General features: G+C 41.4%; 1 long non-coding RNA gene across 1 annotated transcript; it reads right to left on the bottom strand.

Moving 5' to 3' along the window:
• Positions 1-9442: 9442 nt before the first annotated feature.
• On the bottom strand, positions 9443-118704 carry LOC126067474 (uncharacterized). The gene is made up of 3 exons (XR_007515413.1): positions 118536-118704; positions 12000-12185; positions 9443-9641 (listed from the first exon to the last, which is right to left on the bottom strand). It is a non-coding gene; the product is annotated as an uncharacterized LOC126067474 (long non-coding RNA).
• Between the last annotated feature and the right edge of the window lie 25475 nt (positions 118705-144179).

Consider the following 144179-nt stretch of genomic DNA (forward strand, 5'->3'; position numbering starts at 1 on the left):
GCCCCATAGAGTTTCCAAGGAGTGTCTGGTGGATTCAGACTGCCGACCTTTTGGTTAGCAGCCAAGCTCTTAACCACTACGCCACCAGGGCTCCAAAAGGTGAGCAGTTCGAATTCATCAGCCACTCTTTGGAAACCCTGTGGGGCAGTTCTACTTTGTCCTATAGTATAGGGTCACTATGAGTCAGAATCCACCCCACGGCCATAAAAAAAAAAAAGTAAATTATTAGCATGTAGCACTTGGTTATATACAAAAAAATGAGATAATACCATGTGGCATATCATTTATCCATAGTGAAGAAAGAAAAGGCTCTCAATGGTTTATCATTTTGGGCCCTGAAGACTCTGGAGAGCCTCCATAGACACTGGGCTACACTTCCACAATTCCTGCCCTAAATAGAGGTCACAGACATTGGGTAAAAACCTCACTAAAAATAAATAGTTGCTGTCAAGTTGATTCTGAGTCATGGGGGCCCCATGTGCGTCAGAGTAGAACTGTGCACTATAGGGTTTTCGATGGCTGGTTTTTCGGAAGTAGGTCATCAGGCCTTTCTTCTGAGGCGCGTCTGGGTGTCCAAACTTGCGGCTAGCAGCTGCGTGTGTTAACTGTTTGTACCACCCAGGGACTCAAAAAATCCCACTACCACAAGCAAATAACCTTTGCTTTCTTAGCAGCCTGACCCTGGAACCAAAAATACTTTAAATAATAAGTTTCCAGTCCTTGAAAGAGCAAACATGCCTTTAGGGGTAAAAGAAAAACACACAGCAGTTTTACTGCCCTTGTGTTTGATATTTAGTCTTCTCTTTTGTGGGTCAAGGCTGCTGAGCAGAAACTGGACTCCTACCAGACTTCGGCACTTTCCTTCAACAGTCATTTTTCAGGGAGATTTGCTTTCTGGAAGAGATAAGAAAATAATACCTGTGATGAAGACAGCCATGTTTGTGTTGTTGAATAATTCTGATATGTTTTGGGGATCACATAGATGGTAAATACTTTCTCTCTACAGACTTCCTTTTGGTGTATATTTCTTTTTTTTTTTTTTATTCTCTACAACCGAAAAGCCATGAAGAAAAGACTCTTGACGGTTTATCAGTTGCCTGTATGTGTTCACCGGGGCAGTGGTGAGTCAGTGGTCGGATTCTCGCCTGTCGTGCAGGAGACCAAGGTCCAACCTTCAGTTGATGTACCTCATTCAGAGCCATCACCTACTTACCTGCCTGTCAGTGGAGGCTTTTGTGTTGTCGTCATACTAAACAAGTTTCAGTGGAGCATCCAGACTAAGGCAGACTAGGAAGAAAGGCCTGGCAATCTACTTCCAAAAATCAAATGATGAAAACGCTATAGATCACAAAAGTCTGATCCACAAATAGTCATGGATACGGCACAGGACTGGGCAGCATTTTGTTCTGTTGTGTCTGGGGTCACCATGAGTCCGGGGCCAACTCAGTGGGCAGTTAACAACAACTTTTGTGTTCGGAAGTCAGTCTTCCCCAACTAGACTGTAAATGACCTGAAGGCAAAGATTTTGTCTCATTCCTAGGGTGGTGTGGACCACTGTAAACACGGAGTGAGAAAGCCCAGCTCCCTTGCCTGGAAGTGAGGAGCAAAGCAACGCTGAGGTAAGTTCACTCGTCAGTGCACCTCTGTAGGCTCTGTGCTCTTGGTCTGAACAATTTGGCTTCCTTCTCTTCCCTGTCCTGCTTCCCCCTGTCCTTCAGTCTCCCTGGGGCCCCTTCTTAATAAACCACTTGCACACGACCCTCATCTCAGGGTCTGCTTCTGGGAATTGCCAGCTATGACATCAACCCATTGGACTGAAAATTGGAGCACTGGAAGCAGGGCAAGCAATATGCAAACTAATACCACCAAGTTGTTTAAATTAAGGATTCTTCATTTCCAAGGAGGAGAAATCCACTCAAATTAGCACAAAGTTTACAAACCAAAAAAACAAAACAAATTTTTTTTTACTGGAGACTCTAAATTGCCGGAAACGTGCCCTGACCTTGGGGGAATTATGAACTCACCTTTTACTTCCCGGGCCACATACTCTCTTTTCTCTAATTCTCTCAGCACTTGGACTTCTTTTTATGTATATATGTATTTTTACTTTTTTTGCTATACTTCAACATTCTCTGCAAAGCTGTATCCCAGCATAATGTCTGTTTGCACATGGTGTGGCTTATTAAAGGAACAAAACTCTTGCTGCCCTGGCTCTACAGAAAACCAATTTATTCAGTCGTTTAGTGCACTGGGCCAAAATTCAAAAAAAAAAAAGATTCTGATTAGCCCATCTGGCGTGTCTGCCCCATCCCAATCAGATATGACCAAGGATCCAGGGTCATCGGCCACAGCATGGCCACTTCTTCAGCAGCACTCTTTTTTAAAAGAGTGTGTAGGCTCAAGGCCATGAGTGACGTCTCTAGGACAATAGCCTTCAACTCTTTCAGGTGTGCCAGCAAAGCAGTCCCACCTTTCTTGAACATGTTGCATCAGCCCCAATCTCATGGGTTTGCTGGCTCTCTCCCAATGCACTAGGCTAAATTTACCTCCATGCTTTCTCTCTCATTATCCCTCAAACTCTGCAGGCTTCACTTCTGTTTCTGCAAAAAATATTCTTCCTTGCCCGACTACCCTCTCCAAGAAGTCTTTCCCAAGACTTCCTTTCCTGCCCCAAAGCCTGTATTACCATTATGTTCTGTCCATTTGCCCATTATTCCATGATGGTGTCATGGCTGCCCTCCCTACTTAGACAATAAACCAAAAAAAAAAAAAAAAATCAAATCCAAACCCGTTGCCGTCGAGTGGATTCCGACTCATAGCAACCCTAGAGGGCAGAGTAGGGCTCCCCACAGGGTTTCCAAGGAGCGCCTGGAAGAGCCAAACTGCTGATCTTCATGTTAACAGCTGCAGTCTTAACCACTATCCCACAGTTCCTCAAACTCAGACAGAGATCGTGCCTTTTACTTCTATTTTGCCTGTAGCACTTGGCATAATTCTGAGCACAGAGCCAGCAAATGGTGTAGACTTCTGATTTCTGTACTGACTGAACTAGATCAAGCTTTTCTACAACACCTATCTCAGTGTCTCACTCATAAGCTGGACTAAGAAGCTATTTGAATCACTGCCCTTCAGGCCTTACCTTGCAGGTTGAGCTTGCTCTATTTTCAACCACCAGGCTCTTTGTCTTTGCCTGAAGGCTTTCTCCCAAGTAGTAGAAAGCTGCTCTGGCCTCAGACCCAGTTGACCGAACAGTCTGGGAAATGAGCCACTGGTGGCCCTCCACCAACCATCCTCAGAAGCTGGTTTTTATATAGCCTGGCTCCTTCTCCCCTCAATGAGATGACTGTGGGGGTGTGTTCCACACCTTCTCTCAGAGTGCCCGTTAGATTGAGCCTCAGTTGCCCGCAGTGGTGATTAACATGTTAATGGACTCTCTATGGCTGCCTTTCCTCCCTGCTTCACTTCTCCACTTCCCTACAAGTATTTCCTGGGGTGACCTCCCAAATAAAATACTTCCTTTTGGATTCTTATCTCAGGGTCTGATTTTGAAGGAATTTAAGACAACATTCAATAAGTAGTTCTGGAATAAACAAAAATGTGATTTCCACCTCCCCCTTCCCAGGCAGAGAAGCCAGGCCAGGGGTAGGGTTGGATTTCCCAAGACTGGGTGGATAGAGAGCTCAATTCTCATGCCGTTTCTCAAAAATGGAAGGACTCATAAGGGGAGACTGCATAGAGGTGAGTTTAAAAGACAAAGCACCGTGGCCTTGGGCATAGCTGTGAACTTCACTGCACCCAGCTAGGCCTAAAAGGGGCAGGCGCTGACAACACAGCTGCCCACAATTTACTTACCCAATTTGGGATGGGCAATATATATCTTGGCCATCCAGAGGCTATGCTCCAAGTTGTCCTGGCTTCCATTAATCCAAAAAAAAAAAAGAAAAGGAAGAAAAGAAAAGAAAAAAATAAAGAGGAATATTAGGCTTTCTGCAAATTTTGGCAAGCAATATCTGCCTTGAGCTGTGAAATCACAGAAATGTCCCCTGTCTTGCATTTTAACTTTTGGAACAATTCCTACCTGCTAAAATACCTTTTCAGAGGTCAAACAGAGTGAAAACCATGCACGTGCTTGGTGAATGACAGGAGAAAACAGTTGCCTGCGGATCGACTGGAAGAAAAACTTGAGCATTTCTGATGGCTGGTTGCACAATTCAAGTTCTTGAACTTTAAATACGTTACTCCTTTATTTGCTGAAGGAGTGCAATTGCTCAATGAAGTGTGAAAACACTTGACGAAGACCATTTTCATGGTTTTCTACCAAGTTCTTGCTTGAACTTGCTTGCTTAATCAAATGTCTGCTTGTGATCCCTTGGGGGAAGTTCTGAATTTCATTAGCTCTTTCCTTAAAGAGAAATAAATCTATTTGGGAAGGAAGGCTTGTTCACCATAGGTCAGCAAACATTAAAACTGTTTAATAATTTGTTTCAAGCTCCAGTTTCTAGGACTCTAACCAGTTCAGCAAAATCCTGGTCCACAAGATTACGACCTGTGTTCCACAGAAGGGCTGCAACTAGTGCAAAATTTAATATCTCACCGAACAGTGTTAATTTGTCATTACAGCCAAAATAGTTTACTATAGAGAACAAAACTACTAGCTTACTATTGAGAACAAATGATGTCCATCTCTTCATTGGAGGAAACCTACAAGACAACTCTGTCATAACTTTAATTTGAGATCTGCCTGGCTATCCTGATGAAAATCACCTTAAAGAACTTGTGAATTTCTCACTGTCTTCTATCATAAAAATGTAAAGCAAGTTTCCTGCTCAGCTCTGCATAATCAGAAAATGAGCACCCTCACTGCTGTGCACTTGAACTTGAATGAAAAGTTAATCTTCTCAGAAAGATAACATGCTAGATGGGAGGGGGGTGGGGAATTTATGACAGCATCTAATCCAAAAACTTTAGTTTATAGATGAAGAATGTCTTCCTAGTATACATTATTGTGGTAGGCAGAATAATGGCCCCCCTAACGATGTCCGTGTCCTAATCCCAAGAACCTGTGAATATGTTATCTCACATGACAAAAGGGGCTTTACAGGTGATAAAGATTAAGGACCTTGAGATATGGAGATTATTTTGGGTTATTTATGTGAGTCCAACCTAATCACATGGTTGTTTAAAATTGAAGAATGGTTCCTGGCTGGAGTCAAAGGGAGATGTGGTGGTGACGGAAGGGTTGTCAGAGAAGCGACATAGCTGACTTTGAAAATGGAAGGAGACTATGAGTCAGGAAATGTGGGTGGCCTCTAGAAACTGGAAAAGACTAGGAAATGGATTCTCCTCTAGAGCCTCCAGAAAGCAACACTGCCCTGCCAACACCTTGATTTTTTAGCCCAGTGAGACCTGTGTTGGACTTCTGACCTAGAGAACTATAAGATAATAAAATTGTGTTTCTTAAGCCACTAAATGTTTCGTAATTTTTTACAGCAGCAACGGGAAACTAATGCAGTTATGATATTGATATATATCCTGGAAAAATATACAATAATAAAAAAAATACCTTATGGTAGAATTTATTTTGTCTCCCAAATAAACGTTTAGGAGTGTGTCTTTTCTCTTTACTTTTCTATTCTTTTTCTTTCTTCCCACCTTCCAGAATTGACAGTTAAACTTATGGGTTTCCACTGTGTTTGGTAAAGGAATAAAATATTTATGACAGATAAACATCAGGTCTCTTTAGCTATAACCTCCGATTGCATTTCCCTAACCTATCTCATCAGCCATAGTCCTATTCTGGCATGTATTTTCATAGTCCACTTAGAAATATTACATACAAATACATAATCAATTTACAGAATTATTTTATCTGCACTTTCTAAAATTGTTATATATAATATCATAGAAAGAGGGGCTCTTTGGCCAGAGCTGGAAAACAGAGGACACAGAACTTCTACCAAAGAAGGTGCACCCTGAGAAAGATGAGAGGGGAGGTCAAGGCTCTGACTTCTCCTGTCTCCCCTTGCTCACCTATCTCCTGCCTTGCTTCCCATGGGCTGACTCCAGCCAGAAGCCAATTGGCTGTGAAGTCAGAGAAATGTAGCTTTCAAGGCGAGCCTCCTGAAGTGCAGAACACAGGGTGAGAGTAGGGAATGGATCTGAGAGCAGACAGGCAAATGTCCAGTGAACATTCTGAATTTACAGTGAAGCCACTAAAAAATGTCGGCTTTTAATGATAATGACGACACCTTCTTTTTTGTTTTGTTTTGCTGTTTGTGCCAAAGGATCTTTGAATGTTTAAAAGGAAATTCCTAAGGAAGTCCCTATCATGGGAAAAGGGACCCTCTGGGATGTGAGTCCCCAGTTGGCAGGTCCCTTGAGACTTGTTAACTGTATCTTCAGACTTCAGAGTGGGAAGAAAGACCCCAAGGAAGAAAGAATCATGATCTCTTAAAAGACGGAGAAATGAAGCAGAGGTTTTCTAGAACTGCCAGAATATTTCAATTAAAATAGCAGACATAGAAAATATCTGAGTTAAAAAAAAAAAAAAAAAAGTTGATAAAACAGCTAGAAAAAAAGACATAATACAGAAATGTTTCTACACATCTTATGTTTTGCATTAAATGCCAGAACCCACTGGCACTGAGTGGATTCCAACTCATAGTGACCCCATAGGGTTTCCAAGATAATTGTGAGTTTATTGCTGTCATATTGTTGTGCTTTTTGTTGTTATTGTACTGACATTTTCTTTACTCCTCTTACTTTCCTGTCCTGAGTTCCTCTTGTTTGTGGGGTTTTTTTTTTTGTTTCTTCATTATTACAGATTTTGTGTTCACTGAATCTTTATGTTTTTCTTCATTTTTATTTTGATAAGTAGGTTTGTTAACTTTCTTCGTGGTTACCTTGAAATTTACCCCATCTTCCTAAGTTTGAAACAGTCTTTTATTACTTGATATCACCTTGATTTCCTCATCATTTGAAAGTTCTATACCTACACCGTTTATTACCCTCTTGTATTGTTTTGACATTGTTGTCATTTACAGACTGACATCTCTGTTTCCCTGTTTTTAGTCTTTTTAACTTTGTCTTATTATTGAGAGTTCTTTACCTAGGTTGGTATCCGGCTGATGCTGCCTTGTGTCCTAGATCTGATTGTGGCAATGTTTTTGTCTACATTTTCCAGGATTTTGTCTATTTTTTCCTTATCTCTTGGAGAGCCCTAAATATTAGTCTTTTGAGTTCTATATCAGGTAATTCCTATGGGTTCTCTTCTGTCTGAAGGTTATCTAATTTTTTATTTTGGCCACTTGCTGAAGCCATCTTGTCCTTCTTTTTTGTGTGTTTCAATATTGTCTGCTGTCTCTGAGACTTTAAGGTATTATTTTATTTATTGATTGTATGATCATTTGTTTCATCCTGATTTTTTGTTCTGTATTGATATATTTTTTTTTTTTATTGATATGTCAGGGTAGGCAGGGCAGGCATGCTTTGCTGCTTGCCTGTCTGTGGGCATATCTCTCAACCACCTTATTCAAGTGGGCAGAGCAGCAGCAGGCAGGGCTTCCCACCATTCAGCAGCTGGTCGAGTGGTGGGACATGAGGGGCAGTGTGGGCCTGCTGGGGCTGTAGGCCTAAGCACCAGGGGCACTCTATCTGCAGTGGCACGGCAGGGCCAGCAGGAAGGGGGTGAGGTGGCATATGGGGCTAGGTGGGTGGAAGACAGAAAAGAGAAAGAAAAAAGAAAAAAAAAGAGGGTGGAACAACAGGAGCTGGCAGGTTGTGGTGGGGCAGACGCATAGGCATGTGAGAAGGGGGAAGGTAGCATACAAGGCAAAGGGCTGGGAAATCATGTTTCCCTGGTTACCAGTTGCCGTGTCTCCGGTTGGGAGTTCCATGAAGTCACCTTCCAGTATTCCCCGTTAGGAGTCATTGTTGGCTGTGTTTCAAGATGGCGATGCTGTGCTGTGTTAGTTTGCACAGGACCTCTACTCTGTATCTCTTCTCTTCTCTTCTCTGTTTTCTGTCAGTTTCTTCTTCCACTCAGTGTTTGACCTAGTTCTTTATCCCTTCATTTGATGCTCAGGTTTCCAGGATTGGCATTTGTATCTGTTTTATTTAATTTTGGGGGGGTCTTTGCTCTAGAGGGATGGCATGGTGTATCTCTCTAGGGAACCATGTTGGCTCCACCTCCATAAAAAGATTTTCAATAACCAAATTGAGTTTAGTTTTTAATTTAATTTTTAATTAAAATTTTAATTTAATTTAAAATTCAGTTTCCCAGTCCCACTAGCAACATTTTACGTGCTCAGTAGACACACGTGGCTTATGGCTACCATATTGGGCAATGCAGCTTTAAGAGGCCACAACTGTGAGCACCTATGAGATTTTTTTCACCTTTATAACTTCTTCATGTCAATTTTCTATGTGAGCCATTTCCTCTTCTTAATGATTAGTCTGAAGCCCTTAAAATGAAAAACGCCTGTGTTCTTGTTACTGGTGTCAATAAAGAGGTGGAGAAGGTTAAAACGCGAAGATTTAGTAGAAGCTTCAGAGAAAGAAAACCATCTCTGTCTTATTCTTATTGTCAGAATTTGATTTAATTAAGTTGCACAGGATAATAATTATAGTAAATGAAGTTTTACTGGAAAAGACTCCTTGAGAAGTCAAGGTAACATCTCCAGGCACCACTGTTGAGGAATTCAGAATCAATCCCTACTGGGAGCACAAAAACTCCCAGGCACATAAAGAGACAGAGACCTGGAGTTGCCTGCTCCTGGTAAAGCCAAACTCATATATGGTTGGAAACAGAGCTTTAGGGTCCTTTGTGTGTGTGTCTGTGTGTGTCTGTGTGTGTGTGTGTCTGTGTGTGTGTGTCTGTGTGTCTGTGTCTGTGTCTGTGTGTCTGTGTCTGTGTGTCTGCGTGTCTGTTATAGTCAAGTGCTACCTATTAAAGCTGATTCAGGGTACAACAAGATTCTCTGTGTTCCCTAAAACATCTCATTGACTAGTCCGCTGTATTCACCTACACATCCATCCATCCTTACACCTGATCTAAAATTGCAAACCTAGAGTCACTTCATTGATCAGGCATTACCTAAAATAGGCCCTTGCCTGTTACAGGCACATTCGCTACTGGGAAGGGAAATACGTTAACATCCTAGCCTCACTACCACTTTCACACAGATAAGGTGTTAGGTTAACCAGTTGGCGTATGGGCATGTCCCCCATTCCTCACTTCTCCCCATATCCACACTGCTGCCCAGGTAACTTTGCAGTTTTTTCCACTAGAAAGCTCATTTTGGCCCCATGTGCCTCACTTTAACCAATGGAATGTGGAAAAATGGTGGTATGTCAGGTCTGAGCCAACACCTAAAGAGACACCAGTCCTTTTTGTTTGCTCCTCTTGTGCTTCTGCCATACCATGAGAAGTACTGGTCCCTGAAGAATGACAGATATGTGGAACACAGCCACTCTGGCCAGTCAGCAAGCCTGGGGACATGACAATAGATACTTATCTATGCCACTGAGATTCGGAGTGGTTTGCCATGCAGTACTGCTGTGGTATTAGTGGACTAAGATACCAGCGGTCAGCTAAGAAGGAGGAAGGCTCTGAGGGTCTTGGACACAGCAGGTGAAATTTCCTGTAAGAGAAGGCAGAATTTGTAGAAACTTCATTGCAAACATTCCCAATCCTTTCTTCCTTGTTTTCTATAATTATAGAGTCTAAGAAGTGAAATATACCACCTGTCTGTCAGTTTGTCATACTGTGGTGGCTTGCATGTTGCTGTGATGCTGAAAGCTATGCCACCCATATTTCAAATACCTGCAGTCACCCGTGGTGGACAGGTTTCAGACTAAGACAAGCTTAGAAGAAAGGCCTGGCAATCTACTTTTGAAAATCAGCCAATGAAAACCATATGGATCACAACAGAATATTGTCTAGCCAATTATATATAACTACCATTTTGCAGGGGACTCCAGGCAAAGCTTCTGCCTTCCTGATAAGAACAGGGGCTTCTGTTACAGCACTTCTCCTCTCTTCCTGCCTTGAAGGTGGTTGTAATGCCTGAAACCATAGCTGTCAGTTTGTACCCAGGAGATGAGCAGCATGAAGTTGAAAGGCTAACAGCAGAAGAGGCAGAATAGGAAGAAAAAGCCTGGGTCCTTCATAACATTACTGAGAAGCTAAAACCAGCTGCCACAGAGTTGACTCTGACTCATGACAAGCCCACGTATGTCAGAGCAGAACTGTGCTCCGTAGGGTGTTGAATGGCTGATTTTGGGGGAAGTAGATCACCATGCTTTCCTTCCAAGGCACCTCTGGGGGAACTTGAACCTCCAACTTTTCAGTTAGCAGCCGAGCATATTAACTTTCTGCATCACCCAGGGACTCCAAGCTTATCTCCAGTCTTCTTTTAATGTGAAATACAATTAGTGTCTGTTTTGTTTAAGCCCCTATTAGATGGGTATTCTGATATCAAAACTTTACTTAAATGAAGTCCTAACTGATATGCCTATTTTACAGTTTTGCTTCAGCCTGACTCAGTCTGTTCACAACAGAATGATGTTGTAGTTTTCTCACTGGGTATTGAAGGAGTTGAGTTAAAAGGAAATTCTGAAGGTTTCATAACCCACTGAGGAAAAAAAAAAAAAAACAGCAGCAGTCTTATCCTTTAACATCACATAGAAGCACCTTAGGGACCGAGGTGGGGGGAGCCTGGAGCACCTCCGCTCTCCCTGTGTCTTGATCTATTTGACCTATTAAAATACAAGCCACCCATCATTCTTAACGTCTTCCATGAAGAATTCTCAAAATCCAGCCAGAATGGATCACTACTTTCTCTGAATTCCTGTCACGGTTTGTTTGTTTTCTCTAGCTGTTCCCTTCAATTGACATATCACATTCAGCCCTGAATGAATACTGTATATACGTCATATCTTTCCTACAAAGACAGCGTCTTAACAGTCCCTATAGAATCTCTTGAAGAATCCAGTGGAGCTCTCAGCACATATCAGGCCTTCAGTAACTAGTAATAACTATTAATTAAATAACATTAATATGAAGTTGCTTTATAACTTGCCTGGCATCACACCCATGCCTGTGGGTGTTTCTGGAAACCTAATTAGGGGTTGGCTGCAAAAATAGCTCAGCTGTAGATGCTGTCTACTTTAGAATAAGAGAGAAATGACAGAAGGCAAAATAGAGGAGAAAGAACAATTCAAAGTCACCTCCAAAGAGACCAGAGTAGCCATATAACTTATTTCCTCTTGGGAATATCCTTAAACAGAAGTTCTGATGGCAAAGAAGTCAGCAATCTGACACAGTTTTGCATTTATACCTTGAGACTTAAAATATACGTTGGGTCACTCAGATTTATTTTAGCTCCTACTTCAGTAAAAAAAAAAAAAAGGAGGGGAAAACTCTCTAAGCTGCAAAGTTCTAGAACTCACAATTAAAAAGTGGGGCAGTAGGGTATCTTAGGCTGAGTCCCCCGGAAGCTGACCCTGAAACAAGGATTTGAGTCCAATGGTTTATTTGGGAGGTGACCCCAAGAAAGTCAGTAGGGGAAGGTGAAAACCAAGCAACGAAAATGAGGAGGCTAATACAGGGTATGTTACGTGTAAGTGGTGCCTGTGGGCAACTGGAATTCAGTTCTGCTGGGGAACTCTGTGTACAACACACATCCAGACTGTTTCACATGGGTGATGAGGAGCTGGGGTACTTATTCACTTCCATTTATTATTGGTGAGGGCTGTTTGGGGGGCATTAACCCTTGGCAATTCCAACCTTCCCCACTCATGGACTGAGCATGTTCCTGCAGACAAAGAAAATCTTTTGGCAGAGAACTGGAGGTGCTGCAGTAAGAAGCACTGGTATGCACAGGAATGCCGAATATCGAGAGTATATGGGCAGGGCAGCACCAGTGTCTACTCCCTGGGGAGAAGAGGGTAAAGGAGCAGGGACTTCAGGTGAGGGACTGAGGAATGGGGAGCGCTACCTTGAGCCTTGGGTGAGGCTGAGATCTGGATAGCCAGGGTGATGTGCCAAGTGAACAAAGTAGATGTCCCTTTGAAACATCTGGGGAAATCTGAAGTACATCTTACATTCATCTTCATCGCCTTTACATTTTACAATATCTTCTAAATCATAAGGATCAAAACCCACATTTATCAACCTTCATGTCCTATAAAAAAAAAAAAAATAATAGAATATATCCATTAAAAACAACAACAACCAATTGCCACTGAGTCAACTCCAACTCATGGTGACCCCATGTGTGTCAGAGTAGAACTGTGCTCCACTGAGTTCCCAATAGCTGATTTTTTTAGATGTAGATAGCTAAGTCTTTCTTCCAAGGTGCCTCTAAGTGGACTTGAACCTCCAACCTTTTGGTTAACAGCCAAGTGTGTTAACTAATTGTACCACCCAGGGATCATCCATTAACAGTGGAATGTTCTGGAGCTATTTAAAATCATGTTTCACAAAGCATTTACAATACAAAAGAGAAGTGCTTTTAAGTTAATGTTAAGTGATTTAAAAAGGGCAAGGTTCAACATTGTCTGTCCAGTAGGGCCTCCACTCTGTGTAAAAAAATAAAAAGTACTAAACAATGATGGAGGAAACCCTGGTGGTGTAGTGGTTAAGAGCTACGGCTGCGAAGCAAAACGTTGGCAGTTCAAATCCACCAGGCGTTCCTTGGAAACCCTATGAGGCAGTTCTACTCTGTCCTTTAGGGTTGCTGTAAGTCGGAATTAACAGCAACGGGTTTTGGAAACAATGTTGGTAGAAAATGTATCAGTTTATGTATATATATATACACACACACAGCTTTTTAGTGGTAGTTTTGTAGTTGCTTTCCTCTGCTTCCTTACACATTTCTAAAATTTACAGAATTTCCACAATGAGCATGTATTACTTTTATAACTGGCTCAAAAAATCTTAAAGAAAAAAAAAATCATGTTACCCGTTGTCAATAATGTCCCTAAAATGGTTTGTTGATTTGGCCCACCTGAGCCTCAGCGGTTAGATTCTGTTGAGGACTGTGCTCAAGGATACCAACTCCCAGGAGATTAACATCTCCAACCTTCTTCTCATTCTTCAAGAAGTCCATGTCACTTTCCAACTCAACCAACCAGCATGTATCATTTGTCTAATAAATATTTATAGTGTCCACTGTGTGCCAACAACTGCCCTAGGCCCTGGACGAAGCCAGACACAGACCCAGCCTCATGGAACTTGCAGGGGACTGAGTAATAAAATTAATCTTTGAGGAGTCCTATACAGGAGAGATATATGCTTGTATAAGAAACTATATTGAGAGATTTAGATCAAATGGGGAGAAGGGCTGCCCTAAGGAAATGAGGTTCAACCTAAGATTTGAAAGATGCAAAGGAGTTAACCAGACGAATACTAATTGGGCTTCTAATGAGTGTGTGGGGTCATCATTCTGAGGTTTTGGGAGGTGTTAAGGCCTCTGTCCTCAAGAAACTAGCCATCTAATTGTCAACAAATAATGGAGAGGAAAAAAAAAAAACACAGTATTGGGTTAAAGTCCCCAATGTCTGTGGGTAGATGTAGGAGTTCAAAGGGCAATCAAGCAATAATGGCCAACATAGTGAGGAAAGACTCTTTGGAGGAAATGCAGCTTGGGTTTAGCTTTTATGCCAACAAGAAGGAAAGGTTCTCCAAGCAAGGAGAATCACAAGAGCAAAACCCAGAGGGGTCAACGTTAATGATAGCCTTCTGGGACAGTGAGATGCCCAGTAAGATGAAAGGAGAAGCTAGCTGAGTGTTGGGTAGGAAGGATGGGCGTGGGGTCTAAGGGGTGGCTTGTCCTTGGAAGCCAGGTGAGGATGCTTGGACTTGAAGTGATAGGAAATGGGGAGCAAAGACTGCTAAGATTAAAGTGGTATCTACAGGAGGATTGATGTGTCCAACTATACTGTGTGGAGGAGATAAGCCTGAGGATGTGGACACAGTAATCCAGACAGCAATAGAGATTTGGACAGGAAAGATGGTTCTCCTGTCTATCCTCAAGACACTTCAACATGATAGGTTAACTGGGCTTTTTTGCTGCTGAAACAGAAATTTCTATAAGAAAGGGAAACGTTTTATATTGCTTGGTATAATCTTTTTTTTCTCTCTCTCACTCACTTATTTTATCAGTCTGTCACCTACAAACAAGAAAATATGTTGAAACCCAACAAATTTCTTCCCTCTTGCAGAAGTTCACCCCACAGAAAAGACTGTTTCTGCAAGTCACCTAGAACTCAGCTCTCCTAGAGCAAACTCATGGACCAAGGGAACCTTCTCCCTTTTAAGGACTCTCTTTCTCTCCCCACAACCTACCTGAATCACAAAGTTGCTGCAAAGGTGGTGATGAGGAATGAAGTTGGGAAGTTCCAATCACGCTGATAAAGGGCCTCTATTAACCAAAATACTTTACATCTTGTTTTGCTAAGAGTAGCTGGGCTGTGTGCTGCTGTAACGGCTGCAGAGCCTGGGGGTGGGGAGTGGAGGGGAGAGCGGAGGAATCTCTTCCACAGCAGATGCTAATGGAAGAAACCATTCACATTCTGCCCTGAGCAGAATGCCCTCTGGGTTTTCCTCATGGTCCACAGTTGATTCCTTACCTTACAGTGACCCTATAAGACAGAGTAGGACTGCCCCATAGGGCTTCCGAGGAGCGACTGGCGGATTTCAGCTGCTGACCTTTCAGCTAGCAGCCAAGCTGTTAACCACTGCGCCACCAGGGCTCCTCAAATTTCAATATACAAAAAAAACTGTTGCTTCTAGTTGACTGACTCGTAGTGACCCTATAGGACAGAGTAGAACTTCCTCATAGGGTTTCTAAGGAGCAGCTGGTGGATTCAAACTGCCAACCTTTTGGTTAGCAGCCGAGCACTTAACCACTGTGCCACCAGGGCTTCATTCAATTTCTGCATGGATGAGATTAAGTTGTAGCAATCTAGTTACAACTATTTTTTCTTGCTGTATTTATATTTATATTTATATTTATATTTATATTTATATTTATATTTATATTTATATTTATATTTATATTTATATTTATATTTATATTTATATTTATATTTATATTTATATTTATATTTATTAGGTCAGCCCACCACTACCAAGGTTTCCGTTCATACCACCACTGCGCTCCCCAAGCTAGGTTTCTTTTCAGTTAGATGCTGCCTTATAAAAGTGCCCCAACCTCACCTTCACTTTCCGTATGGAAATAGACGATTAATGAATGAATTGGTCAATTAATTATCTAGCTGCCCTAACACAGTTGGCTACTCCGTTTTCATGTGAAGATGAGTGCCTACTGAAAAGGTCCTCAGCAATCAGGGTCACCCTAAAAATCCCACCCCAGATTAAACCTGACAGCTCTCTGTGCCTCACCTTGGAAACACCTTGCAGTCTACGCGGTTTTCCTGGATATCTCACGCCCTCTTGTGGCTGTTTTAGGTTGACATACTCCCTGAATTCAGCAGCCCTTTTTTTTTTTCCACCTAAAAGGTCAGCAGTTCAAATCTGCCAGGCGCTCTTTGGAAACTCTATGGGGCAGTTCTACGCTGTCCTATAGGGTCGCTATGAGTTGGAATCGACTCGACGGCAGTGGTGGGCTTCCACCTCCCCCTAAAAATTCAACCAACCCTGAGTTAAAAAAACATACGTATTTTATGTTGTTTCTCCTAAAATGTAAAAGGCAAATACACTGATGTCTGGTTTCTGGAAATGCCCACCATCAAGGTTCATCTGGTCTGTTAACCCTCCCCTGGCTGGTATGTGTTTTAATGAGCTTTGAAGGTACCTTGCTTTGCTTGCTCTGCACCCCCGAAAGGCTCCCCCTTACCCCAAATGCATACTTTCGTTTGGTCTTTAGGTTTGTTTCAGAGCGTCCCCATCTTTCTCACACAAACCCATGAAGGGCCTAACTAGGTTCTTTATGGGGAGGAGGGCAGATTTTCCAGCCTGAGGAGCCGAGGTGCCTTCACTTTTCAAGCCAAAGCCTCCGGGTAATTCCGGCGCCCCAGAGGAATCACAGGGAGATGCGCCAGGACCAGGAACTGCGGCTATCTTTGGTGACTTTGGTAGGCAGGTGAACCCAGGGCAGGGCTTGAGGTTGGCTGCATTGGTCATTTTTATGAATTGATTGGTATAGGCCCATGGGAAGGTTTCCTAATATACACAGCCTACTTTATGGCCGTATCACCTTCATCTGACCTCTGGTAGTGCTAAAGACAAGCCTATCACACTCACCTGGCCTGCAGCCTGAACCAGGCAATCAGGCCCCTTGCCAAGGTGAGACTGGGGAAGAAGGAGCCTCAAAGTCTGATGACACTGCCATTCCCTTGGCTAAAAGGAAAAGCCCAAGAGAAAGAATATTTGCTGGGCTTGTGCTAGGTGTTTACCAATGAGTGTCTCATGCCGTGAGCTGGAATTATCATCTCCACTCTACAGATAAGACCCACTCTTTAGCCAGTCCCTGCCGCTTATCTTACTTAGCTTTTGGTTTCAGGTCCTTGACTTATAGTCTATGTGAATGACACCTCTTGGAGTTGGGCAGTGCACAGCCTGCACGTCTGCACAGAGTGGCTCAGACCAACTTCCAGCTCGGTACTTCTCCATATCAAGATTCTAAACCTGGCTTGAATCTACACCTTGCTACTCAAAAAAATGGTCCCTGAACCTGCAACATTAGCAATACCTTGGAAGCTTTTTAAAAATGTAAATTATTTGACTCCACCCCAGATGTAATGAATCACAGTCTTCAAGAATGGAGCCCAGAAATCTGTGTCCAGGGCTTTTCAACTTTCATGTTAAATGCAGATCTCATTAAAATGCAGATTCTGATCCAGAGGGTCTGAAGCAGGACTTTGAACCCGTTCAGTCAATTCAACCTCTGCTGAGACTGCATTTCCACCCCAAATATACTGAATCAGAATCTACATTTAAGAATCACCTGGGGGATCTTGTTAAAAATGTAGATTCTGATTCAGTATATTTGGGGTGGAAACGCAAAGTCTCAGCAGGGGGTTGAACTGGAGTGAACCGGTTTGAAGCCCTCGTCTGAGGATGTGGTGCTGAGGGTTTTCAGCTCTTATCAGCTCCCAGGTGATACCAATGCCAAGAACCAGTCTTTGAACAGCAAGGCTCTAGATCAGGGTTGGAGCCCTGATGGAGCAGTGGTTAAGAGCTTGGCTCTTAACCAAAAGGTCGGCAGTTCAAATCCACCAGTCGCTCTTTGGAAACCCTATGGGGGCAGTTCTACTCTGTCCTTTTAGGGTAGCTATGAGTCAGAATCCACTTGATGGCAATGGGTTTGGTTTTTGGTTTTTTAGATCAGGGTTTCTCAAACTGGAGCCTGCATTCAAATCACCTGGAGTGCTTGTTAGTACACAGATTGCTGGATTCCACCCCAGGAGATTTTGACTCAGTAGGCCTGGGATGGGGCCTGAGGATTCGCATTTCTATCAAGCTCCCAGATGATATTGATGATACAGATATAGGGACCCCACTTTGAGAACCACTCTTCTAGCCTGTTAGAATTTACCTTAATTACAGTATTAACCCCAGGCTTTCTGTATTCTTATTTGCATGACCCAAAGCCATATTCAACTCTAGAACCCTGGCATTTTAGAGCTGAAAGGAACTTCAGAGACCACCTGGTGTCAGCCACAGAAATGCAAATCGACGGTCTCCCCCAAGGCCAGACATCAGCAAAAGCCAGGATTAGAGGCAAAACCAGGATTAGGCCTCCTGACTCACTCAGTTCAGCATTGTTTACTCTGCATCCTGCTGGCTCCCATGCTCCATAAATTCTCAGGCTTTCCGCAACTGCAGGCAACTGCAGTATTTTTGGTGAGCTCCCTACCCTAGACCAGCTTTGCAGGTGCTTGAGTCCCTTTCAGACACATATGTCATCAGCACAATCCGTGCAAACGTACTGGCCTCCTACCTAACAGCTTTTTGAAAAGAGGGCTTTGGAAACAGCCAGCAGCCAGGCTGGAAGCCACGGTGGAGAGGAAAGGCAGCAGCTAGCAGGCAAACCAGGCAAGGTGATTCAGAACAGAGGCCCTGGATTCTGACAGCAACTGACACCCAGGCTCTGCTGAGCAGCTGTGGGAAGGTCGTTTAACCTCTCTGGGCCTGGAAAGATGCTTTTCTTTAAGAAAAACAATACTCTCATTCAAGGAACGAAACATAGGGGAGGGTCTCACATATGGGCTAGGGGTGGGGGCTGTGTCAGTTTCCGCTGCATAACAAATCACTCAGTACTTAGTGACTTAAAACAACAACCATTTATTATTGCTCACAAGTCTCCAAAAAGGAGCAGAAGCCTTCAGGCCCCCTGAAGCCTAGGCTTGGAACCGGCATGCCATCATTTCTGCCATATTCTATTGGCCACAGCAAGACATAAGGCTGGCCCTCCTCTCAATGCAAGGAATGACAACATCACAATGCAAAGATATCTAGAGAGATAAAGGTTTCTGGACATTTTGCAGTCCATCACAGGGGAGTTATCTTAGTTTGGAAGACCCTGAAACAAAGCTTCCAGAGCAAATAGTTTACTTGGGAGGTACAGGAAATGCCAGTAATGGAGTGGGGGTATTGAGACAGAAAGGGGAAGCAGCCAATAAAGGGAGCCTAACCATTTTTAACCAAGCCACCAGTGGGGCGGTTGGAGCTTAACTCCACCAGAAAGCTCTGGAAGCCGGTGTAGGAGGCACCTCTTGTTATCGTTCCACCTGAGGGCCAAAGAAACTGGGATGTTGATATGTCGATTCATATCAACCTTTTGTTGAAAGCTGCTCCCAGGGGACTCTAATTGCCCATCACTTCAGCCTCCCATAAACTGACCACAGAGGTCAGAGCAAGACCTTGACAAAGAAAGGCAGGGTCCGACAGCTGGTTAAGCCACAGTGCTCTGAAGTGGTAGGATATGGGGGGATAAATGGAGGTGTGAGTAAGACACCCATAGCATTTCCTACAGTGCTGTGGTGAGAACAAAAAACTGTCAAGCTTCAGATCTGAGTTGTTTTAGTCAACGTGTTTTTTTTAAAGTCTGCTTTATTTTGGGTGATGCTTCAGTTTTGTTGCTAGCAAAGGTTGGGACACTAGGTGGCATCATATCAAGTTGTCCGTGTAGCTCAGGAAACAAAATGCCAAGTGATGTTCCTAGGTGTCCTTGGGATTCAACAATTACCGACATGAGTTGGGAGTTAACAATTGTCCAAGCCGTACCAGTGATGGAACACTTTAGCTTCTGGGGGACATACCAAGGCCAATGTTCTCTCCAAGCTTGTACCATGGCAACAACATCACAAGCTGTGTGGGGCCAAAGCACAAAGGAGCAGACAGAGGTAGCTGGCTTTTCTAGGGAGTGGGATTCACAAAGACCCTGGAGGGAGAAGCAGTAAGTAGAATGAAGCTTTCTACCCTCAGAAAGGTCTTTGGAAGTATGTGAAAAATGGACTGGAAGAAAAGATACCAAACTTATAACATAAATTTATCCTTGGAGGTGAGAGTAGAAGTGGGGTCATAGAATGAGGTTAAAAGTAAAGGTCAAAAGGTATTTAACATTTTGTTAAGACAAACGAGACAAAAGGTCAACAGTGATCAATACTTGGTAATGAATATGGATGGCTATCACAGTATTAGTTCTCCTTTTGTTTTTTAATTTCAAAAAATAAAGGTGTGTGTGGGAGGGGGTATGATAGTTCCCTGTAATTAGCAAGGCCTTATGGGGTTCAAAAGGTGACTCTGATCTTATTCTTGAGTGACTTTTGACAAATACTTCCCTTTAGTAAGCCTGAGAGGCAATAATGCACCAATGGTGTCTTGCACAGAACCCAAACTGGTCACTCAAAACACATTCATTTGTTCCCTTTGCTCCTCCCCAGGCCCAGCATCACGAATGAGAGTTCAAGGATCATGCTCCTCCCTTACACTGAGCCAAACCTGATGATTTTCTGGCTCTCTGGATAAGCTGGAAATAGGACAATCTTAATAAAACCTTATCGTGACTAAATCAACCCAGGGATAGACTTGCTCTAAGAAAAAAAAAAACGTCTCTTGAAAATATGGCTTGAAGGACATCCCCCTTACGAAGAAAGGGATTCTGGACTAACAGTCAATACATCCTAACTTTCCCCAGGGCTTCAGAATCTTCCACCCTGAGGGGAATCTAACCTATTTCTAGAACATTCCTAAGGACTTCAGGGTGACCTGTAAAGAGATAAGGTTTTAGGCTTCTAAATGTAAATGTAACAGTTGAGTCCTTATACAAATTTAGAGAGAGTCCATAGCCAGGCCTTGACAACACAAGATGCTATGAAGAAAAGGCTTGAGTGAAGGCTTGAATCAAGGCCCAGCCTTCAGAAGAGAAGGCACCTCTGGTCTCCATCCTGTCAAGGAGGTGGAGAGTAGCCTTAGGAGGCAACATAGCATTCCCCAGGGTTTTGTTTTGAATGGGATTCTTTGAACCTTGGAGGGATTGACCTTAAACAAAGCCTGAGGAGGTAGAGTCAAGGAGCTACTGGGCTGAGCTTTCTTCATGCAGATTACAAATAATCACAGGCTTCTACACACTCCAGGGTCTCAAGTCTCCAGTAGGGGTGCATGTGCGCGCTTGTGCACGAGCACACGCCCCTGCTTGTATACGGTTTCCCATCAACCCTGTATCAGTTATCTGTTACCATTAGATACACTGCATAATAAACCACCCCAAAACTTAGTGACTTGAAACAATATGTATTTAGCTCACAATTCTATGATTGGCAATTTGGGCTGAGCTCAGCTGGGACATTCTTTTTTTTTTTTAATTAAAGGGGTCCCTGGGTTGTGCAAATGGCTTACACTTGACCACTAATATAAAGGTCAGTGGTTTGAACCCATCCAGTTGTGCTGGGGAAGAAAGGCCTGGCAATCTGCTCCCATAAAGATTACTGCCAAGAAAACCCCATGGAGCAGTTCTTTTTTTTTTTTTTTCCTTTCTTTTTTTTAATTGTAACTTACGTGAAGTTTTACAGGGCAAATTAGTTTCTCATTAAGCAATTAATACACATTGTTTTGTGACATTGGTTGCCACCCTCATGACATGCCAACGCTTTTCCTTGCTCAACCTTGGGCTCCCCATTACTAGCTTTCCTGTCCCCTCTTGCCTTCTTGTCCTTGCCCCTGGGCTGGTGTGCCCATTTAGTCGCGTTTTGTTTTATGGGCCTGTCTAACCTTTGGCTAAAGGGTGAACCTCAGGAGTGACTTCAGTACTGAGTTAAAAGAGTGTCCAGGGGCCGTACTCTCGGGGTTTCTCCAGTCTCTGTCAGACCAGTAAGTCTGGTCTCATGGGTCTGTGGTCAGCTGCAGGTCAGACCAGCAGCTCTGTGATCTGGGCTGCGCTTTCTAACATTTCAGGGCTGACTCAACTCTGGTCCACAAGACCCTCATCACCCAGCAGGCTAGCATAAGCTTGCTCTTGTGGGAGCTGGAAAGGATTCAAAAAAAGAGAGCAGAAGCATGCAAGACCTATGAAAGTCTTGTCACTTCCACCACATTTTATAAGTCAAAACAAGTCACAAGGTCAGACCAGCTGAGTGTGTTAGGATAACCTGGCTAGAGAAAAGGTAGAAAAATGGACTCCCCCTCTTAATGGAATCACATTGCAAAAAAGCAGGGTCATGAGAAGGGGAATAATTGCAGCCATTTTTGGAGACATCGACCACATACTTCCCACTACTCTGAGGCAGATTTCTCCTGGATTTTACCACATACTGTTGGTCAAGCAGAGAGCTGGGATGGAGAGAAGAGTGAGGGGCAGTCTGGAGCAGGTTTCTGAAAGTCCCATTTCTGGAGACTCAGCCAGTGGTATAGACTTAAAGCACTGGTTCTTCAAGATGGTAAGAGGTACCAGGGTCAAAAAAACTTCAGGAAAAATGCATTAACCAAAACCAGATTTGAAAAAGGATAATGTCCACTGTTGACTTCATAGGGATATAAACGGAGACTTTCCCTTTTTTTTCCACATGAAACATATCCCTAACCCCCACTGAATTGTGCATAAGCTCTATTTCACTATTGTAATTATTGGCAAGTTCAACATCCACATAGATAGTATATTCAATACCCTGGCTTGGTAGTTCCCCAAACTCTCCCTTCACAGTGTTTTATTTCCTTCCACCTCATCCACTCATTCCATGGTCAGCCTGGTCATGCACAATAATTTGAGCACCTCTAATATCTCTATTCCACGCTATGACTAGCTCACTAGCTTTCAAGTTTGCATCCTTTGGTATCCCAGTTACAACAGTTCTTTGGCCTCTGGAATTCTCCCATTCAATGCTCCCACCACTTTTTCCCATTACCACCTTTATCTTTATTTCTCTCTTTAACTAACTTAGATTCTGTGGCCTGACATTATAATCCCTCCACTGCAAGCACCTTCAGCTCCCTTTCCACCAGAGGTACCCAGGGAAAATCTCATCCTGCTTGTACCCTATTATTCCCCTTCTCTATCTCAATGCTCCTTGAGAAAAATCAAAATGGCTTGAGTTAAATTTATGGCCACAGACTTCAAATGATCATACAACACTGTCCTTGTATCTAACTCTTTATCCTTAATAACTCTTTTGAATATGACTTATCTTCCTACCCCAAATTTTTCACAGCCATTCCCAACCCTCACTCACAGCTGGTAACCTTAACTCATATTTCACTGAGAAAATAGAAGCCATCAGAGATGATGCACTTCATTTTTTTCACCACCATCAAATATATAATCCCACCTGTACCTGCATTGACCTCTTCATTTTCTCCTGTTTCAAAGGCAGTGTCCAGGCACCTATCAAATGTTCCACTGAATTCACTTATGCTCTCAATTGAATCACCTTTTGCCTTCTGAAGAACTTCTCTCCTTCAATTATCTGTATCTTCTTGTCTTCCTATCTATGATGGTTAATGTTATGTGTCAATATGACTAGGCTATGATTCTCAGTGGTTTGGTAGATACTGGCCTGGGTGCTTTTCTGTAATGTAATCATCTTCCACGTTGTGATCTGATGTGATCAGCCAATCACTTGAAAGGAGAGTTTCCTTCAAGGTGTGGCCTACCTCCAGTATATAAACGGATGTTCTGGCAAAGTGTGTGCTCTCTCTTGACCCTGCACTGTTCTCATCTCCTGACCTCAGGCTCTTGGGATGTGAGCCAGCAGAAGTCTCCAGCCTGCCACCTGACCTGCAGATTTTGGATTCACCAGCTCCTGTAAACCCATGAGCCAGCAGTGGGTGCCTAGCCCCTTGCCTGATCCATGGATTTGGGACTTGTCAACCCTCACAATTGTGTGAGACATTTTCTTGAAGTAAATCTCTATGTATTTATATATATGTCTCACTGGTTTTGCTTCTCTAGAGAACCCAGACTAGGACACCAATGTTAGTGGATAATTTCCATTGTAAGTAATCATATGTTAGTATCTCCCACCTTCAAACTTCTCCCTTAACTCTGCATTTTCCTTCCACACATTTCTCTGCTCCTCTTCATCATAAAACACACTGAAATGTTTGTTTGGCATCACTGACTCCACTTCTTCACCTTTCCCTCCCTATCTGGCTTCTGTCCCATCACTTCACTGAAGTCAAGGTCAACAGTGATCTTCTTGCCAAATCCAATGGCCATTTCCCTATTTATCATCTTTCTTGACTTTTCTCAATTTTACAGTAGCTTCTAACAAAGTTAATTACTCCCTCCTCAATTTTTTCTCCTCTCCTATTTCCTACTCACTTACTTCAGCTCCTTTCTGACCTCTGCACCTTCGAATATCTCTCCTCATGGTGCTGAGCTGTCTTGTTTTATCTGGTCTCATCTTCTTTTCTCTACCTACACTCTTTTCTAAATAGCCTCATACTTTCATAGGACTTTCAATACCAGTTAAATGCTTATAACTTCCAAAGTTTAGCTCTTTAGCTAAACTTCTCGTACAACTTTCAAACTCACATTCTAGCAGCCTATTAACCTGGTGTTTTATCTTTCTCAGATCTTATCTCATACCACTGCCCCCTTTCTCCCAACCCTCCAAACACATTACTGCCTTCCTGTTTCTCATATATGCCAAGCCCTTTCCCATTTGCTGGCTTTTCCACTTGCTCTTCCCTCTCTTTAGAACTCTTCTTCAGCTCTTTCTATGACTTGGTCATTCTCTTCTTTCAGGCTTCATCTTAAATGTAAATTCTTTAGTAAGACTTCATTAGAACCGTTTATATTCTACAAACGCTAATGGCGATTTATAATCTGGTTTGTTATTCATCGCCTGCCACTACCACTAGGTCATAAGTTCGGTGGAAATAGGAAGTATGTCGTCCTTGTATCGTCCATACCTAGAACTTAGTACAAAGTGATTGTCTTTACTATCAAAGGGAGCACCATCAGTGCCAAATCCTATGGGCTGATGCACCATCACTTCTTGCATCAACCTTGACACTATTCTCTACCTCTACTTAGACAAATAATCTTTAGGAGGTCAGGGGGAGGGACGCTATTCAGGACCAAATTTGAGACTCATGATATTATTGGTTAACATTTATTGAACACTAGTATATGCCCGGCACAGTTTTAAATTCCTAATATGTTTATTTCATTTAATACGACACTCCTATGAAGTAGGTATTATTTTTATCTCCATTTTATAGGTTAGAAAATGTTTCATTGGTTGAATCAAGTCACACGCACAAGTCAATATCAATGTGGTAGAGAAGAACACTCTGCTGATAGTGGGAGAGAAAAGAGAATGGGGATTTATGGAACAATCACCCAAACTATCACATTAACATTTATAAAGTACTTATTATATGCCAAGCACAAGTCTAGGAGTCTTATATTAGTAACTCATTTAATCTTCATAGCAACTCAGTGAAGTAGATACTAGATCACATAACCAAATAGCAATAGATCTGAGATTTCAAACTAATACTTCCTTAACTACCTTGCTATACCATCTTTCACAGGCAGAAGTGTAAAAGGACCTCAGATTTTGTTTATAAGGCATTCATCTAACAGAAGTTCAATACACCCCTAATAAAGAGAAATCATTTGACCACATCCAGAGAATCTCATGGACCCAAAAATCAGACTTTTCAGGTTTGTGACAATTAGAAAGCCACCAGGAAGTGAAGCCGTGCTTTCCATCTCTCAAGGAATACAGGATCTATCTCTTCTTCTCTCCGCCTATACACTTCATTTTCCCTTCTCTGCGAACCCTATCTATTTACTTGCCAGTTTGCCCTTGGCTCATATTGGCAGCCACACCTCCGAGGCTACAAGAATTTGCATCTCTGCCCTCCACTGCCAACTGGCTGCAACAGTCTGTGTGTGTGTTTGTGTGTGTGTGTGTGTGTGTGTGTGTGTAGTTGAGGTTCGCAAAAGAAGAAATTGTATTGATTCTGTCAGATCTATAAATGGGCTTCCCTTGGACCAGATGGTCACTACTGGATCAATCAACCATACTGAGGGATGGTTTGGTGGAGATAGGGTCTTCTAGTAACCCAGGACTGGCCCAAAGAATGTGAAAATTTTTCTAGAAGGGGCCGTAGATGGGGTAGGCAATGAAATCTTCCTGGTATACATTTTTATTGAAGCATGGGATAAACATACATGTAAATCCATAAATTATAAATATGCCACACAATTAACTTTAAAAAAGTGAATACACCTGTATATCCAGCTCAAAAGAAGCAGAACATAACCGGCTCTGAAGAAATCCCCATCGCCTGCCTTTTCCTCTGTGCAAGAGTAATCTCTATCCTGATTCTTAATATTGTTGATTGGTTTTTCCTTGTTTCATATTTATATGAATGGAATTATGCAATACGTACTCTTTTGTGTCTGACTTCTTTTACTCATCATTATATTTATGAGAATCATCTATATTGTGTGTGATTATAAATTGTTCATTCTCATCCCTGTGATAGAATCCATTGTGTGAGTACACTACTCTTTATTCATTTTACTGTTGATGGGCATTTGGGCTGTTTCCAATATGAGCTATTACAAATATTGCTGATGTGAACATGTCTTTTGGTATATATATTTTTGTCTTTTTGGTGTATGCATTTATTTTGGAAGTTGCTAAGTCAGGAATATAATGATTTTGAGATAAAAATTTACCATAAAGGTGAAGAAAGACTCATTTTAGACATTTAGACTCAGGTTCCCAAAAGTTGTTTTGGAGGCTTGCCAATTCATTAAATATTTTTAGGCCCATTATATATACCTCATGAAATGAGCATTAGAAGTGCATGTTAATAGATAAAAAGGGGGTAAACCCAAATCAAAACCAAACCTGTTGCTGTTGAATGAATTCCAACTCCTAGTGCCCCTATAGGACACAGCAGAACTGCCCCATAGGGATTCCAAGACCATAAATCTTTATGGAAGCAGATTGCCACATCTTACTTTCATGGAGCAGCTGGTGGGTTTGAACCTCTGACCTGTTGGTTAGCAGCTGAGTACTTAACCACTGCGCCCCCAGGGCTCCTTGTAAAAAAGATGCAGCTATTTTTTAATTATTAGTTTACATAAGTTGCTCAGTCTCTGTTAGAACAGAAGCATAAATGAACTGCCTCTCTACTTTCCCTTTATCCCTTTGGCACTTCAGTCCCATGCCCCCCAGAGGGAGGGGAAGAACAGTGTGTCCTGTGGAGATCTTCAACAGCTGTAAAGTATTGAAAATTGATTCAAAGATCTGTAGTCAAATCAAGTCCCACAGATATAGTAATTATTACAGGATAAAGTATTCTCACAAGTCTCTTTTATATTTTAAACACTTAAAAAAAGCATTTGGGGGATAGAATATAAAATGTAGCAATGAAATACTTGAATACTACTTCACAATGACAAAAATATTATAATTACCTGACAAATATTTTAAAGCATTAGAAGTGCAGGATTATATTTATGAGATGCATCTATATTGTTGTGTGTAATTCTAGATCATTCATTGGCATTGCTGTGTTATAATGCTTCAGTAAGCAATTATTGGTGGTTTAAAACAAATAGAAAAATAGAGTCTCAATAAGAATTAGAAGATATAAAGGAAAACCAAATGAAAATTTCAGAACTGAAATATAACCAAAAATTTAAAAATAAATGAATAGGCTCAACAGCAAAGTAGAGGGGACAGAAGAAAGAATCAGTAAAGTGGGATAAACTGGAAGATAGAATAATAGATATAACCCAGTCTGAACAACAAAGAGAAAATAAACTAGTGAAAAAATGAACACAGCCTCTGGGGCCTATGGAACTACAATAAATGATCTAACATTCATATCATCAGAATTCTCTATGGAGAGGAGAAAAAGGGCAAGGCTGAAAAAGTACTCAAAGAAATAATGGCTAAAAACTTCCCAAATTTGGCAAAAGACATAAACCTACAGATTCAAGAAGTTGAGAGTGCAAACATGATAAACCCAGAAAAATATTTTAAAAATCATAAACAAACCTTAAAAACTTAAGACAAAGAAAAAATCTTGAAAGCCATAAGGGAGAAATGGCACCTTATCTATGGGAAAAAAACAATTAGAATAAAAGTGAATTTCTCCTTAGAAACCAGGTAGGTCAGAACGAAGTGGCTCAACATTTTTTCAAGTACTTGAAGGTAAGAACTGTTAACCTAGAGTCCCATATCCAGGGAAAATATCCTTGAGGAATGAAGTGGAAATCAAGACATTCTCAGGTATGTGAAAATAAGATAATTTATTGCCAGCAGAACTACTCTAAAAGTATACCTAAAAGAACTTCTCTAAGGAGAAGGTGAGCAATAAAGGAAGAGTTCTCAGAAAATTAGGAAGGAAAAGAGACTGCACACAAAATTATGTGCAAATAAAATAGGCTTTCTTTCTCCTCTTGAGAATTCTACATTATATTCAATGATTGAATCAAAAATTGTAAAACTCTCTGATGCAGTTCTAAATGTATACCAAACAAAAAACACAAACTCACTGCCACTGAATTAATTCCATCTGTTACGGAGTAGACTGCTCCATAGGGTTTTCTTGTCTGTAATCTTTATGGAAGCAGATAGCCAGTCTTTTCTTTCAAGGTGCTACTGGGTGGGTTCAAACCGACAAACTTTCTGCTGTCATTCAAGTGCTTAACTGTGCCACCCAGGGAGCTGATTCTTTGTTCTAAAATAAATAAATGTAATCCATGTATTAATAGACTAAAGAAGAAAAATCATATGATCATATCAGTCAATGCAGGAAAAGCATTTGACAAAAATTAACACCCATTAATAATAATAAAAATCAGAAAAATAGAAATAAATGGAGAACTTCCTCAACTTAATAAAAAGCATTTATAAAAAAAAAACCTAGAGCCATACTTAATCATGAATGGCTGTATACTTTCCCCCTAAGATCAGGAACAAGGCAAGAATGTCCACTCTCATAGCTCTTATTCAACATAGTGATGGAAGTTCTCGCCAGTGCAATAAGGCAATAAAAAAGAAATAAAAGACATACAGATTTGTCTTAGTCAACTAGTGCTGCTATAACAGAAATACCAGAAGTGGAAGCTAGAAATCTGAATTCAGGTTGCCAGCTCCAGAGGAAGGCTTTCTGTCTCTGTCAGCTCTGGGGGAAGATCCTTGCCATCAATCTTCCCTGGTCAAGGAACTTCTCAGCTCAGGGACCCAAGATCCAAAGGACATGCTGTTCTCCTGGCTCTTGTTTCTTGGTGGTATGAGGTCCGCCTGTCTCTCTGCTCCCTTCCTTCTTTTATATCTCAAAAGATATTGACTTAAAATACAATGTGATCTTGTAGATTGAGTCCTGCCTTATTAACATAACTACCTCTAATCCTACCTCATTAACATCATAGAAGTAGGATTTATAGCACATACAAAAATCACATCAAATGACAAGATAGTGGACAATCACACGATACTGGGAATCGTGGCCTAGCTAAGAAGATACATACTTTGGGGGGACACAATTCAATCCATGACAAGATTAGAAAAGAAAAACTGTTCCTATTTGCAGATGACATGATTGTCTATACAGAAAATCCCAAGTAACCTACAAAACAAAATTCCTCCTGGAGCTAATAAGAGAGCTCACCAAGATTGCAGAATACAGAATAAAATTACAAAAATAAATTGTATTTCTACATACTAGCAATGAACACATGGACACTGAAAAAAAGAACACAATATTACTTATAAGAGTGTTTATCAAAAAATGATACACTTAGGTGTAAATCTAACAAAAAATGTACAGGACTTGTATGGTGAAAGCTACAAAACACTCATGAAAGAAATAAAATAAAAATAAATGGATATCATATTCATGTATTGGAAGATTCAACATAATAAAGATGACAATTCTCCCCAAACTGATATATGACTTTAATAAAATTTCTATCAAAATTTCAGCAAGATGTTCTGTATAGACAAGATTAATGTAAAATTCATATGGGAAGGAAAAAACTAGAATAGGTAAAACAATTTCAAAAATGAAGAATAAAGTGAGGGAAGCCAGTCTATCCAATTTTCAGACTAATTATATAAAAAAAAATTATATAGCTACAGTAATTAAGTCAGAGTGGAATTGGTGGAAGGATAGACACATAAGTCAATGGAACAGAATACAGAACCCAGAAATAGACCCATACAAATACACTCAACATATTTTTGACAAAGATACAAAAGCAAGTCAATGGAGGAAAGATAGTCTTTTCAACAAATGGTATAACAGCAATTGGACATGAATAAACAAACAAACAAAAATGAACCTTGAGTCATGGTAGCTCCATAGAAACTTTCAAACTCCCTGAGGGACCAAATTGCTGAGCTGAGGGCTATGGGGACCATGATCTGGGGGAATATCTAGCTCACTTGGCACAACATAGTTTATAAAGACTATGTTTTACATTCTACTTTGATGAGCAGCATTTGGGGTCTTAAAAGCCTGAGTGGCCATCTAGGATACTATACTAGTCTCACCTCTTCAGGAGCAAGGAAGAATGAAGAAAACTAAAGATACAAAGGAAAGATTAGTGCAAAGAGCTAACGTACCACATCTACCACAGCCTCCACCAGACTGAGTCCAGTACAACTAGATAGTGTCTGGCTACAATCACTGACTGCTCTGACAGGCATCACAGTAGAGGGCCCTGGGCAGAGCTGGAGAAAAATGTAGAACAAAATTCTAACTCAAGAAGAAAGACCAGACTTGCTGGCCTGGAGGAGACTGGGGAAACCCTGAGAATATGGCCCCTGGACACCCGTTCAGTTAAGTAATGAGGTCTCTCCTGAGGTTCACCCTTCAGCCAAAGATTGAACAGACCCATGGAACAAAACAAGACTAAAGGGGCACACCAGCCCTGGGGCAGGGACTGGAAGGCAGGAGGGAACAGGAAAGCTGGTAATAGGGAACCCAGGGTTGAGAAGGGAGAGTGTTGATATGTCATGGGGCTGTTAACCAATGTCATAGAACAATGTCTGTACTGTTTGATGAGAAACTAGTTTGTTTCGTAAACCTTCATCTAAAGTACAATTCAAAAAAAAAAAAAAGAGCCTTAACTGAATCTCATATCTTTTTAAAAAATTAACTCAAAATGAATCATAGACTTAAATGTAAAACTATAAAACTTTTGGAAAAATAATAGGAGAAAACCTTTGGGCTCTAGGGCTAGGCAAACAGTTCTTAGACTTGACATTAAAAGCATGATCCATAAAAGAAAAACACTGATAAATTTTACTTCATTAAAATTAAAAACTTTTGCTTTGCAAAAGACCCTGTCAAGATGATGAAAAGATAAGGTACAGACGGGGAGACATACTTGCAAATCACATACTTGACAAAGGACTAATGATATTGCTGTTGTTATTGTTAGGAGCGATCAAGTTGGTTCCAACTCACAGTGACCTTGTGTACAACAGAATGAAACACTGTCCTGTCCTGGGCCATCCTCACAACTCTTGCTATGTTTGAGCCCATTGTTGCAGCCTCTGTGTCAATCCATCTCATTGAGGGTCTTCCTCTTTTTTGCTGACCCTCCACTTTACCAAGCATGATGTCCTTCTCCAGGGACTGGTCCCTCCTGATAACATGTCCAAAGTATGTGAGACGAAGACTCGCTAGCCTTGCATCTAAGGAGCATTCTGGATGTACTTCTTCCAAGACAGATTTGTTCCTTCTTCTGGCAGTCCATAGTGTATTCAATATGCTTTGCCAACACCATAATGCAAATGCATCAATTTTTCTTCAGTCTTCCTTATTCCTTGCCCAGCTTTCACGTGCATATGAGGCATATGAAATTACCATGGCTTGGGTCAGGCACGCCTCAGTCCTCAAAGTGACATCTTTGCTTGTAAACACTTTAAAGAGGTCTTTTGCAGCAGATTTGCCCAGTGACTGCTGCTTCCGTGGGCACTGATTGTGGATCCAAGTAAAATGAAATCCTTGACAACTTCATTTTTTTCTCCATTTATCGTAATGTTGCATATTGGTCCAGTGGTGAGAATTTTTTGTTTTCTTTATGTTGAGGTATAATCCATACTGAAGGCTGTAGTCGTTCATCTTCATTGTAAGTGATTAAAGTCCACTTTGATTTCAGAGAGCAAGGTTGTGTCATCTGCATATTGTAGGTTGTTAATGAGTCTTCCTCCAATCCTGATGCCCCGTTCTTCATATAGTCCAGCTTCTCAGACTATTTCCTAAGCACATATCTAGAATAAATAAATTCTCAGAACTCAACAGGAAAAAAGTAGATAATCCAATTAAAAAATGGGCAAAAGACATGAGGAGAAATTTCACAGAAGAGGATATACAGAACGCACATAAGCACGTGAAAAAAATTTCAGTATTGTTAGGCATTAGGAAAATACAAATTAAAACCACACTGCAATATCACTACACATGAATCAGAATGGCTAAAATAAAAAACAGTGACAATGCCAAATAGTGTCAAGGATGCAGAGACACTGGGTCACTCATGCATTGCTGGTGGGAATATGAAGTGGTTCAGCCACTCTGGAGAACTGTTCGGTAGTTTCACTCAGTGATTGTACTCCTGGACATTTATTTCAGAGAAAAAAAGAAACTTATGTTTACACACAAACCTGTACATGAATGTTTACAACAATTTTACTTGTAATAGCCAAAAACTCAAAACAACCCAGATGTCCTTCAAGGGGTGAATAGTTAAGCAAACCAGTTCCCACCATTGGCTATTACTCAGCAAAACAAAGGAGTGCAAAATTAATACATGAAACAATATGAATTAATCTCCAGAAAATTATACTGAGTAAGAATTCCACTGAGTAAATAATCTAATCCCTAAAAATTACTACCTGTATAATCCTGTTTATATAACGTTCTTGAAATGACAAAATTATAAAAATGGAGAACAGATAGTGGCTGCCAGAGGCTAAGGAAGGGGTGGGGTCAGAGGGAAGTTGGTGCCGCTATAAAAGTATAACATGGGAGATCTTTGGGGTGATGGAAATGTTTTGTATTTTGACTTTATCAATATCAATACCCTGGTTGTGATATTGTACAATAGTTTTGCAAGATATTACCATTGGGAAAAACGGGGTAAAGGTTACAGGGGATCTCTATTATTTCTTACAACTGCATCTGAATCTATAATTATATAAAAATAAAAAGTTTAGTTAAAATGAACCCTTAACATTAAAAGGATTTTTAAATGTGTAAGAGATCAAGTGGAAAAATAATTGGAAAGTGCACTGTGGTGCGATGGATCACTTTTTTTTTTTTTATTAACTTTTATTGAGCTTCAAGTGAACGTTTACAAATCAAGTCAGACTGTCACATATAAGTTTGTATACACCTTACTCCGTACTCCCACTTGCTCTCCCCTTAATGAGTCAGCCCTTCCAGTCTCTCCTTTCGTGACAATTTTGCCAGCTTCCAACTCTCTCTATCCTCCCATCCCCCCTCCAGGCAGGAGATATCAACACAGTCTCAAGTGTCCACCTGATATAAATAGCTCACTCTTCATCAGCATCTCTCTCCTACCCACTGTTCAGTCCCTTTCATGTCTGAAGAATTGTCTTCGGGAATGGGTCCTGTCCTGGGCCAACAGAAGGTTTGGGGACCATGACCGCCGGGATTCCTCTAGTCTCAGTCAGACCATTAAGTCTGGTCTTTTTGTGAGAATTTGGGGTCTGCATCCCACTGATCTCCTGCTCCCTCAGGGATTCTCTGTTGTGCTCCCTGTCAGGGCAGTCATTGGTTGTGGCCGGGCACCAACTAGTTCTTCTGGTCTCAGGATGATGTAGGTCTCTGGTTCATGTGGCCCTTTCTGTCTCTTGGGCTCTTAGTTATCGTGTGACCTTGGTGTTCTTCATTCTCCTTTGATCCAGGTGGGTTGAGACCAATTGATGCATCTTAGATGGCCGCTTGTTAGCATTTAAGATCCCAGACGCCACATTTCAAAGTGAGATGCAGAATGTTTTCATAATAGAATTATTTTGCCAATTGACTTAGAAGTCCCCTTAAACCATGGTCCCCAAACCCCTGCCCTTGCTCCGCTGACCTTTGAAGCATTCAGTTTATCCTGGAAACTTCTTTGCTTTTGGTCCAGTCCAGTTGAGCTGACCTTCCATGTATTGAATATTGTCCTTGCCTTCACCTAAAGTAGTTCTTATCTACTAATTAATCAGTAAAAAACCCTCTCCCACCCTCCCTCCCTCCCCCCGCCCCCGTAACCACAAAAGTATGTGTACTTTTCAGTTTATACTATTCCTCAAGATCTTATAATAGTGGTCTTATACAATATTTGTCCTTTTGCCTCTGACTAATTTCGCTCAGCATAATGCCTTCCAGGTTCCTCCATGTTATGAAATGTTTCACAGATTCGTCACTGTTCTTTATCGATGCGTAGTATTCCATTGTGTGAATATACCACAATTTATTTAACCATTCATCCGTTGATGGACACCTTGGTTGCTTCCAGCTTTTTGCTATTGTAAACAGAGCTGCAATAAACATGGGTGTGCATATACCTGTTTGTGTGAAGGCTCTTATTTCTCTAGGGTATATTCCGAGGAGTGGGATTTCTGGGTTGTATGGTAGTTCTATTTCTAACTGTTTAAGATAACGCCAGATAGGTTTCCAAAGTGGTTGTACCATTTTACATTCCCACCAGCAGTGTAAAAGAGTTCCAATCTCTCCGCAGCCTCTCCAACATTTATTATTTTGTGTTTTTTGGATTAATGCCAGCCTTGTGGGAGTGAGATGGAATCTCATCGTAGTTTTAATTTGCATTTCTCTAATGGCTAATGATCGAGAGCATTTTCTCATGTATCTGTTAGCTGCCTGAATATCTTCTTTAGTGAAGTGCGTGTTCATAGGATGGATCACTTTTGTGTAGCCTTTCTTACCGTAGTCTTTTAACTTCCACCCAAGTGCAAATAGGGTAATTGTGGCCCACCAACGGGAATGGTCGGTTTTGCCATCCCTCTAGGCTTAAAATGAGCCATTCCATAGCAAGTAAACAGAGGATCTTACTGCCACCAAGGAGAAAGAGCCAAGAACAGAACGTGTCCTTTGGACCTGGGATCCCTGTGCTAAGAAGATCCTGGAACCAGGAGACCAAGAGAGAGAGAGTGTAAAAATGGTTTGGTGGACAGTGTCTGATCGCCTCTAAGCCCCTTGTGGGGAAGAACCAAGATCAACAGTACAAGGCTGACTCCCATGAGGTGGAGGCCAAACAAGCCTCCTCTCTGCCATCTTTACTAATTCTGATACCAATCATCCCTTGAACAGCACTCTCTACTTCTTTGCTGAGTTCTGTAATTCATTGCAATGGCCAGACAGAACTCACAGACAATCCTCACAATTATGGGGTTTATTAGGGAAAACAGTTACAATTCAGGCTCAAGAACACTCAGGATACAGTTCTTCCATCAGGACAGCCTCTTCCCAACCGTGCTTACAAGGTTGTCAGAACTGGTAAATACGGTGAAGAAAGGAGGCATGTCTGAACTCCCCCCCATAGGAATCAGCCTTGGGCTATTGATCTTGGTCTCTTTCCCCTTTGTGAAGTTAGAGGAGGTCAGATGCTGCCCCCATACCATTTTTACAAGCACTGAATTAAGAAACAAAAGTCCTAGATTCATGTCCTGTTTCAATCAACTTGGGAAAGTCACTCGCCTTGTCCAAATTCACTTGTACAATGAAATTGATGGGTTCTGCTATAAGTTACCTCACAGGGTTGATAATAGGCACAAATAACAGTAATTGTGAAATAAAACTTTATAGATTTAAGAACAAAGGAACTATATGAATATGAGACATTTGAAAGTTTCCTTTCTCAAACAGATGCCTCCAAGCCCATTTTCTCCTGGTAGTTCAGGAACATGATCATCTGGCTAAGGCTACCAATTAATTTCATTTTCATGAGCAGTCATAAAATCACTGAGCTATAATCAAAGCACAATCTGAGACAAGAAAGGAGCCAGATCCCTTTTCCAGTCCCATAAGTCACTCAAGAGACTAGAAATATGCCAAGTGCTCTCCTTCCTGCTACAAAGGATGCTATCAAATACCAAATTCATTGCTGTACAGCTGTTTCCAACTCATAGCGACCCTATAGGACACAGTAGAACTGCCCCAAAGGGTTTTCTAGGCTGTAATCTTTATGGAAGCAGGCTGCCACATCTTTCTCCCATGGAGCAGCTGATGGATTCAAGCTACTAATCTTTTGGTTAGCAACCAAGCCCTTAACCACTGCTCCACCAGGACTCCTACCTGCTATCAAATAAAAAAATCAAATAGCCTCTCTTAATCTGTGTTTTAGCGTATTGGCCACTGGCAAGGTTGAGATACCATTCCAACATTTTCTATTTTAGGACTCATTTGGAAAACTGCAGAGAGTTCATACCATACAGGAGCAGATTATTCAATAGGCAAGGTAAGCATGGTGCTTACCAGATCATCTGTAATGAACAACTTCACATTTTTTCACCACATCAAAGATGCTGCTTCTAGATATGGCTGGCATCTGTCTCTCTCTCAGTCCCACAGCACCTTCCTACAGAATTAAAGCCTCTTTTCAAATTTAAAATCCCTGACAGGGGGATGACAGAATAAGCAAGGTAAACACAGGCTTACTTGTGCTTACTTACTAATCTGTTGTGAACAATTTCACTATAAATGATCTAGTAAGCAAAGTAAGCAGAGTACTTACCTTGTTTATTGGATAATCTATTCCTAATCCCATGATTCTTCCTGTGAGAGAGAAACCATTTTTAGCCATTGATAGCCTAAGAGATAGAAGTGATAAAGCAAATTTTGGCTATCACTGCTTTAGGGTCAGAGGTGGGGATTGTTTACTCTACTGGAGGCGTTTGGGTGTATTGGGATGCTTTTTACTGCCATTAACTTTCAGTTATTTCTGTATAACCTAAGCTAGCTTTTTAAATGAGGAAATGTGTAAGCTCATTTAATAGGAAGCCAGAGTTGGTTGTATTCAGCAACCCAATGTCATTACCCAGGACATAGTTTCTCTACTTTTCTTGGCTTTGCTGTTCACATGTTTGACTTCATTTTTAAGGCTTGTTCCCACCAATGGACAATTGTGTACTCATCCATGTTCATTCAGATCTATAGAGAGAAGAAAACTTTGCTGGACTCTCCCTTAAGAGCCAGGCAGAATTTTCCCCAGAAGTCTCAAATGACCCCTTCTCACATGTCATTGGCCTGAGCTGGGCCACATGACTTTTTTTATGACCCAATCACAGACAAGGAGGACAAGATAAACCTTAGTCCAATCAGAATCACTCCTAGCTCTGAAGGGTCAACTCCTCTGAGTCAAATGGACTACATGAACAGGACAGGGTACCTAAAAAAAATTAGTCTTCTGTTAAAAAGAAAAATAAAGAGTAAAAGGTGCTGTGCAGGCAGTTGGTGCCCAGTGACGCTGCTTTATGTTTGTAGGAGCAGAAAACTCAACTCAAATAAACTAAAATAATGAACTGAACTTACTGTCTCACATAACTGAAAAAGCGATATCATCAAGGACCCAGCATGCTTGTCTTTCTGCTCTAGATAGTGCTGGACCTTTCCTCCACATAGTGTCCTCCTGTCAACAAAATGCTACCACAGATTTGAAGCTCACTCCCTTACAGCATGTTGGAGGGAAGGTAGGAGAAGATCGATTCTAGTAGTTCCAGTAGAAGAAAGAGGAATCTTTCTCTTGCCAGAATTCCTAGAAACCATTTCTTCATATCTCATTCTGTTAAGACCATGTGCCCAACCCAAACCAATCACTATGGCCTTGGAGTGGGATATACTCTGGCAGGCTATTATGTTCTATATTAGTAAAGGTACGCTAACAGCAGTAACAAGCAGACCCCAAATCCAGTGGTTTTAATCCAAAAAGGTTCATTTCTCACTCCCATTCAGTTGTGAAAAGAGTAACTCTACTCCACACAGTGATTCAGGGAACAAGACTCCTTTTACTATGTAGCTTTGCTATGGGCTTCAACATCCTCTGCTGTATCTGAAAAATAGTTGAGTGAAGAGAGACAGAACACTCCACGGTCCCTGTGTAGTATACGCAGCCATGACAGAAGTATGGTTTCATCTCTCCTGCTCTGTGACTGCCTTGTTCTAATCCATCCAAAGGGACTAAATGACATATGACTAAGGACTTGACACTAAATGGTGCACATAAAGGGCACGGTTTGGCTTTATAGTTTTGATTCTTCAAACTAGCTGTGTTTGAAGGTAAATCAGACTCTCAGGCCCTTCATTTCTTTATTTCTGAAAGGAAGTAAAACTGTGTAACTTGGGCAAGTTATTTACCTTCTTGGTGCCTCAGTTTCCTAAACACATTATGTGGCACTAATGCTAGTTTATTTATAAGGTCGATATGAAGATTATGTGATTTAATGCATGGCTTATATCTATACACTAAGTGCTCTCTCAACATTAGCTATAAAAATTATACTACACCCACTTCTTACTTATCAACATGGTTAGGTTCCAAAGACCAGGTCATTATTTGAAAATTGGCATTATGTGAAAATGGAGGATAACCATGTCAGATCACAAAATGGAGAATGACTACATCATTACATAACTGCCAAATTACATCATTACATAACTGCCAAATTATATCATTGCATAACTGCCAAATTACATGATTACATAACTGCCAAACTACTGAGAATCATGGCCCAGCCAAGCTGACACACAACCTTAACCATCACAGCAAGTGTTACTCTCATCTCGCACCTTGGTGTTCATTTCTGCCAGACATATGTCATTGATGTGCAAAATAGTATATTTTTTACTATTGCTGTAACTGAGAAATGTTGGATAATGAGATAGTCGATAAGTGAGGAGTAAGTGTATTTTTTCATTAAAGTAGATATAGTAGTAATAATACATAAAGTAGTAGTAGCAGCACTAGTAGGAGTAATAACTGCTGTTGCAAAGAAAATAACTTTTGATTTATGAAAAGAAAGTATTCTTTAAAGAGAAATGAAGACGAAGAGAAATAGAATCTGTATTGTGCTCTCCTAGTTACTATGGTTGGGTAACATATAGCCTCAAAATTTAGTGGCTTAAGAGCAACATTTATTTTCTTCATGAATCTGCAATTTGGACAGGACCCAACAGGGTTAGCATATCGCAGCTGCACTTGGCATCACCTGGAGCACCTCAAGAGCGCATTCACATGTTGATGTCAGCTGTCAGCTGGGGGCCCAGGTGAACACCTATGTGTGGCCTCTCCCTGTGGTCTGGGTTGCCTCACAACATGGTGATTGGGGTCCATGGACAAGGATACTGAAAGGGAGAAATAGTTGCGCCCTTTTTGACCTAGTCTTAAAAGTCACTCAGGGATACTTCTGCTGCATTCTACACATACAGGCAGTCAGAAAGGCTGCCCAGAATCAAAAGAAGAGGAACTAGACTCCTCCTTTCTGGGGAGGCTTTGGAAGAGCATGTAATATTGGAAATAGTGCTGTGGCCATTTTTGCAAAATACAGTCTCCCGCTCATTCCTACATTCCCAAATGAAGGTCCTTTCCCGTGAGGTTTCTTTCACCAATTTCTGTTGGATTTATGATTTTGTTCTTATCAAGGTTGGATCTGTATATTATCCTACTCAAATCCCAGGGATCTGAGGAAAAAATGCCTCATTAGTTAGAAAATTTTTGTTGTTAGGTGCCGTTGAGTCGGTTCTGACTCATAGCGACCCCATACACAACAGAACGAAACACTGCCCGGTCCTGAACCATCCTTACAATCGTTGTTATGCTTGAGCTCATTGTTGCAGCCACTGGGTCAGTCCACCTCGTTGAGGGTCTTCCTCTTTTCCACTGACCCTGTACTCTGCCAAGCATGATGTCCTTCTCCAGGGACTGATCCTTCCTGACAACATGTCCAAAGTATGTAAGATGCAGTCTCGCCATCCTTGCTTCTAAGGAGCATTCTGGTTGTGTACTTCTTCCAAGACAGATTTGTTCTTTCTTTTGGCAGTCCATGGCATATTCAATATTCTTCACCAACACCACAATTCAAAGGCATCAACTCTTCTTCGGTCTTCCCTATTCATTGTCCAGCTTTCACATGCATATAATGTGATTGAAAATACCATGGCTTCGGTCAGGTGCACCTTAGTCTTCAGGGTGACGTCTTTGCTCTTCAACACTTTGAAGAGGTCCTTTGTAGCAGATTTACCCAATACAATGTGTCTTTTGATTTCTTGACTGCTGCTTCCATGGCTGTTGATTGTGGATCCAAGTAAAATGAAATCCTTGACAACTTCAACCTTTTCTCCGTTTATCATGATGTTGTTCATTGGTCCAGTTGTGAGGATTTTTGTTTTCTTTATGTTGAGGTGCAATCCACACTGAAGGCTGTGCTCTTTGATCTTCATTAGTAAGTGCTTCAAGTCCTCTTCACTTTTTTTGAGAAGAGCTTTATAAAAGAGAATTTCCAAAATAATGGCTTTTGGTGTGTGCCGTAATCCTCTACTGGTTCAGTAGAAGTCTTGCCTTCCTTGCAGGAAACTCAAGTTCAATTCTCAGCCAATGCACCTCAAGTGCAGCCACCACCCACCTGTCAGTGGAAGCTTACATATTTCTACGATGCTAAACAGGTTTCAGTGAAGCTTCCAGAATAAGACAGACTAAGGAGAAAGTTCTGGCAATCTAATTCCAAAATATCAGCCATTGAAAACCCTATGGTTCACAACGGTCCAATCCTATTGTGCACGGGGTTGCCATGAGTTGGGGCTGACTTGACGGGCAGCTACCACCACCACCACCACCACAATCCGCTTCCAATCACGCACACATGGGAAGAGGGTTCACATTCTAATTTCCCAGATGACTTTTCCTTTCTATGACTCCAGGTCCCAGCCCTACCTAGGAAACTCAGATTTTCATCTCTAAAATAAAGGCTAGCAGTTAAGATGATCAACGGTGTCTTTATCAGCTCTGACATTCTAGGAAATTTAAAAAAATTAATTTTTAAAAAAAGTAAAAGCCTTATGTGGGTCTATCAAAGGGAGAAGCTGAGTGGCTGCTTGCTGTATATTTGATTGCTGTGCATGGTTTTCATGACAGCAATGATAATTTATTGACAAAATGCTTTTATTGGGTTGGCTTTACTGAAGAGGCCGGGCAAGATTTTTCACCAGCTTGCTACAATTAAAAGCAGCAGTAAACAGAGCCTTTTCTATTTAGATTGAAAAGCAACAATTAAGCTTGCTCAGTTATAAATAGGAAGCAGCTTCACATTCATGGCCCCAGACACAGGCATTAAAGACTCTAGCCTCTATTACCCCCAATTTATTTCTACAGGACAAACCAATAACTTGTCAAACTCTGACCTTAAAGCTGACAATTTCTTAGGAAATGAAAGTAGGTAAATTATGCATAATTCTAGATAATTACTGGAATGCCCATGAGGTCAGGAAATCAGTACAACATGCTGGAAATCTAAATTTCCAGGCTTCTAGCTTTTTCCTTTTACAATTTTCAAGCGATGTTTTGCCTCAGGCAGCTGTCCTGGCTGGCTCTCCTTTGCCTGGGAAGCCTGGGAGAAAATAATGGATGTGAGAATTCGGGTGGAAAAGATGCAAAATACAAAGTGCTTTCCCAAGAATCCTGTTCGTTGGAATGATTCAGCAAAGAGGCCAGAAGATAGGCAGTCAGTGTTGAATATCTTGAGTAAAAATAAAAAACACAAATGTCATTCATCCCATCTATAAGCCATAGTTGTCTAAGATTCCAGAGTTGTGAAAGCACTTGGTCCAACCTCCTCATTTTCTGCAGAAGGAAACCAGAGGCTCAGGGATCCATGCGAACTGTCCAAGGTTACAGAACAGTGCAGAGCTGGAATGCACCAGTTTCCTAATTGCCACTCCAGCGTCCATTGAATGGAAACACGTGCCCCCCTTTCATCCTCTTCAGTAGAAAAACCTAGATTAATAAAATCTAAGTAATAAGATTCCAAAGGTCCTACATTTCTCTGAGTGCAAGAAGATGTTCCACAGATGACGGAATTTTTCCACTTGAAGGAGCTAGTCCCCTCTGCCTCTGCATACCCCATCTGAGCCATGAGTTGCCAATTTTCAAAAGCCCCTAAAAAGTGAGTTTCTGAATTCTTTTTAAAACTTGTGAGTCCTCTTGATTTTCTGTTTGTGCTTGCCCTGTGTCTCTCAGGACTTTCCAGCTGCCTATAACTTTCCTGGGGTCTCTGTTGTCCCTGTCACCCACTTTACCCAGCTCTGTATCCTAGAAAATTGACCTTAGTGGACTCATCAGTGATACCCTAGTCCTTTGGCTACCATTGATTTTGGTCAAGGAGGGTGAACAAGGAGATGGGAGAACAGAAGGTAAAGATGCCAGGATTTCTATTCCCCCAGCTCACTTCCTGAAGAGTGAAGAGTGAAGCAGAGTCACCCCACTGATTGCAGCCTGGGTTAACCAAACCCCAGTCAAACTCCAGAAACATGAGTGAGAACAAATGATTGTTGTTTTAAACCACTGATTTGGGGGCAGGTACTTTGTTATGCAGCAATAAGCTGATTGAGGTAAAGATACCTTGCTCTCTTCTTCCCTCCCTCCCTTGATTAACCCTCCTTGTCTTATGACGCAGTGGCTTACTTAAGGTTGGCACTGAAGTTGCAAAATAACAACTCAGAGCTCCTAGGCCTAAAGATGCAGGACCACAGGTAGCCATAAAAGCATCCTCATGGGCTTTCTGGTTGGTCTTCCATTTCTTCTGTTCCTACCTTATATCCTATACCTTTGCATTCCTTTGTTTCCACATCTGGATCTATAGGTGGGCAATCTGCTGCCATAAAGATTACAGCCAAGAAATCCCTTTGGAGCAGTTCCACTCTGTAACACATGGGGTCATCATGAGTCGGAATCAACTCAACGGCAATAGTTTTTACCCCATAACCAAAAAAAAAAACCAGTGCCATCGAGTCGATTCTGACTCATAGCAACTCTATAGGCCAGAGTAGAACTGCCCCATAGAGTTTCCAAGGAGTGCCTGGTGGATTCGAACTGCCGACCCTTTGGTTAGCAGCCATAGCACTTAACCACTGTGCCACCAAATTCCATCATCCACCATGGCTCAGAATAATACTTATATGGTAAAATAGCTATTAATTCTCGAGCTCATCCTGTATGCAATTTTGAAGCTGAAGAAATTGAGGTTTAGATGTGAAAATTAACTTTCCAGATTTGCATGGCTAATGACCATGTGATTATACAAGGCCACCAACAGACCAAAGATTTAGTGAGCTAGACGTGAGCCCTCAACCTCCATGTATCCTACGAGTCATAGCACTTCCTGCTACCCCTAGCTTTGCTAACCCAGCTCCAGCCCTGGTTTATCTTTGGTTTCCTTGATGAGTATTCCAGTTGTACTTTCCTGGGTAAGTCCCTGACACCCATCCTCCCCAGTCCTCACCCCCAGGGAACTGACACCTGTTTCTTAAACTCTGCCCTCAAGCTCTACCCGCCATTCCCCTATGTACACACAGCTGGAGGATTTTCCCTGAATACACAATGGGGACTTCCTGCTTTAAATTCCTGTCCACCTCCCCCTAGACTGAGCCATGGCAATGGGAGCCTAAAACCCTCAGAGTTGTTTGAGTTCCTTGAAGCAGACCCCAGAACAGGAAAAAATCAGGTATACTTGGTTTATTGAGGGTGGGCTTTCAGGAGAACCTCTAAGGGAGGAGAACAGACAGGATAAGGGAGGAATCCAAGCAAAGATGTGGGTTCAGGTAAAATCTAAACTTGGGCTGAGTCAGGAGAAGCCCGGAATGTGAATCACAGCACACAACTGCCTCAACTTAAGATAAGGTGGTGGCTTTTGGACCCCTGTATCAGTCAGTCTTTGCTGCAGTCTGCCTCTGGTTAAGGGCAGATTATAACCTCCAGGGCATCTCCTGAGGGCAATTTTAGGGGAGGGGAGGGAGGCCTCTGTGAGCCCTTAGCAGCCAACACTCAGAGCAGCTAGGAGACGGGCCACTTGCCCACTCGACAGAATCTGCTAAAAGTGCTCAGGCCTTGACACCTAACATGGGAGCTTCAGCAATCAGATTCCGTTTTCACCCCACCAGCCCACACTGCTGGAGTGCTCCCATGCCAGCTGCCCATCCACAGGCGATTTGATTTCAATAGGTGCACAGAGTCCACCACCTTGGCTCCCAGAAATTTATTAGCATTTTACATCTTTGTTTACAGTTACCAAGACTCCCCAGGTGGCAGCAAAAAAGTCAACAAGGAAGTAAAACTCCAAACAGCTGGTTTGTTACAGTAAAATCACTGCACAGGCACTAGTTGGGTTATGTGCCCACAGTCCCTAAGCATTGCTGGCCCTGAGGCTTATCCATCATTGCCTGTTTTAATCCCCCTTTCCATTCCTCCTGTCTTCCAGTTCCTTTGCATCATCTTAGCTCAGGGGACTAGACAGTAATAAGCTTTGAAGTTATTCCACTGCCTTTGACAACCCATGGCCATTTGATCCAATTACTTGCTGCTATCTCCAGCAATCTCTTGGTGGAATCTGTGCCATTACATCCCATTGTCCCCTTATCCTAAATCCCACATTTCCTGATGCTAAATCATTTGCATTTCCTACTTCATGAAATTAATACTTATTGTAGCCCTGAAAGAACTCTCTAGCCCATGATCTCTTGGACTAAAGAAATTAGGATAGTCCCAAAGGAAGTCATGCAAAGTGGTCAAGAGAAGTATTCTAGATATTGCCACCCCTGCTTCATCCTTCCTGGTTTGATTTTCAGGACCGCACACATATGAGCCATGGGCCAGAGACCTATGAGGCTGGAAAGAAGCTTGGGTTTGCTTTTGAATCCTTCCAGCAAGTTCAGAGCTTGATGACTTGGGGTAAGTGCCTTAAAATCTTCATGCATTAAATTTCTCCTCTGTAAAAATAATAGTGCTCATTACATACTCGAGAGCCCTGGTGGTGCAGTGGTTAAGAGTTTGGCTGCTAACCAAAAGGTCTGGCAGTTTGAATCCACCAGCCTGTACCTGGAAACCCTATGGGGCAGTTCTACTCTGTCGTATAGGGAAAGGTTGCTATGAGTTGGAATTGGTTTGGCTTGGTTTTTGTTTTATTGCATAATTGTTGTCAGGATAACATTTGAAAATGCATGTTAAACATTCACCATGGGGCAAATGACGGTTTGGTTGTAGGATTATCGCCTTCCATGCAGGAGACCCAGGTTTGATTCCCGACCAATGCGCCTAATGTGCAGACACCACCCATCTGTCACCAGAGGCTTATGTGTTGTTATGATGCTGAACTGATCTCAGTGGAGTTCCAGACTAAGAAGGACTAGGAAGAAAGATCTGGAGACCTACTTCAGAAAATTAGCCAATGAAACCCTGTGGATCAAAATAGCCCGATCCGCTGTTGATCCGGTAGATGGCATAAGGACCAGACGGCATTTCGTTCCATTGTGCGTGGGGTCATCACGAGTTGGGAACTGACTCAACAGTAGCTAACAACACCCATCGCTGTAGGGTTGGAGAACTTGCAGAGAGCAGAGCATTGAGCTTTGCTGCTGTCAAATGTTCGTCTACTTTCCCTTTTACCCTGCACGTGAGGCCATCCATGCCGAAGTTTGCAGTTAACACCAGAGCTCACCTTGAAGATAACATCATCTTTTTACTGAAGATTCCCAAACTCCTGGTAATGACATCAGATTGTATCACAGTCCTTCTAGGGTGTCTCGCTACTTTTAATAAGCATGTGGTAAAGAGAACGCTTTTCTTGATTCTAGCTGTATTCCATAATAAAAACCTAAGCTGCTCCAGGATGAGGTATAACAACATTTTCACTAGTGTTAAAGGGATCCCAGTGATCCCAAATTGGTCCATGAGCCCAGGTGCAGACCATTGCATCCACCTATGAAGGTGAAGCCACACACAATTGTTTAAGAATCCATTTTTTTTTTTTTTCCGCTATGCCCTAATAATCTCATCTCCTGAATATCTTTATCCACCAAAGGCAAAACAGAATCAGGACAGCATGACCAAGAACAATCTCCAAAACATGATTTCAAATAGGGGAGTATAAGGCAATTTTTTGAAGACTTGGAAAGTGTGCACTGTTTAGGAGTTGATTCGAAGACATCCTTAGGAGGAATGATGGCCCTAAAAGGGCCACCCATTCTTTGACAGTCCTCCCACTGAAAGATGGGGTCTATGTTCGCACTCCTTGAAACTGGGTGGGCTTGGTAATTACCTTGACCTGTAGAGTACAGCAGAAGTGACAAAGTATGACTCCCAATGATAGGTCTGAAAAGGTCATGCAGCTTCCTCATTTTTCTCTTGGAACACTCACCCTTGATGTCTCCAGCTGCCATGTAAGAAATCCAGCTTTGCTGAGGCTGCCATACTGGAGAGACAGTGTAGAGAGAGGGGGATGACTGACAAGCCCCAGCTGTGCCAGCCCCCACCGTCAGAGTCTTCCTGGACAAGGTAGCACACATGTGAACGGAGAAGACTTCAGTATGACTCCAGCCCTAGCCGATGTCCAGCTGCAATCCCATTAGAGCCCCAAGCCAGGATTGCCCCAGAAGCCTAGTCAACTCTGGAACCATGAGAGATACTAATAATTGCTATTGCAATTATAATCAGAACAGGAGGTGAATTCCATGTAGTGTGATGCAGAACACAACCCACCTGGTTCTCCTGTCCACTACTGGATGAATAGCTAAGATAGAGGGCACTGGTGTGGGCACACAGAGACCCAGGCAATGCCTCATGGGAAGGTAGAGCTGGCAGCTGTCTGCATACTGAGATTTGAGGGAGACTCACTGGAACCTCCTCCAGAGGACTGCTCGAACCCTGACTTCTCCCAGAGTGATTGCTTCAATAGGATTTGCAACCTCACAAACTTACAGAATGTTAGAGACCCCCATATCCAAAGGGGCTCAAACTAGGAATACTCAGAACTTTTAGCGGAAGTTGCCAAGACGGTAGGATGGAAAGAAAGCCAAGTGGGTACAGCTTATTCCTTTTCTCTGTTCTCAGGGGCAGGGCTTCTTCCTAGTCTCAGGGGTGGAACATGTACCCAGGGTTACTGGTATTATCTCCACTTTACAAACTATAAAATTGAGCCATATCAAGGTTAAATAGCATCCTTCAGGTCACAGGTGGTAAGCGTTGAAGCTAGGATTTGAACCCAACCTATTCTTTTAGCTTTTACACTACACTCCATTCAGGTAGAAAGTGCCTATTGATCAGCCTCTGGAGTCTGGGTCCCTCATCTTTCCACATTGCCTCTGTTCTTCAAGCATGCAACCCAAAAGGCCCCTGTTAGAAGTGCACTTGGGAGAAATTCTATTCCTGTGCACTTACCTCTATCATCTGTTCTTATTCCAGCCACAAAGTCCCTGACTTACTCATGTCACTTGGGTTCCGATATCTTTACCAGAGGTGAGAAAAGGCAGAGATCACAGGGAGCAAGATATCACTTAAGTGGTCAGCTTCCTTCTGCTTCTACAAATGCCTGTGCTTAGGGCACAATGCTTTATTCTCGAAAAAAAAAGAATCAAATTGTAGCTGACTCCAAGTCCCTGTTTCACAAGGAATTTTTGATCTCAGTCGTTAAGCCTCTCCTCCAACCCACAGCTCCCGAAAATGACCAGGCAGCCTGGAATTTGGAGCGAATTCCCCATAACATTTGGCCACCACTTATACTCATGTTCACACCTGGGGAGTGAACAAGCTTTCCTTGACGGACATCATAAAAAGAAGAAAAAAGCCAAGCCAGTTGCCATTGGGTTGTTCTGACCCATGGCGACCCCATGTGTGTCAGAGTAGAACTGCTCCATAGGGTTGTCAAGGCTGTTACTTTTTGGAAGCAGACTGCCAGGCCTTCCTTCTGGGGTGCCTCTGGGTGAATTCGAACTGCCAACATTTTGGTTATTAGTCAAGTGCTTAACTTTTTGCATCACCCAGGGACCTCCTGATGGACATTACACCCATTCTACTCTAAGAAGATGCTTGGATGCAAGCTCCAATATCTCCGGCCCCTTCCTCAACTCCGTTAATCTACAGCTCTTTTCTTACACTATTCCTACCTATCCCTTCCCTTTGAGAAAGTGCACAAACACTTTTACAACCCCTGCACCATTTCTTTCTCATATTGCATGAATTTCAGCCTAAATTGAAGTGGGCCATTACAAGAATTATAGGGCTTTTGAACACTCAAGCATCATTTATTTTAATATCCCTTTAAATCCCTTTTGAAAAATATCTTAGAAGTTTAGTCAATTTAGGGGTTAGTTAGTGTGTATTTTAATTGACCATTTAATTTCAAATGAACATGGAGGAATGTATAACCCTCTTCAACAGCTCAACGACAAATTAAAGAGAATGAGACCTTGATTGAAACCATTAGGAACATAGCAGACTCCGATGTGGTTGGAAGAAACAGCCCAGGGATTTTAAAATCTTGTCTCATTTTGCTTTTAGGAAAGACTTTAAAACTACAAAACTAGGAGAGAGGTTACCAAAATTTTTGAAACTGTTTAGTAAACAGATTTAATGAAATTATTTTAGTTGTCATTGAAAGACATTAATAACTAAAAGTTTACTTTTTTTAATAAAAATGATAATTCTCCCTCAGGTTGTAGGCTCAAGGCTGGGAAAGAAAACGTTTCAATATCCTGCCATCTGTTAACATATGTTGATCAACCCACACAATCAGACAATTTCTTAATCACAAGTGCCATCTGCAAACTCCCTGAGAACACATTTTTCTATAGACTCCATTTTGTTGATTCCCTTTGTGGCTCTGTGAGCACAAGTAGGGATGTTCCAAACTTGGCCAATGGTGGTCTGCAAACAGCTGGGGGTTTGCAGACCACTCTTATATGCAATCAGCTGAATTACAAACAAGAATGAAAAACAAGAAAAAAGAAACCTATTATGCATCACATACTGTGTGTAAAGACTTCTTTCACATGCTATCCCATTTATCCTTTCCAAACCCTGTGAGGGAAGACCAGCGTATTATAAACGAGGATCAAAAGACTAACTGAAGCTAAATAGCTTGATGAAGATTGCATAGTCAGTAGTACACCAGTACTACTCGTCGTCAGTTCAATTCTGATTCATGGCAACCACATATCTGTCAGAGTAGAACTGTGCTCCATAGGGTTTTCAATTGTTGATTTTTCAGAAGTAGATTACCAAGTCTTTCTCCTGAGGCACCTTTGGGTGGACTCAAACCTCCAACCTTTCAATTAACAGCTAAGCATGTAACTGTTGGCAACACCCAGAGACTCCAACGAGCAGTATAAGTAGGATTTATGCATTCACTCATTCATGGGCCATTTACCAGTAGCCAAGTACCTTGCTATATAAGTGTTTCTAAAGTTTAGTGTTCATCAGAATCACCTGAAAAGTTTATGAAGCACCTATTCCTGGGCCCCGCCTTCAGAGACTCTGATTCAGCAGATCTGTGGTAGGGCCTGAGAGTCTGCATTTCTAACAAGCTCTCAGTTGGTGCTGCCAATGGGAAAACCCCACTTTGTGTGGCACAGCTAGATACATGGGTGAATGCAACACACATGGTCACCACTTATACCATCAGAGGTGACAGCCCAGTGTAGGATACAGACCCATAAACAGGCAATAGTACAGCTTTAACACAATGATGGGGGAACGGAGAGAAACAGGGGACTATGGCAAACATGGAAGGGGCCTCCATCTGGAAGTTTGGGAATCAGGCTTATTGGGGGCAAATTTCAGGCTAGGGTGAGAACTTTAGATTAGGGAGGATTTCTTGCCATGTGGAAACAACTGAGATTTGGGGAAGGGAATAAGGAAATGGGTTCCAAGACAAGGGGACAGCATTTGCAAAGACTCAGTGATGAAAATCATGTTCCAGAAGGAAAGTGTTGTTGAACAGCTAAAGAGGCTAAATATTACCAAGGATCTTGTAAACTATTTTAAGGAGTTTAGGATTTATATTGGCAACAGAGAGAAGCCCCTGAAGGGCTTTAAGCAAAATGGTGTCATAATCAGATGTTTTACAAGAATAATTCTACCCGTAGAACAAATAAGCAAGACTTTGAACAGGTTCTAAATGGTTCACTCACAGCCAATGGAAACAAGGCCAGTATATGTGTTATGTAGCAACCAAATCTCTTGCTTCAGCTTTTGACCTGAGTAGGAAACAGGTAGCAGAGACTTGCCCAAAGGTGGTGGTAGACCCATGCCACTTTGAATGTGTGTCTCTCTCTACAGTCCTGCCAATAATCCAATCTCCCTTAACAGGAAAACTTCAGGAGCCACTAATCCAACCTCCTGCATCAGGAAACTTTCAGGAGCCTGATGTGGGGGACTGGATTACTGGCAGGGCTGTGGAGCATGACACACATTCAAAGTGTTGTGGTTCGATGCCATCTTTGAGTGGGGCACCACGGCCTGTTTCCTAGTCGGGTCAAAAGCCAATGCACAAGAGATTTGGTTGCTATGCGATGCATACACTGCCCTTGTCTCCCTTGGCCGTGACTGAACCACTTTCGAACCGGTTTGAAGCCCTGCCTTTTTTCCATTGGCCATGATTGAATCATTTAGAACCAGCTCAAATCCCAGTGTCTTAATCACCTAGTGCTGCTATAATAGAAATACCACACGTGGATGGCTTTAACAAATGGAAGTTTGTTCTCTAACAGTTTAGGAGGCTAACAGTCTGAATTCAGGACACCAGCTCCAGGGGAAGCATTTCAATCTCTGTCAGCCCTAGGGGAAGGTCCTTGTCATCAATCTTCCCTTGGGTCTAGGAGTTTCTCAGTTCAGGGGCCCTGGTCCAAAGGACACAGTTTTCTCCTGGCTCTCCTTTCTTGGTGGTATGAGTTCTCTCTGCTCAATTTGCTCTTTTAAATCTCAAAAGTGATTGACTTAAGAGATAGCCTAATCCAGTAGATTGAGTCCTGCCTCATTCACATAACTGCCTCTAATCCGGCCTCATTAACATCATAGATATTAGGATTTAGAACACATGAGATAAATACATCAGCTTACAAAATGAAGGACAACCACACGATACTGGAAATCATGGCCTAGCCAATTTGACACACATTTTGGGAAGACACAATTCAATCCATAATACCCCCTAACGAAGGAATAGCAGTGTTCAAGGCTGGTGGTAAAGAAGATTTTTAAGAGTTTGCTGAAGTTATCCCATGTTTAAACTCAGGTGTTGGTCTCAACATCTTAGAGGCCAGAGCTGGTGCCCCAAGTCCCCTTTGTTCTGTCCCCCAGAAAGGCCTCTCCTGTCCAAAGAGAAGGTATTCCTCTGGTCTACAAGAGGAAGACACCACACCAATCCTGCCAGTCCCCATTGCTCCCACGAACTCCCATTTCTACATGGTTGTTCACAATTACCCTCATGTTGGCATAATCATCTGTGCTGGTGCAAACTCTCCCCAAATCTTACTAGGTTTATTGCAGGGTCTGTGATGCTGTAGCTAACCCCCAAACTACTACTGCCTCCCGGTCACACCAACCCCCCAACCAAGTCTCTTCCTTCTTTGATTCTAGAACGTTTATGTCCCATCTTCCTAGGATGCTGATCCTGCACCACAAAGTGCTATTATTTTGATGTCATATGAGCACACACTTTGCCTTCTGCAATAAAAGTGGTTCAACCCCTTAAGAGGTAATCTCCCACATCTCTTAAGGCCAAAGGAGGGTCCGCACAGATGCTCAGAAAATACCAGTTGAATGGAAATGAAGTTTAATAAAGAAAGTATATAACCCCACTAACAATGGCCAATTGCCTACTAGAGAAATGGTCACTTACTGTTTTATCAAAAATAAATGATCTCTGTGGCTAATATTTATTCAGTACTTATTGTGCACCAGGCATTAAACTTTTCCAAATATTATATCATTAAATCTTCAAAATAACTCAATAAGGTAAATTCTGTGGTTATCTCCATTTTGCAGTTGAGGCAGAGAGAAGACATAACTTGCCAGTGGCCACACATCTAGTTTAGACTCCAGAGGTTATATTTATAGCCGCGTTTGTTTAACTCCAGAGAATGTGTCCTTAGTTACATTTCATGATGAAAAATTACACTTCACAACTGAATCAAGAAACGTACGAAGGATCATATACCACGACCAAGTTGGATTTATCCCAGAAGTGCAAGATCACTTTAAGATCCAAAAAACAATGTAATATACCATATTAATAGAACAAAGAAAAACCACGTGATCTTCTCTATAGACACAGAACAAGTATTTGAAAAAATCAACACATTTTCATGAATAAAACATTCAATAAACTAAGAAATAGAAGGGAACTTTCTGAATCTGATAAAGCTCATTTATGAAAAGCCCATAGGTAATGTACTTGGAGCCCTGGTGGCATAGTGGTTAAGAGCTTGGCTGCTAACCAAGAAGGCCAACAGTTCAAAGCTAGCAGCTGCTCCTTGGAAACCCTATGGGGCAGTTCTACTCTGTCCTATAGGGTCACTATGAGTTGGAACTGACTCAACAGCACCTAACAATAATATCATACTTAATGGAGAAAGATTGAAAGGTATTCCCACAAGATAAGGAACACTACAGGGAGACCCACTCTCACCACTTTTACTACACATTATGTGGGAGGTTCTAGCCAGGGCAATTAGATAAGAAGAAGAAATAAAGATCATCTAGATTAGAAAAGAAAAACTAAAATTGTCTCTATTCACAGATCACATAATCTCATATATAGAAAATCCTAAGAAATACACATGCACATACCCAAAAACCTGTGGGAACTAATAAACAAGTTTGGCAAGATTACAGGACAGAAGACTGATAAAGAAAAATCAATTGTATTTCTACAAACTAGCTGTAGTCTAGTAGCCTTAGAAGTTCCCTAACTTCAGTGGGAGGAGAGAGAATCAAGATCAGTCCAAAGCTGATTCCTTTGAGGCAGAGACCAGACATGCCTCCAGTCTCTAACTGTTTACCAATTCTGACACCAGCCGTTCTGCCAGGACACTCTCTACTTCTCTGCTGGGTTTGATAATGCATTGCAATGGCCATACAGAGCTCACAGACAATACTCACAATATGTGGTTTATTAGGGAAGTAAGAGGCTACAACTCAGGATCAGAATCAACTTGGAAGTAAAAGGAACAAGTCAGGAGACAGGATACAGTTTGTCAATCAGGACCATTTCCAAATAAGACAGCTCTCAGCTCCTTCTCACCTGTGCCTTGCAGGTAGGTGCTCTGCATGTGCTTACTGCCTCCAGCCCATCTGGGCCTGGCCTCTGCCACTGCACCCCTTCCCCCCCATCTCAGACCTGGCCTCTGCCATCAAGCCCTGTTAGGGTAAGTGCTACAACTCTTTTGGCTCCACTGTTAAGTGCCCAAAGGCATCCCACTCAGCCAGCAAGCCTCCTGCCCAAAGGCACTCAGCTCTCCTGTGTGTCAGCGAGCTCACTGCAGCCACTTCACTCCGTGGCTGGGCACTCACCACAGCCAGCTTGTGTGGGTCTCCTGGTTTTTGCCACTCGTGCTTCCTCAGGACATCTCCAGTGTTACAGCTCTTTCTGTCTTCTGGGGTCTAGGAGGTTCTCAGTGCAGGGACCCTGGGTCCAAAGGACACACTCCACTCCTAGCTCTTCTTGATGGTAGTTAGGTCCCCCTGAACCTCTGTGGGATTGGTCCTTACAAACCTACCAGGATGGCAAAATTGACCAATCCCCTAGGTAGGCCACAGTCACCTAGTTTGCATAGTAATCAACCAATCCACTCAAGAGTTTTATGTACCTTATTTGCATAGCAAACTGTACAATCCCTTTGTAAGACTGTGGCCTAGCAGATCATCTTGGCAGAACTACAAACCCAGGGCTGGAAAGGCCATATATAAAGAGAAACCCATTGCCCTACATTAGCAATGAAGAATCTGAAAATGAAATTCAGAAAACTATTCCATTTACAACAGCATCAAAAAGACTACAATAATGAGGAAAAAATTAATGAAAAAGTGTAAGACATATATACTGAAAACAGCAAATATTGTTGAAAGAATTTAAAGAATACCTAAATAAATGGAAAGACATCCCATAGTCATAGACTGGAATATTTAACATTGTTAAGATGACAATACTCCGTAAATTGATCTACAGAAAAAAAAAAAAAAATACAAGCCCTATCAAAATCCTAGCTGCATTTTTTCAGAAATTAAAAAATTGATTCACATGGAAATGCAAGGAACCAGAAGAGCCAAAACAATCCTGTTAAAAAAGAACAAACTTGAAAGACTTATGCTTCCCCATTTCAATACTTACTACAAATCTACATTAATCAAAACACTGGGGTACTTGCATAGAGATAGACATATAGATCAATAGAATTGAATTCAAAGTCCGTAAATAAAATCTTACTTTTGTGGTCAATTGATTTTTGACAAGGATGCCAGGACAATCTTTGTGACCTTGGATTAAGAAATGGTTTCTTAGATATGATACCTAAAGCACATATGACAAAAGAAAAAAATATATACTTATCGGACTCTATAAAAATGAAAAACTTTTGTACTCAAAGGACACCATCAAGAAAATAGAAAGACAGTGTACAGATTGGAAGAAAATATTTGATCAGGGACTTGTGTCTAGGTTATATAACCAAAAAAACCAATCCATTGCCATCGAGTCGATTCTGACTCATAGTGACCCTATAGGACAGAGTAGAACTGCCCCATAGAGTTTCCAAGGAGCGCCCGGTGGATTTGAACTGTCAACCTTTTGGTTAGCGGCCATAACTCTTAACCATTATGCCACCAGGGTTTCCAGAATATATGAACAACTCTTAAAACTCAACAACAGAAAGACAAACAACACTATTTAAAAAATGAGCAAAGGATCTGAATAGACATTCCTCCAAAGGAGGTATACAAATGGCATTAACTTTATTGAAAGATGCCTAGCATCATTAATAATTAGGGAAATTCAAATCAAAACCATAATGGAATATCACTTCATACCCACTAGTATGACTAAAAGAAAAAAGACAGACAATAACAAATGTTGATGAGGGTAGAGAACTTGAAACCCTTGTACATTGCTGATGGTGTTGTAAAATAGCACAGCCACCTTTGAAAAACAGTCTGGAAGTTCCTTAAAAATTAAACAGCAATTGATCCAGCAATTCCTTTCCTAGATACATACCCAAGAGAAACTGAAGACGTGTATCCACACAAAAATTTGTACACGAGTGTTCCAAGCACCATTATTTCTAATCACTAAAAGTGGAAACAACCCAAATGTCTACCAACTGATGAATGGATAAAAAATATGTGGCATATCCATGAAACGAAATACTATTTGGCCGTAAAAATGTATGAAGTACCAATACATGTTACAACATGGATGAACCTTGAAAACATTAAGCTAAGTAAAAGAAGCCAGTCACAAAAGACCACATAGTATATGATTCTCTTTATGAAATGTCCAGAATAGGTAAATTCACAGAGACAGAAAGTAGATTAGTGGTTTCCAGGGGCTGAAGGGAAGGAAAAACAGGCAGTGACTGTTAGTGGGTCCAAGGTTTCTTTCTGGAATAATGAAAATATTCTGGAATTATACTCTGTGACTATAGTAAACACCATTGAATTGTACACTTTAAATTGGCCATTTTTATTGTATGCAAATGATATCTAAATAAAGCTATTCTAAGAAAAATATGTATAATACATAAAATATTATATATAACCCATTAAACTTACCAACTATCTCATTATCTTACATTTAAAACAACAGTAAAAAATCTACTATCCAATTGTTTTGTGCACAAACAATGTACGTCTGGCAGTAACAAATGTTGAGGTACGAGGCGAGAGTAATGCTGGCTATGATGCTTAAGATTATGTGTCAACTTAGCTGGGCTATGATTCTCAGTGGTTTGGCAATCATGTAATGATGTAATTTGGCAATTATGTAATGATATAGTCATACTCCATTTTGTGGTCTGATGTGGTCATCCTCCATTTTCACATAATGCCAATTTTTCCATAATGACCTAGTCTTTGGAACCTAACCATATTGATAAGTGAGGAGTGGGTATAAACCAATATAGTGTATCCCGTTACCATCAAGTCAATTCTGACTTACAGCGACCCTGTAAAACTGAGTAGAACCGCCTCATAGAGTTTCCAAGGCTGTAATCTTTATGCAATCAGACTGCCACATCTTTTTCTTGTGGAGTGGCTGGTGGGTTCAAGCTGCCAACCTTTTGGTTATTAGCCGAGCACTTAACCACTGAGCACCCAGGGCTCCTTAATGTAGTGCATATATATATCATACATTCCAAACCAAAAAAACCCAGGGCTGTCAAGTCAATTCCAATTCATAGCGACCCTATAGGACAGAGTAGAACTGCCCCATAGAGTTTCCAAGGAGCCCCTGGAGGATTTGAACTGCCGGTCCTTTGGTTAGCAGCCATAGCACTTAACCACTACGCCACCAGGGTTTCCATACCATACATCATGTGTTATTTATTGCACATCATAGTATATAAACTTATAATAAATAATTATATATGTTATAATTATTAACAAGCCCTATGCCTCTCCTGGTCCATTTTCAAAGCTGAAGGCACTTGACTTCTTATGATCCCCACAAAACTTCCTTCATACATAAATATGCCCCCTCAATCTCCCACCATATATCAGAATGAAACCATAAAAATCATCCCTGAGAATAGTCTATCCTTATGTCAGATTTTTTGTTTGTTTTGTTTTGTTAGTACATCATGTGGTTAAAAATCCTGGGATGAGCCTGCTGTGCTTCTTACCCTCACTTCACCACTTACTAGCTTTGTGATCTTGGGTGAGTTACCTCATTCTCTTTGCCCAAATTTCCCATGTGTAAAGTGAGAAATAATTTAATCCATCACACAAAGTCATTAGGTGAATTAAATGAGACTTGAAACAGAGACTTTTGCTGAATGAATGAAAATAATAGTATTACTTTTATAGTTGTTACATTGTTCTTCAGATTCTAAAATACATCTTAAATTTTAAACTACTTAGTCAGCCTTATCCTTAATTGAGGAAACACAGGAAAGTGAAGGGCAAAGGCTCAAGAGAGCCACAACCTATAGAGTCAGGCCTGAAAACCCAAATTTGGGACATCCCTTTGGCTAGTTTGCAAATGGCCTTATTTGTTTTTCCTGTCTTGCCTCAGGATTAATTGTTGAATTTGAGGGAATGGCGTTGGAGTTTGCCCATAAATTTTCTGGTTTAAAGGGAAGATTTTTATCACTGAATATTCTGGAGTGAGCATGAGTCAGGGAGAGTGACTCAGGCAGCCTTCTGAGGTGGCTGGCCATAAATCAGCTTTTGCAGAAAATTAATCTCTCTGGCTGCTTTGGAAAGTTAGCAATTATTAATGGATGGTGTGAGAGATGAGTCTTCAAAAGAGGAATAGGAAGACAATTTCACCTTGAGTTTCTTCCAAACTCATTGACATTAGAAAAGAGAAAAGTTGTTCCCTCAACTAAGCATTGAGGTGCTGTAGTGGTCCTAGCAGGTAGATGAAGTGAAAGGAAGGTATTGGTGCCTGAATCTCACTAAATAAGTGAACTGGATCCCAAGAAATACCCTGGTACCCTCAGAAGAAGTTCAAATTTCATAAAGCTATTTGACCCAACAAAGGATTGTTTGTACTCACTGAAAGATTATGTATGAAACCATGAAAATACTCATCCAACCATTTTGAGAGTTGACTGGCACTCAGCAGCTGGATATGGATAACATTTCTGTGCTGGTATAATGTTTAGAGTCACAGAACTAGAAAATTCAAGAACTGTACATTGAAATGTCATCCACGCCAACCCCTTGTTTGAAGTAGGCTTACATTAAAACCATCACTGACAGTGTTTTCTCTTTCTTTTGCATCTCTATGTCAGTGATTCTAATTCAATACTGTATTGGAAGTCCTACCCAGAGCAATGAGGCAAGATAGGGAAAAAAAATGCATCCAAATTGGTAAGGAAGAAATAAAACTATCCCTACTTACAGATGACATGATCCTATATATAGAAAATCCCAGAGTTCCACAAGGAAGCTACTGAAACTAATAGAAGGATGTAGCAAAATGGCAGCGTACAAGATTAACACACAAAAATCAGTCAGATTCCTCTACATCAACCAAAAGAACTCCAAAAGGGAAATTAGGAAAACAATACCATTTTCAATAGACCCTCCAAAAGATAAAATACTTGGAAATAAACCTAACTAGGGATATAAAAGACTTATACAAAGAAAACTACAAAATACTACTGCAAGAAACCAAAAGAGACCTGCATAAATTGGAAAACATACCATGCTCATGGATAGGAACACTTAACATTTTGAAAATGTCCATACTACCTAAAACAATTTATAGCTACAATACAATCCCAATCCAAATTTCAACAACATTCTTTGATGAGATGAAAAATCTAATCGCCAACTTTATATGGAAGGGAAAGAGGCCCCAGATAAGTAAACATTACTGAAGAAGAACAAAGCAAGAGGTCTCACACTCCCCAGCCTCAGAACCTACTATACAGCCATGGTTAGCAGAACAGTCTGGTACTGGTACAACAGACACATAGACCAATAGAAAAGAACTGAGAACCCAGAAATAAATCCATCCACCTATAGAGAGTTAATCTTCCACAAAGTGTTGAAATCCATTAATGGCAAAGAGATAGCCTCTTTAACAAATGGTGCTGGCAAAACTGGATATCCATTTGCAGAAAAAAGAAACAGGATCCATACTTCACACCACACACAAAAACTAACTCAAGACGAATCAAAGACATAAGTGTAAAACCTAAAACCATAAATATAAAAGAAAAATAGGGGCAAAGCTAGAAGTCCTAATTTATGGCTTAAATAGACTATCAAAAATAACTAAAAAAGCACAAACAGCAAAAGATAAACTATACTATTGGGACCACCTTAAAATCAAATACTTATGCTCATCAAGGCTTTTCCAAAAGAGTAAGAAGAGAACCCAGAGACTGGGGGAAACATTGGCTATGACATCTGATAAGGGTCTAACCTCTAAAATTCGTAGAAAACTCCAACACCTAAACAACAAAAGGACAAACAATGCAATTAAAAAGTGGACAAAGGACATAAACAGATGCTTCAACAAAGAAGACATCCAGGCAGCCAACAAATACATGAAGAGATTCTCAAGATCATTAGCCATTCCAAAAACCAAACCTGTTGCCATTGAGTTGATTCCAACTCATAGCAACCCTGTAGGTCAGAGTAGAACTGCCTTACAGGGTTTCCAAGGAGCAGCTGGTAGATTTGAACTGCCAGCCTTTTGGTTAGCAGACGAGCTCTTGGCCACTGTGCTGTCAGGGTTTCCAATAGCCATTAGAGAAATGCAAATCAAAACTACAATGAGATACCATCTTGCACCAGTAATAATAGTACTAATCAAAAAATCAGAGAAAACAAATGCTGGAGAGGCTGTGGGGAGATTGAAACTCTCATATACTGCTGGTGGGAGCGTGAAATGGTACAACCACTATGTAAAATGATACAGCGCTTCCTCAAAAAGCTAGAAATACAAATACCATATGATTCAGCAATCCCACTCCTAGGTATGCATCCTAGAGAAATCATAGCTGTGACATAAATAGATGTATGCACACCCATGTTCACTGCAGTGTTATTTACAATAGTAAAAAAATGGAAACAAGCCTGAGTGCCCATCAATGGATGAATGGTTAAACAAACTGTGGTAGAAACACACAATGGGCTACTACACAATGCTAAATAATAACAATGAATCCTCAAACTCACAACATGGATGAACCTGGAGGACATAATGCTGAATGAAATAAGTCAACTCAAAAGGACAAATATTGGAGACCACTATAATAAAAAAGTTGAGAAAAGATTTTCACACAGACAGAAACATTCTTTGATAGTTACCAGGGATGAGAGTAGAGGGAGGGAAAACCACTAGCTAGATAGTAGACACATACTAACTTTGGTGAAGGGAGATATAATACACAATATGGGAGAAGTCAGCAGAACATAATCAAGGTAGAAGAAGACACTAAGAAGTACCTAAGAGTAAAAAGCAACGATGGTAAATAATAATACATATACTGCAACAACCGTAATAACAAACAATAACATGAATGGATACATAGGTAGATATGTATGCTGAACTGGGGTGGAATGGTTTACGCATACATACATATAAATGTGTACATCCTGCATATATACCCATGGATGTGATACAGCATACAGGGTGACGCAGTCGTGAAAACTTCTTAGCCATAACCATACACCTCCTGGGGCTGAGGTACTGGGCTTGACAAATAGTGACCATAGTCTCAGGAGACATCTACATCAGTTGACATATCATAATCCATATAGTCAATGTTCTACATCTGACTTTTGTGAGTAGTGACTGGGGTCTTATAAGTCTGTTAGCGGCCATCTAAGATATGATTTGTCTTTTTCCATTAGGAGCAAAGAAGAGTGAAGAAAACCAAAGACTCAAGGAAACAATTAGTCCAAAGGACCAATGGACCACATGAACCTACAACCTCCATTAGCCCAAGACCAGAAGAACTAGATGGTGCTTGGCTACTACGACCAAACACTCTGACCAGGACCACAGTAGTAAATCATGGACAGAGTGGGAAACAAATGTAGAAAAAAATTCAAACTAATAAATAAGACCAGGCTTGCTGATCTGAGACAGACTGGTAGAACCCCCGAGATTATGGCCCTTAGACACCCTTCAAATTTGGAACTGAAATCACTCCTGGAGATCACATTATAGCCATACAGCAGACAGGCCTATAAAATGAGCAATAACATCAGTGAGGAATGTACACCTCAGAACAATCAACTATATGAGACCTAAAGGGCAGTATTTGCTCAAAGGTAAAGTTCAGAAGTGTGGTAGGGGCAGGAAAGCTGGGTGAATGGACACAGGGAACACAGGGAAGAAGAGGGGAGAGTGCTGACACATTCAGGGGTTTACAACCTATGTCATCCAACAAGCTGTGCATAAATTGATTGGGAACTGAATTTGCTCTGTAAACTTTCATCTAAACTACAATGAAATGTTAAAAAAAAAAAAGTTCCCAGACCAGCAGGATCTGCATCGCCCGGGAACTTGTTAAAAATACAAATTCTTAGGCCTCTCTCCAAACTCACTGAATCAGAATCTCTAGGGTTGTGACCCAGAAATCTGTGTTTGAACAAGTCCTTTGGGTGATCCTGATAAATGCTAACTTCTGAGAATCCCTGCTCTAAATATTTCCAGTAACAAAGCCGCTGTTAAGTAAGCAGATGTGCCAGGTGGGATTATATTAAACTGCTAGAAACAGAAAATGGACCATGATGGTCTAACCAAATAGGGGTTTATGTTTTGTCACAAAAAGATGGGAGGTTGGCAACTCTGGGCTGGTGCTGCAAAACTGTAATGTTATCATTGTTCCTGGCTCCTTCTACCTTTCCACTCTGCCAACCTTGGCATGAGGTTTTTGTCCTCAGGTTCAATACTTCAAGGCCACAAAATGGTGGCTCCACCTTCACCTCTTATCCATGTTCAAGCCAAAAAAAAAAAAAAAAGCAGCATGAAGGGCAAGGGGTAAGATGTACATGCACGCTGAGTTTTCCCACTTCCAAAAGGCCTCCTGGACGCTTCACCTACTGACCTCACTCCCATTTCACTGGCCAGAATGGGCAGCTGGCCAGCTACAAAGAAGGATGGGGTGATGAGGTGCTCTGAAGAAAAAAGTAAGTAAGTAAGTAAGTAAGGTAAGTAAGGGTTCAGTTAGTAAGGTAAAAAGGGAGAATGGATATGGGTAGGCAATTAGCAGTGCTGTTAAGTGGACTTAGTAAAGAAGAGCTGAATGCTTTGAGTCAACATAAATATTAATTATAGACATTTAACCATCAGCCTGGAAGAAATAGGAAAGTACAAAGGGTTTAAAAAGATCAGTGAGCAACTTTTATTGTATAAGGCCCCATTTGGGGAAAATGTTTTTAAAATGCTTCAGTTTATTTTGCCAATTACTGCTCTTCAGACCAGAAAATGCAACATCTGCAATTGTCTTTGAGCCTTCTTTTATTATTACTTAATCACTAGACAATTTTCATTCTTCACTCAATTTCAGAAGTTGCATGGCTAGCGCTGCCTGTAGAATTTACCCATCACACTGGGCATGGTGGCTGAATAAAATGGTTTGTGTTGCCTTTTCTTGACCAACTTCATGTCACTTAATTGTGGACTGTGTTTCATATCATAGTGTTCCTTCCTGGCTGGAGATTTTTACTTTGCAGACAAACCAAGCAGCAATATCTTTACCACAAAGCAATACCCTTGTATCTGCTTACTTTGAAATATACAAATTTCATCAGCTACTTTTTTCTTCTTGGCAGCAGTCAAGTGTTGAAAGTTAATTGGGGAAATAATCGCACTCACACTCAGAGCAGACACCTTCCTAGTCCTTTTTCTAGTCCCAGACGAAGTCACTTGATGCTCCCTGGCCTATCGAGCATCCTAATGGGTGAATGGACATTATGCTTGGTAAAGCAGAGGATCAGAGGAGAAAAAGGAAGACCTTCAATGAGATGGATTGACACAGTGACCGCAACAATAGGCTCAAGCAGAAACCACAATTGCGAAGATGGTGCAGGACCAGGCAGTGTTTCGTTCTGTTGTACACAGGATTGCTATGAATCAGAACTAACTCAACGGGGTACAAAATAACAACAACATCAATGGGTAGATGCTTCTCTCCATCCTCCCCCCCACCGCCACCACCCAGGACCTGGTCAGAAGAAAGCTAAAGCACCCCATCAACATGGGTGGGGTGGGATGGGGGATTAATTTAGAAACTTCCTATTCCAAGTGTGCTTATCCCACCAGCAGCATCGGCACCACCTGGGAGCTTGTTAGAAATGCAGAATCTCAGGCCTCACCCTAAATCTACTCAATCAGAACCTACTTTTTGACAAGATGCTCGGTGTCTGGTGTGTTTATTAGTCTGATGAGCACTGGCCTAAAACAGTGGTTCTCCAAGTGTGACTCCAGACCTGCAGCATCAACATCTCCTGGGCAATGGTTAGAAATGCAGATTCTCAGGCCTATTCCTTGTTGTCGTATTCATGGAGTCAATTCCAACGCATAATGATCCGACGTGACAGAGTAGAACTGCCCCCACAGGTTTTTCTTGGCTGTAATCTTTACCAAAGCAGATCCACAGGTCTTTCTCTGGGGAGCTACTGGGTGGGTTCGAACCACAAATCTTTTAGTTAGCAGCCAAGCACTTAAGCATTGCACCACCAGAGTTCCTTTACAAACCAAAAAAACCAAACCCAATTCCGACTCATAGCGACCCTGTAGGACAGAGTAGAACTGCCCCATAGAGTTTCCAAGGAGCACCTGGCAGATTCGAACTGCTGACCCTTTGGTTAGCACCCATAGCACTTAATCACTACGCCACCAGGGTTTCCCCAAGGCCCACTTAAAACCAAAAAAAATCATTGCTGTTGAGCTGATTCCTACTCACAGCAACCCTATAGGACAGAGCAGAACTGCCCCATAAGGTTTCCAAGGCTGTAATCTTTGTGGGAGCAGACTGCCACATCTTTCTCCCATGGAGTGGCTGGTGAGTTTGTGCCACCAACCTTTCAGTTAGCAGCTGAGCTTTTAGCCACTGCACTACCAGGGCTCTTCCAGGCCCAACTAGACCTATTGAATTTGACACCCTGTGGGGTGAAACCCAGAAATCCGTTTTAACAAACCCACCAGGTGATTCTGATGCATACTAAGGTTTGAGAGCTGCTGCCCCTAGAACAATGGTTCTCGCCCTAACTATAGATTGAAATCACCTGGGGAGAATTAAGAGCTACTGATATGTCTCCCAACTCCAGAATTTCTAATTCTATTGGTCTAGACAGCAGCCTGAGCAGTGAGATTTTTAAAAGATCCTCAGGTCATTTTACTGTGAATCCAGCCTAGAAAAAGCATGAGAAAATTCCACTGCTCTTCTGTACCAGCCATGATATTTTCATTTGAAAGTATTTCTCCAATAGGACTCAAGGCCATTGCTTGACCATGGATGTTTTGGAGAGAGACACAGTGACCCTTCCTCTTAGGGCTTGTCTTTCTCTTAGGATCTAGCTCTCTCCTTCTTTGTTGTTATTTCTGTTGTTGTTTGTTAGATGCCTTTGGGTTGGTTCAGACTCATAGTGACCCTATGTATGACAGAACAAAACACTGGCTGATCCTGTGCCATCCTCAAATTCATTGCTATGTTTAAGCCCATTGTTGCAGCCACTGTGTCAATCCATCTTGTTAAGGGTCTTTCTCTTCTTTGCTGATTCTCTGCTTTACCAAGTGTGATGTCCTTCTCTACGGACTTCCTGATAACATGTCCAAAATACGTATGATGAAATCTTGCCATCTTTACTTCCAAGGAGCATTCGGGCCATACTTCTTCCAAGACAGATTTGTTCATTCTTCTGGCAGTCCACGTTATATTCAATATTCTTCACCAACACCATAATTCAAAGACATCAATTCTTCTTTGGTCTTCCTTATTCATTGTCCAGCTTCTGTATGCATATAAGGTGATTGGAAATATCATGAATTGGGTCAGGTGCACCTTAGTCCTCAAAGTGACATCTTTGTTTCTTAACACTTTAAAGAAGTCTTTTCCAGCAGATTTGCCAATGCAATGCGTTGTTTGATTTCTTGACTGCTGCTTCCATAGGCATTGATTATGGATCCAAGTAAAATGAAATCCTTGACAACTTCAATCTTTTCTCCATTTATCATGCTATTGCTTATTGGTCTAGTTGTGAGGATTTTTGTTTTCTTTGTGTTGATTTTGTTTCAGGATTTTTTTTTTTAATGGTTTTTGTTTTTTTCTCGTTTATCCAAAAAAAACCACAAACCTGTTGCCATCATTTTGATTCCAACTCATAGTATCCCTGCAGACAGAGTAGAACTGCCCCATAGTGTTTCCAAGGAATGGCTGTGGGCCAGGGATCACTCTGATTGCAAGGAGGCTCCTTCTATCCAGCTCTCAGCTGGCATGTGGCCCAGCCAGCCAGAGCTGGGAATGTGAACAGGGGGTTGGGGCCAAAGCTCTATCTTAATAAAAGGGTGCATTTACCCAGAATGGCCTCTTTCCACACCTCCCTCTTGAATCCCTGGCCAGAATATTAAGGATTAAGGGAATTTGGCAACTCAGCCATCTCTCTTTCTCTCTTTCTTTGAGCAATCTAACTAAGCCCTGTACTATTTGTCCATAAAAGGATTACTCAGTCTCTTTTTAAATATCTCATGTGTTGAGATACTCACCACTCCTAAAACAGGCCTTTTCATTTTCATATTGTTCTAATTGCTACAAAATAATCCCCTTATATTGAGCCCAAATCTGCCTCTATGGAGGACCCAATTGTGAATCTTATGTCTGCCCACAGAATGGGTTTCTCAAAATCACGTCACAATTCTTCAAACATTTAGAGACAGTCATGTCTCCTCCAAGTTTCCTCTAAGTTCCAAAATCATTTTCTAAATAATGCCTCTCTGTAGTAGATGTGGAAACCCTGGTGGTATAGTGGTTAAGCACTATGGTTGCTAACCAAAGGGTCAGCAGTTTGAATCCGCCAGGCACTCCTTGGAAACTCTCTGGGGCAGTTTTACTCCATCCTACAGGGCAGCTATGAGTCGGAATTGACTCGACCGCACTGGGTTTGGTTTTTGGTTTTGGTAGTAGGTGCTGTTGGGATCCAGCCCAGACCCTCCTTCCTGGACCGAATTCCCATTCCCCACTGGGTGTCAGTTGTTAAGAGTTCACAGTTGCACCCTGCTTTGCAAAATTGTCCTTGGCTGATGAGAGTCATGGCAATAGAGACCTGTGCCACCCTTTACCCCAGAGGCAGCCCACAACCAAAAACTGACTAATGTGAGGGTACAAAAGCCCAGTCTTCTGTCTCAAGGTGGGACTACTGAGCCCCAGAGAGGCTGCATCCTTCACTAGCTCCCTCCTCTTCTCCTGAGAGGACTCCTTCAATAAGTCCTCTAGCAAGAATACCCATTACAGCTCTTCTTCTAGGAAAGTTGACCTAAGACACTTTCTCCATGAACAGAAACTTTTAGGACTGCTCCTTTTAATGCTCCCCCACCTTGCCATCACCACACATTTGCTTGACCAGTTAGGATTAACACAGTCTGCTGAGCCAAAAAGGAATAATGCAAAAGCTAGATCTAGAGAACAGATTTGATGGGCTCTGTAGGGTCTGATGGGTCACCATGGGTCGGCATAGACTTGACAGCAGCAGGTTTGGTTTTCGTTTTTGGTAGGGTCTGGTCAGGGATGCAGCCTGAAAGAATAGGGCTGAATAGCAGCTGCTACCCCTACAGAGGTGTGGTGAAGAAAGGAGAAGACCCAATTGCCAATGTCATTGTTTTGACATCCAGACACATATGAAAGACTGATTATAAAAATGGCCCTGATTATCCATCCCTCCCTGTATACATTTTCTTTACAGTGTTATTTTGCAGATGGGGTAGAGGTGGAGTACATTTCTCTAACCCTTGGATTTGGGATGGTCTGTGACTTGTTTTGACCAATAGGTTGTAGCAGAAGGACAGTGCGCCAGCTCTAAGCCCAGACCTCCAGGACCCCTGAGCCCTTGAAAACCTCTACTTTCTCTTGGACTCTTTCTTCCACCAAGTGATGATGTCCTGTGTTTAAAGGGTGCTGGAGGATAGGAGACATGTGGCCCAGACAACAGCCAAGTTTGTGAGTGAGGCCATCTTAGAACAGCCATCATTCAGCTGACCACCGGCTCACCAGCAAGCCCAGCTGAAACCAGCAGAGTCTGGTCCAGAGCAGGACCACCCAGCTGACCCATAGTCTACTGAGAAATAATAGTGGCGGATGTTTGAAGACAGTAAGTTTGGAGTGACTCATTAGGCAGCATTGTTTTGACAACAGTTAACTGATACCCCACAACTTTCAGACCCTTGTTGGAGAAACCCAAATATGACGCAGAAGCACAAAGCTACACACAGCCCTCCACACTTGCTTCTGGAGTTGGGGAGAACTAGTTTGCAGCTCAGGGACACAGGAGAGGCCAGGGCCAGAGAACAGAGCATCCAAGCCCAGGGCAGGCTCACAGCTTATAGAGGGCCCTGTGAGCTGCAAACAGCACAGCCCAGGGCCTTTTATGCAGTCACAGGGGGAGAAATTGATGAGAAGGCAGGTTCTATTTTTGTTCTGTGGTTTAGAAAAAGTACCTGGGATGCCAACAGGAAGCAAATCAGGGAAGTTGACTGATAGGGCCAACTCCAGCTCCCATTTTATTAAAAGTATGGACTATAAGGAGAGAAGAGACAAGGGCCCAGAAATGTGAGACTCTGGGATAAAATTAGAATTAGGCTTTCACTTCTTTTGCTTTAAAGTTTTTTTCTGTATTGGGTATAACATTAGGTTGTCCAAGTCTTAAGGGTACACCCCCATGATTTGGGGCTGTAAGCACACAGATCAAAGTAGAGAAGACTTCCAGCACTCCAGGCCCCCTGTAACCATTCCTGGTCAACATCCCCCATCCTCCAGAGGTAACACCTATTCTGACTTCTATCTCTGTGGACTAGTCTTACCTGTTTTAAACTTCATACATACAGAATTAGACATACATTATGCCTGGCTTTTTCTGCTCATCATCTAACCTGTAAGATTCACACGTGGGAGTGCATCTGCAGTATTTTTTTCATTCTGTAATATTCTCTTGTATGAATATACAACCATTTAGTTACTCCATTCTACTGCTATTGGACATTTGGGTCATTTCCAGCTTTTGATCTTCTAATAGTGCTGCCATGAACATTCTTGTATGTGTCTTTTGGTGCACACATGTACTTTTTCTCTTGGGAAAACAGTCTCTTTTGATCAACTCCTTTTTTTGTTTATCATCTGGACACGATAATGACCAGAGACCTTGGATCCCTGTTGGTTACAAGCTTAAGAATCTGCACCTGAATCCAGAAGCCACCCTTGGAGAAGAGGAAAGAAAAGGAAAATGGAGGAGAGAAGAGGAGGGAGCTTCAGTGACAACAGAAGCAATGAACAATTCCTCCTAACTTCAGATTTTCTCTCCAGGAGCCATTTGAGATGCCTAAAATAATGGCATTCACTTAGACTAAAGAGTTCAAGATTCCATTTGAGGTACATACATACTTTTTTAGAAGGACAAATATGTACGATAATTAAAAGATTCCATCTGCCTGGTGCCTTATAATGCTAAATTGTTCTCCTATTTATTAGTCTCCTTCTACTATGAGTGGTCCCCAGACCAGCAGCAACGATCAGCTGGGGAATTTGTTAGAAATGCAGAATCCCAGGCCCCACTCCAGACCTAATGAATTGGAATCAGCATAGCATTTTAACAAGATCACATTTAATTTAGGAAGCCCCTTAATATCCCACTTTATACTCACAAGACTCTATGAAACAGGTAAAGGAGGAATAATTGTTCCCATTTTACAGATGGGAAAATCAAGGCACAGAAAGGTGAAACTGATGTGCCAAGGGCACCCCACTGGTTCTGTGCCAGAGGTAGAGCTCTAGATGGAAGGTCTGCTGATTTTCTGGGCGCAGGTATCTTCATTATTTACACTGATACCCACTGACACCCACTGACACACCCCACACTTCGTTCAACCAAATTGCTTCTCCCTGGAAAGCAGTATCCTGCGGGAATGCACCATGGTCTGGGTAACTTTGGATGTTGGCATGAGGAGATATTAAGAAGGACACAAATGTGGCAATGTGGGAAGGGCCAGGCCAGGTGGTGGAAAAGAAAAGGCATGAGGAACCCCAGCCACAACTCATGAGACAGCAGAAAAGAGCATGGAAAGAGGGGTGTAGCAGCCCCAGAGACAAATTTCAAGTCTTAGCTTTGCTGTTCTGTTCCTCCCTTGCCTATCAGCAAGACGTCTGTGCTGTGACTCAGTCTGCAAGAGCCAACTGGCAGCCTGCCCAGAGCTGGCCCATGTCCTCACTGCAGAGCTCTCAGCAATGCAGGGAGATGAGAGGCTGCCTGGCACACCTTTGCTGGCCCCGCACCAGAGAGAAACACAGCTCTGCTGTGAAGCCAGAGAGACTGCAGAGCTGGCTGGAAAGCTTGATGCAGTAACCCGAGACAGGTGCAGCTCAGGCTATGCCTGTATGCACCTGAAGAAGCCAGGCAGCCTAGGGCTTCACTATCCCTTTCTGCACCCCTGCAATCCCTCCTCCAGGCAGCAACTCCAGATCTCTGACTTACACCATCTGGCCTAGAGACTTCTGGACACTCTTTCATTGCCCCTGAGCCCCGGTGACTGCCATAGCCAAGATGACTCTCATTCAACAAAGCTTCAGACTAGTGAAACTTACCTGGACTCTATTGCCTTTCCTCAAACCCAGCTGCAGGGGTTTGGAAAATGCACCAGGGAATCTGGATGCCTACGTGCTGACGTGGGAAGACTCCAAGAACACCTACAGCCTTCCCCATGCCACCCCGCCTCATCCCGCCAGCACTACAGGTGTCAGACATCAAAGGTTCGATTACCAGTGGCCTTCCAAAGTTGATGTCTGCTTTGTTTCCCAACCCAAAGGAATGGCTCTAATGGTGATTCCAGGACAGGCCAAGGGAAGAGAGTGCCAGGGGCTCATAAGGGAGCTATTTAGAACAGGTGAAGAAGCCTGTGGGTCTATAATACCATATTGCATAGTGAGTTGCCCAAAGGTAGTGTAAGCCCAATCAACCTCTTAAGTCTAAAGAGTAGGACTCTTGCTACACATTCTCCCAGCTGCCCAATTTGCTTCCATAAATTTCACCATCTGTCAGTGGAGGCTTGTGTGTTGTGATGCTGAACAGGTTTCAGCAGAGTTTCCAGACTCACATAGACTAGGAAGAAAGGCCTGGCAACTGACTTCCAAAAATCAGCCATTGAAAATCCTGTGGATCACAATGGTCATATCTTGTTGTGCCTAGGGTCACCATGAGTCTGGGACCCACCTGATGGCAGCTAACAACAACAGCACCGCCATCAAAAGCCTTCCTGCTCCAATGTTGGGAGAAGGCTGCTCCTCCCCATGAACAGCTGTGTCTTGTTTATTTATTTGGGGCCCAGTGGTGTGACAAGGGCCCTGAAAGCAACCTCCAAGCAGATAAAGCTATTCTGGAATGAGTCAAGTTTACAGGTCAAAGTCAAACACTGGTCTGCGTGATGTGTGTGTGTTGGTGGATGGTCAGCAAGGGGAAAATGAGGCAGATGTCACTGAAAACAAAATTCTTCAAAATCCTTGTTTGAGGATTAACCACTTACTTGCCAAGCAACCAGCAGCTCCCTTTCCGGGGAGCTTTGCCAGCATGAATGTTACCACCTTCTCTCCTACTCCCTGCTACGTATGTTTATCCAAAGCAGGCGACTCATCAAAGTCACTCAAAACCATATCCTGATGGTGGAAATTAACAAAAATCTCTAATCAGAGAAGATTCAGCAACATATTAACTGCCACATGGTGAAGGAGTAAATGAGTTCCTTCTAGGCATTGTATTTTCTGACTTTTAGACCATATTTTTCCCAGTTGTTTTATTCAAGCAGGTAGAGCTTTAAAAATCCCACTTAGAGTTAGCCTTCCCCTTTTTATTATTCTCTCACCAGCCACCTACCTATAGCAGTTCATTCATTCATTCAATTGTGAGCATATATTGCACACAGGTCAGTGTACCAGTGAGGAATAAAACACAGTTTCTGCCACATAGGAGTTTGCTGAGCCTGCGAATATGTGGTGAGCACCAATGGCTTACATAGCACTGGGCTAGGTGCTACAGAGGAAGTCAAGGAGAAAAACAGCACATACAAGCTCTCAAGAAGTTTGAGATACATTTGAAGAAGCAAGCAAAGTCACAAGGCTTCCCACTTCTACTGCCAAAGAAATGGAATAGATGCTTGCTACTGTTGGCTGACCTGCAGCATCAGTACCCCCTGGGAACTTGTTAGAAATGCAGAGTTTCAGGCGCCCCCAGACCTGTTGAGTGAGAATCTGCATTTTAACCAGCTGTAGACAAGGGAACTTCAAGGAGTTCCGGGGGAAAGAGAGATTATTGTGCAAGTCAGTGATCAAAAAAAAAAAAAAATACTCATGCAAGAGTTTGCCTTGGATGAACAACTAGGCTTTGGATGGGTAAAAAGCAGCTCAAGGAACAGTAGTTTTCTAACCTGGAAACTGTGGAAGGCTAGTCAAATTCTGCAAATGCATTGTCCACAACAACATAAGCTTTGAGTTAGGTAGGATGAGCCTGCAATTTTCTGTAGCTGACCAGGTCAGGATCCCCAAATGGCAACTTGCCCAGTTTGGGCAGCTTCAAGGTCAGAATGCCTGGTGTCCAGGAATGGACCAGCTCACAGAAGATAGAGGCTTCATAAAAGCAAGCCAGGAAAGCCGATAGATCACTGTAAAGTTATGACTGGAGACTCTTAGCACACTGACTGCTACTCAATATTGCATCAGCCCGAGTGGGTGCCTCAGTTTTTCTTGCTCTCACATTCAATTTAAGAATTAAGATTTTTGTTTTGAATATGAAAACTGAAACAAATGAATAAAAAAATCAAAACATGACTGTCTTCTATTAGTAGGTACCAAGCAGAAAGAGGGAGTCTTTGCTTGGGGGTGGGGGGGGGGCACTGTATTTAAATCAAGAGTGATGGAAAAATCTGGAAATGAATAGTGGTGATGGTTTCACAATGTGGTAAAAATACAGTAATTAATGTCACTGAATTGTACATGTTAAAAAGTTGAAAAAGAAAATGTTTTGTTATATATATATTCACCATGTATTTTTAAAAAATGACTGTCTTTACTGTCATCTCATATTTCTACCTACCACTCAAAAAAAGTCTATGGTTGCCCAGAAATTTACTCACAGAAGATCATGCAATGTTTGTCCAAAAATTTGGAGCCCTGGTGGCATAGTGGTTTCGAGTTTGGCTGCTAACCAACAGGTCAGCAGTTCGAATCCACCAGACCATCCTTGGAAACACTGTGGGGCAATTCTACCCTGTCCTATACGGTTGCTATGAGTCGGAATTGACTTGACGCCAATGGGTTTAATGGGATCCAAAATTTTAAGCAGGAAAAGATTATAGATAACTTCATAACACCACTGAATGCACTATTTGAAACTAAGGTAATGATAAAAGCTGTCCATTAGTTCAGAAGCCATGCCAACGGAGCATCTGAGAGATAATCTCTGAAGGCAACATGCCCAATTCATCTACCATCATGAAGATTCCACCTCAGAATTATTTTTCTGGCAGCGGGAGTGGGTTTGTGCAACCCAAGAACACTCTAACTCTTGAGGCCATGGCTTGTGTTTATGGGCAGCTGGCAGGGGTGAAAACTTGGGCTGTGGTTAGAGTGCAGGACCCAGCCAGCTACTCACATAAAATAGAACCAGGATTTGACTCTTCATCTTTGTTCTAATCCCACTGATCTGATGCTCCATTAATAACAGGGCAGTAACATCTGCCATGAACTTACTCACCGCCATCCCCAACACCCTCTGCCCTCTCTTCTCTTCTCCACCCCAGTCTCCAGGAACTGGAAAGCACTGATCAATCGACTTATTCTGTTAACTATTACCCCAGATGTGCTTTCTTCCTGGTGCAGCCCATGGATGGGGACACCTGAGCAAGATGGCAGAAAGGGGCAGCCACACACCAAGAAGGAATAAACTACTTTCCCTCATCTGAGGGCCCTGCTACTCAGAAAAGGGCTTTTGGATGGGGAGATTAGAGCCTCAAATGCTAATCTCATCATTTTTGTCTGAGTCTTTCAGAGACTGAGCAGATTGTGTTTTTGGAATGATAAAATGAAAGTGTGAGAAATCTGGAAGCCGTACAGATGGGGAAGGGCTGAAGGAACTGATTGAGCTGAGATGAAAGTGATTTCAAATGTTGGAGGCGTTGTCGTGCAAGAAGCAGTAGGTATGTTCTCTGTAGTTCCAGAGGGTAGATGTAAACTCAATGTAAGGAGTAACTTCCTTACAAAGAAAAACACCCAACAGTAGGAAGTAACACTCTGCTTCCTGAGGTAGGAGCTCCCTGCCACAGCAGGTGCTTAACCTGAAGCTCCACGACTGTGTCAGGAGACATTCCACCTTATAAGGGACAGATTTGAACAGAACATCATCACCATCCTTCCAACGCTAAGATTCTGCAACACATGCAAAGCTAACGTTCAAAGAGTAATTTCTATGCTCTCACTTCATGCATATTGCCTCATTAGCCTCTGCAGCAATCCAATAAATTAGGTCTGAGGGTTTTTTACATTCTCCCACTGCTTGGAATGTTCTCGCCACAGATATCTGTGTGGCTCCTCCCCTCAGTTATTCTGATCCGCTCAGTATTACTTTCTCCAAGGGGCCTTCCCTCTCTTTCCTTTAACACAGCCCCCACCCTACTGTTTCTCCGTTATCTTACTCGGCTTCATCTGTCTTTGTCATGTATTGAATTGTGTCCCTCCAAAATATCTGTCAACTTGCCTAGGTCATGATTCCCTTGTATGACTGTCTACCATTTTACCTTCTGGTGTGGTTTCTTTATATGTTGTAACTCCTATCACTATGATGTAATAACGTGGATTAGCAGCAGTTATACTGATGAGGTCTGCAAGATTAAGTAGTGTCTTAAGCCAATCTCTTTTGAGATATAAAAGACAGAAGCAATCAGAGAGACATGGGGACCTCATACCATCAAGAAAGCAGTGCCGAGAGCAAAGCACGTCCTTTGGACCTGACACTTTTGTGCTGAGATGCTCCCAGAATGAGGGAAGACTGACCACAAGGACCTTCCTCCAGAGCCAACAAAGATAGAAAGCCTTCCACTGGAGCCGGTGCCCTGAATTCAGACTTCTAGCCTACTGGACGGTGAGAGAATAAATTTCTCTTTTTTAACACCATCCTATTGTGGTATTTCTGTTATAGCAGCACTAGATGACTAAGACAGTCTTTAGGGCATTTAGTTCTACCTGATTATGACACAAATATCTGTTTATAATGTCTCCTCCATAAGAATAAAAGGACTCGGTGGATTTTGCTGAGTGCTCATGCCCACCATATGGAATCAAGACCTGGCACGTGGTAGGTGCTCAGAGCATAAAATGGAATGAATAAATGAGTCCCTGTTTTACAGATGAGGAGACTTCGCTTCCGAAGGTGAAGTAGTCTCTTCAAGGACATGAAGTGATTAAACAGAAGAGCCAAGATTTGAGCAATTGACTCCAGAGTTCATGCACATAAATAGTTTACTGACCCTATCAAGAAACCATGTATGTTTTCTCACATGAAAGCTGAGGGGCCCTCAAAACTTCATCCTCTGGCTCTGGCCAGAATTAGCTCTTACTCTATTACTGCAAATAACCTGCTCTTCTAAGCAAGTCCACTGGTTGCCACCAATGTTGGTGTCAACAAGTCCAGGGAAAGAAGCGGAGGGCAAAAGGCAGAGGTCATGAAGCCACCTTTGGTTGGGATGGTCCTTGGCTGCACAGTGATTCGGCGAGTGCAGCAGATGGGTCAGAAGGGGACAGGGAAGCACTCAGTGGTCAACTGGTCCTAATCTGTCCCTGAGCAGATAAATTGACTCTGACACAACTCCCACGCCTGGAATCTTCAAAATCAAATTTGCAAACTCAGAACAGATTCCTTGCCTCTCCATGTGATGCCAAAACCATACGTGATGGGGCCCTTTCATCAAAGGGGCTGACTCTAAGTTTTTAAGTTCCCTGCTTCCTCCCTCTGGGTAGGGCTGGTACTTTTCTATGACAAAAGTTGAATTTATTTGAATAGTAACAGGTCATTGGCTTTTGTAGTTGATGAAAGAGAATACGGACTAGAAAATCAGACAAACCTGAGGTAGAATTCAATTGACTTAACCTCTCTGAGCTACAGTTCTCTTATCTGAAAAAGAGGAATTAAGTCCTACCTCTCACGGGTTTTGTGAGGGTTTAATGAGATAACATACAGGCGGCATCTGCCACTGACCCCCTCTGTCTGTGTCAGATCATTGTTTTCTTGCTCCCAGGACCAGTTGCCATTGATTCAACCCTGAGTCATGGCAATCCCACGTGTGTCAGAGTAGAACTGTGCACCACAAGGTTTTCAACAGTTGGTTTTTCAGAAGTAGGTCACCAGGTCTTTCTTTCAAGGCACCTCTCTGTGGACTCCAACTTTCAACCTTTCAGTTGCAGCCAAGCGAGCTAACTGCACCACCTAGAGACTTCATTTTTCTGCTAGCCGCCTTCTAATCTGCCTGTAGCAGGGTATAGAAAAAGCCTTATTTGAAGGAGATTTTCGGGTTGAATCCAAAACAGTTAAATCAGATTGCAAAAAGATATGGGTATTCCAGTTTATTGTGGCCAGGGAAGTGCTATGTTCGGGCATTGTCTGGGCTCTTCAGATCTGTGGATCAGGCTCTGAACCAGCTTCCTGCACATGTCCTCAGCTTTCCAAACCCTGGCTCACTGGGAAGCCACCCACCCAACATGGAGTCAAAGGATAGAGCTGAAACTGTGGTGGAGTAGGAGCTTTCATGACCAGAGACTGCCCTGGTCAAGCCCTCCCCTGGAACTCAAAGAGGGTAGGGGAATATTTTGGCTCCATTAGAAATTCTGAGGTCCCAGCTGGGCCTAGGAAGGACCAGTCCCTGGAGAAGGGCATCATGCTTGGAAAAGTAGAGGATCAGTGAAAAAGAGGAAGACCCTCAACAAGATGGACTGACACAGTGGGTGCAACAATGGGCTCAAATATACCAACGATTGTGAGGATGGCACAGGACCAGGCAGCATTTTGTCCTATTGTACATGGGGCTGCTATGAGTCAGAACTGAATGGACGACATTAACAACATCAGCTAGGCCTATGGATCTTCCCTAAAATGGCTTCTGTTTAAGATCAATGGAAGCCTATGGTCCAGCAGCTTCATGTTCAACCTAATGAGTCTCTCTTGGGGTTACCATAGTTCTTTAGCTTAATATCATTATCACTCATCTAGTGGTATTGGATTCTGCTGGTATACCTCTTACTAACAAAGCATACAGATTATTTGCTTATAAAATATGATACTAACTTATAAAATACACCAAGGGAGATGCCTATAAAGTGGATCTGTCTGCTTATGTTGTTAACCACTAAAATTTTTGCACCTACATCTAGCCATCACCAGAATGTGTTCCACTAGCTTCAGATAGAAAGTCCTCTAGTCCTCTGCAGTTGTATATGTTTGTTTATAAGGGAGGGTGGGAAAATGCATCTCAGATATCTCTAGCGGAGGCACAACACAGGAAGGGGTGTTCACAAGTATACGGTGACCAGAAAGATGCTGTTCACTATTGGGGTACTCAGAATAAATGTGAACTTTCATGCACTCTTGTATATTCAGTCTGAAACAAAACAAAGACAAAATTAAACATGACATCTTGGGAATGATAAATCCTAAATGTTAAGTCCTAAGAGTGCTTGGCATGTAGTCGGTACTCCATAAGTAATTTGAATGGATGAGAAAGTAAATGAATAACTAAATCTCTTAAAAGACTGAGTTATGGGCCCTCTAATATCTGAGTCATGGAGAATTTTTCTGAAGTGCCAGTGAAAAAGGAAAGCTTCAGTGAAAACTTCGAGTCCAATAAAACTTCTTAAATTTTGAAAAGGGAGCAGATAATTACTTTGGCTTTACGTTTTTTAGTGGGTTAATAAACAACAGAGAAATTCTAGTCTCTTCTCTGGGGCTATCAATAATGGTATCATTTACTTGGCCAAATGTTCCTGTTTGTTCCTAATGAATAATACCAGTTTTAATGCTGTGCTGCTTAAAAGATAATATTTTCTATGCTTGAGAGTCAATTACACAATGAAACATACATTCAGCCCAGGGTTTCTCAACCTTGACAGTATTGCCATTTAGAGCTGGATAATTTTTGTCGTGAGGGGTTTTCCTGCGCATGTGAGGTGTTTAGCAGAATCCCTGGCCTCTACCCACTAGATGCCAGTAGTACCCCCATCCAAAGTCATGACAATAAAAAGTGTTTCCAGATATTAACAAATATCCCTAAGAGTCAAAATTGCCTCTGGTTGAAAACCACTAATTTAGGCCTTAAAAATGGCTAACTAGTGGAGAAGTAAAACTTATTTCTGAGCTATTTAAAAGTTGTAAATTAATTTCTCTCTGAGTATACCTCCACCAGCAGCAGTTGCCATTGAGCTCATTCTGACTCATGGTGACCCCCCATGTGTGTCAGAGTAGAACTGTGCTCTGTAGGGTTTTCAGTGATTGAAATTTCAGAAGTAGGTCACCAGTCCTTTCTTTCAAGCAATTTTTGGGTGGGCTCAAACCTCCAACCTTTCAGTTAGCAGCCGAGAACATTAACTGTTTTGGTACCCAGGGACTCTTCTTTAAATATCACTCTGTCAATAACGTCTGCTCTGTAGTCTACTAGACCCTGAACAGAGTGGGTTTTCAGAGACCTGAGACCTCAAAGGGCATTGAGAAAGTTGTGCCAAGTGATACTTTCTCGGTTAACTATTGACATCATAATGCTGCATAACAAACCACCCTGGAGTTCAGTGGCTTAAAATAACAATCACTTACTCTTATGCTTCTGTTTAGCTGTGGCTATTCTCCCTCAGGGTCTGGGTCTGTGATTTGGCTGGGGCAATTTTGCTCCATGAATCTTACCTTTGGGACCTGGCTGAAAAAGGAGCAGCACTTGGGGGAAGCTCTACTTGCAGGGGCCCTAGCAGAAACATGCACTGTCATCTCCCGAGGTCTAAGATGGCATCTGGCACACCATCACTGCTGCCCATATTCCACTGGCCTAAGCAACACACACGATCAAGGTCAACATCAGTTGGGCTGGAAAATATACTCTTCCCATTGAGGATGGGGTCAAGGAGTGGAAATATTCTAACAATAATCTCCCACACTTATGTGCATGGACTTCAAAGATATTATCGATACCACCAGTGCAAAGGACCCGTGGCCTTCTTGGTCTCACTGGCTCATTTTCTTGAAGAGATAAAGAGAGGGAAGTCTCACTGGCATTTGAGTCATGTTTGCAAAGTATATTAGGGTCTTAGTGGGAAAAAAAAAAAAAAAGACATCCTGTAAATACAACTTTTTTTTCAGCTACCTTTAAGAAATCTTATTATTGAATCAATAGCCAGCTTTTATTGTTTGTTTTATTTTCAGGACCCCTGGTGAATACTGTACTAATTTTGGTTATTTTTTGAGAGAACTTTAAGTGCTGATGCAAACGGTTTAGCCCCACTTCTTTGCAACCAGAACACTAGATAAATCACTAGCAGCTTGACAAGAGCCATCAGCCTACGACAGAGATATAGCCTCTATTTTGTTCCACCTTCTTCTGTTCTCTGCATTAGTCATGGCTATCTTAGAGAGTTCTGTGTACTGTTTAGGTTTCTACAAGCTTTTAAAGGGTAGAGGAACTGGAATGGGTTCAACAACAAAATCGTTATTGGAAAGGAATAGATATTGGCTGCTTTTAGGATCCTTGACAAATAGTTATAGTTGATTTCGTTAACTCATAAATGTTAAAGCAAAAAGATCATTCAGATACTCTGGATACAGGGACCTGATTTAGATCGATACCATAGTTTTACAGATGAAAATTGACTTCAAAACAAAAAATATGTGTTGTTCAGGGCCACCCTTTGGTAGTAACAGACCCTAAATTAAATGAGCTGGGGTTTCTGGCTCCCAATTGCAGAATTTTCCACCATACTAGGTTTGTTTAATAAAGTAAAGGAACTGTGGGTATTTGCCCTGAAGTTGTCATCGTTGTTAGCTGCCATCGAGTTGACTCTGACTCATGGCAACTCCATGTACAGCAGAATGAAACATTGCCCAGTTCTGCACCATCTTATTGGACAATGTTCTGTTGTGATCTATACGGTTTTCACTGACTGATTTTCAAAAGTATATCATTAGGCCTTTCTTCCTAGTCTTTCTTAGTCTGGAAGTTTTGCGAAAACCTGTCCACTGTGAGTGACCCTGCCGGTATTTGAAATACCTGTGGCATAGCTTCCAGCATCATAAAAACCAAACCAAACCCATTGTTATCGAGTCAATTCATCCGTCAGTTTGTTGTACTGTGGTGACTTGCGTCCAGCATCATAGCAACACACAAGTCATGACAGTACAACAAACTGACAAATAGGTGGTAGAAATAGACTATAGCAATCCTGGATTTTAAGTAAATGAAAACATATTTCATCATCCATGGTGCAGAACTCTGGGGTCTCAAATGAAAAGGCAAAATCTTATTTTGAAAACAATATGGCACATTATCCACTGGTCCCATCCATGGAGAAGCTGGATGAAAGTGCAAGTAAAGACCTTAAATTTTCCTGGTAGAATGTCTGTTCTGCTACTCGGCCCTCCATATGCCTAAGTCCAGTGGAAATGTTTCATTCCTTGAGATGGTTGATATCTTCCTTCTCTCTTTGAAAATTCCCTCTCCCCTGTTTTCTTCCTACTTCTCTGATTGCTCTTTGTTAGTTTTCTGGGCTGTTCCTCCTGTTTTAAGCTTACCTCAAATGATTGTGTTCTCCTTGGCCCTCTCACTCCTTGCTCTGCGTGCTGTCCTTAGGAGCCTAGGATATCAAATCTTTACCTGCAGCCTAAATTTCTAAGTCCCAGAGCCTCATACTCAGACTCCTGATGAACATCTATTGGCCCATAGATACTTGACACTGTACTCATCTCTCTCCACATTCATCTCTTAAATAACTTTCTCCCTCCATAGTGTCTCCATCTCAGTGAGCAACAGCATCAGTCACCCAGTTGCCCAGTCCAGAAACTAGAGAGTCAATCTAGAGTCCAGTTTTCCTACCACACCTCACATCTAAGTAACTACCATGTTCTGCGATTCCATATTGTCAACACTTTCTAATTGCCCCTCTTCCCTCACTTACAGATACTACCTGAGTCAGTCACTTTTTGTCATTTCTTGACTAGATTATGCACTGGTATCCTAACTGTTCCCCTCAGCCAGCTCCAGCCTTTTCCACATCTGCAACCTCCATCCCCAAGCCATTCTCCACGTGACTGCCATCTGAACAGAGCACAAGTTCTTTTGTGAGTTTTCTCAAATGAAGAATGAGTTCATGTTTTATATAGCAGCCTGGTTTAAATCACGTGAGACATTTATTGTATTCTTCACATGAGAAATTTTCTACTCATTCAACATTACTGAGTGCCCATTATGGGCCAGGCCTTGGTGAGACAATATCAAATAAATAAATAAATAATAAGTTTAATAAAAAAAAAAAAAGGTATCCCTCTCAGGGTGCTTAAAGCCCAACAGAGGAAAACCTTATGTAGATATTAAATAGTCATATATAATGTTTTTTTTTTTAATCAGTGAGGTATATACTAAGTTGTTGTTAGTTACCTTCTGCCAGGCTATGATGGTGACCTTAAGTATAACAGAACAAAAAGTTGCCCAGTCCTGTGCCTTCTCCATGATCATTAATAAGTTTGAGCTCTGTATTGAGGTTAGTGTAGCAATCCATCTCACCGAGGGTTTTCCTCATTTGGGCTGACCCTGCACTCTACCAAACATAATGCCCTTGCCTAGTAATTGGCCTTTCCCAATGACATGCCCAAAGCAAGCAACACAAAGTCTGCCATCATCCCTTGTAAGGAGTACTGGGGTTGTATTTCTTCTAAGACTGGTTTGTTCTTCTGGCAGTCCATGGTATATTCATATTCTTCAGCAACACCACAATTCAAATGCATCAATTTTTCTTCTGTCTTCTTTTTTATTGCCCAGCTTTCACATGTATATGAGGCAATTGATAATGAAAATTGTGTTTGAGAAAAATAAAGCAGAAAAGGGGGATTGGGAACGCCATGGGGGTTGAGGGGCAAGGTTTGAAATATACGTAAGGTGGTTCTGGAGGGCTGCACTGAGAAGATGACATTTGAAGACCCCAGGTTGAGAAAAGTGAGCTATGTGGATAACCTGGAGGAACAGTGCACCAGGCTGAGGAACAGCAAGTACAAAGTTCCTGACTCAGGGGTGTGCCTGTCATGTTGAAATAATAGCAAAAGAGGTTCCTGTGCCTCTAATAGAATGAGTGTTGAGAAAGATGGTAGGAGATGAGGACAGAAAAGTGATGGTAGCCAGGTAGTATAGTATCCAAAAATAATTGTCCATGGTTGAGACAGTACTTAGAAATCAGCTTCATTTAAAAAAAAAGAAAGAAAGAAATTAAAAGGAGGTCAGCACTGAAATCCAATGTTTTGGGTTTTCCCTGGGATCTCTAAGAAGCTGTGGGTACAGTGTAGCTGTTGTAAGAACCCACTTAAATAATATGTGAACTAGTCGGTGTTTTGCTGTGTAACAAAACCTCAAAATCCCAGTTGCTTGCCACAAGCATCCGTCTCTCTTATTCCTGCATCTGTGCATCGGTTGATCTTGGCTGGCTTCATATTAGCTTGACTACAGTCTGCAGGTTGGGCTCAAATCTGACCCATTTGTCTCCTCATTTTCCCTGGATCAAAGGACATATTCTTCTCATCATGATGGCAGAAGAGTAAGAGGCCTAGCCAAACCACCAAGTGTTTTTAAAGCCTCTGCTCACATTATGGAAACCTTGGTGGCGTAGTAGTTAAGTGCTACGGCTGCTAACCAAAGGGTCGCAGTTCGAATCCACGAGGTGCTCCTTGGAAACTCTATGGGGCAGTTCTACTCTGTCCTGTAGTGTCGCTATGAGTCGAAATTGACTCAATGGCGCTGGGTTTGGTTTTTTTGGTTTGCTCATATTATACCCATTAGCAAGTGTGTCACTGGTCAAAGAAAGTCACATGACCTAGCCCAACATCAACTAGACAGGAACTATACTCAACATCCCTTAGTAGGGGGCACTGCAAAGTCTCCAGCAAAGGGTGTGGGTGTACAATTTTACAATAGGGAGGAATTCAAGAATCAGGAGCCATCATCCAATCTTGTACATATGGATGTCCTGCTTTGTATCTCTACAGGTTACAGCCTTTTCATGTGCCTTTTTACAACATCTATTAAAAGACCTGCTAAGCCAGGCAGGCGGACTGCTCATTCACTCATCTGTTATTCATTCAACCAACATGAAATGAGTGTCTACTTTGTAACAATCAGTTATTCTATATGCTAGGGTTTCAGCTGTGAACAAAACAGGCAAGTTTCAGACATCATGGAGCTTATATTCTCTTTGGGAGACAGATAGTAATATGCAGTGAGGCTGGTATGGTAACTGCTTTGATGAAAAACACAGCAGAGTTAGGGGCAGGACACCAAGGTCCATGCTGACCAAGATGAAGTAGAGGAAACAAAGCAGAGAACTATGGTCCCCATGGCAGGGAAACATCCAGAGAAGGATTTGGTCAGCTGGCAATAGGGCAGATGAACTCAAAGAACTAGCAAAGGAATTGAGTTAATGGAAAATTCCTGTCCAGGGCTAGTGGCCAATCTTCAGGAGTAACCCCAAAGGACAATAAGATCCTGTCTTTATACTGACTATTGGTCTTTCTTTTACCCTCGAAACTGCTGGTTATTTTCCCTGACTTCCTTCCTGGATTTGGACATCCAGGTTGGTTTCCCTAAAGTATAGGGCCCATTCTAGCCTTAAGACAAAGGGTATCAAAGCACTTTCAAGGTGCTTATAGTCTAATAAGGAGCCCTGGTGGTGCAGTGGTTAAAGAGCTCAGCTGCTTACAGAAAAGTGGGCGGTTTGAACCCAACAGCTGCTCCAGGGGAGAAAGATGTGGCAGTCTGCATTCGTAAAGACTTACAGCCTTGGAAATCCTACAGAGCAATTCTACTCTGTCCTATAGGGTCGTTATGAGTTGGAATTGACTCCGTAGCAATGGGTTTGGTTTGGTTTTATAGTCTAATAAAGTGTTTCCCAAAGTGAACCAGTGTGTCCTGCTGGTGAAACTGAGAGGAGGTTCTGTGTGGTCCTCTCTATCGCTCCACCAGGGGAAAAAAAAAAAAGCCTGAATATGACTTGCATAGAGACCTGCCTTAATTCAAGCTATGGCCTGTAATTTAATTGCAAATGTTGACTTTTGGCTCACACAAAGTTCATGGAATGGTGCAGGGAGGAGAGAGCCTCTAGTAACAAGTAGGAGCTAGAAGGATCTTTTTATAACCACTGTTCCTTTAGGGAGGAAAAAAAAAAACTTTGAGAAACTTAAAGTGAACAATTTCCTTGTATTTATTGACAAATACCTATGATCATAGCAAGTGATCCTGGATTTTTGTTTACAGTATAAATATTATTATTATTAGGTGCCACCGAGTTGGTTCCAACTCATAGCAACCCTGTGTACAATAGAACCAAACACTGCCCCGGCCTGGCCCATCCTCACAATCGTTATTGTGCTTGAACCCATTGTTATAGCTACTGTGTCAATCCATCTCATTGAGGGTCTTCCTCTTTTTCACTGACCCCCTACTTTACCAACCTTGTGTCCTTCTCTAGGAACTGAACCTTCCTGATAACATGTCCAAAGTATGTGAGATGTAGTCTTGCCATCCTTGCTTCTAAGGAGCATTGTGGTTGTACTTCTTCCAAGACAGATTTGTTCATTCTTTTGGCAGTACATGGTATATTCAATATTCTTCGCCAACACCAGGATTCAAAAGCATCAATTCTTTCTTCTTTGGTCTTCCTTATTCGTTGTCCAGCTTTCACACGCAGATGAGATGATCGAAAACACCATGGCTTGGGTCAGGCGCACCTTAGTCTTTAAGGTGACATATTTGCTTTTTAACACTTTAAAGAGGTTTTTTACAGCAGATTTGCCCAATGCAACACTCTATTTGATTTCTTGACTGCTGGTTCCATGGGTGTTGATCATGGATCCTAGTAAAATGAGATCCTTGAAAACATGATTCTTTTCTCCATATATCATGCTGTTACTTATTGGTCTAGTTGTGAGGATTTTTGTTTTCTTTATGTTAAGGTGTAGTCCGTACTGAAGGCTGTGGTCTTTGATCTTCATCAGTAAGTACTTTGAGTCCTCTTCACTCTCAGCAAGCAAAGTTGTGTCATCTGCATAACGCAGGTTGTTAATGAGTCTTCCTGCAATCCTGATGCTGCATTTCTCTTCATATAGTCTAGCTTCTCGGAATATTTGCTCAGCATACAGTTGAATAAATGTGGTGAAAGGATACAATCCTGACACATATCTTTCCTGGCTTTAAACCACGCAGTATTCTTTCGCATTCTAATCAACAGTAATTATCAACGCACCTTGACTGCATGTTCAATCAATGTCAGACTGCAGAAGTTGGTAAAAATCTTCAATTTCTTCATCTTTGGCTTTAGTGTGTAAATTTGAATAATAGTCATATTAACTGATCTTCCTTGTAGGCATATGGACATTATCCTATCACCGACAGTGTTGTACTTCAGGACAGATCTCGAAATGTTCTTTTTGATGATGAATGCAACGCCATTCATCTTCAAGTTGTCATTCCCAGCATAGCTGACCATATGATTGTCTGATTCAAAACGGCCATACCAGTCCAAGTACAAATATAAGCTCTCCTTTAAAAAAAAAACTTCAATTTGTAATTTGAGTACAGGTGGTATATTTTTAGATTACTTCTCTCAACTCTTTCTCTCTCTCCAAGAGATTGGAAATCTTAAGATTATACTTTCCAGACACCCTTGCAGTTGGGTTCTCAATGTAAATTATGTTGTGCCAATTAGATGCAGCTGCTTGAGTTTTGTAAGAAATAAAGTGAAGGCAGTCTTGTTTTAGTAGTGGCAGCTGATTAGTGAGCATTGGGAGGTTTGAATGTGTGTAGGAGTTAGATTCATGGTTCTACTTAATCAACATTGTGTGAAAGTGAGGCAGTTATGGTGGCAGCAAGAGTGGTAAACATGGTAAAAACAGTTTCTTTAACATTGAAACGAAAATTCCACTGTTACGTCTGACTTCCACTCTTCCCACCATTTTGTATGCATTCATTTCCCTTTATTAAATTATCTTCCGCCTTAAATACCTAGAGTGGTTTCTCTTTCCTTCACTGAGCCCTATGGCACATGTGGCAAAAATTGTGAAGATGTTAAATGCAGGTCTCATGGAGCCATAACTAGAAACACATATTCTCAGTATTCACATACAAAGGAGAAATAAGTAGATTTCCGAAATGTACTGTGGGCAAGGCAAAGTAAAGCTGCAAATGATGAGGTAAACATTCATCATCAGCTGATGCTCTGTGACCTCGAATCATCTGTTCAATTCCTTTTATGAAACGTGTTTTCGATTAACCTAGTTGTTTTGGAGTCTTGTAGCTGACTAATTTGATCTACTAGCTGGGAGGATGTTTTAGGGCATCTTGGAAGAATGTGGGTAAGCAAAATTTGTCTGTTTGGTTAACAACATCACACAGTAAAAGCCACACACTTGCCTGAGGCTACCGCTTTAATTGATTTGCCATTCCATTGCCCTGGCACTTGAGCTTTGAGGAAACATTGGACTTGTTGGATGTCTCCTTCAATAAACATGAAGGATGGCTTCAAAAAAACTACAGATGAGCTGGTGGGCACTTTGGTTTCCATACCAATGACTGAGGAGTACGTGGAGGAGAGAAATATGGCAATGGCTGCCAGTCCTGTGAGCTCTTATGCACCCAAAAATAAGTCAGTTCAATTTGTAAGGTGGCCTTGGGAAAATCTAGCTGCCTAAGAAGCCTGAAAGAGTATAAGGAGAATCATTTAAAACATATGTAAATATATGCATTGTCAGTACTGTAAGCATAGGAGTCTTTTGACTGCTGAGCTGATAAATATTGTTCTAGAGCTGATGTGCCTTAGGTTTTAGGGGGATTTCAGAAGTGGTCTCTTTGGCTACAAGATTCCCTGTTTCCTTCTTCACTTTGGTAGTAGATTTTTCTTGTTTTGTCTAATGTTGTCCACTCTACCACCTTCTGCTAACCACTCGTCACTCTCCTTTGGGAACTACTCCCTCCTCCATTCTCTATTCTTAGTCCATGTTCTCTGTGATCATTAAGGTTATGTGTCATCTTGGCTGGGCCATGATTCTCAGTGGTTTGGCTGTTATGGTGTAGTTTGACAGTCATGTAATGATGCACTCACCTGCATGATGAGATCTGATATAATGTGATCACCTCAGTGATGGGATCTGCTGTGAGTAACCAATCAGCTGAAAGGGAGTTTCCTTGGGAATGTGGCCTGCATCCGATATAGCTGGATTTTCTGAAAAGGTTCACAGGCTTTTGATCACTCTGGATCCTGCATCTAGCTTCTGTTCATCTGACCTCCAGTTCTTGAGACTTGAGCTAGCAGCTTACCTGCCGATCTTGGGATTCATCAGGCTCTGTGGCCTAGATCTTGGGTTCACCAGCCCCTGCAGCTGTATAAGTTAGGAGAGGCCTCCAGTCTGACCCATGGGCTTAGGCCTTTCCAGTCTCTACAACCATGTGAGCCATTTCCTTGATATAAATCTCTCTCTATGTGTGTCCTGGTCCTGGATTATGACTCAGCACATGACCCAAGCCTGACCAACTAGATCATTTCATTATCTGGGCCATCCCTATTGGTTCAGACATAGGCATGTGATATAAGCCTGCATATTCACAGCCAATGGACATGAGTCCCAAGACTTTTGATATAGGAAAATTTCTGTTGGTGTTAATAAGCTGGAGAGTGCAAGCTTAGGACTGCTGAGGGAACTCCATGTAGAGGAAGGTTGCCTGAAAATAAAACCAACATGAAGGAAAGATGAACAAATAAATGGAAAGAGAAAGAGAGATGGAGACAGTGACAGAATCCTTTAAATGCCACATGAACCCTGGATCCAGCCATACCTGAAATCAGCATGCCTTTGTACTTAATTACATGGGTCAAGGAATGCTCTTTATTGCTTAAGTCAGTATGAACTGAGTTGTTGTTGCACAGGATCCAAAGTATCCTGACTAACGCTTTGACTTCCCTTTCTCAATGTTAACATAGTGCTAAGTACTTCTTCTTTCTCCTATTCTCTACAATCTATCAGAATTCTCCTGATTCCAAGTTTCATCGTTTATTCATTCAGCAAGCATTTATGAAGAATTTTAAGAAAAATTAATAAGACGTAGATCTTGCCCTTAAAGAATTCAGAGCCAATATTGGTTTCCTAAGATGCATCTCAAGACAATAGACTGGCCACTTCATTTTCAGCAAAATCTTTCAGAAATAAAAGTAAATAAATAAATAAAACTAATTTAGCTCTCAATTTCAAATGTTTGTTACTCTTACCCATAATTTCGTTTTATTGCATATAAATAGATTGGACTTGGGAGCAGAAGTTATTTTGCTCCAAACTCCTGCATGTCTTCACTGCGCTTAATACATCCTCTCTTCAGGAAAGTTACTTAATCTCTCTGAGACTTGATTTTTCTGGTCTGTGAAATGAAACGGTGGAATATAGTGATTCATTTGGTATCTTGTCAAACTGAAATTTTCATAATTTTTTCACTTATATAGACCCCTTTCTTCTTTTGAAAGAATTTCCTATTCTACCCTGTAGCAGCCTCCACAACATATATTTCCCCCACCCCCCAACTTCAAAGAATCAATGAGTTTCTTAGACTCAGAATTCAGGAAGATTGCCTTGCTTCCACTCTTATTGCCTACAAATCACTTTACGCAGCAGCCAAATTGATCTTTCTAAAGTGTATGCCAAATCAAACCACTCACCCAGCTTACAATCCAGTGTCATCCCATCACCACTAAAATCCAAACTCCGTACATGGTTCCTGTCTTCCTCTTCCTCTCTCATCTGACCTCCTTCCCTCCTCCCCATCATTCACTACACTCCACCACACTGTCATTCTTGTTCTTCCTTGAGTCTGCCAATCATGTTTCCTCTTCAAAGTCTTAATCTTGCAACTCCCTGTGCCCAGAATACTCACTGGCCCCATCTTGGCAAGGCTTGCTCCCTAACTTCACTCAGATCTACGCACATGTCACCCATTGAAAAATACTTCCATGACCACAACTCCCATCTAAACTAGCCTTCTGCTCTCCTTCTCCTTGCCTTGATTTAATTTCTCCCTAGCTCTAATTACTCTCTGAAATTAGAGTATATCATGTTATGATGGTAAAAAACATTATATAACATAATTAATATTTAATTTTGATAATATAATATTTAATTAAATATAATACATTGTAAATTATATTAGCAGAAACCAAAAAACCAAACCTGCCGCTGTCGAGTTGATTCCAACTCAGAGCAACCCTACAGGACAGAGTAGAACTGTCCCCATAAGGTTTCGAAAGCTGTAATCTTTATGGAAGCAGATTGCCACATCTTTCTCCTGCAGAGCAGCTGATGGCTTCAAACAGCTGACTTTTTGATTAGCAGCCAAGTGCTTAACCACTGAGCTGTCAGGGCTCCTTCTGTATTAGCAGAAACCAAAAACCAAATCAAACCCATTGCCCTCAAGTCAATTCCTACTCATAGTGACCCTATACAACACAGTAGAATTGCCCACAGGGTTTCCAGGGTGTGGCTGGTGGATTCAAACTGCTAATCTTTGCCACCAGGGTTCCACCTCTATTAGCATAGAGAGTAGTAAATAGTAGAGGCTCAGCTGGTTTTTGAAGAAGAAATAACTGCACTCTAACTCCTATAATAGCCATCTGTTTAGCTGAGGCATATATGTCAATAACCCACATTGGTTATGATATCCTGTTTTAAGTATCTTTCACTGTAATGCATGGACAATTTTTCTATCCAAGTAGATTTTAAACAATTTGAGGATCCCACCAATAGACAGCCCGTCTTTTGTGAATTTTCACATAATGTTGTTAGCTAGTAGAATTGTGATAATATTCTAACAAGGGACTGTATATTCTATAGATACAAACAAGTTTCTCTGATATTCTTAAAAAAATCAGTTGGGACATGGTTGATTTAATTTCTAAATTAATGCAGAATGGGTACTAGATATAATCTGGTTTACCAAGTGGAAGCACAAACCAGCTGAGAGAAGGCAGTCCTTCGGATGACCCAAGCGGCTGTAATTATACCCTGTTCCTTTCCCTTGCTAGTATCTTTGGGCTTCTGAACAAACTACTGCACTTCAGCCTCTGAATCCTAATGGTTTGTCTAAATAAGCAGCAGGGCTAAAGAGATACAATTCCAGGCTAATATATTGGGGCTGGTGCCCCCATGTCTGACTAGGGAGGGGAAATCACTAACTAGATAGTGAGCAAGTGTTAACCGTGGTGAAGAGACAGACAACACAAAATATAGGGGAAGTCAGCACAACTTGACCAAGGCAAAGCCATAGAAGCTTCTTAGACACATCCAAACACCTTGAACAACCGAGTTACTGGGACCGAGGGCTGTGTACTATGGTTTTGGCGGATATCGAGGTCAATTGGCATAACATAGTTCATAAAGAAAATGTCCTACCTCCTACTTCTGTGAGTAGCATCTGGGGTCTTAAAAGTACGGGCAGCCATATAAAATATATCACATTCAGAGCAAAGGAGAATGAAGAAAACAAAAGACACAAGGAAAATATTAGCCCAAAGGACTAATGGACCACCACAGCCTCCACAACCCTAAGCCCAGAAGAACTAGATGGTGCCCGGCTACTACCACCACGGACCTCTCTGACAGGGATCACAATAGAGGATTCTGGGTAGAGCAGGAGAAAAAAGTAGAACAAAATTCAAATTCTCAAAAAAAGACTAGGCTTACTGGCCTGACAGAGACTAGAGGAACCAACAAGAGTATGGCCCCCAGACACCTTGCTAACTCGGAAATGAAACCACTCCTGAAGTCTACCTTTCAGCCAAAGATTAGGCAGGCCTATAAAACAAAAAATAACACACATGAGGAACACGCTTCTTCATTTAATCAAGTATACAAGACAAAATGTGAGCAACACCTGCCCAAAAGCAAAGATGAGAAGGCAGGAAGGGACAGGAAACCTGACGAATGGACAGGGGGAGCCTGGAGTGTGAAGGGAGAGAGGGAGAGTGCTGACATATTGCAAGGATTACATCCAATGTCACAAAGCAATTTGTGTATAAATTTTTGAATAAGAACTAATTCATGGGATGAAATGTCAGGATAGTGGTTACCGTTGAAGGGTTAGTGACTCAAAGGAGAAATGAAAGAGGCATCAGGGTGCTGATAATGATCTAGTTCTGTATTTGAGTTCTGGTTACAAGGATGTGTTAGCTTTATAAAAATTCATTCTGCTATATACTTATAATATGTGCATATTCCCTTACTTATTTTATATTCCAATAACGTTTACTAAAAAATCTTCCTCATATGTTTGAGAAACTTTAAGCCAAGAAAATTAAGAAAGCTCTCTCTTGTAAGTACTCACAGATTTGTATGCCAACTTTCAAACCCATCAGGAGCCTGTGTTGAAAAGAAGTTAAATCTTTAGCCGAACTTCGTGAAGAGACTACATTTGATTCTGAAGATGTCACACATCCTGAGTTTGTTGGAACAAAATGGCTTGATTTTCAGGATCCTAAAAATTTTTATTTTTTTTAAGTTATGTATTTTCCAAAATTTCACACCTTTCCTCCCGGCCATTCACCAAAATGAAGGGGAGGTGTTATCTTCCTCTAGAGAGGAATATTATTTCCTTGTGATAGCTGCCTGGGATACAAGCAGTCTGAAGTCACCTTTATCCTAGGGATTTAGATTATCTGGACAAACCAGATGACTCAAAGCTAGTCTATGTGTAAGGGCTGTGGAGCTTCGGACTCCAGCTTAACTGAAGGGGGAGGCTAATGATGAATAAACATCTTTTTTCCCTTCTAGCTCAGGTCATATAAGGCTAACGGAGTTCTATCTGCACAATAAATGTGACTCAGTGAGGAGTTAGGAGTAGGAGGGCAAGAAACAGCTGTGAGAGTGAAATGAAATATAGCAATGTGATCATCCAAAGTAGGTAACAGAGAAATGTCTGAGGAAGGTGACAGTTCAGAGATTGTTCTCCCAGCCAGTGTAGTGTATACTCAGCCCCTGAAGTTTATAAATCATACCAGCTGGAGACTTCTACTTCCAGTCATGGAATACTAGATCATTTGAACTAAGCTTCTGATTGAGGAAAGCTATAAAAAACTAAACAATATATTTATTTTTAAAAATAATAATAATAAAAGTCTGCTTAAAAACAAAACAGAAGAAGTTGGAAATCCAGAGAGGTCAGCCAATATTTGGTGTCACTTTAGCCTCAGGGGTACTTGTCCATATAGAAGAAGTATCTGAGAGGTTGAGAAGGGTTTTGACAGCCTCAGGGGACCAGAGGGACAAAAGTTGGAATCCAAAGCCCCACGACCCTCGCACACAGCCTAGCATTGAGTCATCTGGCTTGTCCAGATAATCTAAATCCCTAAAATTGGATAAAAGTGACTTCTGGCTGCTTGTGTTCCAGACAGCTGTCAAAAGGAAATAAAATTCCTCTCTGGAGGAAGATAACACCATCCTAGGCTAAAATTACTTCCACAAATATTTTTTTCAAATGTAATGTCCTACATAAAATGAAGTCAGGTGAAAATAGAAGACGGCAAAATAACATTAAAAGGAGGCAGCAAAAACTTTGATGATAGAAACCGAATCACAGGGTCTCCTTATATCTGAATATTAGAAACAGATTTTAAAATAACTTTTACTATATCAAAACAGATAAAAAAATTAACACTGAAAATTTTGACAAAGAATTGGAAATATTTTTTAAAAGAACAAAATGAAATTCCACAGCACAAGATACGAAAGCCAAACTAAAAAACTGAATGGATGATTGTATAGCAGAATAGCAAAGCTGAAAAAAGAATTTGTGAACTGGAAGACATCTTGGAAAAAAATAACCTGAAGGAAGCTTGGAGAGATAAAATGGTAAATAACACCAGTTTCACTAACAGACAGAATGCTTCATATCAAAATCTTTACATATCTCCCCATTCTATCTACCACTTCTTTCTCCACCATCATCACCACCAGAATCCTGAACCCACATGCTATAATTCTGTGATTATATCCGTAACCAACACTACAATTTTTGACAATATTAATTTTATTCTATTTGTATGAAAAGATTCAGAGATGACAAACTTGGAAGGAGGTGGATATAAGATTCATTTCACCTACAGATTAATTTCATTTAGTCCTTGGTAGGTGTTTATAAAAATTTTGAATGAAAAAGCCTTCAGATTGGGCAAACAGTTGCCAGTTAATTATGGCCCCCCACTACTATTTGATGTTTAACTCCCCAACACTAGACTTATGTTTTCTGTCTGGAATAGAAGACATGTACATTTTCTACTTTTGAATTAGTTCTTAGGAATCCAAAAATGTTCTCTATCTCTATACCTATCCAAGGCCAAGAAAGTTTCTCACGGGGGAGCAAAAATTACATGAAGGAATATAGGCATTTGTATAAATATCCCTTTACCCTTTGGTGTTCCAGAGGTACCAGAGGTTATTGGTTCATTGATGTATGTTATGTGTGTGTGTAACAGAGAGAAAAAGAATCAAAGCTAATAACACAAGCCCATATCTCAGCCCTGTCGTGGAAATAATTGGATATGTTCCAGCACCCCATCCCTACAAGTAAAACTGTCCTTGGAATAAATCCACCATGTAAGAACCCCAGCCATTCCTGATTTCACAGCTCACCAAAAAATTATGATTATTAGAAAATATTATCTCTCAAAATGAGTCAAGTTGGTGATAAGAAAGAAAAAATAAAGAGCTCCACGCTAAAAGCCTAACCACGTATGAAATTAGCAAGTACCTTGGGAGCAGCCAAGTAGGTTGCTTTCAAAGAGAGCCCCTAGAAAGGTAAACAACAGTCTCTACTTGAGATAATTAGTGCCTCCCACCCTCTTTATTATTCAGATTTAAACACCAACCACTAAGGCCAAAGATGGAGAAACTGAAGATTTTTACCAATGTCTCTAGTCTGAAGTTGATCAAACACACAATCAAGATGCATTGATAATTAATGGTAATTGGAACACGAAAATTGGAAACAAAGAAAAAGGATCGATAGGGGAAAATATGGCCTTGGTGATAGAAACACCACAGGAGATCATATGAAAAAATTTTGCAAGACCAACAACTTATTCATTGGAAATATCTTTTCTCAACAATGTAAACAGTGACTATATTGGATGGAACAGTGACCTTATTGGATGGAATATATAGGAATCAAATAGACTGTATCTGTGGAAAGTGACAATGGTGAAGCTCAATATCATTAGTCAGAACAAGGCCAGAGACCAATTGCAAAACAGACCATTAATTGTTCCCAGGCAAGTTCAAGTTGAAGCTGAAGAAAATGAAAACAAGTCCATGAGAGCCAAAATACAACCTTGAATATATCCCACCTGAATTTAGAGATTACCTCAAGAATAGATTTGACACACTGAACATTAATGACTGAAGACCAGACAAGTTGTGGGATGACATCAAGGACATCACACATGAAGAAAGCGAAAAGTCATTAGAAAGAAAGAAAAGAAAAAAACAAAATAGACATCAGTAGAGACTCTAAAACTTGTTGAACACAGAGTAGCTAAAGCAAAAGGAAGAAATGATGAAGTAAAAGAGTTGGACAGAAGATTGCAACGGGCAGCTCAAGAAGACAAAATAAAGTATTATAATGAAATGTGCAAAGACCTGGAGTCAGAAAACCAAAAGGGAAGAATTTGTTCAGCATTTCTAAAACTAAAAGAACTGAAGAAAAAAAATCCAAGCCTCAAGTTGTGATATTTAAGGATTCGATGGGCAAAACCTCCACATGTCTGTCAGTTCGTCATCCTGTAGGGGTTAGCGTCTTGCTATGATGCTGGAAGCTATGCCACCAGTATTGAAATACCGGCAGGGGCATCCATGGTGGACAGGTTTCAGCTGAGCTTCCAGACTAAGACAAACTAAGAAGAAGGACCTGGTGGTCTACTTCTGAAAAGAATCAGCCAGTGAAAACCTTGTAAATAGCAACGGAACATTTCTGATACAGTGTGGGAAGATGAGTCCCTCAGGTTGGAAGGCACTCAAAATACAACTGGGTAAGAGAAGCCTCCTCAAAGTAGAGAGGACCTTAGTGACATGGATGGAGTAAAGCTTTGAGAAACTTCATTTACTGATGTGGCATGACTCAAAATGAGAAGAAACAGCTGCAAACATTCATTAATAATAGGTACATGGAAAGTAAGAAGTTTGAATCTAGAAAAATTGGAAATCATCAAAAATGAAATAGAACTCATAAACATTGATATCCTAGGTATTACTGAGCTGAGATGAACTGGTAGTGGCCATTTTAAATCAGGCAATCACGTGGTCTACTATGCCAGGAATAACAAATTGAAGAGGAATGGCATTGTGTTCATTGTTAAAAAAAGAACATTTCAAGACCTAGCAATGCTGTTAGTGATAGGACAATATCCATATGCCTACAAGGAAGACCAGTTGATACGACTATTATTCAAATTTACACACCAACCACTAAGGCTAAAAATGACAAAACTGAAGATTTTTGCCAACTTCTGCAGTCTGAAATTGATGATACACGCAATCGAGATTCATTGCTAATTACTGGTGATTGGAAAGTGAAAGTTGGAAACAAAGAAAAAGGATTGGTAATTGGAAAATATGGCCTTGGCAATAGAAACAATACCTGAGATCACATGACAGAATTTTGCAAGACCAACAACTCATTGCAAATACCTTTTTTCAACAACATAAATAGCTTACTGTATATGTAGACGTCACCATACGGAATACAAAGGAATCAAATCAACTACATGTGTGGAAAGAGACAATGGAAAAGTTCAGTATCATCAGTCAGACCAAGCCCAGGGACCTACTGTGCAATAGACTGTCAATTGCTCATATGCAAGTTCTAGTTGAAGTTGAAAAAAATCAGAAAAAGTCGACAACAGCCAAACTATGACCTTGAGTATAACCCACCTGAATTTAGAGATGATCTCAAGAATAGATTTGACCCACTGAACTCTAATGAATGAAGAGCAGACACATTGTGGACATCAAGGGCATCATATATGAAGAAAGCAAGAGGTCATCAAAAAGACAGGAAGGAAAGAAAAGACCAAAATGGTTATCAGAAGAGACTCTGAAAGTAGCTCTTGAACATAGAACAGCTAAAGTGGAAAGAAAGTAATGATGAAGTAAAATAGCTGAACAGAAGATTTCAAAGAGCAGCTCAAAAAGAAAGAGTAAAGTATTATAATGAAATATGCAAAGATCTGGAGATAGAAAACCAAAAGGGAAGAACATGCTGGCATTTCCCAAGCTGAAAGAACTGAAGAAAAAAATTTAAGCCTTGAGTTGCAATATTGAAGGACTCTATTGGGAAAATAGGAAAATACTAAATGACGCAGGAAGCATCAAAAGAAGATGGAAAGAATACAGAGTCACTGTACCAAAAATAATTGGTTGACATTCAACCATTTCTGGGGTAGCATATTATTAAGAGCTGATGGTACTGAAGGAAGAATTCCAAGCTGCACTGAAGGCATTGGCGAAAAGCAATCTCCAGAAATTGACGGAATACCAACTGAGATGTTTCAACAAATGGATCCAGCACTGAAAGTGTTCATTGATCTATGCCAAGAAATTTGGAAGACAGCTACCTGGCCAACCAATGGGCAGAAATCCATATTTTTATGCATTCCAAAGAAAGGTGATCCAACAGAATGTGGAAATTATTGAACAATATCACAGGCTAGTGAAATTTTGCTGAAGACAATTCAAAAGCGGTTACAGCAGTACATTGACAGAGAACTGCCAGAAATTCAAGCCAGACTCAGAAGAGGACAGGAAACGAGGGATATCATCGCTGATGTCAGGTGGATCCTGACTGAAAGCAGAAATACCAGAAAGATGTTTACCTGTGTTTTACTGACTATGCACAGGCATTCAACTGTGTTGATCATAACAAATTTTGGATAGCATTGCCAAGAATGGGAATTTCAGAGCCCTTAATTGTGCTCATGAGGAACTTGTACTTAGACCAAAAGGCAGTCGTTTGAACAGAACAAGGGGATACTGTGAAGTTTAATGTCAGGAAAGGTGTGCGTCAGGGTTGTATCCTTTCACCATACTTATTCAATCTGTATGCCCAGCAAATAATCCGAGACACTGGACTATAAGAAGAAGAATGGGGCAGCAGGATTGGAGGAAGACTTATCAACAACCTGCGATAAGCAGATGATATAACCTTGCTTGCTGAAAGTGAAGAGGACTTGAAGCACTTACTGATGAAGATCAAAGACTACAGCCTTCTGTATGGATTACACATCAACATGAAGAAAACAAAACTCCTCACAACCGGGCCAATAAGCAACATCATAATAAACGGAGAAAAGATTGATGTTGTCAAGGATTTCATTTTACTTGGATCTGCAATCAGCCCCATGGAAGCAGCTGTCAAGGAATCAAAAGACATATTGGATTGGGCAAATCTGCTGTGAAAGACCTCTTTAAATTGTTAAAAAGCAAAGATGTCACATTAAGGACTAATGTGTGCCTAACCTAAGCCATAATGTTTTCAATTGTCTCATATGCATGCAGAAGCTGGACAATAAATAAAAAAGGCTGAAGAACAACTGATGCCTTTGAATTATGGTGTTGGCAAAGAATATTGAATATACTATGGACTGCCAAAAGAACAAACAAATCTGTCTTGAAAGAAGTATAGACAGAATGCTCCCTAGAAACAAGGATGGCGAGACTTCCTCGCAGGTAGTTTGGACATGTTATTAAGAGAGACCTTTCCCTGCAGAAGAACATCGTGTGTAGTAAAATAGAGGGTCAGTGAAAGAGAAGAAGACTCTCAACAAGATAGATTGATGCAGTGGCTGCAAGAATGGGCTTAAACATAGCAATGATTGTGAGGGTGGCACAGGACCAGGCAGTGTTCCGTTCTGGTGTACATAGGGACAATATGAGTTGGAACCAACTTGATGGCACCTAACAACAACAACAGCAACCCCCTGACTGAAAATGTTCATCCAGAGGCCAGACAACCTGATCTGAGAAATTAAACCCCTTTGGGTTTTGAATTTGTGATTTTCAGTACCTGCTGTGGCCTCTTGCCCTGGAGGATTTTATCTTAAGAATAAATAAAGAAATGCCCTGGTTTGTCATGCATAAACTTGTTTAGTTTATTCCAAAACAGTCATGGCAAGGCATGCAAGTAAGACCTCAGGACATTCATTTAGCATTTGAGAATCAGAATTAACAATTACAGTCTTAATTTAAAGGTTAGAGTCCAAATTTTTAGACTGCAGGCTTTTACCTTTAATGGGTGGTCTCAGGGAAGAGACTTGACTACTCTTCAAACTCAAAAGAGGTCCCCCGTAGCTAGGGCACCAGGTCAGTTGTGGTGAGCATTATCTCACCAGGTTTCTTAGTCACAAGGCAGAGAGAGCTTTTGTTTCCGTCCTCTCCAAAAATTAACAGAAATCCGTGGGTTTATATACCAGGTGTGTTGTCATGTTCAACAATAGCTGGTATGCTTTATTGCCAATTAAGGGCATTGTTGTATGACATATTTATACTTTGTTAATTTATAGAGATTTGAATTATTGCCAATAATGGCCTGACATGTTCTTGTTCACTACATATGTTTCAAGGCCAAGTCAATTAATTAAAAATTAAGAGAATTGGTTAGTGGCGTATATATTTGTTTTTGTTATTTTATAGAGATTCGATGAATGTTACATTCCATTATCACAGAGTATAGGTGCACAGGCCAATTTAGGAAAGTTATTTATGACTCACTTCACATAATTTTATTATCTATTTCCAAGGTCAGAACAACTTTCTATTGATTTATAGTTAACGGGTACACAGCATTATAGAAGTATACATGTTTCTATTTCCAAGTTCAGAAATTCTCTATTTTTAACTTCACATTGTAAGTGACTTATACATAGGTGTTTAAAAGCATTATAAAAAGTATCATAACAGTACAAGAAGCATTTTAGATGCATACGTAATTGTGAAGTGATTTGAGAACATCACAAAAATCACACGTAACACCTGTATAAACAGAGTTTTCCATTTTGAGCCTCAATCTCTTCATCTGTAAAGGGAGTGCAAACCAGGTGATTTTTAACGTTGCTTTTTTTGGTTCTAGGAAACCCTAGTGGCATAGTGGTTAAAGGCTATGGCTGCTAACCGAAAGGCCGGCAGTTCTAATCCATCACGAAGTCCTTGGAAACTCTATGGGAGCAGTTCTACTCTGTCCTATAGGCTCACTGTGAGTTGAAACCAACTCGACAGAAGTTGGGTTTGGTTTTTTTGGTTTTTGGTTCTAAATTCCACGTTCTAAAATCCAACTTTCTATTTCTTAACCTGGGTAGTGGTTTCACAAATATTTGCTTCATAATTATTCTTTAAGCTAAATGTATATGCTTATACAACCATCTAAATAAAAAATGTTTTAAGGTGTATTGAAAGAGGGAAAATCCTATCAGAAGAAGCCAGTCTAGTACCATTCTTGAATTCATAAACGTAGGTGTGAAAATGGAATGTTGGAGGCAAAAAGCCAAGAGCAGATTGAATCTTGTAAAACTCCTGAGGCTTCAAACCATTTTAGCGATAAGATAGAATCGAAGAAAGTGGAATGAATGGGAACTTGGACAGCAAGTAGGACTGTTATAAGCTCATAAAAGTCCCCACAATGGTTCTTGGAGGAAATTGAAATCCGGGGGTTGTTACTTAACAACTAAATGTCCTTTTAGTCAAATGTGACTGAAGGTGTATATTGGGTGGCTTAGGAAACACTTACTTCTAGTTTGCAATACAGAACATTTTAATATTCTCCAAATTACTTGGTTGCAAAACTTTTTTTTTTACAGCATTTATTTCTTTTACCAAGCATTGTACTGCACCATAGCATATAGAGATAACTAAGATACATCTACTTTCAAGGAGCTCGCAGATGTAAAGCTCTCATATTATTTACAATAAATTCCAAATTCCTTGCTTTTACTGAGCTCTCTGATTTCATCTAACAACATTCTTCCTCTCCCTCACTGGCAGGGACAGATTGCCCAATACACAAGGCATGCACACAGTCTTACTTGTGCTTACTTACTGATCTGCAGTGCACAATTCCGTCTGCTTTTTTACCGCATCAAAATGTGGTGAAACACTTGTGAAATTGTGCACTGCAGATTAGTAAGTAAACACAATTAAGCCTGTTCATACCTTGCTTATTGTGAGTCTGTGCATAGCTGGCTTACTAGTTAATCTGCCCCCGCTCACTGGCCTCTCTTCTCCAGCAAGCTCTTAACTTGGACCCTTGCCTAACATATCCTCTGCCTGACATTCTCATCCCCCAGTCTTCACTGGAATGTCTCCTTCTTACCATTTAGCTCTCAGCTCAAATGTCAGAGATGCTTTACTTGGCCTCCAAACCAAAAAAAAAAAAAGCTCTTCCTTCTTCCTAGTCATTCTCTACCTTATTTTTCAAAGTAATGTCCTTCCAAATACTCTATATTTGAAAATACCTACTTTTGTTTTCACTTGTTTCTTGTCTGTTATCTCTCAACATAAAGAATTCCACAAGAGCAAGGGCTTTATCTGCCCTGTCCAGTACCTAGATCAGTGCCTGGCATACAGCAGTTGCTCAATACGTATTTTATTACTATATATTAATGAAGAAATACTATGAGGCAAGCTCAAAAGAGCCTTTGCAATATGATCTTTACGGTTCTGTTTAGTCTTAATATTTTTGATTCTAAGTACTATCAAACAGATAAAAGCTTCAGAGTATTGTTAGGTAAAGAAAGGAGAGAAGAATCTTGACTCTATGTGATTTATGTAGGGTACAGTAACAGAGGAATTCACAGAAGGTGTCACAAGTGGGATTGGGAAAGATGCATATGATTCTTCAAGGTAAAGAATTGGAGAAAGGCACTGCAGGTTGAATGAATACCCTGAGAAAAAAACATGGAGAGATAAGAGCGTATAGAAAGCTTCTAGAAGATAGATGGAAGAGTAATGTGTGCAATGGCCATGAAATGCTTTGGATTTTATTCTAGCAGTTACAGAAATTAGGAAAATAATATGACCTGACCCATCTTATAGAACCATTTGTCTGACAGCAGCATGAGGAATGGGTTTCTGTGGGTGTGAGGGTCAATGAGTAATTTGAAATAGTAGCCAAAATGTTGAGTGTATGTGTGTGTGTGTATTTGTGATTTGTGGACATTCTACTGGTGAGAGAGAACCCATAGCTTTTGTCAGATTCTCTAAGAGGTTCAAAGCTCACTATAAAAGAAATAAAAAATAAAATAATGAATTCAAATATAAACACTGCTGTAGAGAGAAAATAATAAATAGTCACACTGAACACATAGAGAAGATTTAGCAGAAGAAATATTTGCCTTCTTAAAGATGATATCTCAATGAGAAGTATACACTCCTATCAATTGAGTCTTCACACTTTTTGGCAAATTCTCAGTTATACATATCCTAAGCATTCAGGTAGATTGAAAGTTTTTAGAATATAGGAAGAGGGCAATTTTTTATTGGAAATGAATGAAAATCTTGGACTTCATTATAAAAGACAGTAATTGCTTAAAGATAGGAAAGAGGCAAAATCAGGTCATAAGGGCTAAGATAAGATACAAAAAGAGAAAATAACAAACCATAGTCAGGTATGTTCTATGTGATTCTTGCTTCTGCCTTTGTCATCCACTCTTTGGGGATGGATTACTCGTCCATGCCAAACAGTTTCTCCCCTATGCCTGTAGATGAACAGTCAATTCTTTGGTCATTCTTGATCCAGCTGTATGGTGATATAATTGGCAAAACTGCTTGTAGCTTAAAATATCAGAGTTAATCCATCTACCCTAAGTCACAATATTGCCATTATGGTGTGGTACAAACAGCCCCAAAGTAGAGAAGAGTGGTTATTAATGGCAAAGTTGAGGAAAGAAGAACTAAGATGAGATGGTGACCAAGAAGAAAGCTTGATGAGACTCAAGCCAACGGGCCATGGCTTCATGGGAACAAATTGGGGAAAAACTGAGGTCAAATAAGGACATTGGCAAGGCAAGACAACCGGCAGTGAAGTCAGATGGCCTTGTCCTTGTGAAAGCTAATCACACCCATCTGAAGAAGAGGAAGTTGAATTACAGGAATTGGCTCCAATTCAGTAGGAAAAAGTTGCAGGAGCCAGAAGACTGAAAGACGTCTGCCATCTGGAGAAACTGGAGGAAGGAGAATTGGAAGTCAGGCGGATCAGAGGTGAAGATAGACAGGCTATTTGGCAGAAATACCTTGGGTGGGGTCAGATGCCTCCAAGATGCTCTTATTCTAGTATGCAACTTGCATAGTCTCGACAGGAGCATTAGTAATAAAAGAAAGTAATTCATTTCCAAATCCTAAGAAATCTATATTTTGAACTGATATTTAAGAAAACTGTCTTTTAATAAATAAGTACAGTATCTTATATGTGATCCACTAAGAAAAAGCATCAAATTTCTAAACCCATTAACAAAAATTTTACAAAATTCTATATATTTACGATTGTTGTTGTTGGGGTAAATGAAATTATACCAGATTTCTCAGGCTATAGTATTCCCTCTTGAAGAAGCAAAATCCATCGAAACCCTCGCAGGGCTGAGAAAGAAAAGTGAAGGCTAATAGTCATTACAAGTGCAGGCTTTTGAACGAGACCGCGTGAGATCCGATCCTGGCTCCACCACTGACGAATTGTGTGATCTTGGGAAAGTTCATGAACCCTGTGAACTCCCACTTTCTCTACCATAAAACAGGAATTGTACTCCCATCAAAGAGTTATGATAAGGATTAAAATTAAATAATGATGCACTTAAATTATTTAGCCTAGTTCCTAATGTATTTTGAGAGGTAAAAAATTGTTACCCATCTATTGCCACCACCATCATTATGTTATTTGTTAATTAGAGAGGACCTCCTGAATTATTCCTGGACAAGGCTGATAAAGACTGGATTTTTCTTCATCAGTAAAGAGGGTTGAACAAAACAATCTCTAAGGTTCATCTGAGTTCTAACATTCTATGATACCGCAGCTACTGTTTTAAATTCAATGCTTAGGCAGAGCTAAAAACAACATAACTCCCAGTTGCTGGTATTGGTCTACGCTTATGGGTACTGAAAGTGCAGTGTGTGTGTGTGTGTGTGTGTGTGTGTGTGTGATTCCACAGGTAAGAAATATGCTGCACTCCTCGGCCTGTTTTTTCAAAGCAGCCATTTTGTTCTACCCTTGGCTGGCAGCCTCTCCAGTAATTTTCTGCAGCAAACTCCACCCCTCCATCCTTATCTGAGGCGGTGAGAGGAAAATGAATTTGCCCAGCAGTCCCAGCCATCCCTTCGGATGTCGCAGAGAGATAGCACACTAGGCATTTCACTCTTAATTATCAGCAGCCTGGCTGCTGTGGCCCTTTGCTGTGCCAAATTGAGAGATGAGGCTCTTTGCACTGCTTATTTGGATCAGCTAAACAAATATTACGCGGCATTAGTGTTGTCAAAGATACAGTCTGAATTCAGCTCCCTGGCATGGCTAGTGGTACTCAAGCCTTTTGCCATCACTTTTCCTTCCTGACCCCCATACCATTCCACAGCTAATCTCTTTTTCTCCTCTCTGGACATTCTGACATCAGGGGGCTGGAACAGGATCATTAATTTAGCTCCTTGGCTTAAGGTTATCATACGTCTATGCTACGAGATTTAAGGGCTCCAGCATTAATTCCTTCTTATTCTTGTTTCAACAGGTTTAAAACTTCTCAGTCCCATATTTTGAGTTAGAGTCACCACTTGCCTCTTGCCCTCTAAACAGTCAGGAGGTGGTATTGATAGACCTAAGCCTTTGACTACAGTGATTAGTTTAAAATGGGAACACGACCCTAATCAGGCCAATCATGGGTAAAACTTAATTCCAGGACTTATTTAAGTTATGTAGAAAACAGGCTTTCTCTTCCTGGTTAGATTCTGAATCTAGAAGATGTAGCCCTAATAGCTACTGTTAGCTTTTTTGCAACCTTGGAAGTAGAAAGTTCTAAGAATGGAGCCAACAAGCCATAAGTGGGGCAAAGTAATGGAGAAAAGGAACCCACATATGATCAAAACAGTTAAGATCCTGGATCAAGCTTTACCTGAAGTTGCTCCAATCTTTGGATATTTCAGTTTTGAATCATTATGCCTCTTTTATTATTAAAGTTTGAGTTAAGAATTATAATACTTTCATATATATATGGAACATATATATATATATTTTTAATGTATTTTTAATGTGGTCTCCTTGATGTGTCCATTTGTAGCTAGTACAGGTGGATGGAACTCTGCCCATATCCCTTCAAATCTTACCATTGCAATACTTTCTGGTCTCCCTCCTGAATTCTTACTCCTCAGGGCTTACTTTAGCGTTTCTGTCTTAGCAGAAGGCAGCCCAGAAGTTCTGGGTAATTAACACCCCCCAAGCAGCCTTCAACCAACAACTGGCAGGAATTGGTGGATAGATATCTCAGCTCCTTGTTCCCTTGGGATAACCTTGAGATGTAAGTTCTATACAAGCTACCAGAGTTCCCCAGTGGGACTGAGCCTCAGTTGCCCACAGTGATAACTTGTTTGATAATGTACCCTTTATTGGCTCTCTCCCCTTTCCTGTCTCACTTCTCCACTATTGGTATTTCCTGGCATTAGCTTCTAAATAAATTAAGTGGGTCCTCACTTAAGCTAAGACACCATCTAACTGAGCAACATATCAAAGCTACATTTATCCACAGCAATTTATAAAAAGTAACATCTACTTACAACTTTCAATTGCACCCGTGAATTGTTTGTCTTACACAATTTTCACCTCTTCACCCCCAAATAGACTGATATATACACAGACCATTTTAGCATAGACTTAGCCTAGAAAGAATTCCAGATACAAACTCAAAACCCAGAAATTCAAAGCTTTCTTTTCTGTCAGTGCTGGCCAAACAGAGGGTAATGTACTAGATGGAAGATTTTAGGAGAGAAAAAGAAGTAGAAACATGAACAAGCCAAGGTGCAGAAGAAACTCATTAATCCTCAGACTCAAATAGTGTCAACGAGATGTCTAGAATCTTCCACTGGAAGAATCCAAGTCAGTGAAGTTATTAATTTGGTAGCCCTGAAAGATGAGCAACACAGACATGTTTAATCTCTGGATTTGCTTCCTCCCTAGCAGTCTCTCTCTCTCAGTTCCTAAACCTTCCACACTAAGAAAACATCACCAGGCATGGGACTTTGCCAGCAACATGCATTTGCACTCCAAACAGTACTGTCAGATGAAAAATGCATTTTTAAGTAATATATTCCCTGGCTTTTCTCCCTAACTGGATATTGTCTATTATTTACATGAAAACATATTAAAATGCAGACTTCTTTGTTTTTTATTTACTTTAATGCTGGCGGGAAAAAGTCCATTTCTCTTCCATGTTTCTTTCTTCTTCCAATCCTAAATCTGTATCAAAGAACACATACGGTGATCAGAGCTTGTGTTGACCCCAGTGCAACTCCTTTTCATCACCCAAGCACAATCATGGGATTAAGGAGTAAGAAGTACTTTTGAGTTACTGTGGTCTAAGTTCTTCATTTTACCCACAAGACTAGAGGAAGCATCAAAGTCTTAGATGACAAAATGGACAGGACTTTAAGGTCACCTGATCCAATCCACTTCTGTCACAGATGAGGAAACTGAGGCATAGGTCAATGAAGTGCTTTGCTTAAGATGTCATAGCTAGTTAGGGACAAAGTTGAGGCTTCAGCCAAGGAACCTTGATTACATACCCAATACCCACCCACCCCCAAACCTTCCCTCAATAATTTTGGTTTAACTTTGAGGTTTTAAATGACATACATGTTTATTTTATCTTAAGATCACATTTCAACTCTATAGCCTATTTTGTATGGCATCACCATATTGGAACATGACTCTAATCGGGCCAATCATGGTCCAAACAACTTAATTCCAGGACATGTTTAAACTATTTGGAAAAAAGGCTTTTTCTTTTTGGTTGGATCTGGAACTTGGAAAATGTGGCCTGAATAGCTATTATTAGCTGTTTGTGAAGCTGTTATTCAGCAGTACAACGGTGAAGAGATATTTCTTCTCAGAAAACCTGAGGTTGTACCGCTGCATTTTAGTGACTTTGCCTAAGGAGTTGCAATGTGCAGAAAACCTTCCTAATTTCTGAGCTCTGTCACTGGACATTGCAAGACACATTGCATTGCCTTTCCTTCTCCCTTCTGACACAGCCTAAAAAGTCAGATTTTACTGCAGATCAAACCTTAGTTCACTGGGTTTGATGCTCATCCCTAATCCCTGACCATTTCCTGGGCCTGAGCCCAGGTACTGGTGTGGCCAGGAAAATGCCAGAAGCCATATGGACTCCCCTGGCCACCTCTTGCATGAGATTGGATGGCACTCAACCTAGGAACCAGCTCTCTCCAAGAGACAGAACAGATGGTATTCCAGATATGAATATGCATAATGTAGACTGCTAAGGCTGTTAAATAAGTATGTATTTTAGGTAGATTCACAAAAATAAAGAATTTTCATAACTGAAATGAAAGCCAAGTGAAGGAAATCACAAGACACTGTTCAAAGTTGTACATTATCCGTATTTATGTGCTGGCATTGGCCTCCACAACAGGCTTCAACCTTCAGAGTAACCACTGGAAAGTAACCAGGAACAAATAAGTGAAAACTGCGATGAAAGATGTCAATTTCAGACTTCCATGCTATGAGACCCTGGAATGGGTCACTGATGGTAGAAATTAGCCTTCAGCAGAACAAGAAGTGGGTTGAATTTCTCCTTGGCTTTGCCATTCCTTTCCATGGCCATTTATTGATAATTCCACCCTGTCCATCCCACCCTAACCCAAGCTACTCATGCTTCAATCTGGCTGCCCCAGGAACAAGGACTAATGCAAGTCATTGGATCAGTGAAATTGGATAAGATATTGCTGTTGTTGTTATGTGCCATTGAGTCGGTTCTGATTTCATAGCAACCCTATGTTCAACAGACTGAAACACTGCCCAGTCCTGCACCATTCTCACAATCTTTGATATATTTGAGCCCTTTGTTGCAGCCACTGTGTCAGTCCATCTTGTTGAGGGTCTTCCTCATCTACACTGACCCTCTACCTTACCAAGCTTGATGTCCTTCTCCAGGGACTGGTCCCTCCTGATAACATGTCCACAGTGAAACATGAAATGAAGTCTCACCATTCTTGCTTCCAAGGAGGCTATGGCTGTACTTCTTCCAAGACAGACTTATGCATTTTTCTGGAAGTCCACAGCATATTAATATTCTTTTCCAACACCATAATTCAAAGGCATCAATTCTTTAATCTTCCAAATGTCTTAAGTTGGGTTCTCTAGAAAAGTCAAACCAGTAAAGTCTGTACATACATATATATATAGAGAGAGATTTATCTCAAGGAAATGGCTCACACAGTTATAGAGGTTGGCAAGTCCCAAGTCCATGGGTCAGGCGTCAGGTCAGGCTTCTCACATAGCTGCAAGGTTTGATGAACCCAAGATCAGCAGGGCAGATGGCAGGCTGCTGGCTCATGGGCTGTGGAAGCTGATGAATCCAAGATCAGCAGGTAAGATGGCAGGCTGCTGACTCACAAGCTGCAGAGACTGACGAATCCCAAGGCCACAGGCAATATGGCAGGCCATTGGCTTAAGTCCCAAGAACCGGAGGTCGGATGATGATGAGCCAGATGTAGATCCAGAGCAAGCAAAAGCCGGTGAGATTTGCCAGAACATCCATGTATATTGGATACAGACCATACCCTTGAGCAAACTCCCCTTACAACTGACTGACTGATCACATCAGATCACATCACGGAAGTGGTTACATGATAGCACAAAATGGAAGATAACTACATCATTACATAACTGCCAAACTACATCATTACGTAACTGCCAAACAACTGAGAATCACCGTCCAGCAAAGTTGACACACAACCTTAATCATCACAGTCTACTTCTTGTTAACTTGGCACCTGTACACATCTCTTTAAACCATACACAATCTCTAAATAAAGACAACTACAAAGTCATGCTTAAACCCCTGAGGCGGCTTCACCCAGCTCCACTTAGGCTTCAGGTTCTTGTCCTGTCCTATTAGCTGATTGAAATAAGACAGACGCCAGCTGCAAGGGAAATAGAAAGTAGCAATTTACTGTCTGCACAGACAAGGAGCAACCTAGGGCCTAGCAACCAAAAGACCACACTCTCCCCATTCCAGGGGATCGGTGACCTTTTATGTCCAGGAGTCCCCAGAGAGCAGGGATTGGCGCCTGAAACACTACCCAGCCCTCCCATGCCCAAATTTGGAGATCTGGATGCTGAGTCATGCTGCATAGAAAGTCCTCATTTTGGGACCTCTGGCTTTGCAAAGGGGCTCAGTGGTGCTATGTGCTGGAGAATATCTTCCCCTACCGTGATGCTCAGGTCTGGGGTCAGGTAAGGACAGATTCTTCAGATCTGGTGCCAAATTCAAACCTCAGTTAGAGGCTGCAGCCTGCAAAGGCAGCAGGCTCTCTGACCAAACAGTGGTTAGGTACGGTGGCTTGGCAGTGAATGAAACGGGGAAGCCCCAGCAAAGCAAGGTGAAGCCATGGTGGAGCGGGATGAAGCCTTGGCAGGGGTTTCAATACTTGTGCCTAACATGATACAACTGCATGCATACAGCCGAAAACACACTAGTTGTTTACATCTTATGTTTTATAAGAGAAGAGAACAAAAACATTTGATGCACACATACAAGGAGGGAATATTCATAACAATTACAGCTCTTGGGTCTGCAACTGGTTATGTGGTCCTGACTGGTATTTAGAACTACCTTCTTCCACCACCCATTTTGTATTCCCTTTGCCCTCAGCAAGCACCTCAGCTGATTGTGGTTCTTTGCCTGGTGGAGTGATGCAGACCTTCATCCCTGAAGGGTCTGGGCCATTATTAGTCATGTTGCAATTGGGTTGTTGTAGTTTTCCATTGACTTCTACAAATCTCCAATGCAAGCAGTACCCGCCAGAAGGCTTTGAGATCTTTGCCAAGTAATAATAACTCCTTGCATGTACATAGCTATTTCCAGTTTACAGAACACACTCATATTCATGATTTCATTTGATTTGATCTTTACACCAACCCTGAGATAAATAGTGCATGAATCATTACTTCCACTTTCCAGATGAGGAAAAGGAGGCTCAGAGAGATTAAAGGACTAATTAAGATTGCAAAGATGATAAATGGTGCCTTTGGAACTTGAACACAAGACCCTTTGATTCCGTGTCTAGCAATGCATCTGACTCACCAATGAATCAACAGCCAAAAAGGCCTTCACTGGGAAGATACTCCACCTGCTGCCAGAAACAGTTTAATCCACGGATTGACTGATTTTGATGAGTTAGAACATCAGAGAGTAGAATAAGGGGATTTTTTCCATATTCTGGGAACGAATGCAGAAACTGGGTACTTATGTATGCATTACTGATATCATTTGTTCAGGTGCATCTGTGCCCTGTGTAATTCATTCCGTGAGAGACAGAACACATTCTGTGTTGCACACTAATGATGGACATGGCAGTGTGACTTGCTTTATCCACTGAAATATTAGTAAACATGATGTGAACAAGACTTGAAATGGGCTTGCTCATTTGGGCCTGCCCTCTGTGCTCCTGTTATCTGCCCAAGGTAGCTCACTGGACCAAAGAAGATAAGAGACATGTGTACAGACCTAGATACAGTCCTCATCTTTGAGCCAAGCCCAACTGAGACTGGCCTAAATCATCCAATCCCCAACCAACCACTGACACAGAGCAAGAAAAAAATGGTTGTTGTTTGAAGCTACTGAGTATTGGGGTGATTTGTTATGTAGTAATAGCTGACTGATACACCACCATTTTTATCCTCCTGTCTCCAACTCAATGCAACTGGTGTCTGCCTGGGTTATTACCATCATCCTATTTCTTTCTAGGCACTGAATCACTGCCTTTTCTCGAGTCCCATGTTAGCAGGGCTTCATTATCAGATCTGTCATCATAGGATTAGAGAAAGCTATTATTAAAGATCCAGGTGGTAGTAAAAATAAAGTAAGTGAAATTATACCCACAAAAGAGAACACAATAGGTACCAGATAAATATTTAATAAATTATTGAAAATGTGCATTCAAAGGCTACTTTATGGTTAGCACAACAGAGAAAACACATTGCCATTTGACAATATTTCCTACACACCTCTTTACATTGTAACCTAGTGTTTGATGTGCAGTGAAGACAGGCTGCCCAACCTCCAAGGCATTATTGAATAAAACAGACAACACAGAGGTAGGCAAGTAGAAAATATAGAATAGGCGTTGATAGATTGACAGTAAAAGGATAGATTGAATGTTTTCTTTAGTCTGATTCTCCCATTTCAGCTTTGCTGTTGTCGTTAAGTACTGTTGAGTCAATTTCAACTCATAGTGACCCCATATGACAGGGTAGGGCTGCTCCATGGGGTTTTTTAGCTCTAATCTTTATGGCACAGATGGCCAAGTCTTTATCCCGCAAAGACACTGGGTGGTTTCAAACTGCCAGCATTTCAGTTAGCAGCTGAGCACTTAACTCTTGTGCCACCAGGGCTCCTTAAGCTTTGCTGAATGCATAATAATCTCCAAAGTTCCAGAAAACCCAATTCTCCTGCCTCCCTGGGAATCTGTGACAGTTTCCATCTATAGAAAATTTATTCTTTCCAGCGTGTTTAAGAGTTTTAAATCCCCTGCTTCTTTAAGCAGCTGCTCCATGCTAAGAGGAAGTGGGTGTACCAATACCAGCCCACTTGAAGGAAAGAGGCCTTGGTCATTCATCACTTATCTGCAGACAATTTTCTGGAGAAAATGGAAAGAAGATGGTGCCTACCACCTGTCATCACTCAACAATATTTACTAAATGAAAGAAGAAAGGAAGATAGGAACTAGCCCCTGCACCCTGCTAATTCTTTTATCCTTCCACTTTCAGTTTGATTTCAGTTTCAAATGTCACCCATTTGTCTGGTTCCTCCAACCTTTCACCTGTTCCAAACCTATGATTCAGCATCACCAAACATCCTAATTCATTCACTGATCACATTTTCCCCCTGTCCCTGGCATAGTGCTGATTTCAGCCTTGACTCTTGATATCTATAGATTTTCCATATTGGATCTCAACCCTTTCTTAATGTGCCCCAGTGGGCTGTATTTTGGACACAGTCCCCACCCTAACTGTAACCCCAGAAGGGTGGACTTTAGGTCTCAAATTTGTTTGTTACATGCACACACACACACATACATACATATATACATATGGTGCTGCATTCATCATCAAAAAGAAGATTTCAAGATCTATCCTGAAGTACAATGCTCTAACTGATACACCTACAAGGAAGACCAAGTAATATGACTATTATTCCAATGTACCCACCAACCACTAAGGCCAAAGATGAAGAAATTGAGGATGTTTACCAACTTCTACAGTCTGAAATTGATCAAACATGCAATCAAGATGCATTGATAATTATTGGTGATTGAAAGGTGAAAGTTGGAAACAAAGCAGAAGGATCAGGAGTTGGGAAATATGGCCTTGATGATAGAAATGAAGCAGGAGATCACATGATAGGATTTTGCAAGACTAACGACCTATTCACTGAAAATATCTTTCCCAACAACGTAAATGGTAACTATACATCTGCATCTCACCAGATGGAATACACAGGAATAAAATCGATTGTATCCGTGGGAAGAGATGATAGAGAAGCTAAATATCATTAGTCAAAATAAAGCCAGGGGCCGACTACAAAAGAGAACATCAATTGCTCATATGTAAGTTCAAGTTGTAGCTAAAGGAAATTAAAACAAGTCCATGAGAGCTAAAGTACAACCTTGAGTATATCCTACCTGAATTTAGAGACCATCTCAAGAATAGATTTAACCCATTGAACGTTACTGACCAAAGACCAGACCAGTTGTGGGGTGACATCATATATGAAGAAAGCAAAAAGCCATTAGAAAGACAAAAAAGAAAAGACCAAAGTAGATATTAGTAGAGACTCTGAAATTTGCTCTTGAACTTAGAGAAGCTAAAGCAAATGGAAGAAATGATGAAATGAAAGAGCTGAACAGAAGATTTCAAAGGGTGGCTCAAGAAGACAAAGTAAAATATTATAACGTAGTATGCAAGGAACTGGAGTTAGAAAACCAAAAGGGAAGAACACACTTGGCATTTCTCAAGCTAAAAGAACTGAAGAAAAAATTCAAGCCTCGTGTCGCAATAGTGAAAGATTCTATGGACAAAATATTGAATGATGCAGGAAGCATCACAAGATGATGGAAGGAATACACAGAATCACTGTACCAAAAAGAATTTGCTGATGTTCAGCCATTTCAGGAGGTAGTATATGATCAAGAACTGATGATAGTGAAGGAAGAAGCCCAAGCTGTACTGAAGGCATTGGCAAAAAAACAAGGCTCCAGGAATTGACAGAATACCAATCGAGATGTTTCAACAAACAGATGCAATGCTGGAGGTGCTCACTTATCTATCCCAAGAAATTTGGAAGACTGCTACTTGGCCAAAAGACTGGAAAAGATCCATATTTATACACATTCCAAAGAAAGGTGACCCAACAGAATGTGGAAATTATTGAACAATATCATTAATATCATATACAAGTAAAATTTTGCTGAAGATAATTCAAAAGTGGTTGCACAGTACATTGACCAGGAACTGCCAGAAATTCAAGCCAGATTCAGAAGAGGACGAGGAATGAGGGATATCATTGCTGATATTAGATGGATCTTGGTTGAAAGCGGAGAGTATCAGAAAGATGTCTACCTGTGTTTTATTGACTATGAAAAGGCATTTAACTGCGTGGATCATAACAAATTATCGATAACATTGTGAAGAATGGAAATGCCAGAACACTTAATTGTGCTCATGAGGAACCTGTACTTAGACCAAGAGGCAGCCATTCAAACAGAACAAGGGAATACTGTGTGGTTTAAATCAGGAAAGGTGTACATCGGATTATATCTTTCACCACACTTATTCAATCTGTATGTTGATCAAATAGTCTGCAAAGCTGAACTACATGAAGAAGAATGTGGCATCAGGATAGAAGGAAGACTCACTAATAACCTGTGATGTGCAGATGATACAACCTTACTTGCTGAAATTGAAGAGGGCTTGAAGCACTTATTGGTGAAGATCAAAGACTACAGCCTTCACTACAGAAGACAAAAACCCTCACAACTGGACCAATACGCAATATCATGATAAACGGAGAAAAGACTGAAGTTGTCAAGGATTTCATTTTACTTGGATCTACAATCAATGCCCACGTAAGCAGCAGTCAAAAATCAAACGATGTATTTGCATTGGGCTAATTTGAGGCAAAAAATCTCTTTAAAGTGTTTAAAAAAAAAAAGCAAGGATGTTACTTTAAGGACTAAGGTGCACCTGACCCAAGCCATGGTATTTTCAATCACCTTATATGAATGTGAGAGCTGAACAATGTATAAGTAAGGCCGAAGAAGATGCCTTTGAATTATGGTGTTGGCAAAGAATATTGACTATACCATGAACTGCCAAAAGAACAAACAAATCTGTCTTTAAAGAAGTACAGCCAGAATGCTCTTTGGAAGCAAGGATACTGAGGCTTTGTCTCACATACTTTGGACATGTTATTAGGAGGGACCAGTCCCTGGAGAAGGATATCATGCTTGGTAAGGTAGAGGGTCAGCGAAGACAAAGAAGGCCCTGAACAAGATGGATTGACACAGTGGCTGTAACAATGGGCTAAAGCATAGCAAAGATTGTGAGAATGGTACAGGACTGGGCAGTGTTTTGTTCTGTTGTGCATAGGATCACTATGAGTTGGAACTGACTGGACAGCACCTGAAAACAACATATATATACATATATATATATGTATATATATGTTGTTTTGTGCTAGGCATTGGATACCTAGTTTTGTACCACTTATATAACATGCTCTTCCCTACTAACTCACCTGATCCTCATGAATGACAATACTCTTAGGTGGATAGTATGACCCCGTTTGTTCAAATGAGGACTTGAAGTACAAAGGTGGTCACAGAGTTGGTACACAGAGCAACCCAGACACAAACCCCGTTTCCCTGTCTCTAACTCTGGGACTCATTTCCTTACATCATCTACTTCTAAAAGTTCTAACATTGCTAACATTCTTGGGCCTCTTTTCTAACATTCAAAATTAGAAAAGAAAATAAAAAATTGCTAAGAGAAAGAACTAGTTGGCATGGGTCAAAAGATGTCCATGTTGCATTCCACAAGTTTGAACAACTTAGGTGTCTTACCTTTGCCTGAATGACCCTCAGCCATATTTCAAAATATCAATATAGAGCTTACAAGTCTAGGTTCAATTGGCAGGACTCACTCTTCCAAAAATAACTACAGAATTCCAAGCCTTCATGGCTAGAATGAGACGTAGTCCCTCCTAAATTCCATAAACCTTGGTTTCCAGCCCAGCCTTCAAGAGCAACTAAAGAAGAAATGTTGGCAAAGCCTAGAAGTTGGTGCATCATAACCCTCTCAACATCTATTGGAACTCACTACTTTTATAGTCTACTTCTATATTTACATCTTAGGGTGAAGTAGGGTGGTAAGACTTTATTTGTCTTACTTTGGACATATCATCAGGAGGGACCAATTGCTGGAGAAGGACATCATGTTTAGTAAAGGGGCAGTGAAAATGACAAAGACCCTTAATAAGATGGTCTGACACAGTGGCTGCAACAATGGGCTCAAACTACTGTTGTGAGGATGGGACCAGATCTGGCAAAGTTTTGTTTCATTATACACGGGCTCAATATGAGTCATAGCTGACTCACGGCACCACCACCACCACCAACATAGTAACAGGGCATTTAGGCTTTTAGGGAGGCTAGAGGACTAAAATACTGCATCATGAGCAGGTGACTGTCTTGCTCAGTGGCATTGTCCACTCTGATTTCATTTTGAGTTCATTTCTAAATAACCACCTTGAGTGTGGAATGGTAGAAAAGTCCTAGGTTAGGAGGAGATGACGGATGACCAGTGTTCAACTCCTGGCAGTCCCACAAATGGCCTGTATGAAGCTGAGCAAATGCCTTGGCTGGTACTGACCTCATTCTTTCCACCAATATTTATTGAGCACCTACAGTGTGCCAGGCATGGGGAATGGAACAGTGTACAGGACAACATCCTTGTCCTCAGGGACTCATATTCTAGGGGAGATATACAATAGATAGATAAATATATAAAGAGGGAATGATAGCAACAAACCAGTTTACAGGGTTAGAGAGTGATGAAGCTATGGGTGGGATGCTGTTTTGTATAGTGTGGTCTTTTGGGCACTGTTAAATGAAATAAATATCTGGCAGAAGAGAGTCCAGGTAGAGAGAACAGCACGTGTGAAAGCCCGGAGTTGGGCATGCATGGTGAGCAGACATTCAAGCTAAGCATTTGAGCTGGGCCCAACAGCTTTCAAGGGAGAGGTGAGGTAGCTGCAGCAGAGCAGGAGAGAGCAAGTTAGGGGAAAGCCAAGGGCCATGAGGTCAGGGTTAACAGGGGCCCCAACCAAGGGGGGCTTTTTAGGCCTGGTGATGACTTTGGATGGGAAGCCATTGGAGGGTTCTGAGCACGTGAGAGTATGATCTGACTTATGTTCAAGGAGGAGGACCTTGGTTGCTTTGTGAAGAACAGACTGTCACTTCCTCATCAGAAAACAACCTGGTTTGGATCAGAGAAACAAAGAGCTTCTCACTGCTCCTTTATGAGCTTAGATTCCAAGTCATGCTTTGCTGACACAAACCACGGCACATCTTGGTGGCAGAACATCTAAGCCTGCAGTTGGTCTTTCATCCCAGAGGCCTAAGGCAATCCTGTTCCTGCCATTAGTCCATGGCTAGTGAAGGCGGCCACTGGAATCCACCAACCACTCCTCGGGAGAAAGATGTGGCAGTCTGCTTCTGTAAAGATTTATAGCCTTGGAAACCCTATGAGGCAGTTCTACTTTGTCCTGTAGGGTGGCTATGAGTCAGAGCCGACTCCACAACAGCTGGCATGACTCAGGTGGTGCAGATGGAGAGTGTTTGGTTGCTAACTGAAAGGTTGGTGGCTCCTGTCCGCCCAGAGGGGGCTCAGAGAAAGGGCCTAATGATCTGCTTCAGAAAAATCAGCCACTGAACCCAATGGAGCACACTTCTACTCTGCTTGCAAACGGGGTAACTATGAATTGGAATGGACTCCACGGCAATTGTTTACTTAGTAACCGAGGGTCCCTGTGAGTCGGAATTGACTCCACGGCAACGGGTTTGGTGGAGGTGGTGGTGGTAGAGGGTGTTAGCGTCCCCCTAGCTCAATCCAACCACAGCAGGCCGCTCAGCACTCTGGGTGACTTTGCAGAGCTGGGCCCTTTGGGTGATTTGAGGCTGAAATGATCGTAGTTGTCATTGCTGCCCTGCATTTCAATCCAACCTCCTCTGACCTTGCCTCCCGAAGGGTCGGTAGAAAGGCCAGTGGAGTTAAATAACTCGCCCTTCGCCCCGCAGGGTGATGATTCTGGGGACGCTCAAGCCTCTGAGATCTCACTGGCTTTTTGTAGGTCACCTGCTTGGTGTGAATTCACCCGAATACACCGCTTCTCCTGCAGACACCCGAGCTAAGCGTCTGGGCAGGGCCGCCGTGGGTGAGGCCTAGAGACTCCCCAGACGCCTCGCCTCCCACCTGTCCTTCTGGAGCCGGCGAGCTCCGTCTGTCTGCACCCCTGTGGCTTCGCCCCTTGGGGAGTCCTGAGTCATCTGGTCGGCTCTGTTCCTCCCCGGGCCCCTGATGAAAAGGAACTCTGACGCTTGGCGCCCGCCCCCCTGCAGAAGGGCCACCCCACCCGCTTCCTCTCCCTCTAGCAGCACCGCTCGGGGCCACGGGAGGACAGTGCCACAGCCAGGTCCCCGGCGAGCAGAGGCCGAGGGCGCCGGCTTGAGGGCGGAGAAGGCGGGCGCGGGCGCGGCGGGGGAGGCAGAGGCCCTGCTGGCCGTGCCGCAGTGACTCGGGTGGCGGTGATTTGTCGGCGCTGCAGGCTGGGAGGCGGGCTTCCTGACTCACTGCGGCACAGTCAGGGATGGGGAGGCGGCGGGAGGGGGTAGCAGGGATGTCGTGGTGCCCTCCCCTGCCCCCCTACAATCTGTTACTCAGGCGAGGGCAGCCAGCACGGCATCCCCTAAGTCAGGGGTCCTCTTGGGGGGCTTCGTAAACCGCCTGTGCTCATTTCCGTGGGTACTCCCGGGGAGCTGAATTGTCGCTGTTTATTTCCACATCTGCCCCCGGGACAGTCCGCTGGGGCAGAGCCTTCTAATCCACCCACTGATGAATCCGGTCCCTCGCACTTGGCCCTAAGCCTGGCACGTCATCGCAACTTGGGTGATCAGTAAACCCTAGAGGAAGGGAGGGGGGAAGAAGGGGGAAGCGAGGGAGGCGGAGGGAGAGAAGGAGAGAGACACAGAGGGAGGGAGGAGGGAGGAACAAACAAGGAAGGGGCTCGAGCCTCCATATTTGCAAAACTGCAGACCATCCCCTTGATTAATATAGGAACAAAAACCGGGATGGGGGTCTGGGGACTTGGCTTGGCTGCTGCTGACACACTTTGGATACACACTGCTTATGCACCTGGTATGGTTTGGTTTTGTTTTTCCTGGTATGATTTGTTTGCTTGTTTGTTTTGTTTGTTTGTTTTTGTATAAACACTCCATCGACTCCAAGTCACTAGTTGTCCCCAAGGCAAAGCAGATTGGTGGGCCCTCCCTGCATCATTTTCTCAAAACTTGCAGAGCCTGTAGTATTCTCAGAAAGCATCTAGTACCCCATTTACAAGATGAAGAAACTGAGGTTCAGAGAAGCTCTGTCAGGTGCCCAAGTGGAGGAAGACAGGACAGGCATCAAGGTGTTAGGGCTGGGGTTTCAAGTCCCCTACCTTGCCCACTGCACCACACTGCCTCTCCCTGAATGTTCTCTTCTCCTTGGTTTCTCCCAAACTAAAAATTCTGAAGGGAGCCCTAGTGTGATTTGTCCTGGTCCTCAACCCTGGTAAATGCAGGTATGGGATTCTGGAAGCAGATGGGCAGATTAACCAGTAAGCAAGGTATGCACAGGCTTACAGTAATATCTTTGTGGTGAAACCCATGAGAAATTGTGCACTACAAATTAGTAAGTACACAAAAGTAAGCCCGTGTACCTTGCTTGCTGGGTAATCCGGCCCTCGGTGCAGAGCTCCAGTTGGCCAAACCCCCAGCCACCCCAGGGCTGTGTGCTGCTGCCAGCCACCACCTGACAACAAGCTTTCTGGGGCATCTCCTTGAGGTGAGAGGTACGTCCTCTCCCGCAGCTCCAAAAACAGATTTTGCCATCTCATCCCCAACGTTTGCAGACTCAGGCTGGCTTCTTGTGATTGGCCAGAACCTTCCCTCACTGGGAAGATGAGGAGAACCTACCTCCTCAGGCCAGCTGGGGCAAAGCAGTACTGCAGCAAAGGTGGGAGTGTTCTACCCCAAACTCATGGGATAGAGGGGTGTCAGGAGTGGGCTCGACAGGCTGAATGAGGCCAGGGACTCCCGAGGGCCTCCACACTGGACCCTGTGGCCTGTGACAGGGTAGCTAATCTTCTCTGCCTTTCATTCTATAATTGGGGGTGTCATAATGGATTCTTTGACTTCCTGGAACAAAAGATTTCTCAAATTTTAATTTTAAAAGTTGTCATAGGGGCTGGCTGTTTGTGTACTCAGTAGGTGGATGTTAACATACTTGAAATTGGGGACCACGAGTGCTTCCTGTCTGCCTAACTAGGCCTCAGCCATGTCGGCTGCACCACCTGACTCCTAAGCTTTCCCAGTGTCTGAAATTCTACCTGGAGAGATTCAGTCTTTAAGACTGACACATAGCACTTCAAGACCTCCCCAAGGTGAAGGCTTTATTAGCTATTAATATTCCAAATATAGGGATTCTCTGCCTTGGCTGCTCTTTAGAGTCATCTGGGGTTTCTAAAATAATACTCATGTCCAGGCCACACCTCAGACCAAGTAAATCACTATTTCTGGAGGTGACTTTTTTTTCTAAAGCTCCCCCTGCCAGGCTGGAAATCAGCTCTCACGGAAACTGCTACTTTGCGTGCCCAGAATCTGTTCTCCCTTCTAATAGCAGCACCTGATGGTCCTTTGGGAAGCCCATTTGCTCTCGATTCATATAATTGAATGATGCTAAACCCACCCTCACATCTACTCTACCCTTTTCCCAGGGGCTAGCAGGTTACAAGGTTGGCCAATTAGCATTTTCCATTCCTGTGGAGAAAGTAATTGGTTCAGGCAGAACATGTGACCCACGTGGTACAGGCAGAACATGGCAGTCCAGTGAGAAATGGTCCCCAGATTTTGCTAGAACTATTGGGAAGGGAAACATCTCCTTATGCTGTAGTTATTCAGCAGAAAACGTGTCTAGGGCTCCCGACAGCCATTTTGACACCATATGGGGAAAGCCTGCCTGTAAACAAAGGCTCAAAGGAAAAGAGACCATCGATGGAACAAAAAAGACTGAAACCTATTAGCAACGATGCCTGAAACAAGACACCCCTGAGTAATAGAAACCAGTAAAATCTGCCTTTTTGCTTAAGCCAATTTGAACTGAGTTTTCCTATGACGTGCCACATCATAGCAGGTGCCTTAGTTTCCTAGGACTGCCATAAAAAAAATATTGCAAGCTGGATGGCTTAGAACAACAGAAATGTATTGTCTCACCGTTCTGGAGGCTAAAAGTTTGAAATCACGGTGTCCACAGGGCCATTCTCTTCCTGAAGGCTCTAGGGGAAGATCCTTTCTTGCCTTCTTCCTAGCTTCTGACATATTCCTTGACATTGCTTGGCTTATAGAGACATCACTCCAATCTTTGCCTCCATCTTCACATGGTTGTCTTCCTTCTGTTTTTCTGACTCTCTGTGTCTCTTCTGTTTTTATAAGAACACCAGTCATATTGGAACAGGGCCAGCCTTACTCCTGTATGACCTCGTGTTAACTAAAAACATCTTCAAAGCTCCTATTTCCAAACAAGGTCACAGTCACAGGTATCAGGGGTTAAGATTTCACCCTGTCTTTTTGGCTGATGCAATTCAATCTCCAACAGCAAGGCCAATCTGTTACATAACTAGATGCTACCTTGAAATGCAGAGAGCAGAGCTCTGATCTGACGGGACGCAGAACCAGCAAGCTTTGATAAAGGAAGCCCTAGATGTTCATGAGGAAATGTCCCAGGCATCTGAAGACAACAAAAGGTTGCTGGTCATCTTCAAAAACGAGGGCTCTCAGAGGAAAGGAGACAGACATATTCTATTCCCTTAGTTTCTTCCAGTGACCCTCAAGAGCCATAGGCATCTTAATCTTAGTCAAATATGGAAATAAATAAATAAATGAGAGATAGATAGACAGATAGACAGGCTGAATGATTGATATATCTCAGGGATAGTGTATGGACTAGATTTCAGTAATGTCTGTCAGAGCTTTTATAATAGCCAATATAACAATGGTACAGGAGATTACATGGTTAGACAAAAGCAGACAACAGACCATCAAGACAATGCATTGAGCATTTTAGATTTTCTTCTTGCTCAGAGATTTCCTGAAGGTACGAGTGAGGAAGAGTAATAGGCTTACTGAATTTTAGAGCTGAAAGTTCTGTCAGTTAGCAATTACTGTGTAGAAAAAAAGCTACCTCTTAACTTGGTAACTTAAAATAGTGATTTATTTGGTTTATCATTCTGTGAGGCAGAACTCTGAGTTGGGGTCAGCTGGATAGTTGTAGTCTCAGCTGTGTTCACTCATCCATCTGCAGTCAGCTTCCAGTCAGTTGAGAGGCTCTGTTTCTGGAATTTGTTGGCTGTTACCGTAGTGTTAGGGGTAACGTGTCCTCCAGCAGGTTAGCCTGCGTTTACGCACATGATGGAGAAAACCAAAAGAAACAAAACAAAACCCGATTTTGACTCATAGCAACCTTAAAGGAGAGGGTAGAACTGCCCCATAGGGTTTCCAAGGAGCGCCTGGTGGATCCAAACTGCCGCCCTTTTGATTAGCAGCTGTAGCCCTTAACCACTACGCCACCAGGGTTTCCATGATGGAGAAAGGGTTCCAATGTTAAGATAAAAAGCACACAAGTCCTTTCAACTCCCAGACTCAGAACCTGTACGCTGTGATTCCACCACATTCTATTTGTCAAAGTAAACCACAGCCTCACTTCTTGATGGAAGGAATTGCAAAGTCACATTGCAAAGAGCCAACAGGAACTCAGAGATTACTTAACCTAACTCTCCCCATTTAACAGATGTAAAGCAAAAGGCAGTGAGCTTACCTAAGGTCTCCATCTGATTATAAAAGGCTATTATGGCCTCCACTGTCCACACTGATGCTTTGTGTATCCCATGCAGTGTGGATCCACATAAAATCTCTTCAAAGTGATTAAAGCAAATATTGCTTAAATTTTGAGCTTTACAATTGAAAAATCTGTCACTCTTATTCTCAAGATCACTCACGAAATATGCTAGGTTTCCTACTCTGGGCTAGAAACAGGGGGCACAAAAGGAAACAGGACAGACATGATCTCTATCTGTATGGAGCATAGAGTTTACCTTGTAAATGTTATGGCTGATGTTGCCTATAGTGGCTTAAATAGGTATTTGTTAAAGTGAAGAATGATAATGAACAAAGAAGACACAGAAGAAAATAAGGGAAATAACATGTGGCAGTACTACACCCTCAAAGATCCAAGAGTTAGGCTCCTCCAGATTGCGAGAAACAGAAAGGCATGCTGAAGATGGAGGGAAAGGAAAGGGACTTCAAGAAACCATGACAGCAGGTCACAGAAGCAGGCAGGAACAGGAGGAAAAAAAAAAAGGAATTTAAACCAAGATTATCTGATTCCTGTTATAGAAATACCTTACATCCCCATTCACTGTTATGGTCCTCCTAATGCTTGTTTGTGATGGGGACAGTTTATGTTAACTTACAGGGTTCTCAGCCTTCCCTCATTTCCTTTTCTACTACCTGCTAAAGAGAATTTTGTCTTTGATTACTCAGCTTCTTCTCTGAGGGGGTCTGTCTTTTTTGGGGTAAGGTCCCAGGCTTTTGTTATGTCAGAAATTGGATCATGGGTAGAAGAAGTTCAGAAGAAGCAGGGGGAAAGGAATGAGAGAACAGGAGACAGGCAAGGCAAGAGTGATGGAGCTTTAGAAAGAGTCAGGTAGGGAATAGGAAGTAGAGGATTTGTAGAATGAGAGAAGCCAGAAAAACTGCAAGCTTATATGAAAACTAGAGAAAAAGAATTTTTTAAATGCTGTGACGAGTTATGGATTGGATCTCTTAATTTTCTTTCAAATATGCAAGAAAAGTTGGATCTACCTTTTATTTTTATTACTTTTGGCTACTGACTTTGTTGGGGTTTTTGATGGAACACCTGGGCAGGCCTAGAGCCCATGGGAACTGGAATTTCTCTGGGGCAAATTTATTTAAGAATCATCATGTCCCGTGGCAAGACAACCAAAGTGTGTGCCTTCACCAGACAATTGGTCCAAATGTAAAAACTCAACTGCCCTTTTCTTTAAAAAACAAACTCTAAACTTTATTCAGATCTCATTGGTTTTTCCTAATGTCTTTTCTTCTGTTTCAAGATGTCTTTTAGGATACCACATTACATTTGTTGTCATGTCTTCTTAAGCTCCTCTGGGCGGTGACAATTTCTCTGTCCTTGTTTTGGATGACCTTGATGGTTTTGAGGAGTATTGGTCAGGAATTTTGTAGAATGGTTTTTCAATCTGGGTCTGTCTAAGCCTTTTTTTTTTTTTTTTTCCTGAAGTGAAACAAAGAAATGATAAAGAGCTAAACAGGAGATCTCAAAGGGTGACTGGTAAAGACAAATAAAGTATTATAATGAAATATGCAAAGACCTAGAGTTAGAAAACCAAAAGGGAAGAACACGCTCAGCATTTCTCAAGCTGAAAGAACTGAAGAGAAAATTCAAGCCTCAAGTAGCAATATTGAAGGATTCTGTGGGGAAAATATTAAATGGTGCAGGAAGTATCAAAAGAAGATGGAAGGAATACACAGTCATTGCACCAAAAAGAATCGGTCAATGTTCACCCATTTCAGGAGGTGGTGTATGATCAAAAACTGATGGTACTGAAGGAAGAAGGCCAAGCTACACTGAAGGCATTAGTGAAAAACAAGGCTCCAGGAACTGATGAAATAACACCTGAGATGTTTCAATAAATGGATGCAGCACTGGAAACACTCACTCATCTGTGCCAAGAAATTTGGAAGACAGCTACCTAGCAAACAGACTGGAAGACATTCGCATATGTGCCCATTCAAAGGAAAGGTAATCCAAAAGAATGTGGAAATTATCGAACAATATCATTAATATCACACACAAGTAAAATTTTGCTGAAGATAATTCAAAAGTGGTTACAGCAGTACATCAACAGAGAACTGCAAGAAATTCAAGCCAGATTCAGAAGAGGAAGTAGAACGAAGGATATCATTGCTGATGTCCGATGGATTTTGGCTGAAGGCAGAGAATACCAGAAAGATGTTTACCTGTGTTTTATTGCTTATGCAAAGGCATTTGACTGTGTGGATTATTCATAACAAATTTTGTCTAACATTCTCAAGAATGGAAATTCCAGAAGGCTTAATTGTGCCATTAAGGAACCTGTACATAGACCAAGAGGCAGTCATTTGAACAGAACAAGAGGATACTGTGTGGTTTAAAATCAGGAAAGTTGTGTGTCAGGGTTGTATCATTTCCCCATACTTATTCAATCTGTATGCTGAGCAAATAATCCACAAAGCTGGATTATATGATGAAAAACGTGGCACCAGGATTGGAGGAAGACTCATTGACAGCCTGCGATAATCAGATAACAACCTTGCTTGCTGAAAATGAAGAGGACTTGAAGCACTTATCGGTGAAGATCAAAGACTACAGCCTTCACTAGGGGTTACACCTTAGCATAAACAAAAATTCTCACAACTGAACCAATAAGGAACATCATGATAAGTGGAGAAAAGATTGCAGATTGAAAAGGTTGAAGTTGTCAAGGATTTCATTTTACTTGGATCCATAATCAATGCCCACAGAAGCAGCAATCAAGAAATCAAACAACGCATTGCACTGGGCAAATCTGCTGTAAAAGATCTCTTTAAAGCGTTAGAAAGCAAAGATGTCGCTTTAAGGACTAAGGTGTGTCTGACCCATGTCATGGTGTTTTCAATAGCCCTATATGCATAAGAAAGCTGCACAATGAATAAGAACAATGATGCCTGTCATGGATAGAATTACAACCCCCCAAAAATGTGTGTATCAACTTGGTTAGGCCATGATTCCCAGTATTCTGTGGTTGTCCTCCATTTTGTGATTGTAATTTTTGTTAAAGAGGATTAGGGTGGGATTGTAACACCCTTACCAGGTCACATCCCCGATCCAATGTAAAGGGAGTTTCCATGGGGTGTGGCCCTGCACCACCTTTTATCTCTCAAGAGATAAAAAGGAAAGGGAAGCAAGCAGAGAATGGGGGACCTCATATGACCAAGAAAGCAGCACCAGGAGCAGGGTGTGTCCTTTGGACACAGGGTCCCTGCACTTGAGAAGCTCCTCGACCTGGGGAAGATTGAGGACAAGGACCTTCCTCCAGAGCTGACAGAGGGAGAATACCTTCCCCTGGAGCCGACGCCCTGAATTTGGACTTGTAAACTACTAGGCTATGAGAAAATAAATTTCTCTTTGTTAAAGCCATCCACTTGTGGTATTTCTGTTATGGCAGCACTAGATAACCAAGACAATGCCTTTGAATTACAGTGTTGGCAAAGAATATTGACTATACCATGGACTGCCAGAAGAATAAGCAAATCTGTCTTGAAAGAAGTACAGCCAGAATGCTCCTCAGAAGCAAGGATGACAAAACTTCATCTCACATACTTTGGACACGTTATCAGGAGTGACCAGTCCCTGGAGAAGGACATCATACTTGGTAGAGAGTCGGAGAAAAAGAAGACCCTCAACAAGATGGATTGACACAGTGGCTGCAATAACAGGCTCAAGCATAACAACATTTGTGAGGATGGCACAGGACCGGGCAGTGTTTCATTCTGTTGTACATAGGGTCTGTATGAGTCAGAACCAACTCAATGGCACTGGACAACAATAGCAACTTTTTTTCATGGTTAGACTGTGGTCATGGCCTTGTGTGAAGAAGTCGACAGAGATGACATGGCATTTTTAACTCATTATATCAAGGGTACATACTATCAACATGACTTATCACCAGTGTTGCTACTAGCCTTGATCACCTGGCTAAGGCAGTGTTTACTGATTTCTCCACTGTAAAGTTACTTCCTTTGGAAGCAAGTCACTAAGCATAGCCCGCACTGAAGAGATGAGACATTACGCCCTTACCAGGGTAAGGAATTTTATATATTAGAGTTTAAACTTAGGGATGGGAAGGAAGATGATTCTCCAAAGGATAATAGTGCTGTAAGAGTGTGGGACGAGCTCACATTTTGTAAGAATGGCAAACAGGAATATTAAGGGATCTGAAATGAGGAAATGGGAAGCCACATGATGGCGAAAGCAATGTGTGGAGAGAGAGGGAGAAAATTAGCAGTTGTTCTTGGGGGAAACTTGGATAGTGGCATCTAGAGAGGATATTTCAAAATTTTTTGGCCAACTCACTGTAAGAAACCCCTGTAATACATCTCTGAAAAAACTTATAGTAAAGATTTATATTTATCTTTAAGGCCTCAGAAGCTACACTGCTATTTCTTTCAGTCAAAGACTGGGCCACAAGAGAGCCTTGTCATATTTGGGTTTCATCAGCTAACAATAAATTGGGATGGGTCTCAGTCTGGAGTGGGAGATCTATGATCCCAAGGCCAGATCAAGCATATTGTCTAATTTCTTCAAAACCATGAAAATGTTTTAAATAGACAATGGTAATAGGTTTTTGCAATGGCATTTGTTCGTTCCACAGCAATTTGCATTTATTTCTCTGAAGATGTAAATAGTAGAATGGTTGATGATGACATCTTTGCATTAACTTGAAATCGGATTCTTTTGTGAATCATGTATTTCTTGATTGTTTCTTTTTGCTTTCAGTTGACTCTGTTGTGATTCTTGTATTTTTTTATCATTGCTTTTTACTTATATTAGTCCATAATGTCTTTTTATATATTTTCCCTCCACAGAAAGATTGTTTTCCATTCCACAGTCTGTTAACTGGTCAGTCGCTTTGCGTTTGCTGTTTCCATCACACACATCTGTGTCAAAGGAGAAAGCCTCGATGACTTATACTGAGCAGTAGAGCGTGTTGCCAAAAATTAAGCATAGAATCCATGTGTTTCCACAAGGTATAGGCAAGCTTCCATGAGAAAGATGATTAAGTGTTTAGGGAAGAAATAAACATGTTCTAATAAGAAGTCTTTGGTCAGCAAAGTAAGGTGCATGGTAAGTAGATCCTTGCTTGGGAACTGCCAAAGCCCAGGGCACGTGCTGCTGGTCCAACCAAGCAGATCAATTAAATTAACAGTGAGGCAGTTATCCATAAAGATCCTTGGCTAGGAAGCGAAAGCAGGGACACTGAACAGGTGCCCCTTTCCACTGTTCCTGGCCACAAAGTCTAATTTCCAGCCCATGCTGTGGCAGTGGGAGATAGAGCAAATTAACCAAGGTTTGCTTTGTCCCAGAAGTCCTTTGTATCCTGATAACCCAGGGAAAATTAGTTCATGAAGAAAGAAAAGAAATGCTGATAATTTTTAAAGAGCTAGTCCTACTGATAAAGCTGGGACAGGCAAATATTCTCAGAATTCAGACAATGACTGTTAAACATTTCTGGGGCTCCAGCAGCTTTTTTAAAAAAAGGCCTGTTTCCAAGTGACATTGTAATGCCAAATGCAGTTTTTTTTTTCTTTCTTTTTTTCTCTTGGCTTATTAGAATGAAGAGATGTTGATGCTGTTTGTTACCCACTAATATCATTAAAAGTAGCCCTGGTGGTGCAGTGGTCAAAGTGCTTGACTGCTAACCGCAACGTCAGCGATTGGAAACCACCAGTGGCTCCGCGGGAGAATGATATGGCAATCTGCTTCCGTAGAGATTTACAGCCTTGGAAACCCTATGGGGTCACTATGAATCAGAATCGACTCCATGGCAGTGGGTTTAATATCATTAATGTTATCAACGATGGTGCAACAAACCATTTAGTGTTTTCTGATTGTGTGCCAGAAGACAGGCCTCTTTTCTTCTTTGACAGATGTTTTTGCATGTTTCCAAGGCCATCTTTGCTTTGAGAAGGAAACAAGGCTATAAACCTAGACTCTCATTTTGAATCCTTGTCTGAAATATGCTGGTCCGCTAAGTCAATATTTCACAGAGGCCTCCAACTTGATAACTCCTGGGCCCCCAACACTCCAGGGTCTGCTTTCGAAGACTCATCACAAGTGTTAAAACTCAGAAAGCTGTTTTCCTTGCATTGGAAAAATAAAATGAAGCATTTGGCAAGAAAAAAAAAATAATAAAATTCTTTGATTTAATGTCAAAATCTGGTGCGGGGTGGGATATGAACCGTAGAAGACTATCCCAGAAAAAAACCCTATTACGAGGTCTGAAACAAGATGGAAAGAGGGAGCGTGCTGTCACGTTGTGGGGATTACAACTAATGTCACAAAACAATGTGTGTATAAATTTTTAAATGAGAAATTAACTTGAGCTGTAAACTTTCACCTAAAGCGCAATGAAAATAATAGTAATTAATTCATTACGTAATTAAAAAAAAAAAAGATGCTTAGCTCCTGGGACCAAATGTAGGGCTGTCTCTGTCATCTGGATTACAATGCTGTGTGAGACCAGAAGGTCCCAGCCATAAGATAAACATCTCTGTATTGGCCCCTACTCCTATTAACCTGGTACTCAGCTGGGCACGGCGGGCACTGGGCATGCCACATTTGGATTGGCCAATTGTCCTAACCCCCCTGTTTATCTGTCTCTGCCCTGTATCCACAGCTAATGAGCCCTTAGATGGGAGGGGAGAGGCTGATGCCAACTAAATAGAACTATAATCTAGATCATTTCTAATGAGCTGGCATATTACACTTGTCACTTTATACAAAAAAAAAAAAAAAAAAAACCACAGACTTTTTATTATTTCTGTAATTACATAACTTTAATCAGGTCACATGAGTATAATGAAGCCAGCCTCCTTTAATTAAGATATTTTTAAATTTAAAAGTAATACATGCCTTTTTATATTTATTTTACCACAGTAGAAAAGAAGAAAGTAATACATGCTTATTGCAGAAAATATAGTTAATATTACCCATAATGCCAGCAGCCACAGAGCAGATCCATTCTATATGCATAAATGTAACTATATTCATATTAAATTCATGTATATATAGTTTTTTACCCTGCTTAATTAATTTAACAGTTTATTGTGAACCTTTTGCCATGTCAGTAAATATTTTTAAGCATAGGAGTTTAACAGCTACTTAATACAACCTTCAACAGTACCTCAATTTCTGTGTCAATTTTATTATTTTGATCAATTTAGGGTCTTCTCATTTTTTTTTTTCTATACTAAATAACGTTCTAATATTTGTCAGCAGGTCCCAATGCATTATGGATTTCTTTTTCTTTTTTTTTTCCTTCTTTATATATTAGATGTGGTAGTAGAATCAGAATTTTGTCACTGTTTGGGTATAGGGAGAAGTTTACACTCTTACCTACATATCGTTTTCCTCTGCCGGTCCCCCATGATCTCAAGTTCAGAGACATGGAGCCTCATCTGGTGAAACTCTAACCTCGCTGCATCTACTGCTGTTGGGTCTGGTGTAATTCATGGTCTTCCCTTGCTGATTCGCCCCTCTCTTTGGATCTTGGGATGTGGCAATGTCTCCCGTTCGACCTTTAGCCTAAGCAGACCACCCTGCAGCCCTCTACTACAAAATCGCAATAGGCTTTACTGTCCCTATGAGGTCGCAAGTCAGCTGCCTCAACTCTCTTACATGACCCTCTGCCCCTCATCCCCTAGCACATTTCCAGGTGTAAGCTGGTAGCAGAACCACAGGCCTTCCCGATGCTTAACCACTTCATGCCATGTGCTCATTTCTCTCTTGCTTGGCCTCCCCTCGTTGGCGTGGGACTTGTCCTGGGATCTGCTAGGAAAAGTGAGGAACGATTCCTCCCACTCTGACATTCCTCCAAAACGGCTGATTACTTCATCCAATGTGTTATTTGGAATGCTGTCTGTTCTAAGTAATAGTTAATTTGAATAAGACAAAAAGAAATTTATTAGTCCCAAAATAGAAGTCTATCTGGTGTTAGGGCGTATTGATTCAGGAGCTCAATAGCGTGAGCCAGGACGCCGCAGTATCTTTGTTTCTCTTCACTCTGAGTGCCACACTGCTGGTCTCATTCCAAAGCTGGTTTCCCATGTGGTCAGAAATTGGCTTCAAACAGTACTGTGAGCCTGCTTCCTCCACCACCAACTAGGGAGAGAAGAAAACAACTTCTCTCTAACCTTGTGTAGAAAGGCTTTTCCTTCAGCATAATTGGGCCAAGTCAGAACAAAGAACAGTGCCAAGGAATGCCATGTGCTCATTGACTTAACTTGGGTTTCTGACTTAAGCCCAGCAAGCCAGGAAAAAGAACCTCTTGCTATCAAATCGATTGGGACTAGAGCTTTGAACTGGTTCATTCTGGTTCAAATTCCTGCTGAGAACCTGGATTTCCACCCCAAATACACTGAATCAGAATCTACATTTTAACAAGAACCCTCAGGTGATTCTTACGTATAATATATTGAGAACCACTGCTCTACTAGTGATTCTCAGAATTGTTCCCTACCCAGCAGTATTAGCATCGCCTGAGAAATTGTTAGAAATGCAAATGAACTGGTTTGAAGCCCTGATTCTGATTGATGGTGACTTCATATGTTGACAGAGTAGAACTCTTCCATAGGGTTTTCTTGGCCATAATCTTTACAGAAGCAGGTCACCAGGCCTTTCTTTTTCAGCACTGCTGGGTGGGTTTGAACCACCAACCTTTAGGTTAGCAGTCAAGCATAAACCATTTGCTCCACCTAGGAACCTGAAGCCCAACAAAGCGATTATGGTTATCATTATTTGCTTAGACTAAGCTCCACCCTTGTAACTGGAGGTGAGTTCAGTTTCTCAAGTCACATGGCCTAGGTAAGATAAAGATGGGCAGCTAACAGAGTCTTCATTCTACCAATAAGAAGGCAGACAGTTAAGGATGCTTGTTGTTGAACAAGAATGTCCCCTACAACCATCTCTCAAAAGACTCTTTTATACCAAATACGAGGAGCCAGTGCACTCATCTGACCTCTTGCCCTTTGCTTTCTCTCTCTCCCTCTCTCTTTTTTAGTGGTGGAAAACTTTATATGCCTTTCTGTCTTGTGGGAATTTCCCTTCACATATAGGCTAAGTGTATCTCCCCAGTTATTCTCTTAAAAATTAGTTTCCTTCCTTTTGTTATTATAATTTGTAATTATCTATTTATTTGTAATTATGCTTCTTTATTTGTTTATCACTTTATTACCTATTTTCTGTACTATGTAGAAACATTTGAGGGTAGAAATCTCAACTATATTGTTCATTATTTTATCCCCAGCACCTAGCAGAAGACCTGGCACAAAATTGGCTTTCAATAGTCATTAGTTAGGTGACTGAATGAGTGAATGAACAATTTTATGTTTCTAAATTGAATAGCCCTTACACAATTTAGGACTTTCAGATCCATTATTTTAGCTGATTCTAAGAATGTGGTGACTCTCTGCCCAAGATAACAATAATTATAGTGCCCTAATAATAATTAAGGTACAGAGACAAGTGACTTGATCAAGGACAGACAGACAGTGTTACATATGAATCTCAAACTCAGGTCTTTTGTCTCAAGTCCTGTGCTCTCTCCGTTATGTAAGGTAAAGATGGACAGCTAACAGAGTCTTCATTTTACCAATAAGAAGGTAGGCAGTTAGGGATACTTGTTGTTGAACAATAATGTCCACTCTGACCATCTCCTATGCTTTAAAGTTCTCAAAGTTTAGGAACCATTTCAATATGGTAGAGTGAGCAGCTAGAGAGATGGGAGGCAACAGGGAACATTCTTGGAGTAATTGGGTGGTGGATGCTGGGAGTACTTTCATGTACCTAGCCCTATGGAATACCTAAGGAGATGTGATATTTCCCCAGGAGAAATACAAGTACACCTTTTCCTGCCTTTGCTTGACTGCAAAAAACAACTACTACTGCCTTTAGCAACGCCTAGAAACGAATTCCATGCATAATAACAGAGTCTGAATGGAGGACACGGTGCAGAAGTCACAAGGCAAGGGAGGTTAAATTTAGCCTCTGCTCCCTGGAATGTTTCCAGAGCTTGAGCTACATAGAAATAAGGCCAGCGATCAGTTTGAACCAACCCAGGGCTCAAGACTTCTCCTCCAGCAAAGGGAAAAATCCTAGGCCCTGCAGGCTTTCCCCATTCCATGCTCCAGGATTGACAAGGGCAGACATCTGCCAGAAGCCTGGGGAACCAACCACAAACCAGGAGGGAGACTAGAAGGAAGACAAGAGATGCTGGCATTTTCTTTCCTTGGAAACTATGAGGCCTCTAAAACCAGAGATCTAAGTCAGCTCTGATGCTTCAGCATCTGTACAAAATCATTCCGCTCGAAGAGCATGCTGAGAATATACGACCAGCATTAGCTCAGAATGACCATTCGTAGGGCGGGAGTCCATCCTCACCACTCACTGTTCTCAATGACCCTTGATAACAGCTTTGTGAGATGAGTCGGGCTGGTGCCACTATCCCCATTTTTTTTGGATGAGAAAACTGAGGGTCAAAGAAACCAAGAGATTTGTGTAATGTTACTGTGGTGGTTTTATGACAATAGTGGCCCCAATTTTTTCATGCTTCTCTGTATCCATATGTTTTGGTAGTACTTTTCCACACTGGCTTGGGCTCGGCCATGTGACTTGTTTTGGCCAATGGGATAGAACAAACATGATGTAAGTAGAGGCTTAAAAAGTGCTTGTTCATTAGGACTTGCCATTCTTGCATACTCATGTAACCATCCTGTGAACAAGCCCAGGCTAGCCAGCTGGTTGAGAGATCATATGGAGAGAGCCTCCATTCATTTCATCTGTTGCTATAATAAACCAGCCAGTAACAGCCAAACCTCCAGTTGACCACGAATGCACGAGCAAGCCCTATCTAGATCAGGTATGCTCAACATAAATCATCAGAACCATAGTTAGTTCATAGATTAATGAGTAATATAGATGGTTGTTGTTTTAAACCACTAAGTTTTGGGTTTTTGTTTCTGTTTTTTTTTTAATCAAACTTAGATGAAGGTTTACAGAATAAACTTGTTTCTCATCAAACAGTGCACATATTGTTCTATGACATTGGTTAACAACCCCACAATATGTCAACACTCTCCCTTCTCAACCTTGGGTTCCCTATTACCAGCTTTCCTGTTCCCTCCTGCCTTCCAGTCCCTGCCCCAGGGCTGGTGCACACCTTTAGTCTTGTTTTGTTCCATGGGCCTGTTCAATCTTTGGCTGAAGGGTGAACCTCAGGAGTGACTTCACTACTGAGCTGAAAGTTTATCTGGGGACCATAATCTCAGGGTTGGGTTTTTTTATTACACAGAAAAAACTAACTGATACAGTCACGTAGATAGTAAATGGCAGATCTAGAACTCAAAATCAGTGTAAGACCTATTTGTACTGCACAGCTCTAAATCAGTAACACCGTGACTTATAACTTTCCCACAATGGAAGGTCAATGCCTTGAGTTGTGGCTGCAGTGTCGCGCCAAATGCAGAGACTCTAGCTTCCTTAACTTATATGTTTTATTCACTTCCTTCTTCTCCTTCTCCTTCCTCCCCTTCTTCCCCTTCTTCTTCCTCTCCTCCTTCTTCCTCTCCTTTTCCTTCTCCTTCTTCTTCGTCCTCTTCCTCCCACTCCTCCTCTTCCTCCTCCTCCTCTTCTTCTTCTTTTTCTTGGGATTTCTATCCCTGAACAATGAACACAAAATAAGCGGTTTGTGATTTAACTGTGTGATTTCTGGCTTTGATGAGATGGACCCATATCTGTGGTATTAGTAGAGAAACTGGCAATAAAAGGGAGAGGATAAGGGCTTTATAGGTGAAAGAACAGTCACGTAAGAAACTAGCTTGTTGTCTCACCAAGATGCGGTATTTGTCTGCCTAAATTGTGTCCCAGGGCAGATGGGGAGTTTAATCCTTGCCCCTGTCATAGGAAAAAGGCCATTACTAGGAGCCTCGATAGACTCTATTTCCTCTTTACCACTCCTGCACACACAGAGATCACGTCAAGCTTATGGATGGAATGCCAGCTTTTGGAAACATCTGAAGATGTGACCAAGGAAACCTTGGGAATTAGAAGTGAGGGAATTGTTGAAAGATAGGTTGACCTGGTTGTGGTAAGACGATGGGAGGGGGGCAGGAGGGGAAAGGAGTACAACGGAATCAATTAGCTATTGCTAATTGCTATGTAACAAACCCCCTCAAAACTTAGTGACATAAAACAACAACCATTTGTTATTCCTCATGAGCCTATGGCTCTACTAGTAAGTTCTGCAAATCTGGATCAGTCTCAGCTGATCTTGGCAGGGCTTGCTTATGCATCTGCTGTCAGCTGCCAGGTTGTCTGTCAGCTGGCTGGTGTAGCATGGCCTCAGCTGGGATGAGTTGGCTGTGTTCCATGTATCTCTCACATCCCTCCAGCAGGCTAGCTTAGGCATGTTCTCTTGATGGTGGCAAAGATTCAAGGGAGAAAGCAAAAATTTGTGTATACTTTTTGAGCCATGTCTTTCAATAAGTTGTCTACTGTCTAAATAAGCAAACACATCTCATGACCAGGCACAGAGATAGAGTGGAAGGGCACTAACAAAAGCTGTGGATAGAGGGAGGCATGAAAATCTGTGTCCATTAATGCAACCAATCCACAATAACAAGCTGATAACCATGAATCTAGTAGAAAAAAGGATTCTTGGAAGGGAGAATAGCAAAATGCCCGAAGTAAGAGGAACTGAGGTATCTCAGGGAGCTCAGAAAACAGTATAACAAAATGAAAGCAAGTTCATGAAGAGCCTTAGAATAAATACTGGGTGGGAATCTGGTGCTCCAGTCTGAAGGTGACCTCCAACCTGGCCCAGCATTTCTCTGCCCTCCTACTGTTTACCCAGAAACTACTCTTCTAGACTAACTAAGCTAGAGAAAGGAAAAGCTCCTAGGGGACACAAGGGCAGATCAAATGGGAGGTAAGGTTTTCCAGAGTGTGGTCTTGGGCCTGTGAGTGGCTTTGGAGAGAGGCACAGCTGAACATTTCTACAGCTTCTGTGACCTTATAATCACTGCCACCTCTTGCCTATGGATATTTTGTTATTCCTATCTTCTAGCCCTCTAAACTGTGAGAAAATAAGTTTCTGTTTTTAAAGCCATCCACTTGTGTTATTTCTCTTATAGCAGCACTAGGTAACTAAGACAGAGGCCAACATTCTAGGCATCACTTTCTGACAGTTGACAAAGCCAGCCTTGTCCTCTTCCTTGATTCAAACTTGTGCCATCCCTCCCTCATCAAAAAAATACTCCCCAGGGTAGTGAGTCCCACTGTGCATCTCTGTTTGTGAAGACTAACACCAGACAGTCTAACATAGAAACTTTGAACCAAAAAGACAGGTGAGAGTACAATAAAAGGGAATAGAGAAAAATCAAGAAGTATTAGGAGAGAAAAAAAATAGTTCTAAAAAACAAATCTTAAAATCATGGAGGGAGCCCTGGTGGCACAGTGGCTAAGAGCTTAGCTGATAACCAAAAGGTCGGCAGTTCAAATTCACCAACTGCTCCTTGGAAACCCTGTGGAGCATTTCTACTCTGTCCTACTCAACAGTATCTAACAACAACAATGTCATGAAGACCCCCTGGTCCAATATTTAATCTAAGGACTTAATGGAAGTATCTTATACCCTGAATAAATATGGATGATGGGTCTGGAGATTAGATACATCTTCGTAATGAGCAGGCCAAGTGAGACCCCACACCTCCTACTTAATTATTAGTCTTATTTTTAGTCTTATAATTGGGTCATTTCAGTTGCAGAAATCACACTTCTATAAGTGTTTTCCACTTATAAAGTTTATGTATTGCAGTTAGGATTTGATTTGGATACAAATGCATGTAACAGAAAATGCAAAATAATGGTGATTTGTTGTTGTTAGGTATCATGGACTGGATTCTAATTCATGGGGAACTATAGGACAGAGTAGAACTGTCTCATAGGGTTTCCAAGCTGCAACTAGTGGATTTGAACTGCCGACCTTTTGGTTAGCAGCCAAGTTCTTAACCACTATGCTACCAGAGCTCCAATGGTGACTTAAGGATTATATACTCACATTGGTCTGTCCTCAGAGTTTCTGGTCTTAGCTATTTATAAGATATGCTACTTTTCCCTCTAATAATAATGTTACCCTAGTCTTCCAAATTTGTTGACACTGACTAACCCTCCCCCAACAGGGAACCAACTGCAGTGTATTATATTGTTTTAGTTAAATTTTTAATTCCTTAAGGGCAGAAACCTAGAACAGCAGTCCTACACATGCAGGCACATGTCATATTCAGGGGGAAAGCATTCTTTTCACTCTTTTAAGCATCTTGCTTTCCTATGACAAGGGCCGATTACAAAGACTGCAGAGCAAGAGACAATGGAACAAGGAAATGATGGAAGTGAATTCTGAGTAAATATTAGAGGAGATAATAGGTGTATCTTTCTGAAGTCATGACTTAATGAGGTCAGGCTAACAAGTTTGAGGGACTAGAAAGGAACTGATGGGAAAACAATGGCAATGCTGAGAGAGGGATGGTGTGGATTCTAGAGCAGGGGACCAATCAGCATTCCAGTCCCATGAAGAGTTATTAGATCCAGAAGAGCAGCCATTCCTTGAGGACTTTATAGACTGAAAAGTGCATACACTGGGTTACAGAATTTGACAACGTAACTGATGAGGGAGCACCACTTTTCACTCAGACTTGAGGCCTCTGGGATTTCTCCTAAACTTCTAGAGGCTGCCTTGAAATTACAAATTTCCAATGTGGAGTCATTTAAGCTATAGATCTGGATTTTGTTTTCCGGTGCTAAGAACTCAGAAATCTGGTTACCCTTTGCTCTACTTCACAGAAGATGGCTGAAGAAAATCTTCATAATTACAAAAGGAGAAATAGAAGAAGATGACCCCAGAGTTGTATGAAGAAACCTGGAACTAACGTGATTGGGAAGCCCAAGAGGACATTGAGCTTGACAGGTTTGGAGAAATGCCAATGTAGCTGTGTCAAAACAATAACTCAAGTTTTTAAAAAAATCATTTTTGTTTAAAAAGAAAAACATGTATGTAGTTCAGACCTCTTCCCTGAGCTACAGGCTTAGAGATCTAGTTGCCTGCATGATATCTAACCACCAATAGATATTTGGAGATCTCATAGTCATGTCAAATGCAACATGTTAAAAATAAAACTTTTGGTTTCTATGCCTAGTTTTTCCATCTAGGGGACTTGTTGTTGTTGTTAGGTGCTGTCTAGTTGATTCTGACTCATAGCGACCCTATGTACAACAAACGAAATGCTACCCAGTCTTGTACCATCCTCACAATTGGTGCTGTGCTTGAGCCTGTCATTGCAGCCACTTGTATCAATCCACCTAGCTGAAGGTCTTCCTCTCTTTCACTGACCCTCCACTTTGCCAAGCATGATGTCCTTCTCCAGGGACTAGTCCCTCTGGATAACATGTCCAAAATTAGCACCGTTTAATTATCCAAGATACAACCTCCCACATCCATTCTATCACCAAGTCCTGTCAATTCTACCACCAGAATATATTTGGAACATGTTTCCTTCTCTCTATCTCCAGAATCATCACCCCAGTCCCAGCTACCATCATCCTGTGTGGCAGCCATAGCCTCTGGGCTGTGCCCAGACTTCTACTTTTGCCCTCAAACCCTCAATCCACTATTTGGGTAGCAGTCATAAGCTCACTGAGATGCAAGGGGAGAGGACACGGACTCCAACTTCTCCATGAAAACAGTACCAAAGAATTTGTGGGCATTTTTTAAAACTGTCACATACACTTTTACAGAAATTAGTACCTATTGTCAATCATTTCCTTTCACATTCCCACTACTTCTGGTCACAGGCCTTGCCCAACGTGAAACAAAAAAACAAACAAAAATCCATACCAGCTGCATCCCCTACAAACTCGATTTTTGCATGGTTTGTCTACAAAAACACAGCAAGCCTCTCTGTTCGGACTTTGAGGTGATGAACTCAGCTGCTGGACCAATACCTCTTAGCTCTGGTTCCGGTTCTGGTTCAGGCACTTACCAGTCAGATGACCTTAAGCAAATAATTTAACCTTTCTAGGCCTCAGTTCCAACATCTGCCTGAAAGGTCCTCACATCTCATCATCTCTAAGGGTTTTGCAATTTTGCCAGTGCAATGTGAGTTCAGCCATTTGCCCACACTCAGGGACCATGGATATACAATTAATAATAATTTCTAATTGCATTAGTTACAAAAGACCCTCTTCCGTTTCGACTTTTCATGAAACATGATACAAGTCTCTTGAGGCTTTGAGTTGTCATGTCATCCCGGCTCCCCAGTATCTCCAGATTATTCCAACCAACTTTAGATGCTATGATTGTTTCCATAGTCAATTTTCTAGAAGATGCTCTCCCTTTTTAACCCAGCCGATTTGTCTCCATTCCATTTCCTAGGAAGCCCTTATCTGATCTAGCCTTTTTTATCCCTACAAGGTCTTCTTTTCTTTCTACCTGTTCCAATAGTTTTCTTCAGTTGTCTTCTTCAGAAAAGGCCTCTATATTCTTTGTTAGCATAAATTTATAATAAAATGTAATTTCTTCTCTGTTTGGATTTTCTTTTGCTTTGTGTTAAAAGAACAGTACATCCTGGGGCAGAGAACAAATCCCTTTTATACACTGAGGGTTTGTTTAAGCTGGGTTAGAAGGCAAAGATCCCATTTTTTTCAAAACTATAAAAGTTTTTGAATCCGTAATGATTAAATTGTTTATAAGGAGAGGGATTTATTTTGTTTATTCCTCAGCCCCTTTTTCTATATTCCCAAAATACATGTGAGTATATCACATATGTTATATATAGTATATATGATAAAAGTAAATTCTTAAAAAAAGATGTAGTAATCTTTATGAAGCTAAACCACTCTCAGGTATCAATGATCCAGAGGTTAGAGGGTTTTTAAAAATATTTTATTCCAATATAACATACATATAGTATACAAACGATAAGTGTATGATTTGATGGATTTTCACAAACTGGAAACAACTGTGTAACCAGCCAGAGGGTGGAGTTTTTATTTTACTGGTAGAGTCTCAGCAATGGCTTTTGAGAAACACCTGTATAGTTGTCTTACATTGTTATTTAACTTTACGCAAGCATGAGAGCTGTCTCTCCAATCAAATTGTATATTCTCTGATGGTAGGACCATAGCTTATATGACTTTTTTTCTACCACAGAGTTAGCTAGGTGCCTTGAACTGAGGATACCTTCAAAAATGAGCATTAACTATATTCAGGCTCAGTTTATTAAATATTAATACATGGCAGTCTCTGCTCTCCATGCTTCCATTTCCTAATTCACCTTCAACATCACTGACTTTTCTAAGTCAATCTCACTGGCCAAATGTTGAAATGTCTTAGGAGTTTTCTCTCCTTCATCTACACACTCTTTTCCTAGTTGAACTCAATTGTTTCCATGGCTTTTTAAGTACCATCTATATGCTGAAAACATTGAATTATAACTTCTGCTATAGTCAACTAATTGCATTGATGGCTCCAATTAATGATCTCTCTAAATCCATACTCCTTTGCAATATAACTTTACAGTAGTTCCCATCAAAATTTGAAACCTATTTCCTCATCCATTGAATCAGGGCTGGCCTTGTAACTTTGGTCAGAAGCATGCCAGGGAAATGACAATGTACCATTTGTGAGCTAAAACATCTTCTTACTCCTGGAATACTGCCTCCACCATATGAACAAGCCCAAAGTAGCCCACTAATGGATGAAAGACCACGCGGACCATTATTCCAGCTGACAGGTTACCAGCCCCCAGAAACAAAGCCACCTGCCAATTTGCAGCTGACTACTGATGCATGGTGGAACCCAAACTAAATGAGATACACAACTACCCCAGGCTAAAACAGCAACCTGCAGAATCATAAGATTACAAAATAATCGTGCTTTAACTTGGTAACTCTTGATGTGGTTTGTTATACAGCATTATCTAACTGATACACCAGCTGACTTATATGTATAGACATTATTCAACTATCAACCTGCCATCTCCATGTTAAAAAAAAAAAAAGAACATTGCCAGTGAGCTCATTCTGACTTATTGTAACCCTATAGGACAGAATAGAACTGCCTCATAGGAGCAGCAGGTGGATTTGAACTGCCGAGCTTTTCGGTTAGCAGCCAAGCTCTTAACCACTGTGCCACCAGGGCTCCTAATATCTCCACGTAGATAGTTCATTGAAAAAAAAAAAAAAATCTGTTGCCATTGAGTCAATTTCATCTCATAGTGCCTCGTGTGTTACAGACTAGAACTGCTCCATAGAGTTTTCTTGGCTGTAATCTCTAAAGAAGTATATTGCCAGACCTTTCATCTACAGCACTGCTGGGTAGGTTCAAACCACCAAAAGGGTAGTAAACAAGCACAAACCATTTGTGTCACTCAGGCACTCAGAGATGGCTCATAGTCATCTTGAAAAAAATCTACACTGAAATGTTTATTTTCTCCCCAGTTCCAAAACCTCTCCTCTCCAGTCTTCCCCTCTTACGAAGTGGTCACACCATCCATCCAATTCTCCAACCCAAAAACTGGAAGATACTATTTAATTCCCCCTCCCGCCTCCACATCCAATCTATTAGCAAGCCCTATTTATTCTACTTCCCTAAATTTTTCTTGAATCATTTCTCTTTTTTCCACCTATTTACATAATTTCTTCCAGTCTAAGCCTCAGCCTTCTCTTGCCTCTACTATTGCAGTAACCTCATTTCCGGTTTCCCCACTCTACTTCTGAACCTCTCCAAACCCTTTTCACACAAAACCTATAGAGCTTTAGTTTAAAGATCCTACAAGACCATGTCAGTTCCCTGCTTAAAGCCCTTCAAAGACTTCCCGTAGCGCTACATACCAAATTCCAGTTCATTATCATGGGCTGTAAGTAAAGTCCCATGTGACCTGTTGCTGCTGTTAGTTGCCTTCTGGTGGCTCCGACTCATGGCGATCTATGTATAACAGAATGAAACATTGCCAGACCCTGCATCATCCTCACAGTTGTTGGTACGTCTGAGCCACTGGTGCTGCTATTGTGTCAATCCATCTCATTGAAGGTTTCCTTTGTTTGCAGTGACTCTCTACTTTACCAAACATGACGTCCTTTTCTATAGATTAGTCTTTCCTGATGACATGTCCAAAGAGGCAAGATGAAATCATGCCATCCTTGATTCTAAAGAGTGTTCTGGCTGTACTTCCTCCAATACTGACTTGTTCATTTTTCTTCCCATTCATACTACATTCAATATTCTTCACCAACACCGTAATTCCCGGCTGTTGTCTCCAAACTCACCTCCTATCCCCCTCCATTTAACTCACTAGATTCCAGCCACATTAGCCTTCTTTCTTCTCCTAGAATAACCAAGCTTCTCCTCATCTCTAAGCTGTTGTTCTTGTTGTTCTGTCTGCTACAAATTATCTTCCCTTGCTTCCCGCTCTTTTCCTGATGGCCTCCTTTTCATCCTTCTTATCCCAAATTAAATCTCACAACCTCTTGGAGGTCTTCTCTGGCCACTCCGTCTAAAGTTATATTTCTACCTCAACATTTTTTCTCTATCATTGCATCTTGTTCAGTTCTTTTAAATTATTACAATTTCTGAGCCTTGACATATTTACTTAAGAATTTACTTTTGTTGCCTGTCTTCTTCACCAGATCAGCTGTTTCGTGAGAGCAGACCATGTCTACTTTGCTTACTTAGTCTCATCCGTGTGTACCACAACCACTTGCCCAAAGTAGACACTCAATAAACAGTAGTTGAATACATGAATTTAATACAATTCTTCCAGTAACACTACCAAGTAGATCTTTTATCACCCCAGTTATACAAATAAGAAGCTTGAGGGCAGGCATTATCTATATCACCTTTTTTCAGGGCAGGTAGAATGAATGGAAACATACCAACCAGGACAAATTGTCACGGAAGGTGTGCAGAACTATATTTCCCATATAGGGACTTATCCTTAATCTCCCTATTACACCGACTTGAAAAACAAGCAACTGTGTACTTTGTAGGGGCGGGGTGTTGTCAAGGAATATGAGAAATAAAATGCTTCAATTCATATTAGGTGCTTCTCACCCTTGGCCCACTGCTGCAGCTCCATGATTCACATCCTCACACAACTGAATCCAGATGCAGAAAGGAAGAGGCCGACAGCAATGGCCTTTCCTCAGCACCTTCCTCTTATCAGAAAGGAAATGATTTCCAAGAAGCCTCCAGCAGATTTCTAGTCCCATTATGAATGAAATTAAAGAAAAAAAAAAAAAAAAAACACAAGCTAATGACTAATGACCCCTGACATCCTTCAGATAGAGAAGGAGCAACGTAAGACCCTTTCTAGGTAACAGTAGGAGAAAACACAACTGAAAAAGAGCCTTGCCTATTTTTAAAGGTATTAGCCCCAGGGACATACCATTTTAAAGAATAAAATTCTATATTACATTCTTCAAAGGACTGAAATATCTTATATATGTTAACCTCTAAACTATGTAATGAGATATGACAGTATTCTCCCCCAAGGGAAGAAATTAACCCATTCAAGAAGAAAGTAAATTATTGGCCACGGTCCCATTTCAGCATTGGTTTTCGAGCAGTAAGAGTCCTATCTGACCATGAGGGAGGCCACCTGGGTGGTTGGTAGAGTTGTTCAGAAAAATTCTGGCTCTTCTTCTCAAGTAATAGGGAGCAATGCATTTCCACACCCCCTAAGTGAGAGAGGCCATATGAGTTGGTTTAAATTGTTAAATATGAGCAGGAAGGATGTTTGCCTCTTTCAGTGGAAGTGGCTGTGCTTGACTGATTCCCCTTTTGGCATGATGAAAGCCTACGTTGGGGTTTCCATTTATAGAGCCATTTGTAATCTTAAGGAACAAAGGTCCTGTCAATCCATGTTGGACAAGCAGTGAGTGGAAGAATAAACTTTAGCTATGTTAGCACATTACGCATTTGAAAATGTTTGTTACCGTGACGTATCCTAGCCTACCTTGGCCAATAATACATCAACCAAATCCAAGTCCTATGGCAATAAATAGAAACCATGGGTTCTGATTCCTTTGCCTCTATGAATACAAATTTTAAAAAAGCTATATGTGTACAGATCAAGAGTTAGGTACTGGTGAGGGATCAGCCTTGACAGACAGTCCTAGGCCTCATTTCCTACAAACATGAAATATAAGGAAAAAAATGACTAACATGAGCAAAAACGGTATGAGGAGGTTTATTTAAACTTTATGTGTGCTTGGGTCACTTTTTCTGCCTGGTGGAAGGAAAAAAATACTATATAGACTGTGTATGCCTAAGATGTTTTTTCCTACAGGAGGCTTAAGTTTTTTACTTCCCTTTTTCTAGATATGCTGCTGAGAGATTTTTCCTCTTAAGAACAAATAAACCATCAAGAACAACACTGAGCTTGCTGAGTCACTTGTCTTCCACAAGAATTTTAACTAAAAGGATCTGAAGGCAGCCTGCCTGTGTTAAGGGAGGAGAGAGAGAGGTTTATTAATTGTATTAGAAAAAGTAAAAATAATCTTTGAAAGTTTGAATTAAAAGATCTCTTTTCTTACCCTGTGCTGGGAGCCCTGAATATGATACTTTAAAAAAATATTGTAATGTGATTAAGGTTAGAATTGAGATTTAAAGAACAAGGTAATTGAGGGAAATGTTGTTCTTGGTTGCCATCAAGTTGGCTCTGACTCATAGTGGCTCCATATACAACATAACAAAACAGTGCCTGACCCTGCACCATCTTCAGGATCATGGGCATGTTTGAGTCTATTGCTGCAGCAACTGTGTATTTTGAGTGCCATCCAACCTAGGGAACCCTGGTTAAAGCACCCGGCTGCTAACCAGATGGTTGGCAGTTTGAACTCACTAGCTGCTCTACGGGAGAAAGATGTGGCAGTCTGCTTCCATAAAGACTTACAGCCTTGGAAATCCTGTGGGGTAGTTCCACTCTATCCTATAGGGTTGCTATGTTGGAATCAACTCGATAGCAGTGGGTTTGGTTTTGGGTTTTTTAACCTAGGGGGTTCATCTTCCAGCACTATATCAGACAATATTCTGTTGTGATCCATAGGGATTTCTTTGGCTAATTTTCAGAAGTAGATTGCCAGGCCTTTCTTCCTAGTCTGTCTTAGTCTGGAAGCTCCACTGAAACCTGTTCACCATGAGTGACCCTGCTGGTATTTGAAATGCCTGTGTTATAGTTTCCAGCATCACAGCAACATGCAAGCCACCACAGTATGACAAACTGACAGATAGGTGGTGGCAAGAGGGAAAAGACCTAAGTTCTTATCCCAGGACATCCACTACTACCTATCTGACTTTGACAAAGTCACTTCACTTTCCTGAGTCACAGTTTCTTTCTCTATAAAAAGAGAATAATATAAACTTACCACATATGTTTGTAGGGAGAATGGAATGCTACAAAACACATGAAAGAACCTAGGAAAGTGCCTGGCCCCAAGCAGGGACTCAATAGATGCTTCTTCCTCTCTCTGTCTCCCTCTCCCTCTATTTCTTCTCCTTCTTCTTCTTTTTTTTTTTTTTTAATATTTTATTGTATTTTTGGCGAAAGTATACACAGCAAAACAGGTTCCCATTCAACACTTTCTACACACAATGTTCAGTGACATAGGTTACATTCTTTACATTTTCATTATTTCCGTTCTAGTTGTTCCATTCCCATTACTTAGTCTCACTGCTCCTAACCTTCTCTTCTGTGCTTAAGAGAAATTCTTGTCCATTTGTGCTCATACAGATAATTTTTTAAAAGAGCACAAACTTTTCAAGCTAACCTGCTCTTTAGTTAAAAGGTGGCTTCAAGGGGTAGTTTTGGTTCAAGGTTTAAAGAATATCTCAGAGCAATAATCTAGAGGATTCCTATAGTCTCAGTGGGTCCAGTAAGTCTGGATTCTTTGACAATCTGAAGTTCTGTTCCACATTTTTCTCCCTTTCTATCAGGATACATGTATTGCGACCCTGATCAAAACGTTCAGCAGTGGTAGCTGGGCACCATCTAGTTCTTTTGGTCTCAAAGTAGAAGAGACCATGGTTCATAGAGACAATTAGGCCTGTAGTCCAGTTCCTCCACTGATTCTTGGGTTTACTTCTTTCTCTTTTGCTCCAGATGAATAGAGACCAATCATTGTTCCATCTCTTCTTAACTCTACCAAAAATTTTCTTCTTGAAAACCAGTTGTAGAAGGGCAAATTGTGGTTCTAATTCTGCCATTAATTACACCGGGTCAAGTTTTTTCAACTTATTTATTTTATTTAATCTTCACAATAATTTTTTTCTGAGGAAACAGAGACCTAGAATAAAAAAAAATTGCCCAAGTTCACACAGATAGTCTTTCAGTCATGTATTGCCACAATAATGCAGAGGCTCCTTTACTGAATAAAATGACGATTTGGGGTCAGCTAAGTAACTTTTGTTGAACTCTAAGCCAGGGATCTCCTTTGGTCCAATTCCTTAAACTCAGGCAGGCCTGGAATAGAGGAATGAAGAGACCCATGGTTCTGACAGAAAGGCTGCCTCCCATCCCCATACTACCCCAGAGAGGTAGCAGGAAACAGTCTAACGATAGCCTAGAGACAGGACATACAGATACTTTCAAACCCCACCAATTTAAAAGGAGGGCTATCAAGCTGGGCAATTGACCACCACTGGAGTCTCTGGTGGGGTGTAAATGGTTAACACTCTACTGTTAACCAAAAGGTTAAAGGTTTGAGATGACCCAGGTGTGCCTTGAAAGCAAAGCCTAGCGATTTATTTCTGAAAAATATCAGCCATTGAAAACACAGGTGTACTCTGATACACCTGGGGTCACCATGAGTCAGAATCCACTTGATGGCAACTAATTTTCTGGGAGATCACTGAGGTTGATACTTTAGCACAGCACAGTTAATACTTCACCAAAATGTGATCCATAAACCAGCTG

This window comes from Elephas maximus, chromosome 25 (genome assembly GCF_024166365.1).
Source record: "Elephas maximus indicus isolate mEleMax1 chromosome 25, mEleMax1 primary haplotype, whole genome shotgun sequence".
Taxonomy (NCBI): domain Eukaryota; kingdom Metazoa; phylum Chordata; class Mammalia; order Proboscidea; family Elephantidae; genus Elephas; species Elephas maximus.